At 42.3% G+C, this 121,896-nt stretch overlaps 5 protein-coding genes across 6 annotated transcripts in view; 2 read left to right on the top strand and 3 right to left on the bottom strand.

Annotated features, from left to right (window-relative positions):
* The first annotated feature begins 6,052 nt into the window (after nucleotides 1–6,052).
* On the top strand, nucleotides 6,053–9,697 carry LOC118700445 (dynein axonemal intermediate chain 7-like). The gene is made up of 6 exons (XM_036404913.1): nucleotides 6,053–6,346; nucleotides 7,038–7,182; nucleotides 7,429–7,643; nucleotides 8,220–8,387; nucleotides 8,565–8,678; nucleotides 9,250–9,697. Exons 1-6 carry the CDS (start codon nucleotides 6,053–6,055, stop codon nucleotides 9,535–9,537), a joined length of 1,224 nt encoding a protein of 407 aa, XP_036260806.1. The 3' UTR covers nucleotides 9,538–9,697.
* On the bottom strand, nucleotides 9,549–44,484 carry IRAG2 (inositol 1,4,5-triphosphate receptor associated 2). Its single transcript, XM_036404912.1, has 39 exons — nucleotides 43,899–44,484; nucleotides 43,012–43,122; nucleotides 42,233–42,413; nucleotides 41,960–42,036; nucleotides 41,802–41,880; nucleotides 40,611–40,769; nucleotides 39,359–39,476; nucleotides 39,012–39,062; nucleotides 37,802–37,879; nucleotides 37,167–37,223; nucleotides 35,306–35,365; nucleotides 35,161–35,225; nucleotides 34,975–35,074; nucleotides 32,917–33,051; nucleotides 32,547–32,648; nucleotides 29,750–29,913; nucleotides 28,197–28,317; nucleotides 27,605–27,767; nucleotides 25,738–25,799; nucleotides 24,753–24,818; nucleotides 23,862–23,970; nucleotides 22,626–22,773; nucleotides 21,733–21,814; nucleotides 18,220–18,266; nucleotides 18,071–18,135; nucleotides 17,856–17,972; nucleotides 16,328–16,410; nucleotides 16,131–16,203; nucleotides 15,363–15,417; nucleotides 15,250–15,277; nucleotides 14,578–14,718; nucleotides 14,047–14,181; nucleotides 13,171–13,318; nucleotides 12,248–12,291; nucleotides 11,569–11,646; nucleotides 11,397–11,461; nucleotides 10,853–10,954; nucleotides 10,610–10,714; nucleotides 9,549–10,221 (listed from the first exon to the last, which is right to left on the bottom strand). The coding sequence occupies exons 1-39, from the start codon at nucleotides 44,482–44,484 to the stop codon at nucleotides 9,978–9,980; spliced, it is 4,404 nt and encodes a 1,467-aa protein (XP_036260805.1). The 3' UTR covers nucleotides 9,549–9,977.
* Nucleotides 44,485–51,432: 6,948 nt separating this feature from the next.
* Nucleotides 51,433–55,804, top strand: SPX (spexin hormone). Its single transcript, XM_036404911.1, has 6 exons — nucleotides 51,433–51,438; nucleotides 52,333–52,413; nucleotides 52,548–52,605; nucleotides 53,511–53,573; nucleotides 54,215–54,298; nucleotides 55,746–55,804. The coding sequence occupies exons 1-6, from the start codon at nucleotides 51,433–51,435 to the stop codon at nucleotides 55,802–55,804; spliced, it is 351 nt and encodes a 116-aa protein (XP_036260804.1).
* Nucleotides 55,805–58,909: 3,105 nt separating this feature from the next.
* On the bottom strand, nucleotides 58,910–101,189 carry GYS2 (glycogen synthase 2). The gene is made up of 16 exons (XM_036404995.1): nucleotides 99,894–101,189; nucleotides 91,328–91,509; nucleotides 88,609–88,800; nucleotides 87,965–88,150; nucleotides 79,334–79,478; nucleotides 75,156–75,273; nucleotides 74,630–74,750; nucleotides 71,892–71,998; nucleotides 69,810–69,869; nucleotides 69,076–69,154; nucleotides 68,437–68,550; nucleotides 65,947–66,073; nucleotides 64,577–64,672; nucleotides 62,634–62,797; nucleotides 61,404–61,484; nucleotides 58,910–59,810 (listed from the first exon to the last, which is right to left on the bottom strand). The coding sequence occupies exons 1-16, from the start codon at nucleotides 100,012–100,014 to the stop codon at nucleotides 59,589–59,591; spliced, it is 2,115 nt and encodes a 704-aa protein (XP_036260888.1). The 5' UTR covers nucleotides 100,015–101,189; the 3' UTR covers nucleotides 58,910–59,588.
* Nucleotides 101,190–113,677: 12,488 nt separating this feature from the next.
* LDHB (lactate dehydrogenase B) overlaps nucleotides 113,678–121,896 on the bottom strand; it is a 10,532-nt gene continuing 2,313 nt past the window's right edge. For both annotated transcript variants that reach the window (XM_036404926.2, XM_036404925.2), the window contains exons 3-8: nucleotides 119,660–119,777; nucleotides 119,007–119,180; nucleotides 117,047–117,220; nucleotides 115,679–115,796; nucleotides 114,720–114,843; nucleotides 113,678–114,031 (exon numbers count right to left, since the gene is read on the bottom strand). In XM_036404926.2, the coding sequence (XP_036260819.1) occupies nucleotides 113,864–114,031; nucleotides 114,720–114,843; nucleotides 115,679–115,796; nucleotides 117,047–117,220; nucleotides 119,007–119,180; nucleotides 119,660–119,777 (876 nt within the window). In that variant the 3' untranslated portion in view covers nucleotides 113,678–113,863. The remainder of the gene's footprint in view (nucleotides 114,032–114,719; nucleotides 114,844–115,678; nucleotides 115,797–117,046; nucleotides 117,221–119,006; nucleotides 119,181–119,659; nucleotides 119,778–121,896) is intronic.

Raw genomic sequence — 121,896 nt, 5'->3', positions numbered from 1 at the left:
AGGATTAGGGATTAATCCCACTGCCGTGACCAGGAAGTGCAGACAGTGAAGACAGGCACTTCGTTTTCCCGGCTGAAGAGCCTGGAGCAGGTGCAGCCTTCGGGCTGGTCAGGAGACTCCCTGCTGAGGGGACCGTGGCTGTGCCCTGCCGTGTGACACTGCAGTGACTGTGTTTTCCCTGAAGCTGCTCAGGGCTCGCCCACTGCCGGCTGGTCCTCCGAGAGCTGCGGCAGTCGGGAGCCTCCATCAGCTGCACAGTTTTGCTTTCCCTGGCTCCAGAGAGAAAATAACAGCCAATCTGGAGTAGGTGAACCAAAATAAAATGAAGCTAAAATTAAGTGAAGCAGAGGTGTGCACAGTGGTAGTGGTGTTTTGGGGGTGGTCAGTGGGACAGGCCACTCTCGTGAATGTCGTGTGCAGGTGAAGTCCAGAGGATCTTCCCCAAGCTGTGGTTTCCATTTCCAAGGGAAGCACAGAAACTCACACCCTCCCCAGGTTTCCATCAAATGACTCTAAGGTGGCAAATGCCAGGATGAGCAGGGGCCACAGCTCCAATTTTGTCTCTGATGCAGCACCTGGCCCTGGGAGCAGCGACAGTGGGGACTTCCCTGCAGTGCATCAGCACTGATAGCCCAGATCTCCTGCCTGGAGCCATCCCTTGCTTAAGGCAGAGCCCCTGAGCCAGCCTCCTTCCAGCCCTTGTACTCTGTGAGTAAAGGCACCTACCAAAGGAGCTCCAGCTCCTTCCAAGAGTGGCTGAGCTGGGAATACTCCTGGTGTGGATAGCAGGCAGCTGCAGCATGGCCAGGCTGGTCTCTCTCAGTGCATCTTCCCCCTGTCCTCCCTGCTCCCTAAACACTTCCAGGGCAGCTCTTCTCCAACCACAAACACCGCTGGCAGGGGCAAAGCCTCCCCTGTGTTTTACAGCCCTTCTTCTCTGTTCAGCTCCAGGGCCAGTGCGGTGGCAAGGCACTGCTTGTTGCCCAGGCCTGGTGCTCCTGCCCAGGGCACAGCCACCCCACTGCTCCCACAGCTGGAAATGGCCCTGCCAGCACCCCTGGGGAGGGAGAACCATCCAAAAACCACGGTGCTGCTGCTACACAGGTAACCACAGGAGCACTGGGATAAAAAATGGCACAGAGACCTGCAGGGGAGCGAGGCTTTGCTGAGGGGAGGGCACAGGGTCCAGGAGCTGCCCCCAGCAGCTGCCCTCACACACAGCTTACCTGCTGCCAGCCTCTTCTCTTTGCCCTGCAGGGAGCTGCAGACCCCTGGGAAGCAGCTCCCAAAAGAGCAGGGAGTTAAAGCAAACAGGAGCTGACTTGGGGCAGCCTCTCAACATGCCAGGCTGTGAACCATGACAGCTCCAAAGGGGCTTCCCAGTGCTCTCCCTGGAGTGGCTGCCAGCATGTCAGGAGCAGGAGCCAGTGCTCTCAGCTGTCACAGTCACTGAGGCCAGAGGTGCCCTTATGTGCTCCACTAATCTGTAGAACTAACAGTGGAGACCCCTCCTGCCCTCCTGGGGCCCTGAGGACACCTAAGACATTTCAGGCACAGGGGCATCTTCAGTTCCCAGCTGTTAGCTTCCAAATTTTGGACATTAAGGATTTCTCTCAGGCACCGATGGCTCAGTACTGGATGCAGGTTTGTGTCCCAGCTGGAGGTCTAGAGGTGTGATCTGAGCCACCCAGAGGCATTTATTTTTTTCCCCTCTATTGGCTCACCTTCTGTTTTTCCTCCAAATGAATGAATCAATCAATAGGATTATTACAGTACAAAAGAATATATGTTTGGATTTGCACAACATATTTGGATAATCTGGCCAGGGTTTGGCCTGTGTACTCTGAGTTCCTGTGGTTAGCACAAAGCTACTGCACACCTGCACAGTGCACCTGGCTAATTCTGCTTGTTCTTTTCCACTCCAGAACCCAGCTGTCCTCCCTGCTCCAACAGGATTCTGTGGGGTAACATCACCCACAGGAGTCTGCCTAGGGAGTTGATCTGGTTGCTCTGTACCTGCTGACCCCTGCAAGAGCACCTCCTCAGCATCCCTGCGTGTCCAGAGGGTATCCCAGGTGCAGGGACAGGACATCTCATTGCACTCATCTTGGTCCTGCACGGGACACTGCCCCTCAGCCCTTCCTAGAGCTCCCAGCTCTGCAGCTCCAGCCGTCCCCTCTGTCCCACCCTGCAGGAATGTCACGGGGCTCCTGGGGAACGCAGCCAAGGAGTTCCATGGAACTCCAGGGTGATCCTGCCTGTCCTGCCACAGCAGGCAGATCACTTCACCTGCACAATTTAATGGCAGCTAATCATGGCATGGTCCACTGGCTGCCTGGTCAGGCTGCCCCTTCCAAAGGCCTTGAAAAAACACCAGGTGTTTGGGACAGCAGTGGTGACTTCAAATGCCTGCCTTGCACAGCTCTTCATGGTGAAACAAGTGTGAGAAATTACAAACAAAAACCAAAAAGAACCCTAACATCATAAGGAACAGCAGCGAAGTTTTCATTTTCTTAATCCTCAAATCCCTCCCCCACTTAGAAGAAAAAACATTTTTTGTGAAGAAAAATCAAGGAAAGGCTGAGAGGCAAAAAAGCAGAAAAGAAAAGCCACTGATACCTGTGTGCCTGAGAGTTTTTTTGCAGGATGTGGATTTTGAGGGGTGCTGTGTCTGAACCTGAGAATCACAATGCATGAGATGCATGGAATGGACTCTTCCTGCTTTGTCCTGAGAGCAGGGAGAGACATAGAATTATTTTAAGGTCACTTGCACAATGATGTGTGGGCCTGCAGATCCCATTTTCTTCCCTCTCCAAATGATGCCAGGGGATCACCTCATCCAGGACTATTAGACCATCTGGAAAATATCATCCAGTGCAGTATTTATTCCCTGTGCCAGAGGGATATTTATAGATAAAATAAATCATGTTGTCACAATCCAAACAAATAAGGGAGGCTGCAAGGCAGTGGAGTGTCTCCTCCCCCATCTCTGTACTTGGCTTTGCCCAAGGAGGGCCCAACTGGGATCTTTTAAGTCTCTTCCAACCCAAATCATTCTATGATTCCATGATCCTTCCAAATTCAGCCAGTTTTGGAGAGCAGGTGGGAGCAGTTGAACCAGTCCCACACAGGACCAGCTCCCTCTAAGTCCCTTGCCCAAATCTGCTCCATAAAACCATGTAATGCTCAAAAGGCTGTATATTTTTGACACAAAATAGGGTAATTTCAAAGGAGTTTCTCACAAGAAGTGAAACTGAGCAGTTCAGGTTATTATTCACTGTTTGAATCCAACCCACTGAACAAAATACTGCCTTTGCCTTTAGAAAGGAAAATCCATTGAGCAAGTTCAGGCCAGCTCTCATTACAGGTTTCCTAAATTTATTCATGGAAAATTAAACATTTTCTTTAGATGGGAAGTTAGGTACATATCTGTGTCTCCAAAGTGGTTTCAGGCTCTCAGTTTGTAAACCAATGGATAAAATTCCCTTTGCAGCACCACCTAGCGTGGCTCCATGTTATTATGGTCATGGAAACAAAATGAAGAGCATGTGGCTGACCTTTCCCAGCTCAGGTCTGTCTTCCCAAAGGAAGTGTGTAGGATACCAACCATCTGGTTTATCCTGTATTTCCTTCCCATTGGAGGTTTATCTCATCATTCCCAGAAGTGAAGGAAATCCTGTTTCAACACAGCCTCTTCTTGTCCACTGGACCTGTGCTGGAATCACAGAACAGAATATTCCTAGCTGGAAGGGACCCATATGGATCATCAAGTCCAGTTGAGGGAGGGAGGTATTGGGTTTGGGGCCCTTGGGATGTGGCCCTTTGCAAATGACAGAAACAGTGATCAACCCCATGCTGGGGAACATAAAACAGGTAGCAGACAGGAGAGGTGGGAGAAATGTTCCCTGACAGTTTTTAAGTTTAAGCAAGCATCAGAGTTCTGTAATATGGATGACCTCATGTTTGTGTTTTGGTTTGGGTTTTTTTATGCCCTGTATTTTGTACTGCTCTTCCAGAGTAGGGCTGTGGCATTCACATTCCCTGAACATGATTCCTTAGCCCAGGATTTTCTCCTGGCAAGCTGAAAGGCAGTGAGAAGCCCCAGAAAAAAAGAAAAACAATTCTTATCTCATTTGCTTTTCCTGTGTTGTCCTCATGTGAAATGTGTTTAGAGATTGTTTACCCAAAAGTGATTGCCTGATTAGACTCTGGTGTGAGTTGTTTTGACTCATTGGCCAATTGGGGCCAAGCTGTGTCAGAACTCTGGAAAGAGTGATGAGTTTTCATTATCTTTTTAGCATTTAGTGAGTATCTTTTCTGTATTCTTTAGTGTAGTATAGTATGGTATTCTTTAATATAATATAGTATTATAAAGTAATAAATTAGCCTTCTGATAAGATAGAGTCAAATGCATCATTCTCTCCCCTCATCGGGGTTGCCTGCATTTACAATACAGGGCAGTACCTTCAACTGGAGAATAACAAAATAGCTGTTCTTACCTCCTCTTCTAAAACCAGGCCTGCATCTTTCATGTGCTTTGGGCTGACTGTTCAGATGCAGCAGGGGGCCTGCAGCGGCAGGGACGGGAGGAGGCAGCTCCAGCCACTGCCGAGTGCGGGAAGGGAGCGGGAGCCGCGGCCCCAGCCCGGGCACGCTGCCCCCGGGCCGGCCACCAGCCTGGCGCAGTGACACTGCGCTCCAAGGTCCCTTCCAACCAGGCCATTCCATGATCCATGGAAACACTGCAGTATCTCCATGTGTATGGAGCAAAGCTTATAAATACAGGGATGTTTTGATATCACTTGGGTTTTGTTGACATTTCTATTAATGATTGTTAAATTATGAAGGGAGATAACAGGACAGATAGGAAAATGAAGTTTGTCCCTATACTTATTTTTATTTATTTAAACATTATTTTAACATTTAACATAATTTAACATTTACATTTATTTAACATTAACTTTTAACATTATTTAAATATTTATTTAAACATTTTTTTTATTTAAACATGTACATGCTTATGTACATGTTTATCATGTTTCTATAGATATGTATGTTATTATACATACATTTATGGGTGAGACACACAATCTTTCTGAATCTGCCAGGCTCTGGGGAGATTTACTTCTTCAGAAAATGATGATTCCAATGCGTATCATGGTAGGCATTGGTGCAGTATGGGGTGGTACTGAGTATTACTAAATGGGTGCTGTAAGTGAGATACCTGCTCCTGCACCTTGTTAAAAGAGGGCCTAATTCTAGGAAATAAAACTGTTTGTCTGTCCCACATGAATTGCAAATTTCTCCAGTGTTGTGGTGTTGTTCTTTGGTTTAACAGAGTGAGTTTTCTTGTAGTACTGACTTAAATAAAACAACTGCAAAATACTGATATAATTTAGCTCCACTTCACAGCATTTTAGAGTTGCCATTTTTTGATTTGGTCTCATTCTCTCAGAGCAAATTTCATAACAATTGCAGTAGGTGTTTTTACAGTATTGAACGTTGTTTTCTTGATTCCTGTCAACAGCAACTTTTCCTGTACCATCCCTTGTGATGGTTTATGGGTTGTTTGGCTTTTCTAAAGAAAATATTTACAGCCATTTTTGCCCACAGTGTTTCTGCCTTTCAGTAACATTTTCCAATTAATGAAACCTTAAATTTATTATTTTATATTATATATATGTATTTTTTTCCTATGCACAATTATCTTTGTTATCTGAAAATTGTATTTCATGTTAAATCTCTCTTGCTCCTCGTAATTATCATACGTTTTTCACCTTCAGCCCATGACCTTTTGGTGCCTTATTTTTATTTATTTTGACATATTATGTCATTTGCTTAATTTCTTTTCATATCAATAGAATCTTACTAAACCTGTCCAGAATCTATGGTATTATTGTGCTTGTGAAATTCTTCTGTGGGTAACGATGGACTCATTCTGTCAGTAAAACCTTATTCCCACGGAAAGCATTTGGAACTCCAAATCCAAAAGCTCAGCCCCAGTCCCGAGCGCTTTTCATTGCCCAGCTCGCTGCTGTCCCCGGTTCCAGTGATGCCGAGGAGCGCCAGCAGATGGGGCAGGAACGCTGCAGAGGGAGGCACTCCCAGCGCTGGGAGAGCCTCGGCGCAGGGCGATGTCGGTGAGGTTGAGCGCCCGCTGAACTCCTGCTGTCCGCTGCACTTTCCAGAGGAGGAGGCCCCGCTGCAGGAGGAGCCGGGAGGCAGAGAAGAGGCGCCTCAGGTTGTGGATTTGGAGCAGCTGGTGCCCGTGGGGGGCGTGTTCCACATCTCTGCCCTGCAGCTGCCACCCCAGGCCCAGGACGTCGGGGACTGGACCATGGTGGAGGTGAGGGAGGACAGGGAGCAGCCCTGGTGGCCCTGAGGAGCTGCTCCTGAGGTTTGTCACTGCTGTCACATGCACTGCACGCGAGTTCCTGACAGCAAACTGACCAGGCAAGGTTTACAAATCATCAGTTTTTCACGTGTGAAAGGTGGAAGCACAGTGGTACCAAAAACCACTGCTGGTTCAGCTCCAGGCTCTGCAGGCTGGTTGAGGACTGTGGGCACTGGGTTCTGGTTTCCTCTAGCACTGCCCTACCCCACAGAGGGCACTGCAGCTGGAAACCTTTAATAAGCAAAATTCCCAAAAAGCCAAACCCAGAGAGCAGGACTGTGGGCAGGGGAAGAGGCCCAGGATGTTGATTCCCAGCCCCTGTGACCTCCCCTTCCCTCTGGCACTGTGGGGACAGTGGGATTACAGCTGCCTTTGCCTCCCCTGGTGTCTGAGGCTGGGCTCTGTGAGGAATGGCTGTGCCCCCTGGGCCCTGCCCTGAGGGTGCCTGCAGCAGCACAGGAAGGGCCCAAGGCCTCCTGGTAGCTGCTCTTCTCCTGCCTCCAAAGCTGAGCTTGGAAAGGTGCAGTATTAGCAAACCATTTTCAATGGGTGTTAAAAAGCTTTGCAGTGTTAGATGAACTCAAAGAAAAAACCTGCATTTTCTGATAAACCCCTCATCTGTCCTTTTCCTCTCTTGCCAAAGCTGCTGGATGTTGGATTGGAGGTGTATCCATATTCCCCAGGAAAGGCTGAAGATGGCACCCAGGAAGCAGTACAGATAACCCTGAGGCTCCCTGATAATGTGATTTATTTTAAAGTGCCTGTGGTAGCCCGATGGGATCCTGCAGGTCTGAACTTAAGACAAAAATTTGTTTCAAATTTGAATAGTGGAATTTATACCTGAGTTGGATTCTTGTTACAATCCAGCTGTAAAGATAAGGGCCAGTTTGGAGCCCAGAAATAGTTTGGGGATTTGAATGTTAATTGATTTGGGGATTTTACATTTTCTTTTTATTTCTACTTCTTTGGTTTGTTTTACTTCAGCATTACTGCCAGAAGCCTTCCATGTACATCTTTCCATCCTCTTTGTCCAGGCCAATGGTGGAGAACTGATGGCATCAGCAAGATAACCTATGAAGCAGAAGAAAAGAGCATCACCTTTAGCATGGGTGACTTTTATACAGTAGCCCTTCTCCAGGATGCTCACCTGAACCTGCCCTATCAGGCCTGGGAATTGCACCCTACTGGTGTGGATGAAGGACTCTTCACAGTTACTGCAGTCTTTGCAACCATTCAGATACAAATTAAGGTACTGTCAGTAATTTTTTAATCAAACATTTGCAGATAAAAAGCCCCATAATTATTGTCCCTGATTAAGAATGTGGGATGCTTCTACAAGAGTAATTTGAATCTCTCTTCCTTTCCAAGCACTGCACTGGTTAATTTCAGTTATTTACTATGAGAAATAGTACAATTTCACATAGCAGAAATGTGCATTTGCTCTGGAAAGTTTCAGTCAGTGCTTTGCTGCTGGTTTTGCCTTGCTGCATTCAAGCCTGTTCCACCTGTTAGAGAGCTGAAAAGTGTTCCCCTCTCCTCCCAGCTCTACCAAGAGAAATACAGGGCATTCTAGCAGCCTACTACTCATGCTCCTTGTTTCTTCCCAAGTTCAAGCTACTCATGATTACCCATCTGTTCATAGGTGTATAAATCAGTACACCAGTGTAATTTCTGATTCCTACACAAGGCTGGCTGAAAGGGCACAGCCCAGAGTAGCAGATGATGCAGGTAATAAGACCCAGCATAGCAAAATATCAATATTTGAAGTCTAAACCAGAAAGGAGCTTCCACGACCATAAGTTGCTTTCACTGGTTTGTACAACAGGATAATCAGTGTATGTTGTCTTCAGTAGTGGTGGAAGAGGAGGAGGTGCTTTCCCACATCACAGGGAAATGGATGAGTCCTCTTGCCCTCAGAGCAGCTTTGAAAAGAGCTGGAGTGAACATTTTCCCAGCAGAGTACTCTCCCAAGTATGTCCCTGTGCCCAGGAAGGTGAGTGACAGAGGAGTTCCTGGTGGCTTTTCCCTGTTTTTCCTCAGGTCACCCTTTGCTGCCCTGGGAGCTGCTGTGCTGCCAGCTGAGGCAGGGCTGAGTAAAGCAGGCTCTGGCACTGCTGCAGCACAGGGAGATGGAGAGATGTGTTTGTCTGATTTGTATCGTGCCCTGCAGGCTGCCCTGGCAGAAGTAAAGGCCTATGGACAGATGGCTCTGCTCACAGCTGCTTTTGCTTTTGCTCACAGCAAGTGGAATGGAGAAGCAGGGCCAGAGCAAGTTGTGTTCAAGGTTTGTGGAGTCCCAGACTTCCAGGGCAGGCTGGCACTGACCCCATCCCCAGTTAGAAACAATTAACTCACCGTGGTGGCTTCAGACCCTGCCTCAGTTCAGTGTCACAGGCTGCACCTGAGAGCTCTCAGGGGACACAAGGCTCAGCAACAAAGACACTTGCTAAGGAAAATGAAAAGTCACCAAGGGAGGCTTTAGCCAGAGCTGGGGTGACAGAGCTTCATGCTCTCCAGAGGCCCCTTGAAAATCAGCTATCTGCTCTGCCAGCTTTTTAAAGAACAGCTGGGACTTTCTTCCTGCCTGGAGGGTTTCTCTTGCTCCCTGCTGCAAAACAGGCAATGAGCAACCTCTCTGTTGGTTTGTCTCCACCTGTGAACTAAAACACATGGTTAAAACGTCTCCCAGCCAGACAAACACTCCCACGCGTGGCTGGACAAAGGCAGCACAGCCCACTGTGAGAGCTGCAGTGGCTGTCTCACTCTCAGGTTAAATGCATAGGACACACAAATATTGGAATTTGTGCTCTGACAATGGCCCAGGCTTCACCTCAGTGCATTTCTTCCTGCAATAGGTGAGCGAACATCTCACGGCAGGTTCTGCCAAAGGCAACCACTGGTCTCTTCTGATGTTCAATGGTGAGAAAGTGCAACACCTCAAGCTCACTGAAACCAGTGAGGCTTTTTCAGAAGAGCTGGAAGAAGAGCTGGAAGAAGAGTCTGAATTTCACTCCACACTCTACAATATGGTCAAGGATTCTGCCAGCAATGAAGCCATGGATAAAGTGGAAAGAGCTGGCTGCCTGTTCATTGATTCTGTGTACCAGCTGCTCCTCGCTACCAGAGTCTTAGCATACTCTTAGATACTACTGCATGCTTTCCTTCAAAACTTTATTGAAAGCTTTTGATAATAAAGTTACATTTCAAGTCTTAAATCCTTTTCTATTCAAAACACTGAAACGGGTTCTGAAATGCAAACATTTTATCTTTGTTCAAGCAAAATAAATTCTTTATTCAATTGTGGCCAGACCACCTAGACATGTTTATTGTTAGTTACGTTCAAAATTGCTGTTCTTTTGTAAACCTCAGTAGAGCTGAGATCCTTTTAGCTACTTTTAAAGATGACTTTTGTCAGAATAGGAAATTTTTTTTTTCATTTCAAGTCATGCTTTAAAGAAAAAAACTTCATCTGTCCCCCCAAAAATACCCACAACCCAACAAAACAAACCCAGACAAGTAACCTTAAATAAGGCCAGCTTCAGCTCCTGTCCTGCAGAGCACAGCCCCGGCAGCAGAGCCAGGGTTACATCGGGGGAGGGCCGAAGTGCCGCAGTCTTATGTAGGGCCACAGCAGCTGCTGCAGCGTCCTCCAGGCATTCCCACTGCACACAGGGGCTGCATCTGCTGGCCTCTGCAGGGACAGCCCCACCAGGAAGCTGGTGAGAGCAGCCAGCAGGACCAGGATGGACATGGATGCCCAGAGGGTTTTGTTGGCGTTGCAGAAGGAAGCCTTGAGGTGGGACGCCCGCGCTGACATCGAATTGTACCTGGGCAAGGCAGGAAAGCACAGAGCCCTTCAGGATTTCCCCAAAACGTGCAACTCTTCCCACCCCACCCAGCCTTGGAGTAAACTAGATCTCACAAACATCAAGAGTGACAGGTTGTTACTGTTTTGGGAGCTGTGCAGGGGGAGCTAAACTGTTCTGAGTTTAAAATACAGTCAAGGAAGCAAATTCTTGATAAGCTGGCCCAGCTCAGCCATCCACCCATGCTCCCTGTTCCTCACATGGTTCTGAAGAGGATTCACAAAAGCTGCCTTGCAAGAGCATCAAGAAATCTTGCTCCTAGAAAGCACTGAAAGTCCTGGCCTTTTGTTTGAACCCTCTTCTCAAGTGCATCTCCCAAACATGCCTTTAACTTGTGAAAGAAACTTACATTGACTCCAGGGTCCATTTGGGTGGGTGTTTTCCTTTTTCAGAGACACTTTCCTTCCTAGTTGGTTGTTCCTGTACTTCAGCAGGTGATTCCAACTGCTCATTCCTGTAAACAAGAATCAACAGCTCCAAAGATTTGCCAAATTCACAACAGCTTGGCTTTATAGCCCTGACCAGGTGGTGAATTAAAAGCTCATTAAAAACTAAACCAGCACACCTGGGAGGAGGCTACTGCTGAACTTACTTGGTTTCAAAAGTCTCCTCTTCATACTCTGCCCAGGAATAGGTGCTGAGGAACCTCTGCAGCGAAGGGCGCTTCTCATTCTGCTTCACTCCTAGCCTGCCCCTGCCAGGTGTTAAACACATTTGTCTGATTTTCCCCAGCAGATAGAGAGCAGAAAATCAGAAATTTAGCAGCAGCCTACTTATTTGGTTAACCACAGACAAATAACTTACAAATTGAATTCCTCAAAATTAAGTCCATTTAAAAAAAACCCCAAATGAAATCAAACAAAAGTACAGATCCATCTGCTGTAGATATTCAGATTTCACATTTTAGTTCTAAAGTAAGAAAGTTGTGGGATTTTTTTTTTAAAGCTCTCAATGCTCAATAAATAAAAAAGGTGAGCTCACAAGGCTCATTTACCTATTATAGCACATAAAAATAATGTGAAAAGGTGTAGCCTAAACATTATTGTACCCAAGATGCTCCACAAACTGCTTACTACAGGCACAGCTAGAGTTGAAAAATATTTGCTCCATTCAAAGACAAGCCCAGGTGACTTTACCAACTGCTTGATCGCCTGCTGAATCTGTCACTCCGTTCATCCCCATCAGGTTCATGGAACTGTGCCTGAAGGAGAAATTTGCCACATTTACTGCACTGGCATTCTGATGCTTCATCCCAGCCAGTTTTGGGGAGGTGAAGCACCTCAACATCCCTCCAGCAGCCCTACTTACCAGTGGCACCCCCATCCCTGCATTCCCAGCGCTCCTGGGCACTGTTGCAATGCTAACTCTCCGCAGGGCTGACGAGGGCTACACAAATAAGAGGCATTACTGGCTCTTAGCAAGGCACAACTGGGTTACCCACTGAGCACACAAAATACCATCTGGTTTGTACAGGCTATATTGAAAGGATGCTGACACCTAGCGTGAAGTGACACAAAGAATCCAATCTCAAGTGCAGATCAAATCAGCTCTTTCAAGCAGCATCTTCCCACAGTAAGTGCTTTCTGCCCATCTGAGTGAGGCTGGCTACACAGCTTCTAGCAAAATACCAACACTGAAGGTAACTAAATTCCCCTAACCTGGCTGACAGGAATTCCTACACTCAGCAGTTTGAACTGCTCCCATATTTTTGTGCTAAACCTTCCTTTAATTCCAAGAGAACCACACATGAACAATATTTCTTAACCAGTGAGTGAGAGCCCAACCACTTCTCCATCTTCTAAGGGGGACCACTTAGAAGGTTGGTGGGGTGCCTGAAAGTAGATCCTCATGTTTGATGACACCAGCCTATATTTGTGACAGAAAAGCACTAAGTCAAGCATGCAGCAGAGCACCAGCACATAAAACAAAAAAACCCCCACACATACACTTAAAAAAAAAAATAGAAATTTCATGTTGGAACCATTACCTTAAAGTTAAAAGGACCTGGTAGCTTCTTATTCATAGATTCATCTGTGAAGAGATCAGACATCAGAGCTTTACAGGAGGATTTTGCTGCTAACAGGAGTGCAGTGAGTTTAATTGGCAGCCTAAGGTCTGACTTTCTGCAGTGTTTGTTTAGCAAAGCACTCTCAGAAAGAAGAAATGAGGTCTCAGGAAAAAGCTTCCTATTTCATTAAATAAGTTCATAACATTTACACATTACCCATCCTCCGCAAGCATCAACTTCTGTCACTATCATCAAATATATTCCATTATTGAGGTAGTTTCCTGTTACAGGACTGTCTTTCGCAGTCAGGACTGCAATCCAAAAGGCTCCTGCAAGAATTTTATGGTGTGGAAGACTTCCCTTTTGGCACTTAAAAAACACACCCTATTTTTCAGAAGAGTTTAATACATCCCTGGCAAAGCTACAAGTGCACGACACTGGCTGCAAATCTGGCTGCTTACAAATAGAGGCCTCCTGCACCTAAGGGGTTTGTAATTTCCCATGTAGAAAGGGTGCAGGCTGTAGAGAGCAGCCAAAGCTCAACTACCTAGAAATAGCTACTGTGAACATGCACCTAAACTTACTGCTCACAAGGAATAAGATTATCACCCGCACATGCCATGCACTTTACTGAAAGCCAGGACATTCCTGTGTGCTTGCAGTGGTGTCCCACACACACCCTGAGACCCATGACAGTTTAGGTACAAGTTTAATTTCAGAGAGCTACTTTTAATAGTGTTAATAGATGGCTGTCCCCCCCCCATTTTTAGAAGAGGTGACAAAACCACTGTATAATTCTGTCACCAAAGATACGGAGGGATTTTAGATTATACGACTTTTCTGCAGCTATAAGGGCCTATCTGGCAGGTGCTAGAGAGGGGAAAGAAGCTTTTCCTGGCTACCTCTGTCTCCAAGGGAGCTGAACGACCTCTCGTTCTGGAGCAGGACCTGCTTGAGCTCCTCGAGCTCGGCGTGCTCTTTGGCGTACATGCGCTTCAGGTTCTCCACGTGCTGGATCATCACCTCCACAGCCTTGCTCACCCGGCTCTCCTGAGGGAGCAGGCAAAGCAGCAGCTCTCAGGAACTGCCTCATGTTTGGAGATTTCCCCCTCAAGCATCTGCTCTCCTCTGCTATCTCACTTTTATCCTCCTTTTCAAAGCTTCACTACAACCCCTGTCCTGGCACATGGTACACAGGTTTCTTTACTCTGGGGATCACTCTTGTTGTAAAATCAATCAATCTTCAGTTTGCCAAGCTCTTACAACTCATCATCATCACTTCCTCTGATCTGCAGTCTCAGCTGTCACCATGCATTTGCTGGTATTGCCAAGTCATTTTTATGCTGCTCTGGGGTATTATACACAACTACACCTCACGTTTGAGCAGGACTTGGTCATTTTGCTGATTAGCCGCCCTTTCCATAAGGCGCAGAACCACCTTTGCAGCATCAAGGCCATTGTTACCACACTGCTTGGTATTCTGTACATCTCACTGCTGCAAAGTCTTTTTTGTTTGTTTTTTTTCAACCAGAACCTTATTTCTGCTGTGGGTTTTTGCACAATTCTAGTGCAGCATAGCTGCTCTCAGTGCCTGGGATTCCTTATAAGGACACAGAGAGAGGAGAAGGCCAGGACTAAGCTGTTCTGACCAGTCTACACTACACACATCAGATTCCCAAATGCAATCCTGGAACCATAAGCCCAGCAAGATGTGGCTATCCCTTTACAGCTAGAAGCTTTTAGCTTTGTACAAAGTATTTTTAGATGGAAAGTGTTACCTGATTAATAGCTCCCAACATCTCTGCTCTGCTGGCAACTCGAGCTGCGTATTGGTTAAGGAACTGCAGGCTTTTCTGCAGCTTCTTAATGATCTCCTGTGCCTGGTTATCTTCTTCACACAAAGGAACTAAAGCCTAAGAGCACACATTGGTAAGAAAACTGGTGTGAATTATTAACAGAGAATGAAGGTTGACCTGATGACACTGAGAAGCTGCATTCAGGCCCACATCAACATCCTTAATCGGTGTAACTTGGATAGAGAGCTCCAGTGGGCAGAGACTGGGGCATAAAAGCAGCTAAAGCAGGGGTCAGATGTTTGTGCAATAGAAAAATTCCCTGCTGCCTGAGCATGCAATACACTTGGATCAGGGTTGCCCTTCATAATCTCTCATAATTCAACTGCATTGCCCCAGACCTTCATTCATATTTGCTCATCATGCATCCCCCATGCACACACCCCCACTTTAAAGAGCTGTTTTAAGAGACACTCACATCTACTTATCCCATCCACCTGCTAGCCCTGGCCATACCTCTAACATATTCACAGCATTTGTGATCTCCTTTTTCAAGTTTTCTTCAGCCAGGTCTCGGGACCTCTCTTCAAGCTTCACTCTTTTGTCCAAGGTAAACAAGTCACACTTAAAACCTAAAGACAGCCTCAGAAATTCAGCCTGTTATGGGAGAAAAGATTTCAGAGGAATCCAAGTGATGCAGAAGTTTAAGTAGATTTGGTCACTGATATGACATTTGGGGTTATACCCTGTGACCAAAGTTTAGGAGAGATACAGAAGAATAAGGGAACATGACCCACTTCCTTAAAGCAGGTCTTCCCATCTGTAGTGATGGTGGGAATGTTCTGCAGCCAGGAGAGGTGACATCCTAGCAGCACAATGTGCCATCTGTGCCTTTTGACAAAACTGTCTTAAATCAGCACATTCTGCCTGGGAGGAGGTCACGGCTATGCTCCTTCAAGCTTGCAAACAAATGTCACAGTAGTGACAAGTCTTTGTTCAATTTTACAGATTTTCACCTTTCTCCATCCCATCTCCTGCAAAAATTTCCATTAGGCTTGGAAAGAGATTTCAGAAGTTAGCCTACAGAAATACATCCAGTTTAAGCTGGATCATTCTTTTACATAGGAAGAGTTTATCTACAAGATCTGATGTCTGAAATACTTCAGGATACAAGCAGTTGAGACTTACCTCCACTTCCTTCTCATTTGGGGAGTCACTGCAGGGGAAGAAAAAGAGCCATGGAACAGACTGTGGCTTTAAATTCACACCTGCAGGTGATCACTGAAAGTCTAAACACTTACGGATCATTTTGCTTGGTTTTATCTCCTTTAATGCCACCTGCAGTGGGTGAACTCCCTGAGAAGAGACCAAAAAAAACCCATTTTCAGACCAAAGTGAAAAGATAGCCTCCCCAAACCAACCTGTGAGAGACTTTTAAGCTTCCACAGAACCCCCTGTTCAGTGTTAAGCTCTCACCATTGAAAAGAACTCATGTGCCTCAGGTTCTGTTTGTTGCGAGGCACCACAGCACTGCCACCTGTACAAAGCCCCGAAAATCAGTTGTTCAGGCACTTCAGCTGGCATCTTATTAGCACAGAAATGGTTAATTGAAGGTTTTTGCTTCAGGATGTTATGCAATTTACTACCTCACCAGCTTTTAATGATCTCCAAAGGCAAAAGAGGAGTTGATTTGAAAAGTAGATATGTCTAAGGAGAAACAACATCCTGCACCTCTATATCATGGATAGCACAGAAATGCTTCTTTTACAAATCTTTGGGGAGAACAGGAGTGTCAAAACTGTTTCAAATATCCCAACTCCTTTGCAGCTAAGAATTTTCCTCCTGTCTAGAGGAATGTGAAGCTGGTTAGATCAGTATCTGCAGAAATCAGAGCAGCAGATTTTGCATGACACCACTGTTCTTCTAGTCATTGTGATCTCCAACTGCAAGTACCAAGCCCTAAAACATCACACCTGGTGTGGGACAGGCAACTCCCTGCACCTCTCTACACAGTTCTGGACTCAGCTTGTGCTCCAGTAACACGAAGGTGTGCAGCAAAACCCCCTCACCTTTCCTGCTGGGAACCACAGCTAGTGCTTCCACACTCCGCTCTTTGTTATTTTTCTTTTCCTGGTCCGCTTCCTAAGGGCACATCAGAGCAGTTAGAGCAAGGGAGCAGCCACACCACCCCTGGAGGGGCCTCTCCCCTCCTTTGTCACTGCTCAGCCAACCCAGCTGGGCTTTTCACTGTCACCAGCACTCTTACCAGGTCTTGCTTCAAAACATTTTGAAACACAGGCTTGTGTTCTTCCGTGGCCAGGGAGGATTCCCTTGTGATATGACTTGGTCCTGTGAAAAACATTCCCAAATCCAAATGTAACAATTAATAAAGCACACCCAGCTTCCAACACCCACCATTTAAGCCATGGGACAACCAAGCTAAAAAACTGCACCAAATGCCATGAAAGACCACTGAGAAAGAGAGGAGGCAGCAAAGAACACTATAAAGATGCATAGGAAGAAGTATGATAACTAAGATTGGAAAAAATCCCCATAAGAAGTGTTATATGTCTACAGCTGAGAATATAATGTACTTCCTGTAGTTTAAGATGCAGGAGTTACAGTAATATTCCCTTGGATAAATAAATTTTATTATTTTGCTACCAGCATAGAGATTTTTTTTTGCTGTTAGTATGTTTGCTGTTTAAAGAGGCAGCTTTTAATTAGTATTTATACCTTTAAAAACATCTAGAATATTTTGTTTTCTTCTCTGTTTATGCAGTCACATAGCTGTGAGCCAAAGAAATGGCACAGAGAAAAACAAAAAAAGAAAAAAACCCCAAAAACCAGAAAAACTCCAGCTTCAAGTTGGAAGCCTGCAAGGGGAGATTTATCAGTTCTAGTTTTAGGAACACTTTCTTTTCAAAGATGTGCAACAGATAGCTGGACTCTCAGACTTTAAAGCTATTGAGACTTCTTTAAATTTGTTCTGCATATCTGCTTCCTCTTAGCTAAAGGCACCTGGATCGCATATGAAAATTAACAGTAGAGGGAAATTAGTAGAAAGAAAATGCTTTTAAATGATGGGACAGAATTAGATTTCAGGAAGATAGTACCAAGGAAAGCAACAAAACCAAACAAGCAACTGTAGTCTTATATTGAGGTAAAGATTAAAAAGATATTATAAACAAACACACAGGTATTCTGCACTGCTTATTCAGATCAACTTCACAAAATCAGCTTATATACAGTGTGCACAGATGCTCCAGTTTTGGTTTGATTTTATAGTTTTTCAGTGGAAGAAAATCATGAGAGCTGGTAAGAATCTGGTGGGTGTTTATGGCTCTAGCAAAGACAGGACAATATTCAAATGCCTCTACCCTCATCTCACCTCTTGACCCATCCCAGCTTCTGGTGCAACAGCCTTGAATGAGAGGAAAGTGCTTAGTGGCACTGCTGAACTAAATAACTGTTTAAACCCACAAAAACGTGTTTTCTCTTGTCAAAATGGTCTGGAATTTTCTACCCACTCACTGTTTTACCAGCTGAGCAAGGCCCAAGGTCTCACAAAGTTGTTTCATGCTCCCTTGCCTGCAGTGCTGTGGTAAGAGGGGTAAAAAACTTTATTCCTACTCAGCTTCACAGAGGCTTGAGAGCACTGGCAGGTGAAAACACTTGCAAAAATAGAAATTCTCATGTTGTTGCTCTTACTCAGCTTCCTCACTTCAAAGATGTGCTGGAAGCAAGCCATTTCCTCCGAGGGTGAGCAACAGGCAGTGCAGCAGCCACCGTACCTGCCACGGGAGCAGCTGGCTCCTTACTGCTGCTTGTCTCCACTGCCACAGAAGTTGGCACATCTTCCCCTCTCTCATGTAAGCCCTTGGAGGAGCTTTCCTCCATAGCAAGGCAGCCTGCAACACCAGACAGCAGAAACACAGCTTTCTTTGTTCAGTAAACACACAGACTTGGGCACATCCAAGACTCCCAGTGCCCCAGGTTAAGGACTCACCTGGTACCAGTGCTGTGCTTTCCACTGAGGATGCAAGAGCTTCTTGGGCTGATGGTAAGTGATCACTGCCAAAACAAAACCCTTTCAAGATACTCATCCACAGGATACAGATCTTAATGAAGTCTTTTAAATCTTGCACAAGACCTGACCTGGATGCAATTAGCATGGCTGGTGGTGTTGACTCCTCATGGTCAATCTTCAGAGAGAGAGAGAAAAGAGTGAGTATCAGAAGATCAATGTCAGTATAAAACTTGTATGCCAAAACTTTAACTTTCCCAGCTGTGCCTAAACTACTCCAGCAGTGAAGAACTAGCTGGTAAGTTCACAGATTCGCCCACTAGTCTAAAGCCATCTCAGGAATGTTGTACTCAGAGGTGTTTTTGTTCTCCACTCTGTGGTTGGCACCTAACTCACATCTACAATGACCAACAAACATGTTACTGCACCACCATTGCTCCATCTTAACTCTGCATTGGGAGAGATCCATTTTCAGGGTCTGGAGCCCAAAACCTACAAATGAGGTGCACAGAGCTTCACTTGGCTGTAGAGATCAGACTCATTAGGTAAATATAAAAGTGCCGATAGTCACAGCACGAGCAAGCAGATGGTTCAGAACACTTGTGTGCTGTGTTGTACATCAATGTTATATCTGACAATTACCCAGCCCCTTCAGAGGCCTCAAGCCTCCCTGGTGTGCAAGCAGCAGAGGAACAAAGCAATTAAAAGCTGGCAGTTTTGCTCATGTTCCTCTAGTTGCCACAGCGCGGTTTTGGACCTGAGCCTTATCATATCACAGACAAAACCAATATCCTCTTGAGGCTTTGAATTTCGAGGGAGGTGCTATTTGTGCAATATCCCTCTTCTGCATTTCACCCTGGAAAGCTCCAGCTTGCTTATTCAGTTGTTGGATTGGTCTCTCTTTATGGCTGAAGATACAGGGGGGAACTGATGAGGTTTAAAGGGTTAAGTTGGTAATGACTTGTGCTGAATTACACCCACTGTTGAAGAAAAGCACCGAACAGAAAACAAAACCAGCCCAAACCTCCTGCTCTCTCCAAGAAAAGAAGAAAGGAGGGCAAACAACATCTCCCTACACAGCAAGCACCCAAGAGCACTACTGAAGTGTGTGTGGAGAAACAACAGAAAAACCACATCAGCAAGTGATTGCCTGTGTTCTGGTATCTTTCCTACCCCCTTCAAATGCCCTCAGAGGACACAGGAAACCCAGCAAATGAGAACAGGAGGTATCCAAGGGCCCTGGTCATTCCTAAGAGTAACCAACTGCTCCCAGCATTAGGAAGTGCCTTTTCCCTCCTCCCTGCCCTGTCAGAGCTGGGCTGCTCTTGCACAGCCCTAGCCCAGCCAGGTGGATGCTTCCCCTAATGCAAATTTAGGCTATTTTTATTATTGTTATTTGAATTCTCTCATAAGTTGAGGAAGTGCAGCAATACATTTGCCTTGTTCTGGCCATTCAGTCTGCAGAAGTATTGGGGAGGGAGAATACCATCATGTTAGAAAGAAAAGAAATCTAAAGGGCTTTTAAAACTAATACACAGCACCCAAGCAAATAGAAAAGCCCTTGCATCACCTAGAACTGAAATGACACATTATGCTACATTACCTATACCTGCCCAGATGGGCACGTGGTCAGTGATTTCTCTTTGCAATGAAGGAAAACGCTCAATTCAGTTTTTTAAAACCCTAAGCTGGCTGCCAGGATTGTACTCTCCCATGGATTCCACATAACAGGGAAAAAAAATCCCAATTAAAGAGAAACACCACATTCTAGATTTTTTAGAATAAAATAGAATCACACAATGGTTTGGGTTGGAGGGGACTTTAAAGATCAAAGTTCCAACATTGATGTCCAAGGGACATCTTCCACTATCCCAGCTTGCTCAGACCAACATCCAACCTGGCCTTAGACACTTCCAGGGATGGGACAGCCACAGCTTCTCAGGGCAGCCTGTGCCAGGGCCTCCCCACCCTCACAGTAAAATCTGTTGGCACACAGTGTTGGAGAATGGCAGTCCTTTAATGAGGAAGAACAGCCAAAGAAGATCCTGAAGCCCATCCCTAATCACTTTCCCCACATCCATCCCTCTAGCATAATAATCCAAGTGTTCTCTATCTCAGCCATGAATTCTGGCCACAGTCGTGTACAACTCCCCCCAAACAATCATTAACATTTGGAAGACCTGTTTGGTTTTCAGGCTGTGGTACAACTTCCACATTTATAAAGCCAAACAAGAACAAAAAGCCCAAGTTTCACTTGGCTCTCAAGTGCTCCTTTATTAAGTAGCCCCTGAACTTCTATGGTGACAATGATTTGACACAAATAGAGTTACTTACGAGCTGATCTGCTCAAATACATCTGCAACTGCAGAGTAGTAAGACTCCAACGAAAACTAGGGAGACTTTTTGTACTGAATAAGGATATGCAACTTTTCCTACATACCAGTGTTTAGAACAGATACTGGGCACAGCCCATTTGCCTTTTCTCTGGGCTAAGCTTAAACATTTTCATTTCCCCCCTTCAGAACATTCATGTGCAAAGCTTATACTAAAAAGTGATAACAAGGATGGAAAGAGACATTTTTGAGCCCAGCTGGAATTACAGGAAGCCCCAGAGCAACAAAGCACAGATGTTTCACACACCTTTGCACAGCTGTGACTTTCCAGAAGGACTGGATAAAGTAGGAACCTTTGAGAGGATCCTCTTTAAGGGCACTTAATAGCAGCACAAGCTGGGAGTTCTTCACCTGCTCTACCCCAGTGTGCTGAAACCACAGAGTCCCCAGCACTCTTACTTTCTACCCACACTGCACTTTCTGCTTTGATTTACCACTACAACCAGACCATCCTGTACTCACAGGTGCCACACACCAGGTAGGTTCACCCTGAGGCTGGCTACTCTGTGGTCCCAAAAGCTTATTTCCAGGTTCACAGAAACCACTGATCAATATTCTTCCACCATCCCCACCAATACAGGAGTTTGTAAGCTCATTAGGAGCCCTGTGTGATGGAGCTGAGGTCTAGACTTCAATAGTGAGGACTGAAGCACAGCTTAGGTGTGCTGAGCTGCAGCTTCTCTTGCTGCTGCCACAGGGGAACTGCAGCTCGAGCTCTAGATGCAGGATTCAGGGCAGCAGTGAAGGCATAGCTGAGTACACCAGCTGAAGGAAAGCTCCTCTACAGCAAAGATGGCATTTTTAAGCTGTTATATGGTGCCTGTGGGAGGAAGTGCAAAGAAAGGCAGTACTCCCAACTGAAGCATCCTGTGGCTCCTTGCAGGTGGAGAAAAGGAGTGAAAACACTCAGTTCTTCCCTGGCAGAATCAATTGTTACTGCAGAACCAGCACTATCTCCAGCCTTGAAACCACATTTAAAACACTCCATAGCTAAAAGCATGACCCAATTTTTGGGTCTTGATGTTCAAGACACAAAACATCAAGTCATTTCATTTTATAACCAAGGTATTGCAGAAACATGCCCAAACAGAAGGGAACACCCCCCACAGCACCCTGCTGACTGGTGCCAGCTCCATCCACTGTGGAGCAGTGCTGATTTATAGCTGAGCCATCTGCACCTGGGTCTGAGCAAGGCATGAAATGCTCGAGCCTGTTCAAAACCACATCTCGGGCATCAGAGCCAGCACTCACCTCAGCAAGTGAAGAGTCCATCATTGTAATGGAAACAGGAAGGTCTGCATCAGTGTAGTCATCAGCAGAGCATATTTTCCACCTGGCAACACAGGCTTTATTTGCATATTGCCCAAACAACAGAGAGATAGAGTGCCCATTTTCCTTAAGCACATAACAACTGAAGTCACCACTCTCTGTGCAGTCAGTCAGCTGGTCTCTTAGGGAAGGAAAAATTCATCACCAACATCAATCTCTCCTCCCCCAAACAGCAAGAACCACCACCAGCCCTTTTCCCAACCTCCTCCACACTGCACTATTCTACAGAAAACCAGTGGCAAAAGCTTTGAGAGCTGCTGAGTCTCTTGCTGCAGACTGCCTGCTTCTGCACCTTCAGGAACATCCTCATCTTTTAAAATATTCACTGCAATTCACTTCAGCTTTCATAATCTCAAGCAGTTCAATCTCTATTTTAAAGATCTAAGGAGGCAACTTGATAGGCAAGGACCTCAGAATTCCTGCTCTAAGCTCTGCAAAAGAAAAAAAAAGTGACTCCTCAAAGCCAATAGGATTTTGGCACCTAATGGGAACACCAACTGTTAAATTGGTGTTAATTGTTAAATTAGAGTTAAACATGGAAGATAGACAAGAACACCTAAATCATGTCTCAGTTCTCCAGCGTGAAATAGAAACTCCATCAGGGTATTTGGCTGGTTACCAGCAGTTCCAGTAAAGAATTCAGCTAGCTGTGAATAGAAGCAAAGTGCTGCCCTGGATCCCCATGGGCTGATCACCAGGTGTCCAGTATTCCCTCTAAGGGATGGCCCTGCAGTTGAATCCAGCGCATAGAATCTGCTAGACCCTGTTGACTCTTCCCCCCCTTTCACCCCAAAAAGGTTATTATATCATCTTACCTGCATCCTCCTGAGGTCACATCTGAGCTGGACACATGTCCAACATCATGCCTCTCCAAGGTGCAGCTGCCAGAGCTCTGCCTGCAAGGGTGGTCCCAGCTGTGCCCAGGAGGGTTATTTGGGCAGGAGGTCTCCAAGGTCAGAGCATCTGGTAAGAAGGACAAGCATGAAGAGAGATGGTCCTTGGCAAAGTTGGATTTAGTTACAAGTTGTTGGGTAACTCTAAAATAACCAAGAAGCAGACCAATCAAGAGAGATTTATAATGAGGCAACTTCTATCTTGGTAAGAAAGGCTTTGATTGTGTGGCCTCAACTTGTTCTGTAGATGGAGAGTTTGGCAACATGTAGCAAAGGAAGATTTGCTTCCATTCCCATCAATAATGCCTGGAATTAAACTTGAACATGTATATTCTGTGTGAGAAGAGCCTCTGTGTGGTACCAGCTCACTTCTGGGAGAAACACTTGTGTGTGAAATACCAAATGCAGCACCCTGCAGCTCTGAAGCCCTGCAATGCATGGCTGTCAGTGGCTGCTTTTAATCCTCACAAGGCTCGAGAGTTGCAGGGAAATTCAAATAACTCAGGAGTGCAGAAAAAAGCAACAAGTACAATCTGCTGGGAAAGGTGGGGTAGTCAGCCTGGAGAAGAGAAGGCTGAGTGGACAGTGGCACAGGCTGCCCCAAGCAACTGTGGCTGCCCCTGGATCCCTGGAAGTGTCCAAGGCCAGGCTGGATGGGGCTCTGAGCAACCTGGGATAGTGGAAGACATCCCTGTCCATGGCAGGGGGATGGAATTAGCTGATCTTTAAAGTCCCTTCCCAAACCATTCTCTCACTCTATGATTTTATTCTCAGTAGCTCTGTTACTGCTCAGGTTTCTAAACCAGGACTCAGTTCAGCAGACAAGGAGCAGGGAATGGGAAGAACAGAACTCACACCCTCTGGGCCCAGACTGACAAGCATCCTGTCAGGAATATACTTGGATGTATAATTTATACCAATAGTTCCTGAAGATTTTGGGAACAGTCTGCCAGGTTGACAGACAGCCACCTCTTCAGGCCTTTCACTGCAAGCACTGTAATCATGGTTCAGATTCCTGGATTACATGCAGAAATAGGTTAAAGCCCACAACAGATTCTCCACATTCCAGCAGCACACTCAGCACTACTGAGACTGTTCTGTCAACTCTTTCTCTATTTCAGGTGAAAGACAGAAATGTCCAACACTACCAGGTCTTACCTAGCAGAGGGGAGTTGTGCCAGTGTGAAGCACCCGAGGGCAGTGCCCAGGGAAAGTCAGAGTACGAGGTGGGTCCTTCATTCCATGGTCTTTTGGAGCAGTGGAGCTGCTAATTGAAACAATAAGAAGTGCTTCTGTTCCACTGCACTGAATACATTAATGCCACCAACTCCCCCCACACACAGGCATCTGCATAATGTAACACCAACAGTTACACAAATACATCTTCTGTGGCTTTTTTGTCTAGAAAAGCAGAAGAGCTCATATCTTTAATGGGCAGAACAGTTACAGGAAGAGGCAGGATAATGAAACTTTGCACTTGCAACAAAACGTGTTGGCTCAAGCTAGGTCTGGAAATAAACCCTACAAAACCAGGCAAGACGAGTCTGAGAGGAGAACAAAAGTAGCCACTCAGTTCTGTGAAGGAGGTAAAAAGAAAAAAAAAGGCAAATAATCCAAAACACACTATTTCAGCCAAGCCAAGAGGTGTCATCTGAAGAAGATGGCATCTGAGAAGACTCCTGAAAAAACACGTGCAGAGCTGGTTTTGACCTAAGGTTGCTTCAACAATGAAAAATGGAAAAGAAACTGGAAGTGCCATCTTCAGACTCTGATCCTTCTCAAGAAGCAATTTATCACATGTGTGTGTTATGCTTCAGAGGAACCCAGCTTCGCAATAAAGTTTGGAATATGCTTTTGTATGCATGTAAACACCTGCATGCACATACACACATACTGATCTCAAATTATTTTTAAAGAATGCTTAACTCAAAGTTTCTCATGAGGAATGTTATTTATTTCCCTGAGGTAATGAAGGGAAAAACCCCCACCCAAATAAACCCAGCATCCCATTTTAACAGGCTCAGCACTGATCACAGCAAGCACACTTACCTTCCCTTTTACGTGTGCAGCTACCGTGGGCAGCAGAGCGCAGTCAGACTCTGACTCTGCACAGCACTGTTGTAATAGAGAGAGTTTAAGGCAGGCAGGTAAGGAAAAAAAAAAAACCAAAAAAAGGGAGAAGGAGCACTACGCCACTGATTCTGAGCAAAATGCAACTTTATCTTTCCAACTGAACTACTTGCCGCTATCAGGTGCAAAACTGCAACTACAAAATGCTGCAGCTGTTTGCCCTTGCTACCTTCAGCCTTTAATTCTGCAGACCCTTATGTACAAATATAAGTTTTATTCATGTGCAGATGGCCCAGCTTTGACTCTGCTCCTCTGATGCTCCTGTCGCAGCCTAGGGGACATTTCAGGACCTTCTGTTTGCTGTTAAATACCTTGTTGGTCTGTGCTGAATCCAGAGTGCTCAGATCCTGAACTATAGTGTTTCTTACCAGAACCAGTTGGGAAAAAAGTCTCTCCACAATGTTTCCCCCTCCACCCCCTCCCAAAGTTGAAGCAAGTAATTTTATTCAAAGCAAAGCACTCCAGAGTTATGTAATTTCCAATGTATTTCTCCACAGAGGGCCACAAAGTTAATAACCGTTTCACTGCCTATTCCAGTGTCTGTGTACTGAAAAAACCTTACGTTATGAAATTTTAAACATTTGTTTTAAAGCCTGTCTGCAGAGTGGGACAAAAATCACACCAGTGCATCAGGGAATGTTTCCCTCAGCCCCTTTTGATACAATCACAACAATTGCTCACAGTGAAGACCAACACCACACCTGTAAGTCCTGACACATTTTTCCCAGAAGGCTGAATAAGGAAAATAACGTGCAGATTCATACATACAGCTTATGTACATGTTAGGAAAGAAGATACCAGGTGCTGCCAAACTGTTTGCAGCTGGTCTCAGCTGTGTTGTCCTTCCACCAGAGCCCTTCCTGTGCAAGCCCACCTTTCCCGGTCCCAGCAAAGGGCACCATACCTGGCACAGCAATTCACAGAGACGCTTCTGCAGCAGTTCCCATCTCAGGGCATTAGCAGTTGCTATGAAGAGACATTTACAAGTCTAACAGGGCTCCTAACAACTTGATAACAAGCAATCCAATGTTACAGAACCTCTAACTACACTTTATCAGAATTTACTGGAGTTTACATTAGTCTGGTTAAGCCTGCAACAGCTTTTTCACGGGAAGGAGAAAACACTGGACATCTTCACCTGCAAATCAAGGGCAATGCTTCCCCACGGGACGCCACAGTTCCCTGTGGAAACAGATCCTTCACTTACAGCTTGGGGGAAGAGAAATATTTGTCCTTTCCACCTGACATCCTGTACAGAAGTTTTAAAGTCCACAGGCTTTGTATTTAGAAGCATTTTCCCCCTCTTACTGTGCAGGTGGGAGGAAGTAGGGGGTTGGAATGGGTAGGTGGGGAGGAGACCACAGCCCAGCCCTTCAGTCAAAAGAGGCACCAGACCTGTCTGCCTTTCTAAAGGAACCAATATAAAGCATTTTTATTATTTTCTTCAGTGCCAGCCTTGTTTGTCAGCCCTGTTCTTTGTAATGCTTTGCTAATTATCCACACATCTGCCAGTTTATTTATCTACAGAAAGATTTCTGTCAAGTAACTGGAGTAATTTAAAGCCAAGGTCCTAGCTAGTCATTTTCAGGGTGGTGGTGGTTCTTTGGGGGTTGACTTTTTTTTGGGGTGGTGGTGGGGTGGTTGGTTTAGTCACAGTGGCACCAGTCTCACATATCTGGGGTTCTCTCTTGATCTACTCAAGCTCACTTTGCAGGAGTGCTTCATCTATTCAGAGATGGAAAATGACAAACTATTTCCACTGTCATGCCTCTTGCTAAGGGCAAAATAAAGCAGCTGCATGGTTTGTGGGAAGCATGAAAGCAGCATGAGCACACACACATGAACACCAAAACACTGGTCAGAGTGGAGCAAGCACAGTTTGAGGCTGTTTCTGCCGTATCGGTGCAAAGTTGTGCCTTAGAGCTAAAGCAAAGGGTCCCAAGGGAGTTCTTCTGGTGAGACAAACTGTGGCTTCACATAGAGTTTTTTGCAGTGCACACATATTAGTTGAGCATATATGGTAACTGTGTGCCTGAGGGCAAAACATTCAGAGGGCTTAAATCAGTCAAATCCCTTTTCTCCAAGAAAGTTATCAGACTCCAGGGTTAGGAAAGAAAAAGGCCATGTGTTCTGGATTCAGACCTCTGCATTATTTAAATGCCCAGGTTATTGAGGTGCTGATGTCAGGAAGTGAGTCAGAAAGAGGCAATATGAAATTTCCATGGCTCTGTGGCAGAAGTTGCACGTGTACAAGGCAGTGACAGGATTGCTTTCCACTGAAGAGAGCAGCCTAACACCACACAGCTAGTCAAAAACACAGAGCGAACACAACCAGCAACCAGAGCACAGAACATACAAAAATCAAGTCTGTTTGGTTCAGGAAGCTTAAGAAAGAGGGATGGCTTTGTTAGGTATAAGGTGGGGAACAGCACTTTTGGTAAAGGAATACCTGTGCCATATGTGGAATTACTAATCCCCCTTCCTAGGACTGGGGATTTTGTTGGGAGCTTCTGAAGCTTTGGTGGATCCCAACGCCCACTCCCTTAGGATCCCCACCTGCTTCTCAGCTCAGATGGTGGCAGATCTCTTCAAGGAGAAGGAAAAGTAGAAAAAAAAGGGGGGGGAAAGATCCCAAAAGAACAAGCAAGACTCCACAGAGCATTTTACTGGATGACCTGCAGATCAGTCCTATTTTCCCTTGATGTAACTAAACCCTGAAGTACTTGCCCATGCAAAAAGTGAATGCTGGCACATTTCCAGAAGTTACTCACTTTTGTGGTCTTCCACCTTCTCCTGAAGCAATTGGCAAGTGCTTTCTAAAGCAGCATTCACATCCCTGAGCTTCTGCTGCTCAGAAATGGCTTCCTCCAACTTGATCTTCAAGGATGCTGCTTCTTCACGAGCAGAGTGAAATGCTTCAGCTTGATCCTCCGCCTAAGCACAAAACAATATTTAGGGGAAAAAAAGGAATAAAAAAAATAAAATAAAGCAGCCTGGCTAGCACAAGAAGGCTCTACAGTTCATGTAAATGAAACCAAACTGCATCTGTTCTTTCTCAGGAAGTGATAAAGCTCCCTCTGAACTTCTGCATTTTTACGTTGGGGTGGACTGTGTATGGAAGCTATTTTTGGGTGCTTTTTTTTTCCCCTCTTTTTTCTTTTTTTTTAAGCCACCACAAATATGCAATGCTGCCTCTTTCATCAGCAAACTGTTGTCACCACCCCCTCAAATTTTACTTCCTCTGCTGGTTCCACTCTTGCAGGGAGGCACACCATTCGGAACGCGCGATTCCCTTCCCCAGGGCAGCCGCGGCCCTTGGCATCTCCTGCTGCCCCACACAGAGGGAACTGGGCTGCCCCTTACGTGCTTGCTGATATCCTCCAGCTGCTTGCTGGCTTTTTGCAGCTCTAAACACAGGTCTTCTGCCTGGCCACCTGCCAAAGTTTCTTCTAGTAGCTGTTTGGCAGTTTCTACCTTGCGCTGGCTGCAGAGCGAGAGAGAGCACAAACCACAACCCATTAATGACATTTCAGAGCAGGCTGGCCTGGGAGGTGACACACTCTGGCTGCTGGGACACGCACCAAAAGTCAGCTGTCACCCACTGCAGCTCCCCAGGATCCAGCACCAAGGAATCAGACATTAATTTTTTTTTTTTTACAGCAGGAAGGGGATGAAGGCTTTCTGTAACATTGCTGGGTACCACAGGGGAATCACCAGAGAACTGGCAAGAAGCAAGAGCTCAGTGGGGCAAGCTTTTGCACTTTGGACAACAGAATGGGTTTTTGAGAAATAGCGGTTGGATATAGAGTCAACCATTCTAGAAAAAGATACCCAGGAGCTATTACTCCTTCAATGGATTGATTTCTTCACATTTGAGAGGGAATTTCATTTGACAGCAAGCAGATGCCATCAGAACTGGTGCTAAGGAGGATGGCTTTCAATAAAACCCCTTTTTTTCCACTGCAAAAACCCTTGCCCATTTCCTCTCTAAATCACCTCAGGTTTACTTTTGGGGGCGGGGGGGGGGGGGGGGGGGTATTGTTATTGCTTTCATCACAATTTTGATACAGAGACAGCTTTAAGAAACCAAGCCATCAGTGTTTTTATCAGCTCTTTTCCAGGTGGAGGGAGAACATGTAATAGGCGGTTCAGTGGAAGATAAGTCAGGCAAAAGTATGGTACAACTGCTCTGCATCAGCTCTCAGGGCTGCCAAGCCCTAGGAACATCCCAAACCCAGGGATGGGGCTTGGAGCAACTTGGGATAGTGGAAGGTGTCCCTGCCCATGGCAGGGCCTTGGAAATGGATGATCTTTAAGTATTTTTCAACCTAGGCCATTTTATGATCCTATTTCTAAGACCACAACTCACAGAAGGAACCATATGCCAAAAAAGTCACATTTCATATTCAATGACAACTCTTTGAAGCTACACCCTTGGGGAATTGAGATAATGTCTTCCCTGAGCCTAGCAACTGTATCCCAAAGCAAAAATACCTGCAGACAGATATTTAGCAGCTCTCCTGCTTCACACAAACCCAGCAGGTTTTTTTAAGAGCTATACCTGCTCAATAGTCAGTGCCCTCTTGCTTTAACTGTTCAGTCTGTGGTCTCCCTGGTGTTTTCAAAGACACCTTCAAGGCAGTACATCAGTTCACTCACAAACCTTAACTCCCACACAGTGCAGACCTTGTGCTAAAACCAGATCTACTCTCCAAAACAGAAGACCATTTCCTCTGTGAAAAAAAATCTTGAGAATTCAGTAGACTTTGTTCTACTAAAGAACCCACCCCAAAATAAGATACTAAACAGCTAAGCAACCAGAAAAAAAACCCAAAACCAAATAAAACCGAAAGAACCACCAAACCAAAACCCAACCTCTCCTGCCCAAAAAAGACACAGATTCTTTGAAGGGGTACCTAGCAGAGAGCTTTTTCCTTAGGTGAAGTTCTTCTGTCTTGGTTCTCCTTAGGTTGTCTGCCACTCGAATATAATCCTCTTCTAAGGACTCATTGCATTTTTCCAAAAGCTGGAGTTTCTGGGTCCAAAGGTGTCTTTTTTCCCCTAGTTCTTGCTTGAGGACCTGTGGAATTTTGAAGTTGCCATGTGGTTAGAGGAGGAACAGAGCCAGAGAATGAGCCAGAGCCTTAATTTACATGGTGAGAATTGAGTTCCCTGCTCCACCAATTAATATCATCACCTACATCCCACACTATCAGAGTAAAGATAAAACTCCACCAGCAAGGTGCCCAGATACAGCAACAAAACCCATAGCTCTTAAGAGGAAGTTGTAATAAAGATCATCTTGCAGGAAGCTCTAAAATTGATAATTTAGGCTTCTGCAGCCCTTTCCTCAATGTACAACTGAGTCCACTGAGTCCAAATTGAGTTTGTATTACAGCAAAATTAACGAAATAACCAAGAACCAATAAAACCTGTTTGCCATACATGCTTAGCAGATGATCTGTGCCAGAGATGACCCCCACCATGAAGGCTTTTAGATTTACCTCTGGTTTGTTGGAGGGAAAAGGGTAAAAATTAAGTGTTAGGTAAGACTGAACTCTATTTCTCTGAACAGTGACTTGCAGTAAAAAGTCCTGAGAAGAAGAATCCAGTGCTCTCTCTCTGACCTTTCTCAGCTGAACATATGAAAGAGCGTCCTCAGCTTTTAAAGAATGCTTAATGAGAGTCAAACAGAGGTCAGGAAAGAATGAAGTTTATATTCCTGGGATTCTACAGCAATTCCAAGGGGAAGACATCAATCTTACAAATACAGACCACATTATCTGCTTGCAAGTTGGAGTTTGATGCCCATGAGCTTCAAATAAAAAAAAAAAAAATAGCACATCAAGTATCATGCTTAAAAAAAGGCAAAAAAAAAAGAGCAGTTTTTGCTGATAGGGCTCCTAGGATGACATGGGATGCGACCATGTGCAACTGCCCACATCCTGAGGGTCTGTTCCTCAGCCAAGGCAGGCAGCACACACTTGTAGAGATACCATAATTTGACACTTAAGTGATATAGGCTTTTCAGGGCACATGTACCAGTCTTATCTTGCAGTAGAAGAGTGAAAAAGATTTTGATGTCACTATATATACTTAGATATATGTATATATGCACACTTCAGGTTGGGTTTATATCTAATATCCTTTAAAATGTCTTTGAAAACACTAAACCCCAGCAGAACATGTCCATAATAAATTTCACAGGAAATGGTGGGCAAGGCTTCTGGTGAAAACTTTTGTTAACCAGCTAATTAAATCTTGGATCATGCACTTTCTCTGAGGCTGGAAGAAGCTACTTTGAATCTCCCTCCCTTTTTTTTTTGATCTATTGCTGTTCAGCTGCATGCACAAAATTTCACACATTGGCTTGTTCTGTCTAGGTGGAGAGAATTTTTGACATGAAGTCACGTCTCATCCCCCATGGGACCTTTTATTTTTAAAGGATTTTTTTTTCTTTCTTGATCCTCTGTTAACTCAATTTCCAAATACATCACTCTTTAGGAGCCAGAGTAGGATTCATTTGCCACAATCAACTCCAACTCCTATACCAAAAGATTTTAGCTTCACATGTTTAACAGGAATATGATCCCAATTTGAATGTAACTTCACAAGCTGTTTTCAGCTCTGACATCTTTGCAGGAGGAGGTTTCCAGTCAAGATCAAAAAGCTGTAGCAATTCACAAGCCAGCAGTTTGCTAGAGTCTACCCAAAGTCACATCTGGGTGAAGAAAGTGAGAGGATTGCACCTTCGCTAAGGAGAATGCTTCAGGATTTAGCTGAAATTATAAAAAAACCTGGCTCCAGGACTGGATGGCTCCCAGTGATTGCTCCAGCCCTGCCCAGGAAGGCAGAAGAGGCCCAGCTACACCATTCTGTAGCACTAGAGGAAAAAAGAAGGGCAGCTCTCTCCCCAAAGAAGCAACAACCTCATGCAGCACATCCCCTGGTGGCACCTGCTGTCACCCAAGGGAGAGGAATTGTGGGGTTTGACATCCATTAGGGAGCTGGGAAACAGCATTAATGTACAGCTTGGGCTTGTTGGAGCATTCCTAACAACTGATCAGCAGAAAGGAGCAGGTCAGAGAAAAAGTCACATCCAATAAGATGCGTGGAAATGTCAGAAATTGTGCTGTTACAAGGAGAGCAGGAGGGAATAAAAGCATTTAGTTGTGTTCAAAAGCACTTGCCACTACATAGGGAAGATATTTTTACCAGTACCTTGAGCAAAAGTCTGTTCTTGCAAGCCTCACCAGAGGTATGAGGAGTAGGAGAAATACATTATGCAAGATTAAGTTGTAAAACAAGGTTTTGTTGAAATTTTTCCTGTGGAATATACCCAGTAAAAGCCCAACTCTTCACCTTTTACAACAAATAAACCCTATGGAGGATTTGATTTGGAAATTTGGTTATAAAGCCTCCTTTGCTTTTTGACCTGGTTTGTCTTCCCTTTCCTTCAAGCAGTTTTAACTAAAGGAGTTCTTGCACAAGACAAGCCAGCAAGAGCACAGCATGTAAGTGAACAGCAATCATCCTTTTCCTCCTCAAAAAACCCCAGTAAAGAAGATATTGCTCTCCATGCAGCCATCTTTGGCCCACAGATGGACTATCTCCAGTAATAAGCACACACAGCATGCAGCAGCACGATATCCACCTGAAGTTTTTGCACAGCCCCACTGTTTCACTAAATGCTTCAGAGAAACAGTTACTCACCACAAGTTTTCTTTCCCAGGCCTGTTGCACGTCCTCATCAGGATCTTCTACCCATTCTAATGAAGCCATGACAAGCTCCTCTGCTTCAGAGATTTCCTCTTGCTGAAAAAGAAAATAAAACCCAAAACAACCTCCCCAAACTCCATGATTTTTAGTGCACATCTACAACTCTGCCCAGAATTACCCAGGATATAAATTAGTGTTAGAGTAGGTGCCAAGTGATCTTGTTAAACTATGACCCCCTCCAATCTCAAACTATTCTTAGTTTTCCAAAAGGAGCAAACAATCAGATTATCAATGCCTGGAGAATTCCTAATTAAATTGCTGATCGAAGACAGCACCCTTATCCACAGCATCTATCCATCCTTACCCAGTAAGCTTTGCTACTGACCAGGTTTTTCATGATGGTCTTGAATTTTTCTCCTGCATATTCAGACCCCTGAAGCAAAAGCTGCACTTCACGATCCAGTGTTTCATCCAGGGATGCCTGTTCAGTCCTGATAATCTTTGAAGAGATGGAAGAGCCAGCTAGTTTGTTTTGACATCCCCTTATTAAACCAGCAGCAGTGACATTTAGACTTTCCTGACGTACCCCTGCTCTGTATTTACCAGAAGGTCAGAGCTACCAAAACCTGAGGCTTGGAAAAACTTTTCAAAACTATCACATCAACAAGGATTTAAAAAAATGAAAAGAAAGCAAACCAGCTAAGCTGCTGAGTGATCCAGTGTAAATATCCCTGCCAGGGTAGGCAAGAAGAAATCAGTAATTCGTTATCTTTATCCAGAGGAGTTGTTACCAAGTGATGAGTAAGCAGAGCCCTTCCTTACAGGTGACTTGGTGGAATCGTGTCTCTCTGCAGCTTTGAAGGGCAACACAATGACTCACTGGGCTCTGGGGAGCTGCAATATAGGATGATACCTAACTCCTCAAAGCTGCCTAGCCAAGCCTACCTCTCCTTTCTGGGCCTGAAGTTTTTATCTATTTGTACATTGTTGTTGTTGTTGCTATATGTGCTAACTCTTCGCAAATGCACCTTGCACAAAAGTAAGCAGAAATCACTCAGCAGCATCTCTCTGCTGTCAGCTGTGCTGCACAGCTTGTATCTGAAAGGAAAGCAGCACAAGGGGAAGGATGGGACTCCATGGATTGTCTAAGGAAATGGGAACAGAATAGCTCATCTTAAAATCAGAACCAAAACCATAATTGTAGCTGGATGCTCTGCCTGAGGTGGTGTAAAACAGCTTCAGCAATACCCTCCTTGCAAAAATCATCAGTGGTGGATTTATAAGGGGGGGGGGGGGGGGGGGTATCATGCTGCTGTTGGTGTTGGAGAATGCAAAGACCAGCCTTATTCTTGATCCCAAAATTAAAAATTCTGAGGATGTGAAGAACAACATTTCCTGACAAAAACTGGCACCAGTGAGGAAGTGGCAGGAGAAGCTCCCTGACAAGGGACCCAACTGAGCTGGCACAGCTGGCCTGGAAAGATCTGACAGTCAATCACTTTATACCATAAACACCCAGCCCCACTTTTTAAAGTCAGGGCTTCTGACACACCCCTTCTAGCAGGGTGTGTGTGGAGGTCCCTCCCTCAAGTGGGGGCACACCCTCAAAGTTAAACAATAGATTTGTCCATGATCATCAACATGGGTAAGTAATAACAAACTCTATTTAACAATTATTAGCTTGGAAATTATTGGCTTAATAGCTAGTGCACTGTACAAGTAGTCATAATAATTCTGATTAAGGTATTTTAGTCTAATAATGATCTTCTATTTACATAAATAACTTATTTTATTAATTTAAATATATTTGGTTTGCCATCAGAGATGCTTATCAGAGTTCCTTAACCATACATTAGATTAGGACCCAACAACTTTATCAAGATGCTCACTCTAATGCTGAATTTCCTTTCTCACTACAGTCAACTTCAAAGAAAAAGAAGTGTCCTCTTTCACAAGTGAAAAAGAATCATTGTTCATGTCTGGTGTAGGCAGCACAAGAAGCAGACTGTCATTTACTTTCTGCAGCATAAAAGCCTTTATATATTGGAAAACTGACATCTTCTCCCATCTATCTGTTCTTCTGCCAGCTAAATACATGACCCAATACATGACCCCCTCCAGATTTACTGGTAGAGCAGAGGGGGGGTTGGAACTGGATGATCTTTAAGGTTCCTTCCAACCCAGGCCATTCTAGGATACTGTGAGCAAATATTTTATATCTACAAGCGTTTTGTTTGCTATTCTTTGGACTTTCTCCAAGGTGCTTGGAACAATATTGCAACCTTCTCATTCTGTGTTTACATGCTAGGATTAATGGCTTCAAATTCCAGAGTTATCTAATCATATACAGGCAATGAGCTTTGTTCTGCCTCTGCTGATACAAGACAACTAGGAAGAGATTAAATTAAGGTTTAATCCATACCTCAGAAGACTCTGCAAGCTCCAGTTCACAGTGCAGTGTGCTTGTCCCTTCAGGAATATTGCTGTTAAATTTATACAACAATGGTAAACTCAACCCATGCCTAAAAGAAGCAGGAAAAAAATACATATCAGTCTATTTTGGATTTCTGATGAACTGCCTTTTCTGGGATTTGGCCACAGTACTCACGAGATCAGCTCTTGCTGCATGTGTTGGACGTTCTCCAGCAGTTTATTTTTTTCAGCTCTCAGTGTCTGAAACATCCATTGGGTTTGGTGAGAGGCTGACTTTGCCTTGCAGAATCAGCACAGGCCAAACCCAACCCAGCCCGTACCTCTATGATTGAGGAATACTCCACAATGGTTAACTCGAGTTCCTTGATGTCCTGCTCCTTCTGCAGAGATTGTTGAGAAAAGAACAACAAAAAAATTATATTCCATCCTACACCATAGCAGTAAAATGTATGGTTTAGCTTGAGCAGCAACCTGATCATGACATAAAAATAGTTGTGAATTTAAAAGAATACAACAAATTACCTTGAATTTTAACTAATAGAAAACACCCAGATGACCTTTCCTACCTAAACTCTGAAATTCAGGAGACAAACCCTCTTTTCCAAGTGTTGTACTTTCACATATTACTCACCTGGTTTCAGGTCCATTAAACTAGACAGAAATACTCTAGTTTTAACTTAAAATATGACCTATATTATATGCCAGTATGAATTTTAATCCCAACTGACCCTTCAAGCAAGTTGCAATGTTTCAAGTTTACTTGTTTTTCATTATTGGAGTGTAGCACCCTGTAGATTAAACCCAGCCTAACAGGCTGAAAAAGAGTCAGCCCTCATGGTAGGACTGAAGAATTAGTAGAAGCATCACCTTTCTTAGCAACTAGCAATTAGCTCCAGTCAGGTTATGCCATTCGAATAAAAGACACTGCACAGACAGCACAGAATTTATAAGAGAAAATAGGAAATTAGAGTAGGAGCTCTTGTCCTCTCACACTTTTATGAGTTCTTCCTACTCTCTCTTTAAAAATCATTGAGGTTTTTGAAAGAGATGAAGTGCACAGAAAGCTAGGCAGAAAAAGTGAGGTTATAGAACCAGATTATCCTAATGACAACAAGTTTCCATGCCAGTTTCTTCAAAATTATTCCAATCACTCACATTTATCCATATGTAATCTAGCAGTCTACTTGCAAAATTCCCATTTAGTCAGTAGACTAAGAATCTTGTTGAAATAAAATGATACTACAGAGCTTACAAAAAGCTTCGAATCATTCAAGTAGGAGAAAGTAAAAGCTACTTAAAAAAAAAAAAGATTTTAATAAATTTGTGTCCTTAAGCTGTGTCTGGAAAAACAACCAACCAAACCAAAACTATTAAAGCACTCAGTACAAAGTTATCAGCTCCATCACACTCAAGTTCAGTTCTCTTTATTATTTGAATTCACCTGCAGTCACTTTGCAGGGAGCCCAATAGTCAAATATTTTATCAGGAGATGTTCTGCTAAGTAGAAACTCCACTGACATAGAAAGCTCTTTGCATAATTCATGAATCCAGAAAATGCCAGCACATTTGTATGGCCTTCTAGCTTTGTTTTCGAGTATAAAAGGCATGTTTAAAAACATCTGAAATATTCACTCCTCAGTAAAGCCTAGATAATTGCACCTCAGCAATAAAATGACAAACTTCCTTTTCCATTGGGCTCCAAGTCACAATTTCTAATTTGACACAAAAAATTTCAATAAAAGACATGAAGGGAAAGGCCTTCTGTAGCTCCCTGCTGAACAAAGTAGCCTTTAGAAGTTTCTGGACATATTGTCTGAAGTTTGCAAGTTTGTTTTAATAGGTTGTGACTAAAAAAAAAAAAAAAGGGCAAGCAAAATCCTGAAACCTTTAATTATGCTGACTCATAGGCAAGTCCTAAAGTAGAGCTCGCCTACTTTGAAGCCATTTATAGGATCAGGTTCTGCAGTGGGAGAAGAGTAGAAATCAAAGAGCCATAGTGAATACTACTGCCTTGCCTTTTTACAAATCATCCCATCAGTACAGACCAGAAACCTGGGCCAGGGGAAGCTGTCCCTGCCCATGGCAGGGGATTGGAACAAGGTATCATTAAGGTCTGTTGCAACCCAAATTATTCTATGATTGTGTGGTTTTCAGTCAGTAATGAAGTAAAAAAAAACTAACCTGGATTATGCTTGCCTCTTTATTCGCCACAGTGCTCTCATAGATACGAGCTTGGATCTGAAGAATGACAAGATCAAAAGTAAACCCAGCCATCATTACAGACCATAATAAAAGTTTGTTCCTATTTCCTACTAGGAAAGGAAAAAGAATATCAATGTTCCTTACTTAGAAAAAACAAATTCTTCTTTGAAGACCTTTTGTGGTGTTTGTTTCAAAGTACAGATCTTATACCCAGCAAAGAGTGAAAGCATTCTTAACTTTCAGTCACTTTTGTTTCCTCTCATCTGTCCAGGCCAATATTTTCAGCAACATGTCTCAAAGCATGACCTTAATGTATTTTCTTGAATAGTGAGGGGAAGGTATCCAAAATAAAAAAAAAAATCTAACTTTGAGGAAATAATGAAACTGTGGATTGTTTCCATCAGCCTAGTTTTTAGCCTCCAGACAGGAACTTCCTTGGTGAAAGCTGTCACACTCTCCAAGCTACTACTTCACTGCAGTCCATCAACACAGAGGTTCAGGACTGTTCACCTTCAGCAGCAGAAATTCCCCCTTCTCTAGACCCAAGTAAAATCCAGGTTGACTTTTTATTCCTCTTGTTTTGAAATGCTTACTTGAAGCTTTGAAATGCTTACTTGAAGCTCTGCTGCATTTTTAGACAGCTCCAAAATCTTCTTTTGCAGCCCATTGGTGTCCATGCTATTCCTAATAATCTGAACAAGACACAGTGTTTAGGCACAGCTGAATGGATTGACAGCTTCTCCTTGAAGAAATCAGGCAAAAATGACATCTCCACCCCTAAGCTGCTGCCTACTCTCAAGCAGTACCAGCATTTGTGCACATACATTCCATGTGTTTGCCCCACCAAAACTGCTTCTGCTCCTTTTCCCACCCAGAGAACCAGTAAAAGAGAAAACCCCTCAAAATGTGATTTATAACCACTGCCAGACCTGGAGAGCTAAAGAAAAGTCAGCCCTGCAGCATGAGAATTGTTTTCAGAAAATTGTGGTTTAATAGATATTTGGACTAAGGACCTTTGCAGAAAGACTGATCTGAAGGTGCTGATTTTCTTTACTAACTTTAATTTAACCTGTTTCTCCATTTCCCCCTGAAAAGTCTGAAATGAAGTTTTTTAATGCTTGCTTACAGACTGTATCACCTGACAAAAACTGGTTTATAAAATAGTTGCTCTGATGCAGTAAAAAAACCCCAACAAAACAATAGAGAGAAAGAATGAACAGTTCTTCTCTGAATAAAAAACAAGCTTAGGGATTCTCTGCGTATGGAGCTGCATTCCCTAAAAACCTCCTGTAGGTCCTTGGCCAGTGTCAATGGATCCATCTGTGATGGGAGATCCCACCCACTGCATTTTTTTTAATTATTTTTGTTACTTATTTTTGGTGTTACAGCTCTATGCAAGATTACTTCTTTGGATTTAAGGGAGGAAAACAGAAGGGAATATGAAATGATAAAGTGTTGGAGGGAGATTGTTTCAATATAGAGTTTGTCTGTTTATAGCTGTGGGAACCAGAAATACATGGTTTTTGCCTATAAATCTTGGAAAAGAGGTGGTGGTAGGGTTGAAGTAGTTTGTCTGTCCCTATGCTTCCCTAACCCCATATCCTTACTCACCCAGCAAGTGGAAAATAAAAATCACAGTGCAACCTCAAGATATAAAGTTTTATGACAAATCAGCCTTTTAAAGTGTTAGATATTTTGATAACCTAATTAGCATGCAAGGCTTCAAAGCCTGACAAACATTTTATTTCTTAATGGCAAATTTTAGCTAGGCAAGAACAATTAATTTTATTTATTTTTTATTTATTTTCAAATTATTTATTTTACCTCTTCCTGGAGAGAAGTAACTTTGCTATTGAGAGACCGATTTTCTTTTTCCTGGTCAAGTTTATGGGGAAAAACAAATAAACAAACACAGAAAAAGAGAAAAACAGAAGAGTTGGTTTTAGCATGTAAGCAACAGATCACAAACACATCCACAGCTGTGGTGTTGAATCCCTTTGTTTCAGAGAACACACAAAAAGGGGAGAGCTGAGGCTGGTGCAGCTCATGAACCTTCACTAAGGCACAGAGAAGGTCCCACTTCTGATTTTTAAACAGCCTGAGCAGCCACACCACTGTTACAGCAAGGTGTGAGGTGCTGTCCAAGGGAAACAAGAAGGAAGAGCACCTACTAGCTGTCTGTTGCGGCAAAGAATCTGCTTTCTTTCCTCTTCTGACACATTCAGGTTGTTTCTTGCTTCCTCTAGCTCTTCTTCCAGGGATTTCATTTTCAACACAGAGTGCTGGAGGCTGCACAGGGAGAAGCAAATCCAGAGAAACTTCAGCCAGGTAATGTTGGTTGTTTAGATAGGCTTGAAACAGTATTTTTAGAAGCCACCAGGGACTTATTTTTTGGCACGACACTTAACAGAAGAGCAACAATCAAGCTTAAGACCATAATTTCTGTCCAGGAAGCAAATCTCATGGTTTTACTTCCTTTTTATCACTCTTCCAGTCTTACAGTGAGGGATGAAACCCCATCCAAGACAGGTGCATGCAAAAAAAAACATGTTAAATATGTTAAAAATTTAGCTCATTACAGTTAAATATAGCAGGTTACCCGAGCACAAATTCATCTTTACAACACTTCATGGCTTATAGTTGGAGAAACCATTTCAATTCAGTATCCAAGGATGAGTTCTGCACCTATTCCTTACCCTAATCTGATAAGCCCCAAACCATGTATTAAAGCAACAGGCAAGGCCCTTTTCCAAGCTAACTTGATCCTGCAGAGCATCCCAGAGCAGGTGGTCCCACATAAGGGCACACATCCCTTGCCAGTTACCCTGCAGAACTCTTGCCTTAATCTTCCCTGAAAACCCTGGGAGCAGCTTGGCAGCTGACCAAACCATATCTCAGTGTAATTAATTAGGCCAGATGAACACAATTCAAAATGGGCTTGTACTCATGGCACTGATATGTCCTCAGGCTACAGAAAGGCTGAACAAGTGACACAACTCACCCCAGTCCACCAAATGTGTAACAAAATAGCTTTTAGACACTCATTTCCCCTCTGCTTGGCAACAAGAATGTGGCCTAGGATTGGAAGCCTTCCAGTGCTTGGCTCTTATCTTGGTAATATGATGCCTTTTTTTAATATATATATTGTTGTTGTTAAATTGTTTGTTTGCTTTAGCCTGAGGTTCTCCCTGTGTGCCCCCACACCACCAAGTGCTGCGGGAACCTGGATCTGAGAGGAATAATTTTTTAAGAACCAGGAGGGACAGAGCAGAACAACCAGGCAAGGAGGCTAAACCTCACAGATGTTGCATAAAGGCAAGAAAACCTCTGTGATGAAGCAACAGTGAAGAGAAAAGCATGAAAGCAAGGCTGGAAGATCACAGCTCTGCCCATGGCAGGCCTGGGGCCATCAGAGTCCCCTACCTTTTTAATTGTTGACATAGATGCTCATTATCTGCCAGGAGCTTGCCGTTGGTCTCATCCAAAGCTTCCAGGGTGAGCTTCAGCTTGTTGCTCTCTTCCTGAAGCTTCTGGTTGTTGTACTGCAGATCCGCAAGGCAGGTTATCAAGTCAGAGGTCTCCCTGTCCCAGTGAAAAAGCCAGGCAAGAGTGAGAAAGGTGATTTCATCTACTTCAGACTTTTAAAGCATCCTAGTGCACTGATTAGAGGTGAGATGATCCCACAGAGGACTTGTGATGCTGCAGTGTCCAGTTATTTGCTCTGCACAGAGATAACAGAGCAGCTCCAAGTCTGTTCTGCAGTTTTATGGGTATCAAGAACTTTTGGTTTTAAGCATTTTTCTGCTCCCTACAACTGGAGTTTGCTGTCAAAAAGTGCCACAGTTGGATGTCTGCATGAGAGTGCTTTAAGATTTTGCTAATCACCTCATCACTGGCGATCCTTCTGTATTCACTCTGCAATTTCTGGGTCCTTTCTTTTACCCCAAGCCATCTCCCACCTCATGCTTTCAACCAAAGCTTAAATGAGGATCATTCTTTTGAGATCCTAAAAAATTATAGGGAAGCTTTAGAGAGCAGATGTTGGATTTCTGCCTAGGCATAAACTACGAATGAAACTTCTGAAACTTCTGCTCTTTGTTAAGTGCTTTGCCATTAACAGTCCAAATCACAGACTTCATTGCTACTACTACAAAAAAAAAAAAAAACAAAACCAAAAACCAAACAAAACCCAAACAAAAACCCCACCCCAACAACAAAAAAAAATCCCACCTCAACAGACTCCCTGTCACAAGAAAAACAACCCCAAACAGGATGCAAGATCAGACTTTCAGGTCAATGTCTTCTTATCATCAGACAACTAAGAATTTGGTGGAGGGAAGGAACCTGTTTAAATAGGGAAGGACATGACAAACATCTGATCACAGATTAAAAAGGCAAATGGACACAGAAGCACCAAGATATACGTAGGATAAAATACTGGTTGGCCTTCAAGTCTGAGCAGAAGAAGGTAACCGCATCAAGAGCTCCTGCAGACTGAGGTGAGCAATAATCTCCAAGGACAGTGTTTCAAAATAAGGGCTCTTGAAATTCCTGTCAAATGGTTCAAAGCCAGGAGTACTATATTCTGAGAAAGAATTGCTTAAATGGACTCACATGTCTCCTTTAGACACATCACCCCCAAAGGCCTCCAGGCTTCCTGAGGTAACATTCATCTGGACATGTGACTTGTCAGCTGAAAGAGGTGAGGGCTTTGGTTATAGAGCAAGAAAGTGGAACTTTCCTGAACAGGAACAGAGTAAAACATTCTGCACCTTTAGAGATGTTTTTAGGTACTCGAGATTCCAAGTCTTCCGTGCTTGATGATGATTTCTCAGTAGCACCTTCTTCCCTGAAAGAAGGGAGCATCAAGGGTCACAAAATCAGCAGGACACCAGGCTGCTTACTAGCTTTGTAACACTTACAAAACTTTAGCCAAACCCAACGTTGTAGACATGGTGTCCAAATACCACTTTCTTTCCAGAGCCACAGGGGAAGCTTATAACATCTTCTTTCCACAGAAAACTTATTTATCAAAATGCTGTTACCATTTTCTGTTACGGTCTTCAATCCACTCTCCCATGATGGCGTGGTAGGTTTCCAGGTCCATGGAGATATCTTTGTGCTCTGGGTCAAGCTTGTTGCAGAGCTCCTCAAGACCACTGTCCTCTGAGTCTCGACTGGTTGTATGTCTCAAATAATTGATTATCTCAGACACTGCCACTTTCCCTAAAGCAGAAACAGAGGTCAAATGCCAAAGCCTGGCAAGGCACCATAAAAAACTGTGAAAGGCCATGCTACTGAACTGCATTGGATCCAACTGCCCTCAAGAGCTGCAGACAAGCAACTGATTCCTGAACTGAGTTAGAGCAGGATCTGGAAAAAAAAAGTAGTTTAGAAATCTTTTGTTGATTGAGATTTTTTTTGTAGTGGTGGGTTTTTGGTTTTTTCTGTGTAAAAATCCAGTTCACTAGTTTTGTGGAATTCAGTTTAAGAGGAACAAAAGTTGATGCATGATACTAATCCTTGCTCTCAGGGCCAGGCTGGATGGGGCTCTGAGCAGCCTGGGATAAGGGAAGGTGTCCCTGCCCATGGCAGGGGGATGGAATTAGATGATCTTTAAGGTCCCTTCCAAACCATTCCACAATTCCATGATCAGGCACCATGCTAAAGAGGCACAGACATTTACACATTTATTCTACACCTGCCACAACACAGGCACCTACACACCTCAGAGCCTGGCATCTCTCAGGGACCAAAACAAGGTCTGACCCTTGGAAATTCATTGAGAGGAGAACAAAAGAGCAATGAAAAAACCCTGGCAAACCTGTGTGGTGGCTGTCACATGCCCAGAAGATGGTGGTCAGCAGGTTCTCGTTACAGATCAAGCTCATGTCGCACATATTGTCACCTTTGTACCACACAGGCTGCCTCTTTCCTGTGAGGAATAAATCTCTTATTGTCCATCTTTATTTGCTCATAGTAACTTTCATTCCAGATGACTGAAACAACAAAACCAGCTAACCAGCTTCCCTGCCAATAAAAGCAGAGCTTTTAGCACTAAACAGCAGGAACTGGTCATAGCTGGGGCCTCTGAGCTGGGAAGTATTCCATGCATCTACTTTTATACATGTATTTTTGGAAAAACTTGGTTATTCTTTCTACGGCATAAACATATGAAACAGGACATTTTAAGAAACCAGGTATTTCTTCCCTCCCCCTCCAGATACATTGTTGAGAAATCATTAAGTTATTAAGAAAACAATCCCTAAAACAAACAAAAAACCCCTCAAAACCACCCCAAACTAAGAGCAAAACCCAAACTCCTGTATCTTCAAAAATCAGTCTGATAGACAAATCATAGGCTAAAATTAAAAGCCAAATAAAATTTGGCTATCAAAAAAAATGTTATAATACTAGCCAAATAGTAGTCTCAATCTCTTAAACTGTTAAAAATATCTTTATCTCTTAAATCAAAAAGGAATTAGCAAATTTGAAAAAGTTTTTGCCTTATTAATTATTCACTTTTTACACTCACAATTTTTTAGAGAAAATTTAAGATTTGCCACAGCTCTTTTTGCAGTCTTACAAGATTTGAGTGCTACTAAAATGCATTTTACCAATTTAAGTGGTAAATAAATGTCATCTACATAGACTGAATGTTCAGATGTCTAGAATTCCAAATTAGGCAGTGTTTTTCTTCAGTATTTTTACCTCTTTCACTTGAAGGAAATGCCCTTGGCACAGGAAACTGGACCACAGCACTTCCTGGCTTTTTTTCCGATGTGAAGAAACATAAATTGGGACTTGATGTCAGATACTTCTGCTTGGGCCGCACATCTTGGGGTTCAGTATTTGCTGAAGCACACAGCTTGCCCTGGGCATTGGCCTCCCTGGCTCCAAAGTGGAATGGAGAAGAGCTCCCCACGGGAGAGGAAGGCACCCAGGAGCTGCTGGATCTCTCACTGCCCTCCAGCATGGAATAGGTTCTGTTTGCAGTCTGGTGCTTGGAGCTGGCCCCGAGACCCAGCGAGGGCGCAGAGAAAATGCTGCCACTGCCAGGGCAGACCAAGGGCGAGCAAGTGCTCCCACCACTACTGCAGCTTCTCCCTTTCAGTATTTCTTCCACATTTTTTTTCATATTGCTCTGTGGGCTGTCAAAGTTCTGGGACTGAAATTTTGGTATCTGCAAGGCCGGGTTGGAGACTTGGTCCATCATTTGGATGGATTTGATCTTCCTGCAGATGCTGTCCACTGGGTTGTGGCGCTGTTTCTTAGCTCCATGTTTAGAAGACTTCATCACTTCCCTTCTCTTGACAAATATCTGGAAAGAATAGGCACAAGATACACAAATCAGGGTGATCAACACACACATATTTATGCCAACTTGGAGCTTTGGCATCCAGGGGTTTGAAAACCCTCATTCCACTTATCAGCTGTGCCAGAAACCTTCAGCTAGGACATTTTGCTGTCCAGGGAACTAGAAGTTGATGTGGAAATGTTGGGGAAGAAAGACAGAAATACTTCCTGAAATCTCACTGCTTATTCTTAAATACCATAACTGTGGCAGGGAGGTAAGGGGGGATGAAAATAAAAACTGAAGACCCTGCAAATTAGCAGAGGACTTTTTAAATTAAAGGAAGCACATTAATTGTACTGGGGGTAGCAGGGGTGAGGCAGAAGCCATGAAACCAACAAGACTGTCAGCATTTCTGTGAGCCTACAAGACCAAAAAACCTCCAAAATCCAGTGTTCCTTGTACTGAGCAGCCACAGCTGTCATCGTGCCACACTGGGAATTACACAAGAAATATGCCCTATAGAGGCACCTCATCCTGTGTGTATTTTTGTTATCTAGTCTCCCAGGCAACATTTAAAAGGTATTTCCTACAAGATAAGCATGTTTGCATGTGACTAAGGCAGGGGAGATTCATTTTGCAGGGATAAATCCTCATTCCCAGTGAGTTTCCCATGTCTACCCTGCACATTGCAACCACCTGAACTGATCAGCTGGGAGCTTCATTATTAAATAATAATAACATACCAAATGAAGCTAGGTGAAGCTCCCAAGAATCAGATTTTAAGTCATCTTTTAATGTAGAAAAATTAATTCCTTTCCCCCAAAACAGCAGTAGGTTTCACTAGCACTTAACACTTATATGATCTTTAGAAGAAAGGAATAAAATTATATATAATTATTTATTAATACAGATTGAAATAAACATAAATACTAAGTGCTTAATTTAAACTAGTTTATTACAGGCTGCCTGCATGGCAGCAGCTTAGTTTATATAAGCAGAGGCAAGATCTCTAAGTTTATTTTTCTAGTATTTCTACAAGTAGTAGCATTTACTCTAATGAACATGTCCTTAGCCACATGAATACTTCAAAAAAATAAGAATAAAAAGAAGCTCAGAGCAATTGTAGAGAAGAATCTACTTTTTAACTATGTCCTCCTTAAAAGATTTACTCCTCAAATAAATGCCAGGAAGTGGAAGCAGTCTTTTATAGTGCATTATTACAGATGTATTGTCTCTAAAGAGATAGATGAATTACCTTTAAATTAAAATTTAAATACCCTGCAATTAGTTCAGGACTTTTTTAAAGCATACAAGAGCCCTCAAGCAGATACAAGTAACACTCTATTAAAGGATAGTCGATTTTTTTTCTGTAATATACCAGTAAAAAAAAAATGACCAAAACAAACAACAAAAAACACAGCCCAAGACCTTATACTTTACACTAGCACGTGGAAAAAGAGCTTCTCTTCCTTCTCTGAAGGAGACAGCACAGCTACTTCAGCTTTTCCTCTGAGGAGTAGGAGGTGCCTGAACTTCAGCGTTTAAATAAGCAGAGGGCTCTTCTGCTGGAAAATCAGCTTTACAAGGTACAGGTGCTGCCACTCAGCCCTCAGCTGAGAGGGACCACCAGCTGCAACCAGGTTCTAATCAAGCTTTAGGCTCCTGCTTCCTGGCCTTTTAACTTTTTTTCCCCTCACATCTCTCCTGCTGCTGTTAAATTAATTGCCTGTAATTTCAGTGCAACTTGAAGTCTCACTGCTCTTCTAATTATTGTTTAAAACAGCAAGGAATGTTGTGATATAGGTTATTCAAAACTCTGGTTCCTGGGGTGTTTCTCACTTCTATTAGCAGTTCTTTCCTGCTTTTCCCACCTACAGCAAAATTTCAAGCAGGAGCAGATCTCTCCTAATTTCTGAGAGTTAGAACAGGGAATTTGGGAGCTCTATAAATTTCATCACTCTCGCCACTTTTGAAAAGAAGAAAGTGTTGAAGTCTCTTGAGCTGATAGTGTATTAAATAGTCTCTCTGTTAACTGTCATCTCTGCCCTTAGTTCTGTGAAAAAAAAATCATTAGGACCCTTAACTAATTCCTTTTTTTGTATTGAATTATCAAGACATGCAGTAGATCCTGCCTGTCTGAAGAGCTCTATTGCTCCTGCTAAATTACCCTGTAAATGCCCGTTCTTTGATGGCCATGTCTCCTTTCCAGCCTGCAGACTGGAGAAAACTGTTTTTCAGCTGGTCTTTTCACCTGGTGTTTGCCTCAGACTTGTCCACTGCTGGGAAAAAAACTGTTGTGCCATCCCATCAGTGGTTCACTGAACTTCAGAAGTAACACCTCTTTCTGAGATGCTTACACCTTTCAAAAATTTGTGGATTTCTACTCTTTCCTGATGCTTTCAAACACCCCTCACGCCACGTAAAATATTTAAATTCTACTTATAATTATCCCTTGAAGCTGCTTCTCTTTCACAAACAGTGAGAACAGTGAGAACAGTAGAACCTGGACCTGGCTGCAGCATTGCTCACACATTAGTCCTCAGCAAAGTCCCTGTTACGTCTCTTATGTGAGACATTTACATCCTCTCTGACCGACTGGATTTTCTACACCTTGTTCTCTACTTCAAGAGTTTTTAGCACAGTTCTTCTCATACAGTCTAGAGAAAAGACAAAAAGCTTCTCCAGCAAATCTGCAGTGCTTGAAATGCACTCACAGACATTGTGGTGTAGAATGTGCAACAGAATAGTTAAATAAATTTGGGCCAGCAACTGATGGCCTCTAATCACGCACCTGGCTTACACCAGAGAGCATCTCTTCCCTTCAGAGCTGCACCATGAAAATTCACCTACCCAGAGAAGTTGAAGACATCCCTACTTATTGTAGGGGGGTGGACTAGATGACTTTTAAAGGTGTCTTCCAACACAAACTATTTCATGGTTCTGTAAATTAAGGTCTGTTATGAAAATAAATAGCACTGAAAAACATGTTTGTGCGGCATAAAATGTATTGATGGATTGCAAGTTGGATTGTTTGGGTCAACAGGTTTTACAGGGCAAATATGGAGCTTGTACACAAATTTCCCTTTAGTCTGAGTGGGATATATGAGGTTAAAGTCCAGAATCAGCTTTGAAAGATTACAGAAATAGAAAAAACCAGCCCAAAAAGAAGAGGTCATATGGTTCATAACCATGTGTCTGGGCAGGATCAGTTGGGCAATGACTCCTAAAAAAAGATTGTCTGTCTATTCTCTGAGTTTCTCAGTGATAACAAATCAACATCCTTCAAGGGCAATCTATATTTGACTTTGCCACTGGTAGAAGGCTTGCCTTACTATGCAGTTTACTGCAAATGAAATGCAACATGCTTTATAATTTCCTACTTTGCAGGCTCTGCCATGACATTTCACAGCCTTTTATGATGCTGCAGTAGCATTTAGGAGCCAGAAGTACACTGTGCTAGGTGCTGCTCAGCTGCCAGACACAAGTGGGATGGATTTCCCAGGGAGTTACCAAACTAACAGGAAAAAAAAATCCCAAAGGAAATGAGAATAAGCACAAAGCAAAGGTCATAATTTCTGGGAGATTTATACCTTGACAGCACTAGTCAGGACGGACCATCTATACCCCAACTGCTCCTTTTCCTCAGGAGCAAGCCATGGGGCACTGCTGCCCTTACCAGGATACAACACTGTATCCTATATTTCCAGGGAAATATTTGGGAAGGTGCATGGCTGTGATGCAAGTCAGTGAGGTGAGTTTGACCCCATTGGTTAAAACTCCAGCACATGAGAACATTTTCCCCTCACCTCAGCACTGAACTTCAATGCCAGAAACCAGCTTTGTATCACTTACAGCATCAGGATATGCAGCCTGTGCCCTTTAGATCATCTCAAAAAATAAGAATAGGTTATGTTCTTTCTAATAAGGGGTCCTGCTGCTATAGAAAACTTCCCTCTACTTTTCTCTCTCAGGGTATTGATTACATGCCAGAGCCACTTCCTCCTCCAGGTGAATCAGCTGAGAAATGGCAGCGCTGACAATGAGTGCTTGGTGCACAGCTCATCATCCCAAAGTGCCACAGCTTTTTGGTGTGTTATGATCCATAACCCAATTATAGGCTGCTTTGTTTTTCAAGAGTATGAGCTCACATGTGCCCACACAGAGCCAGAGCTCTTTTGTGAATGCAAACACTCTCAGTACCTGCACTGCCTTCCCAAAACACTGCCTCCTGTCCCTGTTTACAAATAAACTGTGTCCCATCACCATCCTAGAAGTGCTTGGATTTCTGGGAAGGGTGAGGTGGCCACATTTTCATAGAATCATGGTAAGAAAAAGCTTTGAAGGGAGAAGCCAATTTTCTTAAATTTTGATCCCTGAAGTAGAATTGACAAACCTGGAGTTCTTTGTTCTGCAAGCAGACTCCTTACAGATTTCCAAGGAGAAGGTTCTGAAATACACTTTGTTTGAAAACCAAAGCAACTTGGAGTCACTGGTCATAGTAAAAATAAATGGATTTAGAACTCTAAGTCATAAAGGCACAAACAATTTAAGGGAAAAATAAAAACCATTGGAAAATAAAAAAAAATCCCAAAGCCCCAAACCATTATGGAAATGCAATTTCAGGTTGGGTTCATTTCACCTGATGTGAAAGGTCAAGGTCAATTGTCTCTTGCTACAGGTTGTGACTAAACTCCTGACTTTTAGACATCATGGTGGCACTGAGGCATCAGATGGTACAGCAATAAGACCATTTAATTTAAGATGATCCTGTCAAGATCCTGCTTTTGTTCTTGAGCTGGTGGTTACCTGTCCCCATAACAAGGCAGTTCAGATTTTGATCTGCTCAGTTCAGCTCCCTGCTGCCCTCCAGGCAGCTCCAAACAAGCCCAAATCTCTACAAGGATTCCCATGGGACTCAGAATCCAGGTTTGGAAGAGAGACTGAGACTCCAGCAACACCAAGTCAGAGTCACTCAGATTTTGCCAAATGGTCACAAGAAAAACTGAAGGTGTTTTCCTCCAGTGTGGTAACATCTTTCTCCATGCCTTCCGTTCTCCTCATCTTCTCCCCAGTTGCAACGGGAGGGGCTGAGCTGGTTTACCCCCCTGTTTCTTTTGTGTTGTCTCATTCCAGTGGCAGGAAAAGCAGGGTTTCTTTTCAGTGCCAGACATGTTTCCTACCATGAGGAGAACCATCCTGAAGAGATCATACTACACACTGCCAAACCCAGTGGCAGGGGGTTGATTTTCACAGGCTCAGCTGAATGTTTTGATTCCAGCCCCGTGGTCTGTGCATAACAGGAAGATCTGAAGTCACTCCAGAAAGCAATAGGGGAGTAGCTTTATCTTTTCCAAGCCTCTGCATGCTAAATGACTCCTGGATGAAATGCACAGTCCCCTTCTAAGGCTAGGGGTTAAGCATCATCAAGAAATGTCTCTGATCTGTCAGAGCCCAGGGAAAAGAGCAGGGAAAAGAAACTTCACAAGTGAAGTAGATGCAAGTAAAATCCCTTCTGCTAGGATGCATCAGGGCATGGCCTTTTAAAAAGGGTAACAGCAGCTCCCAGCCACCACAGGAGCTGCTCGAGACCAAAACCTGAACTTCCCCCTGGTTTCTTGCCTCTACACCAGCACAAGCTGCAGCTGATGGCAGTTCTGTATATTCAGTGTGCAATTCTGTGTGACATGAGCTGGGAACAGAGTGATACCCCACAAAAGCTGGACAGCAATTGTGCCTTCACTTAATAATGTACTTTGGAGTAGTGTCCACAGACACACAGTGGCAGGGAGGAGTTCACAGTGAGCAGCAGCAGGACCTGTCTGCACACTCCTCCTTGAACTCCACATCCATGAGCCAGTGTTTGTCACATGCATGGCCTAACCTGGATTTTTGTCACACCATGGGCTGGCCCTGTTCGTGAGGCTGCTGCAGTAAACTTTCTATTGGCCAATATTCCAATCAGCAAATTTCTACCTCCCTGTTTGCTTTGCTTCTCCTTCTGCTACCATCAAGTTTACAAAGGAAAAAGTACAGGAGTAGAGATGAAAACCCTGGCTACAGAGCAAGCAAGGCCAGGCATCCAGTGTGATTAACTCTTTGCCTGAGGACCAAAGCAACTCTCCATGACTGCAATGAGCCCAAAAATCACTCAGAAGTAGCTCATGGAAATTACTTCCCTGATCCCTGCCATTTTTCTGTTCACTGCTCCACTGTTTAACCTATTCAAGCCCATGAGGTAGACTTTTACTCCAGCCAATCCATGGGACAGAAAAGTGTTTTTGACTATTAGGACTTCAGGATTTATTGGGTATTTTGGGTCTTTTTTGTTGTTGCTGTTGTTGAGCTTTATACTTTCACTTGTGTGCAAGAAAACTAGATGCAAAAGATCATCAAAGAATCAAACCACAGACTACATCCTCTGAATGTATGCAAGGAATAACTTCCGATGAGTGACACTGGGTAAGTCACTTCTTTCTTGATGCTGGTGAGTAATTTACCAGCTTTTCCAGCTCCCACCATGGATGCTAATCTGATCTATTGTAGATTATCCTGGGTAAACTCTCACCATCCATATTAATACCCACTCTGGCTGTGATTATTGATCATCCAGCAGGAAGGTGAGCGTTGCAAACGCACAGGGCTGATGCTGATGTATTCAGAAGGTGTTCACCTGTTTAATGGGGTGCATCTCCAAGTGCATCCATCTTTCAATCATTTCAATCAGGACTTCCTGCAAGGCTGCAGGTTTCCCTCAGGAGTCATCAGACCTTCTGCTTCTCCATCTACAGGGCTGACAAGAGATCCCTTCAGACTCCTCCGCCCCGCCACGGAAGGGGAGGGCATCTCCACTCTGAAGATTTAAAAAGGGACCCCTGGCCATGAAGGAAGGAGATCTTGTGACACATCATCCCAAGGGAAGAAGACTGAAGGTTTGTCACCGAGATAAGTATGAAGGTAAGTGAGAATTTTTTGGTCTGTAGCAAACATTTAGTTTGCAATTAATGCTTTCTTTTTCATGTGAGTGCAATATTTAGGAACTGCGGGGGGGCTTAAGAAATTTTCCTTAAAAATAACCCAAAAGAAATACACACATAGATATATGTATTTTAAACAACTGTATTAAAAATACACCAATAGTATAACCTCTCAAACCCAGGATGAAATGAACCACTGTGAAACATACAGTTAGATTCCCTGGTGCCTATCACTGTTACCACTACATGAATAACAACATGGTCTGTGTGAACAAGTAGAGGTGCAACTTGTGCACAGAGGATTCATGCTCAATGCTTCCATTTGCATGTGCTGCATCAGTGAACAAACTCCAATAATCAAAAAAAACCCCTGTCTTGTGACTTGTTTTAATCATGGTTGATATTGATAGGATGCTAAATTTAAAACATTTTTTCCTTTTTTTTTTAATCTGAGGAAGTAGAGATTTTGTTTCTTGGTTTGTTTGTTTGTTTGGAACGACAAGCCCCCTACATTTGCTTGTTGTCTATGGTTTGGTAAAATCAAGGTAGATTCTATACCATCTTTACCCATTAGTTTGTACATTATCCTCATTTCTGGAGGATCTGATGTCCTTGTAAATAGGACCACAAAAGGTGCTTGCCTTGATGGCAGCTCTCACCAGGATGGAATAGATTTGAGTAAAAAGAATAAAGTTCAATTTAAGATTAATCCTCTGATCAGATCAGCGTGCACTGAAACCCCCCCTGAGCAAGAGGAGGTTGGCAGCAAGACAGGGACAAGGCAGCAGCTGGGAACACATTTAGATGTGAAGTTGGGAGGATGTGCAGATGTGAAAGACTCCTCCTGCACCTTGTGGTTCTCTGTTGTGCACAGGGGCTGCAGAAACCCTCAGCATCTGCCCTGGCACTGCTCCTGACAGCGTCCTTCATCACCTTCTCCTGGAGTGCCCCTCAGGTGAGCCCAGGCTGGAGCTCATGAAGCTCACAGCTTGGTGCCATTAAGTATTTGCATTAATTAGCAATGGCATGGAATGTTTACATGTCTATTTTCCCTCTTTTGATTTTAATTTTTTTTTATTTGGCATAAAGGCTCATTTTCAAAGGAGAAACTGGACTCCTCAGGCCATGCTGTATTTGAAGGGTGCACGTAAGTCTCGAGCTCTTTCCATTTGAGGAGATCATTTTCCCCACCCTGGATTATTCCTTGGTTCCATACAAGCAGAAGATCCTGAGGATGCTTGGGGGTAGAAGTTTTGAGGCTTGCAGGGAGGATGTGCTAATTGCATGGTACTAATTATGTCATGGTCACACCTTTGGTCCCTGTACAGGCCATTCACTTCCCAGATGGACTCAGTGGTCCTTGTGGGTCCTTCCCACTCAGAATATCCTCAGATTCTGTACTTAGTTAGAGATGTTGTCCTTTGATCCAAATCATCAAATATAACAGAAATATTAATATGAAAAATTGTATTCTGAATTGTTGATTTAAAATTAAAAGATATCAGGGAGAGCAGGTATAAAGAGAGAAAGAAAAAAAGCTCCCTGTAAATTAGAGAAAAGAAAAAGAAGGTCATAATCCTGAGAGAAATGCAAAAGGGAGACAATATAAATAACTGCAAAATAAAATAAATATAAGCTCCAAACAGCTGTAAAGATAACTGAAAGTTTTAGTGACATTAATACAATTATTTCTATTAATAAAAGTGAAGATTTTGGCCCTTTTTGTTCTTTTTTAAAAATTCTTCCAACTGAATAATGCATCGTGTTACTTCCCTAGTGAGGTTTTTATCATTCTTATTGATGCACAGGAAACAGTGTGATTTTATTTTGTTAGTTTGGGATTTGGGATGGGTTTTTTCCTTTTTTTTTCTTTTTTCCTTTTTTTTTTTTTAATAAAAATACAATTTAAAAGCCAATACTTCATAGTCCAGCAAAGAGATTGAAGGCTCTTGACCATATACAAAATTGAAAAGAGTACTTTAGGGACTCTATGAAGTAGGAATTACAACAAGTTTGGGGGCTGTTTTCACCCTTGTCTCACTGCTTTTGTAGAGGGACGTCGCTTCATCGCAGATGAGAGCCAGAGGAAGGACCTGTATGACAGAGTGCAGCTGGGTGAGTCCATCAGCACAGGGCTGTGAAGCCCATCCACCTCCCCAGCTTATGGCAGAAATCCCTGGAAATAGAAGGGGATTTCTTTTCCTGGAATCACAGCCAAGGAAACAACTAAACCCCCTTTTTTTAGTCCCTTCATTCCAACCAGTACATGACAAAGGCTGACTTTCCTCTCTGGTGCACCTGTGTGATTTCATTTACATAATTTCCAGACTGACCTGGCCACTAAGTAGGACTTTCATCAGTGCTTTTGACTTTCTTTTTGCACTGGAAAAAAGAATTAAATCAAGCTATTAATTGTGCTGAAGCAACAAATGACAGAAGCAGATGTCATCAATCCACACTAGGCAAGGTTTGTGGAAGGAACAGGATGTTGTAAAAAAGTTAGGAACCTACAAAAAAGGAAAATGTTCTTTTTACCTTCTAAGGGGTTTTGAAATAACCTCCCTTTTAAAACGATTTCTAATCTCTTGTGTTAATTATCAGGCTGGTTTTGAGCAGACAATGCTATAGAATGAAGGAGACAATATCTTCTTGTCTTTGACTCTCTAGTTATAGAAATAATAAAAAAAGCAAAGAACAAAGTAAAGAAATGCCATAAGACACTGACAAACCATGCATCTCTGATTTTTTCATTCTAGAAACACGCAGCCATAACACAAATCCTTTATCCCTTTCTGAAGCTGCTGTGCTGTTCCTTAATTCCTTACAGAAAGCACAGGAAGGTAAATGCATGTTTTGTCTTACTCTGTTTTTTAAGTGGTTTTCAGTATTTCAGTTACTAGCAAATTAATCTAGAAGGTCTGTTTTGAACTGAGATATTGTTCAACAGAGAACCCTGTATAGGAGTGCACATTTACACAGATTACAACATGAGCCACATAATGACAGCAGGTATATTCTGCTTTTAATTTTCTCTTCAGATGTTTTACTGGTTTGGATTCAAGGGAATGGCTATTTTTCAATTGAATTTTTCACCCCAAATCTTTTCTGGGGTAACTTTTTCTATAGCATATTGTTTGCTTGTGAAGATTTTATTCCTCCACTGGATTTGGTGCAAAGGTCTAAAAGAATCCATAAGAACCCCAGGAGAGGAGCTGTTGGTTTCACATCACCAGGCTGAGACCCTAAACCTTTGCTCTCCATGTCCTCTGCCCTTAAATCTCTCACCTCTTCAGCTACCACAGACTTTTTTTTTTTTTTTTTGGGAAATGGAGCTGTGTCTCTGTGCTCAGCCCTCTCTTCCCTGTCCTGGCAGAACTCTGAACAAAAACCAAAAAACAAAAAAACCAACCAACCAAAAAACAAACAAACAAAACCACCACACAAACAAACAAAACAAAAATCCAAACCAAACCAAACCAAACAAAACAAAAAACAACAAAACCCAAAACAAAAAACCAAACAAACCAACAAAACCACCACAAAAAAAAAACCCCAAAAAAACCCCAAAACCCAACAAACAACAACAACAACAACAACAACAAAACCAACAAAAAAAAAAAATCAGTGGCATTTTGGAGAGAGAAAAAGGCAGAATAAAAAAATGAGCATAGTGTTTTGGACAAAATATGTGAGCACTTCTAAAGTTAAACCAGTGAAAGTGTCATTTGCATGCCCACAAAAGCCTCTGCTGAAGGTGGATTTTTCCAATTTTAGTGGTATTTTCCTGCCTGTTGTTGCTGTAGCAGGGGAGATGGACAGCAACAGAGAAAAAAGGGTGAAATATCTGAGAGAGATAAGCAGAACAGGCAGCTTGTTTGAAAAACAACTAGGTGGAGTAACATTTCCACCTCTGTGGTAGGAAATAACCAGTCAAACCTGGGTAAGCCATGCACTTTCAGATCAGCTGATTTTAGACCTGACTGAGGGAATGCACAAATGAAGAACAAATCTATTATTTTCTTCAGCGTGATTTTTTTTTTGCCATGTGCTAACTTACCCCTCTGGACACGGTTTGTAATTTTCTTCTTCAGCAAACAGAAAAATTCCTACATTTAAAAATGAGAGAAGACATGATTGTTTTTAGAGATGCTGCCTGTGTCTCTCTTAGCTGAGCAGTCACACTGCACTGAATCTGTGCCTAAGGCACATCTGAAAGCTGAAAACTTTGGCTGGCTGAACTTTCCTTCATCTACAACTTATTTCTCCCCATTGTGTCTTGTCTTACAGTGGAAGAAGAAAACAGTGAACATCCTGGCTACTTGACAGACAGTCTAATAAAGTGGTGAAATTATTTTAAATGTCTTTAACATTTGTACAGCTTTGAACCTGAAAGCATAATTTGTGTAAGTGTTTCATCCATTCTCACTGAAGTTCCCAAAGGGTGAGGTATTTTCACATTGCAAAATTTTGAATGCAAAGGGATTAAAAGGTACTAGTTCAGATAAGGAAAGCATCTGTAAAGTTCCTGCTTTCTTTACAGCACTTTGTATGTCTCATCTGAAATTTAAAATACATGGCATCAGCTCACCTGAAAAGATAATTAAAACTGTCTTTTTAGACAATTTCATTTAAAAGTTTTTCAATTGTCATTGGGAAACCTTTTACCACCCTCCACTCAGCTGAATAGTGAAGCTTTTTGAACCCTGATAAAGACAGATTCCATTACTACTTCACTGGTGGCCCTGTAGGCTGCTGATGATCAATAAATTCAGTGAGATATAAAAACATTCCAGCTGTCTGTGACTGCAAAACTGGTGATTTTTTTTTCTTTTAAATTTTTATTTGGCAGGTATCAGTCAGCACAGAGAATAGGCAGCAGCACTTATTGCCCCAGTCCACTCCTGCAGAAATACTCTGAAAAATCCTACTGAGCAAGTCCCAGCACATAAAGACAGTTTGGGGACAGGTCTTGCATTATCAAGGCCTCATTAAAGACTGCTTTGTGATTGTATTTTTTGTTCTTTCTTTCTGAGTTGCAGAACTGGAATTATGCATAAATCTGTTAATTATCATTCTGTGCTGATAAGGATGTATTATTTATGTAGTTCTGTGGTCTCACTGGAAAGCCCTCTGTAGTTCTGATGTAATTAAAGAGTAGCCACATGATTTCTGTGTCCAAGCAACTGTTTTATTTTTTTAACCTTCTAGTTATGCTCTTCATCTTTTAATGTTAAATTCCCCTGATCTTTCTCATAATACTGCTGATTAACTCTCACACTAACTATGATGATGCTTTACCTCAACACAAAGAAACACAGCTGAAGGAATAGAGGAATTTATTTGTTTCATGGGGTTAGAGGCACTTTCAGTCATTGTTTATAATCTGTATCACTCTACTGAGGAACTGGTGAAAGCAAATTGTCCTGTTTTGTTCATTTTTAAGCACTGATACATCTTCCAATGGCAGTGTTTGTTGTATGACAGAACATTCATGATGAACTTCACCTCAAGACCAGTGGTATCCACCTGAATTCTTTCATTGTTTTAGATGCCCTTTGTTTCCAGCATATTTGGAATATCTCAGGTGCATCTAAGTGATTTTCCAGCATGTTTTACAGGATCATCAGTCTGTGCTCAGACAAAAAGTAGCATGGAGTCAGAGAACATAATCCTAGAATGGCCTAGTTTGGAAGGGACCTAAAAGATCATCCAGTTCCAAATGCTGGGACACCTTCCACTAGAAAAGTGAAAAGTAGGGGAGTTATACATCCTTTGGTTTATCAGTGTCCTGAAATTTATATGCCTCTGCCTGTCCCAGTGATACAGAAACTGCACCCACCCTATTCCCAGCTGACTGATTTTTGTGTGTGCTCCTGATTTAAGGTCTCAAGCTTAAACAATTCTTCACAAATATCATGAAACAGAATAGACATTCTGCCTTGCTGGTGAGCTGTTTGTGAAACCCCAGTGATTTCCATCTGGAAGACAATCCCTTATGTAACAGATAGCTGCTACCAAGTTTGTCAGGTGTTGGGAATGTGTGGCACTTAATTTAGGCAATCTGTTGCTGTGGCTGAATGAGAAGCTGTTCCTCCAATGCTACAAATTCAACATACAGAAGTGTTTTGCTGTAGATAAATTGCCTTGTTACTAATGGTTGATCCTGGAATCAAGGCAGAGCTAACACGAGTCCAAGGCGTGGGGCAGAGGTCGCTTCAGCCACTGCAGGACCTGAATCTGAGAATTCAGATTGGTCCTACCTCAAATCTGAGCACTTTCTAACACCAGGAGGGTGCTCAAAGCATGTGAGTGTGCTGAAACACACACAGCCTTCCTGCTCTACAGCAGAGCTTAGAAATACAAGCAATAAGTACAGATTTCTCAATTTATTTATGAAAACATCAACTTTCAATCAATATGCCCTTTATATGTTCTTTCTTTGGGACTCTCAGCCATTACATTTTTTGACTCTCTAAGGGAACTCTGATGAGGAGCACTTTGTGGAAGAAACACAAAATGCAGTTCTCCATATAGTAAACTGTGTGAAGGAAAAGATTTGCAGTATCTTTGCTTTCACCACTTTTATATAAAAAGTGACTTAGTGTTGAATTACTTTTTAAATGGCTAAAGAAATAGTGACTCCTTTAAATTACAAATAAGTTTTTACCATAAAAACTGGAACCTGACTTCTGAGAATATTCTTTCAAGTATCCGAGTCAGCTCAAGATTAAAAGTCCAGATTTAAAACTGATTTTAGGTGGTCAAAAATACAAATAGGCACATTGTCACTTTTATTCTAAGTGGCCTATAGTCAGAACCATGTCATCAAGCATTGGTTAAGTGGAAAAGTAGGAGCCTAACCAAAGCTGGGCATCTAGGCTCTCCCTGGGACTGACAGGAAAGGTAAAAACCTCCAAAGCTTACATTGTCCCACCTCCTGAAGGACAGGCTGAATAAAGTTCTGGAAATGTCTTTTATGAGCACGATGAGAAATTTTTGATGCACAAACTTGAAAAACAAGAGATTGATCTCTAACCTCTTCTAACCTCTGAAGAGCCTTTTCAGGTATCCTCTGCATCTCTAGGAGCTGAAATACTTCTAAAAGTTTTCTGCAAGGCAAATGAAATGTTTAGCTCTTGTTGTGAGGAACAGTTATCTCCCAAGAACTTTGAAGTCTCAAGTGCTTTTCAAAACTGTATCTAAAGTTTTTTAGCAATATTTGTTAGGATTAGGTCTCTTCTGGAAGAAGTGAAATAGAGCATGGACTAATGGAAATTACTGAGCCTTGAATGTTGTCACATTGTGTGGCTTCTTGTCTTCAGGGGAAGGTGCCACTCAAGGAAATGCTGTCATTCCCTTTAGCCAAGTTACATTAATTTCCTCCCAAACCAGTTTGTTAACAAAATTAGAATCTACAACAAGATGAAAATAAAAGAGACATACCAGAGGAATCAGAAAATAAATGGTCTGCTGTTTATTGTGGGTCTAAATGACGTCACAAAGATGACTTCATTTGTCTCTAAAATTCAAATGCCCACTGCATAAGACTTTATATTGTTCCACAGGAAGTATGTTTTACCACTGGATTAGGACACTTCTGTTTGCTGTAAAAAAATGTTATGTAAGCTTACAATAAACAGCATCAGGAAAAAGAAAGACCATTTTCTTTTCAGGGTATCTTTTTAAACTCTTCCAATATTTCTCCAGTGTAACAGTTTTTTTTCCTCTATTTTTTTGAGCTCTGGTTTAAAGTTTATGTTAGTTTAGGAGGGGAAAAGGGGAAACATGAATGAAGCAGAAATTCCTTTGGGATACCCAAAATGTAGCTATTTGCCTAGACTGATTAATACAGTTGATTCCACAGACAAAGGTATGATCTGCAGTTTGTATAAGCTCCTGAGGGGATTGTCTCATCCTCTAGTTTTATTAAGCCTGAAAAATCTCTTCTACCTCAAAAGGGCACAGAAAAATTGTAATTTAAACTACTTTCAAGGTGAAATAATATTATGCTTTCCAAAAGGGTAGCTCAAGTAACATTTAAGGTTCCCCTAATTACATCACACTGTCCTTAACACAAAGCTTGCCAAGCCTACAGGAGAAACGCTTGAGTGGATGGGGAGAGCAACCAGTTCAGTTCCTGTATTCTCCATGCTGCTTCTTCTTTCCTTGTGGCAAGGCTCCAAGGGAAAAGGGGGACTTGATGTTCTGCCTATCCCTTTCAGCTTCCTCATCCTCATCGTATCTCTCATCCTCATCTTCATCCTCAGCTTCACTGTGGTGCGGGCTGGAATGCTGAGAGACAGAGGGCGATGGCGGCACTGATGAAGGCCTGGGGAACCTGAAACCTTCCGTCTGGTGGGGACAGAAGCAAGGTGAATGTGTCAGCTGAGCTCCTCAATGGGTTTTATACAGCAATTTAAGGCTATCATCACTTCAGAGGAAGCCAGTGGAAGTCATATGTAAGCTAGACCTGCCCTGCAATCTAAAATTAAGCTTCTCTCAACCCAGATCCTCCTCAGTCCTCCTCTGCCAGTAAATACACACTTGTATGACAGAGAGTTTACCCTGTGCCATAAACAACATCCTGCCCTTCCAGCATTACTTTTGCAAAACATGGCTACCTTTACTGAGCCTTAAAACAATCAGCACAGGACAAAATCCTTCTGTACTCTGTAGTCAGAATATGCTTACTGAAATCCAGGTTTCAATCTGAACATTCAAAACAGTCTTCTAGTTATAATGTCAGCATCTGCAAAAGGGTTTTGGTCTGAACCTCCTCTCTCCTTACTAAAAAAAAATAAAAAGAGCTGCTCTTTGAGGTTTGGTTCCAAGTAACATTGTTCTGAGCAGCTTCTCTTCTCAAATTGGTGCTAATCTGGACCAGGCAAGAACTTTTTTGAAGGTGTGCCTTTAAAGTGACCCCTTGCAGCTCCAGCCAACATACCATGTTCAGAAGAAGGCAATACCTTGCCTTGCTTTCCCTAGAACATCCTTTCCCAACTCCCCTCTATTTGGTTGGTGCAGAACATCTCCATGGCATTTAGCAGAAGCAAAAAGGAGAAGCAGCCACTCTTCCAAGAGAAATTTCAATGGCCAGTTCCTCAGCTGGTGCAAAGTGTCATGGCCCTATCCAGCTCAGTCTAAATCATCTGAAGACCTGTTCCTGTGTCCCACCTGGTAACCCCTGTGTTTGGCTCTGATACCAGTAGGCTGTGGTTTAACCCCAGTCAGCTACTCAGCCCCACACGGCCTCAGCTCACTCCCTCCTGGAGAGGCCAAGGAGGGAATCAAAAGGGGGAAAGTGGGAAAGCTCATGGGTTCCATTAAGACAGTTTAGTAGGGAAAGCAAAAGCTGTGCGCACAAGCAAAGCAAATCCAGGAATTCATTCCCCGCCTCCCATGGGCAAAGAGGTGTTCAGCCATCCCCAGAAGAGCAGGGCCCCATCACAGGTAGCAGTGATATGAAAAGACAAATGGCAGCACTCTGAACATCCCCCTTTCCTCCTTCTTCCCCCAGCTTTATATACTGAGCATGATGCCATAAGGTCTGGAGTGTCCCTTTGGTCAGTTGGGGTCAGCTGTCCTGGCTGTGTCCCCTCCCAACTCCCTGTGCACCCCCAGCCCCTCACTGACAGGGTGGGTGAGGAGCAGAAATGTTCTTGGCTCTGTTCAAACCCAAGAACTAAACCATCCCTGTGCTATCAGCACCGCTTTCAGCACAAATCCAAAACACAGCCCAGCTACTGGGAGAAAAATTGACTCTGTCCCAGCCCAAAACAGCATACTCCTGACTGGAGACTGGGTCTATAACTTGTTAAGCTTTTAACTAGGAGTTCCTAATTCTCTTTATTTAAACCCAAACTTGTTAACTCTCTTCTCCCTCACACTCTTCCTGTCTCTTTGTAAAGCAGACAAAATGAACTTATTTCCAAAAGCAGACTTTACCTTTGGTGGAGCACTTGGTTCCATCTCAAATTTATCTGGGAATGTTCTGCTGAGGGCCAAGTGTCTGGCATGCATGTAGTACTGCAATAAAACAGAGAAGCCATTACAAGTCATAGAAATCCTGGGTAGATTTAAGCAAGGAGGGAAAGGAACATAAAATGAGTTATCTTCTAAAAGATGGTGCTGAACAAAGGCTAAATGTGTTTTCAGATAAGCAGAATCCAGCTGATATCACTGCTTGTACTGTGAAGTGATGAGCCATTCATGATAGATTCACACCAAAGAAGTCTGGAGCAGAAGCTGAATAAGGTCAGTAAGATGTATTAAAATGGAAACTAGGACTTGTCTTGGTCAGTGTAGTTCCTATTGAGTGACAGGTATCCTTCATCCCTCAGGAAAGAATTGTTTTTTTTTTTTAACAAGGAAAATTTACATTTTTTAAGTGTGCATATGTATTACACATAAGTTTTAGGCTCATTCAAAGTCACTTTGGACTGCACTGAAGCATGTGTAACAGTGACAGAGAAGTAACATTTATGAGTTCACTGATGCCTGGTATTTAAGAATTTGACAAAAATATTTTTAGATCCACTGTATTCCTGAGTTTGCAGCACATGCACAGAAAAAATAGCTCGTTATATCTTATGCAGTGTTAGGAACCATATAAATACTAAGGTTCACACACAGGTATCAGAGTAGGAAAAGGTCCAAAATAGTTACAAAACTCATATATGTGCATCCACTTCTTTAGTCCTGCAAAATTGAGAACAATACTTCACTACTGTCTTCTGAATCAGGTGGTACTGTAGTGCCCTGTGTCAAATTAAGAACACTACTTTGCATTTAAAGTACAGAGGTAGTTATGGAGTGTTGAGGAGCCACAGAGCCCAGCAACATTTCATGGAGGATGGGAAGGATTTTTGAAAATGTCCAGATGACTTAGGAACACAAATCCTCCTTAGTGTAGGTGTTGCCAACACCACCAGATTTTTACATTGTGTTTAGCACCAGCAAGAGCTTGGTGGTTGTGACTGGATTCTGCTCTAACCCGTTCAGTCTCTCCTTGCCACTGGAGCATGGAAGGATTACACTGAAATGTGCAGGCTCTGCCTTTATCCCCCTGGAGAAGGGAATTTCAGCATGGGGCTGTGTCCTCACACAGCAGCACCGTGCTGAAGGCTCTGGCCAGGCCTATGACCCTGGAATTTTTAATGACTCTTTCTCACACACCCTGCCCAGGTACTTCCAGTCCAGGAGGTCGGAGAGGCGCTCGGTACGGTTCCTCTGGATGATCCTCTGGCGCCGGTTCTGCTGGCAGAACCCGTACAGGAACTGGGTCAGCTGGTTGCACGACTCGTCCGGCGAGCGGAACCTCCTGTCCACAATGTAGATCCCTGAGGGACACGAGGGAGGCCGAAGTGAGTGGGACTGAAGATAGGATCTGACCTCCTATACCTCCAATCTACCTTCTGTCAGGTGACAAATGTTACATGCAGTATATTCTTTTTAATGTTAAAGACAGCTACAACTGGAACATTAGTTACCATTCTGATGAAATGGAGAGATGCAGAGAAATATGTTATTTTTTTTAAACTTTACTTTTTTCTACTTTTCAGGCTGAAATTCAGCAAATTCTTCAAAACTCAGAGGCTTTGTTGATGATGTGTAAGTATGTCCAAAAAGGTTCGAGTTTCTGGATAAAGATATATAATTTTTATTTCCCATAATTTAAAAAATACTGACTTCTTAAAGAAAACATAATCAATCTAGTGCTTTCCTAGCTTGCTGTAGAATTCACAAGTGTGGATGGCCAGAATCAGGCTGTAGGAGAGAGGCTGTGCTTTCTGTAGAAATACAAGTGTTTCCATAGAGACAGCTAACTCACATACATCATTCAACAGACAATTCTGGCAGAGAGAGGGCAGAGGTAAACTTTGCCTCTACATTGTTGAGATTAATACTTTATTTTTGCCACCCTCCTTAAACCAGAATGTTGGGAAGAAGAGGGTGCCAGACCTTGCAGCTCTCTTAATGGACATGAGAGATGCAAAACTACCTTAATGAAGTGCTTGGGACCAGCACAGTAATTTATACAACTCACACCTATGTTTTGGCAGAGAAGAGCAAGTGACCTGGGTTCTGTGGTCTCTCTGGAGGGTCTCAAAGACATGTTCACCCAGGCAGGTGTATCTAGATTTTGTACCTAGCTCTAACCCTTCCCTCTAGGTCAGGCAAAGGTAGCAGCAGTGTGAGGCTGTCACTGCCTGATTGTGGAAAGAAGCCCAGGTACTTGGAAAGAGGCCCTAGTTTGGGAATATACTCCATATTCACAGAACCACAGAATTATAGAATGGTTCAGGCTGGAACGGACCTTAAAGATCATCAAGTTCCAATCCCTGCCGTGGCAGGGACACCTGCCACTATCCCAGGTTGCTCAGAGCTATATCCAGCCTGACCTTGGACACTTCCAGATATGGGGCATCCAGTCAGCCCTGGCTAAGCAAGGAGGAAAGGACAGGGAGGGCTGTGCCTTGCTCTGTACCTCGGGGAGGCCACAGCTTTAGTGACAACTGCACCAGTTGGAAAACAGGGACAATCAACCCTAAAAGGAGGAGCTATTGAGGCAGAGGATGACTCAAGAGGCAGAATCATCCTGACATACCAGGCATTGGCACTCCAGTAATGAAACTGAGCAGATCAGTATTTGAAGTAGATTCCTTGTATTTCCAAGGATTTTTTTTTTTTTTTTGAAGTGTACATGGTAATTTAATGTTTGTTTGGGGAGGGTCATGTCACTGGTCTCAAATCCCATACTATTAAGAGGAGCAGACTTTCCCAGCTTCTTTGGAAGGCTTAGAGCATTATAACCAGAGGCACTAAAGGGAAATGCTGGGAGACTCCAGACTGATATGAGCTGTGATGAATTTGGAAGAATATGGAAAACAAAAGGTTAAAGGGAGACCAAAAAAAAAATAACCCGTAAAGCGTTTGGATAAATATGAAAGCTGAAATCACTTGTTCAACTTAACAAGATATTCAGAGCTCTGAATATATTCCCCTAATGCATTTCCTTGTCCTAGAGAAACACAAATTTGAGGGTAACAGCATGGTTGCTGTGCTTTTTGCTTTCCTAACTCAGAGGTGATATTTTGATATACTGTTAAAGCTCTTACCATAAGCTTCTGGGTCAGCAACATGTTCCTGCATGAAACAGCCAAATCCAGAGAGGTTTGTGGTTACACTGGGAATGCCCATCACAGTACACTCAGCTGCAGAAAGAAACAGGCAAAGAGGGTTTCAGGACAATACACCTGCAATGGTTTCACCTTTATGAGGGGAAAAAAAAAACAGAACAGGCAGACAGAAAGTCCCATAACAATAAAGCTGCTCTGAAAATGTCAAGTGAAAACTATAATAATGTTTTGTTGTGGATTATTGGAAAAAATATAAAAAGAAATTTTAAAACAAAATTCACCCTGTGTTTGCAAACATATGTTTGTGTTTCAGAGCAGCTAAACTGAAAACTTTCTGGGAGTGCAGTTTCAAAACAGAGAACTCCAATACACGGTCAGGACTATGTGGATTTTAAACTGGAGCCTAATGTACACCTATGTTCATTAGTTGTTCACAACTCTTTACGAAACTGAATCTCTTCGGGGCAGGAGCATATCAAACTTTGGATTTCGATAGTTTGCCAACAGGTCTCTATAGCAGGGAATAAAACCCTCCAAAATAAAAATCCCACCCCAAAACACCAAACCCCATGATTAACTCAGGACTTCATTCACAGTAGATGTGGAGCTAGTTTTATAAAATCAGAAAATGTATGGATGTTTTGTAGTTTTTTCTGTCGCATCCATGAGTAAGGATAATTGCTTACCCTCCTTAAAACGTTTTTGCCAAGGAGCCTAAGCCTAACCTACACCAGCATGCAGACTCTAGTCTTAAAAAAGCACAGAGACTTCTACATGGCCTTCACTCATATGACAATAAAACTCGTGTCTATAAAATAGTTATACCTTTAAAAAGTAGTCTTTGTTTCTGGGAGACACAAATTAGTATTGACAAAGAGCATATTTTAAGTCAGAATCTATATGCTCTCTGCATTTTTAGAAATTTCCAGTTAATTCAATGAGATTCACTATCACTGCATGTATTTCTGTTAAATAATAGCTATGGTATTACATAATTCTCTCAAACTTGTTATCTTGAATTAAATCCACTGAACTATGTCAGCTGGCAGCATCAGATTTCTTGCCCTGCTTTTTTTAATATTCACATTCCTGCACATCTTTTTTAAAAATCCTTCAACCAAGAATTAAGTTTTTAAAATTATTTCTTGTTCTAAAGCCATCAAAAATCAAAAGATTACATATTAGTATGGGAAAGAGAAACTGCAGGGACAGTTTTGCCAGCAGTAAGACCTTTGCATGGCAGAGGAAACAGAGTTTAAAGAGTTTTTGCAGCACTTCGGAAGGAACTGGCTGCATCAACAGAATGGGTGTTCATCTTTCTGTGCTAGTTAAGGATACAAAATTCCTACCTGGAGTGTAGCCCCAGGGTTCATAGTATGATGGGAATACACCAAGGTGGCAGCCTCTAACAAACTCCTCATAGTCCAAGGGCAGCAAGGGGCTTGTTGAAGAAAGAAACTCTGGATGTAGGATCACCTGGATATTCAAAACTTATGTTAGAGGTAAAAGAAAACCATCATTGATATATTTCAATTATCAATAAGCTTAGGCACCTTTATTCACCCTGGTCTTTTTCTAAGTATCTGGACAACACCTCCTTTGGCCATCCATCTGTTATCTACCCCACTGCCCATACTACAACACATCCTGCCTATGTGCACTCTTGTCCTGGAAATGGGACTGACGATGAACCCCCTTTTCACTGGACAGGTATTTGGCTTTATCTTTCTTCACCAAGGAGGCCCACATGCATTGAGAATTAGGCCTAAGGCTGTGGCATTTAGCAAGATTTGGTCTCTTGTACATAGGTATGGAAGATTTACAAAGGCCTGGACAGTGACAGGACAAGGGGGAATGGCTTCACACTCTCAGAGAGCAGGTTAAGATTGGATATCAGGAAGAAATTCTCCCCTGTGAGGGTGCTGAGGCCCTGGCACAGGTTGCCCAGAGAAGCTGTGGCTGCCCCTGGATCCCTGGAAGTGTTCCAGGCCAGGCTGGATGGGGCTGTGAGCAACTTGGGCTAGTGGAAGGTGTCCCTGCCCATGACAGGGGGATGGAATGAAATTATCTCTAAGGCCCTTCCAACACAAATCATTCTATAATTTTATTGGGATGTCTCTTTAGGAGGAGGCCTCAGACAGACACAGCACTTCTGAACTTCACAGCACTCCCTGAGATAAAGGAATGTTCACTGTACTCAACAGATCTCCCACGAATGGATGGAATTTTGAAAGCAGACACATTATAGCCCTGTCACCACAAACCTGTGCCTAATTAATCTTGCTGAAAGACACCTCTAAGGACCAAAGTTAATTTATCTGCATGACTCTGCAGGGCTTGGGGTTACTGCCCCAAATCTGCTGCTTAGAAGCAGCAGAGAAGTTGAGAAGTGCCTTGTATGTGGTGCCCAGTCAGCTTCGGGAGGTTGAAACATGAGGGAATGGTTTAAACTGCTCTGGGTTTATCTCCCTGCATGAACATACCACAGCCATTATTCCATGCTCAGGATGTGCTTTTATCCCTTCTTAATAAAATTGTCATGCTACTCACTTGAGTAAACAAATGAATGTACTCAACCAGTAAATGGGCTGTAAGCTCATTTTGCAAGCTTAGTTGATCCCAGTGATTTCACTGGAATTGCTGAGGGTATCTTTCACATGCCAGCTGTATCTGCCTGAATATGTTGCACCTCTCTCAAAATTACTTTCAATTTGAAGTTTACAGAAGTTTTTTTAAATGGTTTTCAGCTTATTAAGTATTAAGCCTGTTCATGCAGGAGGTAATTTTACAGTGGTAATGACAGATTTCTACAAACTTGACACCTGCTGAGAAGCAGATCATCATGTCTGCTATGTTATATCCTAGGTGCTAAAAGCCTTCAAGCAGTTGATTCTGAGGCATTTTTTACTACATCTATACACAGTGCATCCTTCCCCCTACTTTTGTTACATCTTGTGTATTATTACCATATGATGATCCCAGAATTTATTGGAGTTAATGCTCATATGTTAAGCCAGGAAGAAGCAACTAGGAAGTATAAGAAAATATTTACTTAGGTATAGCCATGGGTTTAAAAAGAAACTGAGAATAACTGATATGTCATTGTTAGAGGTACTTTGGATCTGGCTTTAAAGAAAAGGTTTGGAAGAGGGAGAATTTGCAATTTTAGGTTCAACTTTGACTAGATAGATGTTGAGATAGTCATAGTTTGAATATCAGAGACTGCCAGGAAAAAAACAACTTTGGCAGACCTGTGAAAGCAGAAGCTGATAACTTCTGTGGTTTGACAAAGTAAACATGGAAATAAGGAAAAGATTTATTTGCACTAATTTAGTTTCAACAGGTGATGTAAACATGAGCATGGCATGAACAGGAATTCTTTCTGCTCAAAGCCCTGGTTAATCTTTTACAGAAAATGCTACTATCAGGGTGTTGCTCTTAAGAGATGAATCAATACTCCAGGAATGTCTGTGCTCAAACTTTGGACCTCCAGTTTTAAGCAAGTGACTCCATGTCAGAGTTTTCTATCTGGGTGCAAATGATTCATGGCACTTTCTTGATTTCAGCAGTTAGCAGCTACTCATTCAGTGCAGGAGGCAGCAACGGAAACAGCTCTCTAACCTCAGATTTCTAACTGGAAATCAGCTTGGCTAAACAGCACCTGAGGATCTCTGTGCAGTGACAACTTGTTATTCCTGGAAAGGGAGGAGGAGAGAAGTACTCTAGCAGTATAATACCGCCTATCAAGAATTTAACTGCACTCCCCATGCTAGTGATGCAGACTGAGAATGTTCAGAGAAATCCCATTTTGGGTCTCAAATGAGGCAGCCAGAACGCACCTTCACGCGGTCTGTGCGGTTGTTGAACAGCCCAATGCGCCGGATGGTGTTGAGGATTGGGTCATTGCTGTCATCAATCATGTTGTGGGTGGTCACTGGAGGCAGAGAGTGTCTCTGAGCACAGAAAAGGCAATCCATAAATCAGAAAAACTCTTGGCTAACAGTCCTGTTGCCATTTCCTAAGGCTACTGGAAGACAGTGACAGATTTTGTCATTGATGTAAATAAGCTTAATTTACCTCAAAATAAATTAATTTGTACTAACTTTAAGAAGGGCCCACCATTTAATTTTGAAGATTGTTAGTCAATGCTGTATCTCCTTAGCATTTGATTTCACATATTTAATAAAAGTGGAAAAATCCAGGCTCAGGAACAACTCAAAGTTCACACTCGGCTCAAAATAAAAGAATTAGGAATGCACGTGACTGAAGCAATATCCACGGACTCCCCTAAAGGTCCATTTGGGTCATACTCTCATTGAAAACAATCAGAGCTGATTTTAGATGTTACTGATGAGAAGTGTATTTGCTGAAAACTTCTTCTCAATGCACACATATTGCTATATGCCATACTCAATCCTTTTACATCATCACATTCATTATTTTGATTAGATGTTTACACAAATAACATATTTTCTGACCTGAGTTGAAAAGATGGCTCTTTTCATAATGCTTATGTCATCTCGGTCAAGAATCTTGTTCAGGTCTGGGATTTCTCCTCTGCAAAGGAAACATGCAACCAATTTTACCAAATGATTCCTTTACCAAATGATTCCTTTTTGTAAAGAAAATGAAGAAATGGCCAACAAGGTCTGATCTGAAGTTTGCTGATATCAAGATGAACCTTTCCTTTGTTTTCATGGCCCTTCTATATTCCCTATATTGTGTTCTCCCACATACTTGCTGATCTCCTAATTAGCTTTTGAAAAAAAAGCTAAAGAATTGCTTTCTTCTGTTTTTTGGACATAGCTTGTTTTTACTGAAGTTACAGTCATCTCACCTGTGCTTTGGGTCATTCACTTCCAACTGTCTTCTGAAACTATATGACTGAATCACTAACACATTATACTTTGTCTCTGGTGATTTTTTTAAGCTGAAGTAGCCAGTTTTTGACAGTGAATAAGCCTTTGTGTTACTTAGACAACCCCGTGTCTCTTAAGAGTCTTTCCACTACAAGCTGTTGGAACCTTTATTTTTTTTCTCTGTGATTTGCCTGTTAAACAAGTATCCTGTTTATGGTCCCATATCTTCCTACCATGCCCTCCTATGGATGTCAAAATCCCTTACATGAAGAGCAAAAGCACAGAAACAGCACAAGTAAAGCCACCTGAACATGAGGCTCTGCAAGGCAGAGCAAAGCAACTTATTCACTCACTTCAGCAAGGCATTGTAGAGTTTCCTTCCAAACTTTTCTTTCACAGACTGTGCAGTGTCCCTAGGAAGATAAATAAATATACATATAAAACAGGAGAATCCAGGACAAAGACAGTATAGAAGAGATTCCTGCTACTGGAAATTGAACTGATAGACTGATGGAACCCGGGATGCAGAAGCAGACAGAGGTCTGGTTCTCTAAGCTCTTTCATCCAGCCAGCAGTTGTGCTGAAGGATTCCAGCAGAGCTGAGGATTTAACCTACACCTACAGATGAGTGCACTGGGAAAGCCAGGGGCAGGCTTTACTAGGGATTCCTTCTAGCTCTCTTCTCTGATCAGTAGACCACATGCCAGCTGTGAAAAAAAAGAGCATATATATGACCCTAAGTACTGCAACATGATCATTAATAAAGGACAGAGAGAGCTCCAGCTTCTCTTGACCTGGAAGAGAGATGCAAGATATAAGAATTAAACAAATAGCAGTTTTCAAAGCAAGCTTCCCCCTTCACTTTCTGCCCTATTTCCCAACTCACAGACTTTTGGAAACAAGTGATAGACTTAAAGGTAGTTGTCTTAGTTTGCAAAACAAAAAAAACTTCCTGAAAAGCTCAGGCCAAGTTTTAAGCCAATAATGAGGCCTATGTCAGACAGATGTTATATTTTAGCTAAGGAAGAACTCCAGTGAACCCCTGTTCTGCATGCAAAGAGTAATTTTTATCATTCTGCCCGTGGCAAAAAGTTCTGTTGTCAAAACAGCAAGTGCACTCTAAGTTTGAGTGAATCTACTGAGAGTGAAGTTTCCACTTCACAGAACCTTTTCTGCCTTTCTGATTTCTAGTTATACTTTAGGCAAAAACGAAACTTGTTAAGTGAAATCTTAAACTTTACCAAGCTGGGAATCCACATACCTGTTTTTAGGTGCTCTTTCCCAGCTCACATAGACACAAGAGTGGATAAGTCAATTTTGGGTGAGTTGTGAAGCAGCCAAATGTTAAGCCACACTGATCCAAACCCCAGCAGGATCATTCCCACATAACTATACTTTTATAGATTGCCATGCAAAATATCTAAAATTTAACCCAGATGGGATAGACTGCTTTTCCAGAAGCAAGCAGAGGAAAAGAAGGATTTTATACCCCAAGTCAGCCTTCACATATTAATTTCTAAATGCTGTATTCCTGTATAAGTGCCAACCTCTTCTTGTCTTTAATTTCTGTGGCATCCTGAGAATCATTTGATACTATTATGAAATACTGCTAGCAGGTGGGTTTATCCTGATTATGATTATGACCATGATAATGCTGCATACAGTGATGCAGAGGGTCTTCTGCTTTTCTCAGAGAAGAACAGCTGAAAGCAGTTTTTTCTGATACAGAATCACACAGCAGTTAAAGTGAGGTGAAGGTTAATCCTGCTCCTGCTTTGCTTTTTTTTTTTTTTGAAAAGTTGCAAAATAAGTAGGACTGTGACAATTTTCCTTTTATAGCTGTAAGTTTCACTACTTGGTTATGGCCACTGCTTGTTGTAGTCCATATAGAAAATTATAGACAATTATCAACTGCTAATCTGCTGGATCACACAGTGCAATTTCCATATTTTTAAATAAAAGAAGATGTGTAATTAATTTCTTTTTCCCACAGAGAAGCTTACTGTTAAAAAGGAGCAGGCAGTCTTTAATTATTCACTCCTCACAGTGAGAGAAGCTCACTGTGAAAAATGAGCAGGCAGTCTTTATTTTGTGGGAGCTCTGTGGCACATCCAAAGGGAGTACCAGAAACATCCAGAAAACATTCAGAACACTGGATTTTCTAGAGCATTTGTCTTTGTTGCTACAAGTACTACTTGCTAATAGAATGACAACACAAGTTAACTAAAAATAACTGTTGACAAAAAAAAAAAAAAAAAACAACAGACCTAAAAGAAGAAATATTTGACCTTATTTATCTTTCCTATCTCTTTCACGTCTGAAACACATTCTAATTACCCACAACCCTCAGCTGTAGCAAAAAGAAGGAGCATTCCCCAGCTGAGACTTTTGCATGAGTCCCCACCAGACTGTACCAGAGTGGGAATGGCAATTACCAGAGCTGCTTCCGGACTGCTTGTCCTTTCAAGGTTTCCACATTGAAATTGTTGGTTTTTGCTGGCATGATGAAGAACACGATAACTGTAACATCAGCCTTGTGAACCTACATGACAAGAAATGAAGAGCAATTTAAAATAAAAAAATCTGATACAGGGTATCACAGCCAACTTTAAGAATTAGTCACAGGAAACGCCAAATGCACTTTGGTTTTCCAGGAAGGCTCAGATCTTGTAGCTTTTGCTACAAACAAAGTTTTGTCAAATCAGAGATCAAGACAGAGATGTCACCCAGTTTCAATTTGGGCAATCAAATCTTCCTGAGCTCTCATGGTTTAGAGAACTTCACTTTGGCTGAGCACATAAACTGCAGAAAAATAAAAGTCCTACACACTTTCTCACCTGACACAAACTGTGCTGGCTCAAAGGAGTGAGTGTTTGGTTTACTATCTGAGGTATGCCTAGGCATGATATGAGGGAATTCCTACAGCAGAAAGAACAATTTTCTACCTGAAACTCTGGCAAAGAAGCTGCCAGACATGTAAAAAGCCACAAGTAACTTCTTGCCCATCTCTCCCATCCAGCTATTTCAAAGGCAGAAAGCACTTGCTGTGAATTCTGACCCTTTATTTCTAGGTGGTTTCACTTGCTAGTTTCTCCTGTGCATGGAAAAGGTTCAAAATACCAGGTCCATTCATTGCTGCATGAATGAGGTTTTACTCCTCTCAGCAACTGTTTAATGAAAAGCTAAGGGTGAACTCTGTACAGAGCTGTAAAAATTAAATTACTTTGAATTGCCTCCATTTCAAATTTTAGATACAAAACCATTCAATAGTGTGCCTTCTCTCAGACTGACACAGAGGGAAATGTATAGTATAATAAAACCTATGGAAGTCATCTATCATGTTTATGTTAATTAATGTTCTTCCCTTCCCTCTCTTCAAAGTGGGTTCCAAGTCCATCATACTACAATCCTAGTGTGCATTAACAATCTCTCCCAACATCCATATTTTATTTGCAAAATTTTAGTAAGGTTTTCAAGCAGCAGAGGAAGATGTCTTTGTAAAATAAAACAATATCATGCAATGGTATGTACTTTTAAGGTTCAGGCACAATACTGAGACATGTTTAGGAAGTACCACCATTTCCAGACTTGTAATTAGTACTGGTAGTCTACTATTCCCAATGGAATTACCTCTTGAATTAATTACAGAGCAAGTGTTGTTAGAACAGCCAATCAGATGTCGGCATCCACACTGGAAGAATAATGGAATAAATCCAGGCTCAGTTTCTGGGAGAAGAAACAGTACACTGCTCTGTAGAGCCTGGGAAAACTAGCCTGTTTCCTTTAATTTCTATCAGCCTTGTTTACCATGGATGTCATCAGGAAGAACTTCACAGAAAGGGTGATCAGGCAGTGGAAGGGGCTGCCCAGCGAGGTGGTGGAATTCACCCTCCATGGGAAGTGCTCAGTAAACAACTGGACATGGCTCTTAGTGCCATGGTCTAATTGACAAATGGGTGATTGGCCAAAGGTTGGACTCAATGATCTTGGAAGTCTTTTGAAGCCCTAAAGATTTTATGATTCTATGATATAAATCATTAGCTGCAGTAAGAGATTGCTGCAATAACTGCTCAGGCAATTCTTTCCCTCTTATCGCACAAGACCTTCCACGTTACCAGCATTCACAGGTGACAGCCATGAAAATGCCATTAACAGGTGGCTGATGTTGCACAGCACAGCCAAACAGCTGATTTCTGTTGTGGAAGAAATACTTAGTTCTGTGAGGTGATCTGTGTGAATGAAGGGATTAAGAATTTCTAGGAAATCCAGAGGCACTAAATGCCATAATAATAGAAGGTGGTGGTAGAACAATTGTACTTAGGGCTTTGAACATTAGTGATTCTTTCATCCCTGCTGACAGAGCAGTACCATAACTTTTATCCAGATTTTCCATACTATTCAACTGTTAAGAGTACAAAGGACAGAGTCTAGGACAACAGCTAAATGCCAAATGACTGAAACCAATTAGCATTATTAGCATTTTTTCTGGGTTTTCTTTTCAATTATTAGTCTTTGGGACACAATGGAGACATTTTCAATTGTAGGTAGTAAGTGCTCTGCTGTGTGATTTTTAACAAGGCCTTGCTCTTATCTTCATTGAAGTACTCCATAAAGACATTTAGAAACACTGCATCAATTTTGTAGCTAAGGAAACAGAACCATAGAGACCTGAACGGCTTCCCATTGCTTTGCACCACACCACTGTCACTCTGTGAATTTTAATGCAACAATTCCCATCCAGTGGGGTAGCAGAGATTTAAAAGATCATAAACAGGTTCTAACAAATTAAGGAATTTGCTTAAAAGGATGTTTTTAAAATGCAGCTTTAAAGGCTTACTTTTATTTCCATTATAATATGTAAGCCATCAGGGTAAACCCTAGAATACTATTTTCATTACTTCTCTCTAAAAACCAGGGAGGCAACCATGGATTAATTTCTTGAACTATGTAATCAATTATTTTCAATTATACAACCAATCTATCAATTAAAACTGTGTGAAATCACCATATATTCTGATAGTTCAGGAGGAGAGCCCTATGAAAACTATGAATATCCCATAATTACTTCCCTATAAACCTGAGTATTGAAAGGGAATTCTTATAGGTGACTTCCACAGGATGGTGAGTTTGAGCATAAGCTCTATGCTTTCAACAGCTGTGTAAGCTTTCTTACCCTCAGCAAAAAGTTTAATCTTGATAAGGCTTCTAGAAACATATCAGCTCCTTTGTTGGAAAACTCATATCTCCCAGCAATGAAGAAAAACAAGGTTTTGTCAAGATCGAAGTCAAGGTGGCTGAAAGCAAGAAAACAGACAAGAACAAAGTATTTCTCGAGATACAATCAAATAAAACACATGACAGCTTTCTATTCTGGAGGAACTTATTATCCCCAGAGAAAAATGGAACTGAGGCTTTTCTGCTGTGCTTTAAATTGACTATCTTAATCTGACTAACTGCATCTTGGGTAAATAACAAACAGATCAAGATCTGCTGTCTGAAATCACAATCTGTTAAGTAGAGTCAGATCTGGTGTCTAAAATTCCCTTAGCTTCTGACTGAGAAATCCCAGACAGCCATTTGAATAAGATGGTTTCAACATTTACACTCCTCTATGAAGTACTTGTTAGTCCTCCTGCTTTGGTTCTTGCTTTAAATAGTGTTGGACAAGCGTTGCTAATGTTTGAAAAGTAAAAGCATACCCATAGAAATGACCTCGAATGAACTCTTGGATCCTAGCCTTGTACATGGAATGCAAATTCTGAAACTCATGCATTGCTGAAAATTTCTTAATGTTCAAGCCATTTGGGGTGACAACATCTGGAAAAGCAGAGAAAAGGCAGAGGTAGACATCTTCAGAGTCAGAGAAATCTTTAAGGAAAGAACCAATGTGTCTCTCAGATTTATGTGAACAGGTTATGTATTTATGTTATTCAAGGTGGGGGGAACAGCACTGCCTCCACAAAGCTCTTGCACGCGGCTCTGCACTGTCTGCAGCATCAAAGCAGCTTTCACCTGTCCTCAGCACTGGGTAGACCCTGTCCTTTTGTCATGTCAAGACCCCAGTAATGTCTCCATTGAGCCATACATTTGTTGTGCAACTTGCCCTTTACCTCTTTATCCTTGATATCACTGTTCCCTGCTCGATCACTACAGATTGAGAGCCCTTGGAAGAAGAAATTGTGCTATGCCCTTGTTTACTGCATGGCACAAAAGATGTCCATTCTATCAAAACTTCCGATGATTTATCAAAAAAGAGAGCATATAAGAAACCTTTATAAAACAGCCCCTTTACAGTAATCAGTTGCATTCCCCTAAAAACATCCAAGGAATAGTACTCTTTACATTTTTACTGCTGCTCTCCTCTAAGATTCTAAAGGATCTTACCATTAAAATTTGTTAATTTCCAGCATTTTAAAGGTAGAGTTTTGGGATATACACAGAGGACAGGCACTGAAATTCAGTCACTCTTAGCCTTCCTGGTAGATCTCAGCAGCTATTCAAAGGCTTGCTCTAAATCCAGTCCAAGTAAATGGAAAGAATGCCATTTTCTGTCCTTTGAACTGGGTTATGAATGAAAATGAAAGGGAAGGCCAGTTCCTCAGCAGATGTATTTCATGGCAACATAACTGACTGAAACAGACTTATACTACTTTATGATAATTGCCTGACATTATGCAAATGGCACAGCCATTTTTGATTATTTCCTTGAGAATTACAGTCTGCTTCAGCAATATATATGTTTCCCTGCCATGTAAGTGATCTGTGGTTAAACTTTCACTTGAAAACGTCCTGAAACACTCTAGGTTAAACTATAACAGATGAAAATATAACCTTTAGTAGTAACCATGAAATAGCAAAAGTCTTGATAGATCTGTTTCTAGAATATCAATTCTGAAACCAAAGACCAGGAAATCTTTACTTGTTAGGTACTTAAGATTTGGTTTTCAATGACCAGTCTTGGTAAACATGAGGAGAAAACTTGTGCTTTTACCTTCTTCTGCCCAGCAGTTAAGAATTCTCTGAACAAAGACCTCAGGGGGGAGGTAACAGAGCAGAACCAACCATCCTCCACTGTCTTTACCAATAACACACCTTCTCCTTTCTCTGACCTGTTCCTTGCTCTGTGTGAGAGAACTGGCTCATGCAGGACAGAGCTTTGAGACTCCAGCCATCTCCAAGACTTCCCAATACAGGAAGAATCTCTTCCCCAGCTATTTCTGGCTGGCTTCTTTCCACACTCGCATTCATTTATCAGGGAGTTTTGGAGAGTCTCACCCACCAGCAGCAGCCTGTGCATAACCTACTCCCATGTCCTTTGGTTTAACTGCAGCTTCATTTAGCCTTTCATGAGGACTGGGGCTCCATCCATCTCTTGTTTAAGGCTTTGAGATGCATGACAAATGTGGTGGCCCAAAGAATCTAGTTCACTATTTCTGCTCAACACACAGAAATATTTTGAACATGTGTGAGGGACGAAGTGATGGAAGAGAGTTTGGACCCTATGCTGTTTTTTTTGTTTGGTTGGTTGTTTTGTTTTGTTTTTTTGCTTTTGTTGCTGTTCTTGTTGTTTAATGAAATCATATTTTTGCGTGAAAAATTGTCCCAAGTAGGTCAAACCAGAATGTTTTAACTTCTGTATTTATAGGAAAGAAACTGGCATGATTTAAGTAATGTTAGCACAGAATTAAGTTTTCTCTTGATAGATCACTAACAGTTAGAATTGACTTGTACTTTTTTCAGAGTTTCCATCTATGATTTTGATCAAATACATACAGATAGGAAGCCTAGATCTTGAACTCAACTGATACCTGAATCTCTTGGAATTTTGATTCAAAGTTGCTAATGAGAATATGCTAATGAGAAATATGTTCCATATCTAAGTGAAAACATTAGAAATCCCATAACACCATTTTTCAAATCACAAAAATATAACATGATCACTGACAAAATCCTGCTCGATAAGTCAAATATACTCAAGCTTTTGACAAATATGGTTTGATAAATTGTTGATCACATAACAACTGCAGCAAGTGGGATCAGCACAATGCAAGCAGTCATTCTGCCAGGTTTAGACTGGTAAATTGGCCTTTGTCTCACTGCAAAAGTTCTCTATGCAATTAGGTTTATTAAATTTTAAAGGGACTTCTCCAAGTGATGAGATTTATAATTTAAATTATAATCCAAGTTTGATGTTAAAGTGGAGTAGCAGAGACAGCTCAATTTAGCACATTTCTGAGTTATTTTTAACTAACAATTTATTTGAAAAGTTTTTGTCTCAATAAATGCAAATAAAATGTAATTGTGCTAATTCAGCATCCTCCTTTTAAAGGTTTATTTTTAAAGTCGATAGAGAAATGCACACATGCTTTCAGTATTCTTGTTCCTTAGCAAGCTTAATGACCTACTGAAGGACTGATGGGCGTTTCAAGAAATCAATGTCTATGCAGATTTCACAACTTCAGAGAGACTAAATAGTGTGAGAATAGGTTCCTGCACAGTTTATTTGTGGTCTTGGATTCAGGGAAACTATTAAAGTACTTATTCCCATCAGAACATACTTTCCACTTAGAGTCATCTCTTAGGATTTGGGGTGACAATTTCTACTGAATTTCTTTCTAGCTGTATCAACATGAAGCATGACATCTGTCAGTAGTTTTTTTAACCCAAACATTAAGTATATTTACTTGGTTTCTTCAAAGTTGCAAGAATAATCACAAAAAGCTCAGGCCTGTGAATCTCTGTGCATGGAATTCTCTTCAGCTTCAACTGATGTTTTATCTGTGAGCAGTCTGGAGATTTTCTTCCCCAAATTAAACTGGATTCAGACTCATTTCAGTCTCCTAAAATCCCAAAACACAGACTATGATTTTCAATGGTAGCTGTGGTGGGGAGAAGTGTCATGCCTATATAAAAAAAGCTTTAAAAGTCTGATTTTCAGAGTGTCTGCACTTTGTAAAAATCAAGGCCTTTCAGAGATATTCCAGTTTAAATGACTGAACTTCAGTGACTTTTAAGACATGGTTTTGTGCTTAAAATAAAATGAAAACGATAATCTAGATCCACCATCCTATTGACAGCTAGTCAGGAATGAGGCAAAGGTTCATTTTTTTTGGGTTCAGGAACCACCGTGTGGCTTGAATCATTGAAGTTAACCAGGATAACAATCCCAAACTATAATCAGCACTGCAAATCAACCAACAACTCTACAAAGAGTAAGCAAAAAATCCCCCAAATAAACAACTAAACCCCCAAAATAAAACAAAAAAACAAGCTTAAACAAAAACAATAATTTGAGCACTGTTTAATTTAAAATAACCAAGATACCAACACACCTGCTAAACAGTCTCCAAAACTGTTGTGCAGTTTTCCCTCATGCTGCTTACCTGCAGATGGAGTATTGGGATCTATCCCTATAAAGCACTGAGATGATTTAAAGAGAAATTTGATAACACATCAAACTGGGATCACGAGCTTACTCAAAATCTATGCATGGAACAAGACAAGGTTTCTAAGCTTCGTATTTTATGAGACTAATATCAAGAGGAAAACCAGACAAATTATTGAGCACAGAACTATTTTTCAAGCTCTACTTGTTGGCCTAATAGAAGATATTTTATCTATATGAAGCTTATCATGGTTCAGTTCTAAAATCAGGAAAACCCTGCCACAGACCAAATTCCTGAAGTTGAGGAGTCCTGGCAAAAAAAAGCCTAACATCCATGGAAAATTGGTTAATCCCTGTAGCATAGCCAGACACACCTGTGCATGTGTTCTTTCTCTTCATGTTTGCATACTGCCTCTATTATGCTCATTCAATCTAAGGATATGTGGGCATTCTGAGGAAATAACAGTAAAAAAAAAATAATTCAGGTCTTACCAGGGCTTTTTTTAAGCATATGTTCTGCTTCTGTAGCTGTGATCTGGGAGACTGTGGTGAACACATGGGCACAATGCACAGATGCCCGTTCCATACAGTACCGATGGTAAATCTGCCTCTCTCCAGCCTCCTTGTCAATGTCAAACTGTTAAATAACAAAACCAACAAAAAAGACACCTGTGTGACATGACCATCAAACTGTCTCCCTCATGGAAGGTTTCTCCTGCTAGGCTCCTTTTCCCCAGGGAATGAGAACCACGTGATTATGCTGCTGTTCTGTCATTCTGGTGTTTGAACTATTTTATCAACTTCAAGGAATTTGAAAGAGCAGGAGAGCTCTTAGATCCTGCTTGTTCCTCAAAGAATGGCAGCTCTGCCATGGAAGGAAATCTAGATTAATGATTCCATGAAAGGTAAGGATCTGTGGAATTTGGCCTGCTGGCTGTCAATGTATCATGTTGCAGCTTCCACGGGCTTGTGGGAAAACTTGGGAGAGCAGAGAGATTGCTGGTAGCTGAAGGGAAGAGAAGAAAACAGGAATGGGGATGAGGACAGAACCTGGGGATTTGGCAGAATGGTGGGAATCACAGGTAGGTGAGAGAGAAATGGAGAGGCAGGATATAAAGACTCAGTGACAATTCCCAAGGGAAAAAAGAAAACAGAACATGAGATATTTTCTGAAACTCAGAGATATTCTTCCTCCAGCTCTGCCACTGTGACTTGCTGCTTCTTATATTTCAGTTTGAACTCCCTTAATTTTTAGAGGCAGATGCAAGTTAAACTGCTAGATAAGACATTCCAAACACCCAAGTATTTCTAAATCACCTTTAAATCTTGCAGCTACCCTTTTTTTAACTTATGGTATCCTGATGCAAAGAAAATGCACAATTCCCTTGAGTCCACGCTTAAAGGTTCAAATGTTCCACTGCAAAATCACTACAACATAGTCTAAAAAAGGTGTCAATGCTTTCAATTAAATCACAATCCTCTTAGTCTTCCATGATGTTTCACTTCTGCAAACAGAAGTCTTGAGCCCCTAAGGTCAACAGCATGGGCACCCAATGGCCTGTGAGTTTCATGGAGGGTGACAATGACTCTGGGTGAGCTCTGTCGTGATCGCTGCCTAATGCAGGCTGTACAGCCTGATTTTGATTGCATTTGACTGTGTAACTTTGACCATAATAGATTTAACCCCTATCACAGGCAGGGCAGACAGCACTTTCTATAGTTAGGACTGAGTGACCCCTGCCATGGCAGCTGCTTTTAGCACTTCAGAACTTGGACAGAAGTAAAGCTATTTAGACTGTGACCTGTCCTGCAAAGCTTAATGCTGGTACAGAACATATTGCAAGAAAGTTGATGCAATGTGAACCATTTCAGGGATCTACAGTGAAGTAAAAAACTTATTTTCACTTAGATAGGTGTAGACACAGATGTAGATATAGATATCTTATAACTGCTTTGCTGAGAAAATTACTTGCTTTTATCTGCTTTAATTCTGCATCAGTGCTACAATACTAGTGGGACAGGGGCTTCCACTGTGTTAGTTGAAAGTGCCAATCTAACCACCCTAGTGTGACCAAAAAAAAAAAAAAAAAAGGACTCTTGAAAAGTCTCAGCTGAAAACTTCCAAAGAAACTAGATGCTTTATTCTGGTCTTGGTGATCCTCTATATCAAGAACTTTTCTACATTTGCCAAATACAATTTACCACATAATGTGCTAAATACTATGATACCATCTCGCAGTTGTATCCTCACATATCATCTTTTCTGCATTCCCCACAAGAATTTTAGAGCATGAAATACTAAGGATATTTTCTCCAGGACGTTCATTTCATTTGCTACAGAAATCAAGTGGTAGAAAGAACACAAAGAGAAAAATAAAGGGGAATTCTTTGGCTCCCTAAAGTGCCACAGGTCTCAGCATCATCCTTGGCTTACACTAAACTGATTCACAAGCAGCTCTTAACTGCATATTTGATTGTCTAAACATTCTGTGCAAAAAAGATACAAAATGGGACAGTTCTTTAGCATGCTAGACAAACACATGAATGGGATGGGTACAACTACACAGTCATAATTATGAAAGTATTTTCGAACACATCTGGCTTTCTATTAAAAATACTTTTGAAATTGCTAGCAAACAAATAGCTGGTCAAACTTCAAAGGCCTTTTGTTCTCTTTTTCCTTGCTCAGCAAGAATGGGTTTTAATTACAAAACGTGATTAAAAATTAAATCTGGGACATGCTCACCAACTGTTGATAAAGAATACTGTTGATATTATAAAGACAACTGTTGATAACTGTTGTCCCTGTAACACTGCTGGGGAAAGGTTTATAAAAAGATTTTTAAGCACTATGACTTATTTCTAGTTAACTTTTATTTCTTTGGTTTCATGAACAGGCTTTGCATATTTAACATATATCAGTGCTTATTTCTTCATTGCTATTCATTTTCCCATCTTTTATAAACAAGAAGTATTTTATTTTGTGTATGATTGTGGGGCTTTTGGCATGTTTTTGCAAAGGTACACAATTCCACATCTATTAGGAAGTACAAACAGAGGTCATGGGGTTCTCACATTTCATTTGCTCTCACTCTCCAGCAGCTTCAAGCACCAATCAGTAAAGCAAGACCTTGACTTTTGACCTCAGGGTGGAGTAAGAACTGTGCACTTCTGAGCAGGCTAGACAAGCGACTTCACAAAAGAGCCTTAGCCAAGTTGAAGGGCAGGGTAAATGAAAATTAATTGATGAGACAGTGCAGGTGACTAATTTAACCCACCTAGTCCTGTGCAAAGCTGAGCCTACTTTGACAATCTCCAGAGTTAGAGGCACAGTGGGGCATGGGACAATATGCTGAAACCAGCAGGACACCTGGGCAGCTCCTCACCCCCAACCCAAAGCTCCTGCTCAACCCTGAGCCCTGCCCTCTGTCCAGCCCAGCTCAGGCACCTGTGAACTCTGCTCCAAACCCCTCGTGTTCAGCCAGAGCAAAGCGAGATTCCCATCAAGTATGTCACGCCTGCTTTTGTTTGTTTGCTGTTATCAGCAAATGGGAACACTAGCCAAGCCACAGATCACAGCTGCATCAAGAGAAAAAAAAAACCTAAGTCAGATGACCTGTTTACAGAACCCTTTAGGGTAGAAGAAGCTCTTAAGGTCCTTTAGTCCAACCATTTCAGTGATATTTAAAGGCCAACAGCTTCAATATCCACTTCCCTGTAAATTTATTAGAGGATCCTCTCCTTCCCTGACTGGTAGAAAGCAAGTAGATTATTAGAATTTACAAGCGGGCAAGGATTAGAAGGAGAAATTACTCCTTTAGAAGGCCACTCTAATTTTAAAGCAAAAGAAGATGTTCCACAGGTGCAATGCTTTGGAGTAAAATTTGCATTTGCTGCTGTGCAATTCTGAGGGAAAATTTTGGTTCATTTCTGTGGATTCTTTGGTTCATTTTCTATGGATTCATGTAATGAGCATAACATCCCACTGATCTCTTAAAATTCAACATGTTAGGGGGCACAGCAGGTAATCACTGAGCCCCCCAGCATGACATTCTGAACTTTGAGTGAAAAAGAAGAGAATATTAAGCAGTTATGTTTCTTCTGGAAACAGTCACTGAAGTAGCAAATCGAAATCAGCCATTTCTACTTCAATACTTTAAAGATGAATTGCAAAGTATTTCCAAAACACAAGAATCATTTGAGAGTGGAAAAAGAGGAAGAATTATATTAGCCATTTAAATTTTTGTCTGAAAGAAAGACAGATTATTTGTCACAGTCTACAAAGAATCTCTAGATACTGATATTAGGCTATGCTCTCCTAATGAAAAAAAAAAGGATGGTGAAAACCAACAGAAGTTAAACCAATACAAATTCAAACTGGAATTAATATATGTAATTTTCCTAAATAAAACATGACAACATCTTTGCAGAAAAAATACAGACTCACCATTTAATACCCTCACCATTTAAACCTTACCTCAAGAGTGGATAATTTCGCTGTAAATATTTTGTTATTCAAATAAAAGGTACAGGTTTCATGCTTGAGGATTTTAGACAGAGAACGAAATAATCTTTCTTGGTCTTTTAAAAGAGTGGTACGCTCAAGTTCAAAGTGATTCTGCAGGACCAAGGAACAGTCAGAGACTGGTTTGAAGTTCAAATTCCTAAGGGACTAACAGGTAGAATGGAAACATTTTTGCTTCCACCATTATCTCACTGGCTGCTGCTGTCTAAATTAGGTAAGAACCGCTCCCTTAAAATCCAGCTAACATCAAATTTACCTCCAATTGACTGTTGCCTTATGTAAAGAGAGCTTTCATTCTGGTATAGCTCTGCCAAGCCAAAAGAGAATGAAATTTACACTTCCTGGCTTAAATCAGATTTCCATCAGCTGTTCTGTTGACAAAGTGGATTAGCTTTGTGTAACAGTGAGCTCGGTGACAAACTGAACAGTACAGCACTAAGTGGAGTGAGACATTGTCAGCAAAAAAGCTCCTGACTATTCATTTTCATTGGGATTTTTAGTACTTTTCCTTTTAGACTTCTTGGGACAGGATTTTCCACCACTTTGCAAACAGGATTCAGCTGCACCTGCATGAGCTGAATGAAAATGTTCCAAGTTCTAAACAGAAGTGTTACACATCAGCAGGGCAACCTAAGGAAAAAGGCAATGAAGACTATGACTGACCTTTTTTTCTTTCTCCTTTTCCCATTAAACTCAAAGTGGTTTTTTAGTAAGAAGCACCAGAGGCTGAACCACACAAACTTCTCCATGACACCAGGCCAGTGGTCCCAAAAATAATTTCAGATGATGACCTCTCCAAAATAAAAAATTTAAATATTAAATAATTAAATAATTTTAAATAATTTTCCAAAATGAGCTGTCTATTCACCTAGGAACTTGTTTGGATCATTGGTGTCTCAGTCAATTTATGAAAGGTGCTGGTTTATTTAAAACTCTAGAGGCATGAAAGGATAGAAAAAAATCCCCATGCAAAACAAGCAAATAACCAAATCAGTCCCCTCAAACAATGGGGAAAACAATGATTGAGAATGTTAATCTTCAGCTGAGAAGCCAATTCCTCCTGAAGAGAGAAAGGCTCCACAGACCCAGAGATTTTTTTCACAGAAATTCCTAACTTGTAGCAATTTTGGTTTAGGTATCTTGGCAACAAACATAATCTCACACACCAATGTAAAAGCTGCACTGGACATGGAGACAATGGGAAAATGCCCTATTGGCTGGACTATTTAGATATACAAAAGTTCTTAAACTTCTATTGGGAATTAAAACTCATAAAAAACCGTGCTTGATATTGAAATTAGGCAGTGTTGAGTTTGGAAGAGTTCAAGACAATAACCCATAGGTTTAGTGAGCAGTCCCTGACCCCAGTCATGTACCCAGGGTTCTTCAAATAATTAAAAGTAAATAAAAATAAAGACACTGTCAGTTACTGTACATGTCACCCCATTTTGTTCTTTTGGTTTTCCCTCCCTTCCTTTCTCCAGGATGAGAGTGAATTAAATGTGAATCTAGGTACTAAAATATGCACTAAATAGTAACACAACAGCGTTACTTCTGGTGGCCACCGCGCTCCTGAGCACCTGCTAGGAGTTTAACACCCAGGTTCTCACTGGAGCAGAGGCAGGTTAATTCCAGCCAGCCCAGATGAACTGAGTTAAAACTGTAAGAATATAAGAATTGTATAAGCTCAAACCTTAACCACAGAATCATTAAGGTTGGAAAAGACCTCTAAGATCACTGAGTCCAACCTTTGACCAATCACCACCTTGCCAATTAAAGCACAGCCCTGAGTGCCATGTCCAGTTGCTAAGCTGTAATACTGCCTAAGAACCAGGATCCCACCTCTGACTGAGGCAAAGAGCAGATGGCTCAGGAAGAGGTCAGGACTCACAAAACATTACAGTTTTACATCCATATAGCACCCTCCCATCTTCCAGCCATCCACAGCTTTCCTCTACTAAGCTGACTGGGTTTGCAGCCCCCCAGAAAATGTCCTCTTAAAGATTACAGGCTGACATGTGCCCTCAGCTCATGGAACAGGGAGTTTTGGTAGCCCACAGCTCAGGACTCTACTGATCTTGCATCTTCTAGCCCTGCTTATCTATGGGGATGGTTTGACAGTGCAGTGGGAGAGTCCTGCACTGTGTGAGCAGTGCAGAACTGCCTACCAGGCATCCTAACTCAGCATTTTGTGGACTGTGTTGAAACAAAGACATGAGGTTTCCTCTTTTCCCTGTATGAGCTGTACATGCCTGATTGCGTCAGGCACAATAAGGCCACACACTTTCATTCTGTGCTGCAGCCATTTTTCTGTGACGTCTGGCACAACACATCCTGGCAGCTGCTGCCTGGTGGAAACTGTGTTCTAGCTGTGAAACACTGGTCAAACATGAGAACTTAATCGTACTTCAAGGGAAAACATTTATGCAATAGCACTGAATCAGGAAACCCAGCTATTTTTGAGGTGGGAGGGGGTGAAATGCTCTAAAAAAATATTGTTTCCTCCAAAGATTAAACATTAGGAAGCCCTAAAGAATCTTCTTGACTAAGAAAATTGCTTGCTTGACCTAAATAGTTTGCTGCTAGAAGGCAACAACAAGAATATGTCTGAAGATCTAGCTGTTCTTTAATTATGGTATTTGAGATCAAGCTCTTGTGTCTCAACTGACTTTTGGGCCAAGGTGACCTTTTCACAGCCAAAGAAGCCCTCACTAAGATAGTTAACTTTTCCAGGAAGAGTTTTAGCATCCTATAGAAATATTAAACAATGGTGTAACAGCTTGACATAATTTCCTCTATTAGTACCTTTAATTGTCAACCCACAGAGGGTATAAAGCATTACAGCCTAGAAATCCACAATTTCCTTCCCTTAAATATTATTTACAGCCCTTTAGAATGATATTTGAAATTGATACTTATGTTTCATTCCACATATTCTTAGAATAAAATCTGAATAGACAATTCTGTATTTGTGACATATATAGCTGATGGTCACCAATGGGATTTGTTAGGCTTTGAAGGATAGACAGTGCTTTCACAGATAAAGATGTTCATGTTATGTGTGGACAGAAAAAAAATTATATTAATACTGTGACTAGTTTATAAATATATTAAAGTCTGCAGGTTTAGTCAGATGTAAGATCATTTGAGTACCTTTTGAGTATACAGACAAGGGTGAGGCCCCCAAAAGTATTTATGAAGACAAAAAAACCCAGCTGCTTTGAGAAAAAAAAGACTACTTTCCAGACTGCTTGCAGCTCCCTCAATTAACCAGAATCAAAACAAACCATTCTATATTATACACACAGAGAGACTATGAGTGAGCAGGAGTGTCTGGACTCCTACACAGCAGGACTGTGATGTTCATGCTGCCTTATTAATGCACCTAACACCATAACTAACTTAGGAGTCTAGGAGAGATGATTTACAAGGGCTTGGAGTGACATGACAAGGGGGAACGGCTTCAGAATGACAGAGAGCAGATTTAGATCAGATATAAGGAAGAAATTGTTCCCTGTGAGGGTGGTGAGGCCCTGGCACAGGTTGCCCAGAGAAGCTGTGACTGTCCCATCTCTGGAAGTGTCCAAGGCCAGGTTGGATGGGGCTCTGAGCAAGCTGGGCTAGTGGAAGGTGTCCCTGCCCATGGCAGGGGTCAGAATGAGATAATGTTTACCAAAAAAAAACCCCAAACCATTCCATGATTCCCTGTTTCTGAGTCAGGCCAGCAACATACAACTGCTTAGGCCTTGTCTTTGGAAGACACAGCTCCCCAACATGTCAAGCTTCAAACATCCAACTGAAAATTACCATCTGTGTAATTTTCTTCACTAATTTTAGCCAAGGAAGTGCATGAACAATGTGGTTCTTTTATGTACCTCTCCCTTCACTAAGTGCTGGAATGCAAAAACCTCTTGAATTCAGGTTTGTCTGTGACCATAATAGAAATCCCAGATCAGGCAAAGTACCCTGATGAGAGCAGTGCTAAAAACATTTGGGTCCTTGAAACATTGTTTTGTGTTATGCTTTGAGTGAAAAGAGAACAGTGAAAATCAAAATCAACAGACAGTTTACACACATTCCAAGAAACACATGTGAGTCTTTTGAACTCAGAAAGTACTTCCTACATTTGCCAGTTACAAATTAGGCCTAACCTGAAATGCTTGAAATTAGGACTCACTATGGTTTGTAAAAATTAAGAAGTAGGCTGGGGGAAAAAAAACTCAAAGCAACCATGATCCACTGCAATTCTGGGGTATTTTTCTCAAGAGGAGGGCTATTGGTTATTTTTTCTTACATTAAGAAAGACTTTTGAGTGAGACTACACCTGAAGGGTCAGATGTTGGCTAGAGCTGAATAGGTTTTACTAGTTTCCACTGAACTTTCAGACCTGTCAGATGAGACAAAGGCACTCATGCCTAGACACTTCATGATTTTACAAAATGTTGATTCTCATGCTCTGGAATCAAAAACCAGCTATGGGTCATAAGCAAGCACACAAGACAGAAAATACAATAAATGGTGTAACACCATTAACAGAAAGGGAGCCAGTACATGATTAGCTAAAAAAAACAGAGAAGAATGAGAAAAATGTCTCTTACCTGGTCCAGATTGTTGTAAAAGTCAATACTGGCTGCACACAAGTATCTCCCAAGCAGAGTTGCATGGGTAGTAAAAATTGTGGCAACGGGAAGTTTCTGTGATCGAGACAGGATTAAACCCACTCCTGCCTGCCACTCGTGGAAGTGGGCAATTATATTGGGCTTGTCATCAAACTGAGAGGAAAGCTGAAAAGAAAAAGAAATACATGAAACATACATTATCATGTCCATCATCCCAGCTCCAGAGAACTTTTCTTTTTCTTTTTTTGGTGAAGCCTTTTGTACTCTTGCTTTCCTTCTTGTGACAAAACAGTACAATTTTAAGAGGACATGTGCCTTGACTTCCATCAGCTCTAATCCTTAACCCAAGAAAAATGTGTGCTCTCTCGCTCCTCAGAACAGACCGCTTTCTAGAGTGTCAGGGGGCTCTGGCAAGCACGGTCACTCAGACTCCACACTGGGCAGCCCCACTATCCTTCTTCTGGAAAAATATAGTTGAATGACCAGTCAAAATTTAAGTTTTTAATACAAATTTGATTTATGTTGAGATCAACTTCCTAAAAATCTTGGTTTTCAAACTGGAGAATAGGAACCACATCCCAAGGTAGTTTTGGTCTGCAAATCTCTAGGTTTAAAAACTGTACCTCTTTCAAAAACCAGGCTGTTAATGATCCAAAAATCACAGCATCGTTGGCTTCTCGGTCATGAAAAGGGATCCCTATGTTGCTGACTTCCCAAAATTCACCTTTCCACTTGTCCAGGTTCCAAGCTGCTGATCCTATATCAAACAGTAAGACATAAGGGCTGCCCTCTATCAGCCATCTTCCAAAAAAGACCTATGGAAAAGAGGCAAGGATAAGAAGGATAGAAAGAAAAGGTTAAAGTGAGTGTAAAGGCCAGTTAGCACAACAATCTTCATCCATCACATCTGAAGTACACCACACAAACAATGTGTATTCACAGTCCTACAACTCAGGACTTGCAGTTTTCTTTGCAAAATACATAGAGTAATACTGAAGCAAAGGAAACTCTAACCTTTAGGAACATTTTATTTTTAAGTCTTTCTTTTTAGATTTTCATTGCAATAGCAACTTCTTTTCTATGAAAGAAAAAAAAAAACTTAGGAAGACCGCACTTGCTTGAATAATGAGGTCTTCTTATTGAAGTATCTATGCCAGTTCTGTTCTTATTTTAAAATTATCAGTTTATTTCACTCATATTTGTCTCCAGTCTTTTGCTATCTTTGCTAGATTACTGGGGAGAGGTTTTGTAGGACTGATGCTTGGTGCCTGTCTCTACCATGACATTTCTTCCTTCATCCCAAGCAGAGGGGAATCATTCCAATTCCATTTGGAAGAGTGGAAGGATCAATCAGAAGTGGAAGATCAATAAATCTCAATACCTAAAATCGCATCAGGCTAAAAATGCAGCTTTCCTGCTTTGTCTCCATTGGTATATATAACCATTTCTAAGAGTATTCACAACTTCACTGCCTGCACTGGCTTGCCCAACCCAGCTGGGCCCACACTACAGTCTGCAAAGTGAAATAATTTCACATTAAATCTGCATCAAAACAGCTGGGACCTCAGGGGTTGAACCCAGCCCTGACGCTGCAATGAGCTGAAGAGAGGTCAGGTCTTGAAAACAAATAAGATAAAAGCTTTTGGCCTGTTTTCACAAAAAGTAGAAGGCATAACAAAGGCAGGTTTGCTCCTTTTAGCTCCTCATGTATTTATTTCAGACTGTCCAGATTTGCTATTCAGGAAAATGAGGTTAAAAAGCAGAGAACCCAGACTTCATCTAAATACATGGTCAGGTTGTGGCAAGGAACACACCTGACCTGAGAAGTCTGGAAGCATTCCTAGGTCCCCTGGTTTAAAACCATCCATTGTGATGCATAAGCAAAACCCAGACATAAATGTTAATAGGATAAGTGCAGCTCCTGGAAACGAGAGCGTCATTATTGGAGATCAAAGCTATATTTGACATCCCTGGGACAGATTTGCTGCTGTATATGAATACTTATGCAGCACCATGCACGTGTTGGGCTGGCAGAGGTGGCTGATTAAATTGGATGCATTGCTGGAACAACATAAAGCATTGCAATCAATTTGCCCCAGAAGTCTTTAGCTGTTTTCCAGACACAGGAGTGTTACAGAGGCAACATGGAAAACCTGATCAGTGACCTACAAAAATCTGATAAAGATAAGAAATGGCAGATTGGACCTTTCAGTTTGGGCCCATACAATTCAAGCATCATGTCAGTGTCCCCAACACTCCCAAGCTGTGGCACATACTCATCCAATAAAAGACATCTGCATAACAAGGCATTAGATCCTAAGAACAGCACAACTGCTCTTACAAAGGCAGACAACACATTTCCAGTGCCACAGCTGGTGACAACCCAAGAACTTCAGGAATTTCCATACTGAAGTGTGTCAATGCCCTCAGCAACAGTAAGAATCCTTCCCTGCTGCTGCCTCTGATGCTCTCCACATCAGTTCAGCACACAGTAGGAGCAGACAATTTTTCCTCCTGCAAACTGGCATCTCTGAGGGACTCAACACTGAGCCAGAGCACAGGCAAGTTCTACATCTCTGATAAGGACTTCAAGAAAGGAGGTTAAATTTAGCATGAGTTACCTTCCACCCATTTTCAGGTAACCAAAGCTGCTTGCAGCTTAATAACTGCCCATCAACACAGCAGATAATCTATTTCTTTTAGCAGATAACCTTTATAGGAAGAAGTTTATTCCCACTTCATTGTTGGAGAAACCGAGCCTCAGAAAGGCTATGAGATCACACAGAAAACACTGGTTAAAAATCATGTTGGAAAGAGAGAAAATCCACTTCTTGTGTTGTGGTTTAGCCTCTCTTCTCAGGGAACTGACAGCTGGTTGCACTGAACTGAGGAAGTGGATCCTTTGTCACCACAGTGCTTTTCTCAAGTCTTTTCTGGTTTTCATCTCAATATTTTTATGCTACATTAGAAAATCTGAGAGCTAATGGACCACTCTTCTCATTCCCATGCAAGAATGTGAAATAAGGGCACAAGGTAAGGTCATGTTATATGTACTAAAATCTCACCGTACTTTAGAGACCAGATAAATAAATCATTAATCCAGTTAAGCAGCCTTGCAGATAAATGACTGTTAAAACCCATAATTGGATGAACTGGTTCCTCCTCAAAAATAACCTTTAATGAATTGACTCTGCTGTTCTAACAGTGGATTCCGAGCCTTTCCCATTGTGACATTGACCAGGACTGCTGTGTCAAGTGGAACGACAAGAGCATTAACCCAAACTTTAATCTCCTCAGAGTCAGATTTGTTGCCGTGGGGAAGCAGCAACACATCTGATTTACCTGACACCCTTGGCTTTTCATGGTGTCCATTGCCTTCTTAACTGCAGGGTTTGGAGGTTCAGAGAATTCCACCTGAGTCTTCACATTGTGCTCAAAATAGGGGCCAATCAGGAAATAGTTTTCACCCCATTCATCTGCTGTAGTTTTGGCTTTTGTCTGGATCACAGTGTAAATGCCTCCCACTGCAAAAGAAGATCACAAAAAACAAAAATTAGAAAGGGGCACAGGCTACAGATCTCTGTACTAAGCTCCAATCCATCTGTGGATCAGATACACTGCTAGTTAAATCCCTTCACATATGTAGGCTTTAAGTGAAATCCAGCCTCAATCAAATAAATAGAAGTTCAGTCTCTTAAATGGTATCAGAGCTTCCCTGTTCAGTTGGGGGATTAAAATCCTGGGCCTCATACTTCCACTCTCTCATGTCTGATCTTGATTCTGCTGCATCCCAAGCACAGCCTTCTGCTTTTGTTTTATTGCCTCAGTTATAATTTTCAAACCTATTTTTCATCACATGGTAAGAACTGAGCTTGTTTGACACACAAACTGAGCTTGTTTGACTGGTGCCTATAAAAATGGACTTAACCCAATATCCTCAAAGCATAAGGAGTTTTGTTCCATTATGAGTCTTGAAGAGTTGTTAAAGTTGAAGGGAATGTAGCCTACACTGACTACATAAATGTCTGTAGCATCTTTCACCAAAATAATGTCTGCTTTAAAGGCAAATGCACCATTCAAATGTGTAAGAGAATCCAGCAGCATCCCTTGCCAAGTCAATACACATCTATCCATTCTTGCACATGGTGTGCAAGAGTCCCTTAGCTGCTCTTGCTCAGAGTTGGCCATAGCCAGCCCTGGAATTCACACACTGGCAGGGCAAACCTCTCTTTGCTACAGTGCCCAGGGTGCCAGGAAGTGGAATTGCACCACCACCAAGTCAGAAGAGCCATAGGGCATGCTTGAGTCCAGCAAGGGGGCAGGATGGTGAGGGAAAAGAAAACCTGAAGCCAAGCAGCTGCTGCACACCAGAGACAATGAGCGTAGCTCCAGCAAGGTGGGAGAGAGGGAGCACAACAGGTACAAAGAGCAAAAGGAACACTACAGAAGGGATTGCTACTACATAAATTTTTTTCCCTCCACTGAATGTTGAAGCTCTGGAAATATTGGCAGCACTCTGGGGATGGAGATGGTGCTACACCTTCCAGCAGTGATATCAAAATTACCTATGGAGCCAGCACTGAAAACTGCCAGAGATTGAGAGCTGGCATGCTAGGCTCACCCTTTTAAAGCTATTGGGATATCCAGAGGTGCCAGTGCACCATATTCAATATAATTAAAAACCTTGAGAAGTTACCTAATTCTCCTTAAAAATCTGCCACTGCTATGTACAATACGGCAGCTGAAGTTGCTCAGCACTTTGGGAGATTAGTTCCAGATTAATTAAACTGCATCCCCTGACAAACACAGAAAGCCTTCTGCAAAGCCTGCTGTCTTGCAGCCCTGGAGAGCCAAATGACAGAGCTACAGTTTTAATTAAGCTCCTAGAAAATAAATTGTTCACTTAAATGCCTTTTCTCCACAAATATCCCATTTGTTTTGAATGCTGAAAGGACCCCTGGTCTCAATATTTTCATGTCTCAGAATTCTAGGTATTTACAAAGAGGAAAAAAAAATGCAGTTTCAATCTACCAGCTTGCTATGTAGAATTAGTACAAATAAATTATTACCCTTAATAATTCAAGACTTAAGAAGACAAGAACCTTACAGATGTCTGCTCCTAAATCAAGCTGTCAGTTCAAGAGTTTCATATCATGTAGCCATGGAATTGCAGAAGGAAACCTATGCATAACACCATTATTCTCCCCTTCTGCAGGACCAGAAAGCTTAAGAAACTAATTTATAGTCATCATATTCTTCCATGGCTGCTTTGGACAGGGATTTAGAGCAATCTTAGATAAATAACACCGTATTTTCCCTCCAAGTTCCTCTGCTCAAGCTGAAAGAGTCTATTTGAATAGCTTGGATTCAGATAAACATAAAATTTTAATTATATGAGACAAATCAACCTAAAAAGCAATAGTTACGATGATACCTCTGTTTTTATGGGGTGGTAATTTCATCATAGGAGCATAAGAGGCCTCAATCCAAAATAAGATAAATATGAGGCTTGGTAGAAATCTTAGTCATGAAACTGGCTGGTTTGAATTGGCAGGGATACAGAGCTTAGAATGAGGAAAGATTTTAGTGCAGGGCAGCCTGGTGATCCAGGAAAAAGAGAAAACATGACTTGCAAGATGAAAGACACTAAATACCACAATAAAGCTGTATATGCCTAGAGTGAAGCAAAGCTCCTTCCCCCATCCTAGGAGTGTGGATCAGCCTCTTCCACACTGCAAAGGGCTCAACACTGGGATTGGTAACGTAGCTGAGTTTCCACAGCCACAGATTTCAAGAGAAATGGGGAATCTGCAGCTCAAGGGCAGCGCAGAGCCTGGATCTTTGTTTCACACAGCCAGCATCTGAGTGTTTCTTTTCACAAGGTTATCCTTAGGATCCCTGTGTGCCCTAAAGGGCCAAAGATGTATCGAAGGCTTCTTATGGGGGGAAGAATGGAGAGTGTGCCGTGCTCTGCTGTCATAATCTGTTGCACAGCAAGGTAAAAAACATTTCAGGGCACTGATTTGCCTGAAATGCACTAAAAAGTACTTATTATAAAATCCAAGGAGTACATTTTACAGGCTGTTAAAACTCCTCCGAAGTTAACTGTGATAAAAGCAGTGCTACCTGGCCCCCAGACCTGCTTTTGTCTTCCCTGTTACTGTGGAAATATGACTCACAAAGCATGTCTGTGCATAAGGTTTAACTGACAGCGGAGGGAAACTGCAAGTGAAACTATGTATGTAGGAAGTGTTGGGTATAACTTAAAAAAGACATCTTGAGAAGAACAGAGCAATGTCTAGAATAATGTATTGATTTTTGAAATTACACTTCTCCATAGCAAACTCCAGGAACAGATTATATCTCTTTTAAGAGCTAGTTTCTATATGCTCAGTTGCTCTGAATTCCTTGGAAATATCTGTGCCAGTAAGCAAAACATTAATATCCTACTGAGTAGCAGAGTAAGGGTTTACATGTTCAGCTCACAGAATTCTCAAATTGCTTCAACAATTTGGTAAGCCTTCTTTTTCTTGTCTAATACAATGTTTTAGGTCATACTATAAACAGAAAACCTTGCCAAACAACAGGGATGTACCAAAATGTTGCAAGTTTCTCTATGCTGCCTCTGAAATTTTGTACTTTGAAACAGGGTTAAAACAAACAAGAAATGACAAAATGAGAAGCCGATAGAGAATCAGCAGAGATCAGAACAAGAGAACTGGTTTGGAATATCACAGACAAGGGGAATTAGCCGTAAAATGTTGATACAGGAATAGTTTAGTTTTCTGATGCTCAACAAAATGCTTTATTCAAATATATTAATTTTTAGTCATTTAAAAACATCATTGAAATAAAAATATTTTTATTATTTCTTTTTAAAACATGCTTTTAAACTTTCCACCAATAAATGAAATCAACTTTCAAAGGAAATCAACAAAAATTCTTTCCCCCACCTATCTCCTTTCCATTCTTCCTCCTGGTTTGTTTTGTTTTGTTTTTTTCTTTAAGGAAAAAATAACTGGCACAGAAAGGAGAGCTCAGATATTTGGGAAAGAAGGATTTTGTTAATTTAAGGGAAGTTTGATGTCTTTTTACTGACCTCTTTAAAAAATAGAAGATAAAACCAAAATACTATCTCAAAAAATTCCACAGAATTATTTTTAAAGTCTAAACCTTTTTAACTATGTTAACACTACTAGAATTTGTCTAAAGGAGTTCTCTGCATCACTCCAGCATTTTCTCTTTTCCTTGTTTCAAGTCCTGCTGCATTATTTCTTTTGTATATTTAAAATCCAAGCAGCAGTTAGAGCTTGTCCTCCTACCCACCCCACACTGCAGAAGGACAGAATGAAGGAGCAGCAGAAACCAAAAATGAGGGAGAGAAATAGGAAGTGAACTATGGAAGCGAGACAGAGGTAAGTGGAGATTGTCACTGATCCTTTCTCACACACCTTTGCTACACAGAGAGAGCATCAGGATGATTCCAGGGCTCTGCAGCTTCTTTGCTATGTCCTCACCAGGCCACTCTGGAGGCATTAAAGCTTCCCTGAGAACCATGAGAGCCACAGGATCCTTGGGAGCAGCATGAGCCCAGGCTCGGGACTCAAACTGCCACAATCACTCTCACATCAATTGTTTCACTGTTCTCCTCAGAATGTGTCTTTGATCTGCACAGGTCTGATAAAAATTTGGATTGAACTTGTTTCTAATATTTCATTGGAATCTGATTGATTGATTTACTGATTGATTGATTGTCTGTTGAATAAAAATAGGCTGAAAAATGTGTCAGGTGAAAAACAACCAGCATCTTCAGCCAACAGATATTTTTCCTGTGGTTTTTGGGCTATGTTTGTGGCCAGGACTCCTCAGAAGACAGATTTCCACATTCTCTGAAATTCTGACATTCCAAACATATTCTGAAATAATACTGAACCATTGAAACTTATGACAGATGTCCACAATTGAGAAGCTATTTCTGTGTGCATCATCCCCAGTGCACAGGATTTCATTTGGAATTGATTTGACATTGATATTCCAGCCCACTCTATAAATGCACAGAGCTCTGAGGCTGTGCTTATGCCAAGTTTATGCCAGCACATCCCCACTCCCCAAAGGGTGTTACTTCAGCTGTGTCACAAATTACAGTAATCACCTTCTCCCAAGGAAGTTTCATCATGGGAAGACACAGAGGAGGGAAAATGCTGGTCCTACTTCAGTGGATTCAGGATTTAATTTCCAAAAATCCAGTTTTTCACCAGAGAGGCTGAACTGAGATCTTTGCTCCAAGGAGAGCTGAAACAAGTTTTGTTTTTAGCACAGTCTCCATTCCAATGGGGATGGAATAAAAATATTTGAGATTCATCTACCAGTGACTCTTGAGCTAAGCTGTTCACAGCTGAATGATGACACAAGCTGGCTGTTTGCCCAGCATTTTTAAGCATTCTTCTACTTTCTATCTAAAAACTGTGAGTGGTACAGCAAGGGATACTAATCTAAATATCACTGGAATTATTTTCAAGACATCTTTCTAGAGAAAAAGGCGGATCTTGAACATTCTCAGCCCTTCTAACCAATGTGTCAGAAATCCTACCACAGACAAACTCAACGCAGGCCCAAAATCTTCATAGCTTGGTAGCCACTTCTTTTGTGCTCCTGTACTTAAAGCTTTTAATAGTCTTCATGCTATGGAGGAAAGAAACCACTCATTTTTTCCACAGTTGTATGACCAGACCTCGTTTTACTAGAGCATGATGGCCCGGAGAGAAAGAAACAGTTAAAAATGCTGATCTCCCCCATGATTACCACCAGATTTTTTGCACTGCAATGGACTAGGACCCTTCACTGCCTGCATTTTTCCCCTTCTGCCACACAAACACTGTAGATCCACTTCACATAAGGTTTTGCCTATCAGTGAAAAGCCAACTACAGTGAGGGAAATCCCACAAAAAAACCTACTAATTTCTTATTTCTTTGGCAGAGGACTTTCAATGTGAGAGGATTTCAATATTGTTTTTGGTTTAAGTGGCAAGTTCCCTCTCATGACTTGGAGGAAAGGTGAAGGAGAGTGACACTGGCAGATGAGCCTTTTTAATTTCCCATTTTCTCCTTCAGCTACCCTACCTTTGCTTGCTCAGACAGAGTAGAGTGAGAGGTGTAACTGAGAGGCCAATGTTATGTGTCAGAGGATGTAACTTAGCACAGGCTGCAGCCAGGACAAAAAATACAAAAAGGAAACATGGAGAAGTAGAAACTCTTCCTTGTTAGAGCACTTTTTAAATTATCCCTTCTTAAAACAAAAGGAGAGAAAACTCCCCTGTTCCAGCTGCTGACAAAGAAGAGATGAGACTCTGGAAATAATGGATACTTGTAGATCTTTGAGCCCTGAGTTCATACAACCATCTTCTTCCCTACAGCTGCACCTCATGCCTCAGTAACAACCAGCACCATCAGGGAAATGCCATGGAATGCTTGTTCCCTCTCTACAGAATCAGATATTCTCTGATTTGCAGGACTCCCTTGCCATCCCTGGCTCTGAAGAGGTTCAGCTCTGCTCCTGTAAAAGTCATTGGTTACAGTGTGTGGGGATGGATATTCACCTGTGAGCTCTGCCATCACCTTCCTCACAGGAGAGAGGACAATGCACCTGATTGTCAGTGCCACAAGAGAAATGAAGGGATTATTAAGAAGCAGCACTTGCCCAGGAGGAAATGTACCCAAGCACCTGGTATTGCACCAAAATTAACATAAAGACTGGGACTCGCTCCTGTGGGCAGCAGCAGCTTTATGCCACCTCAGAAATGCAAACCAGCTTCAGGCTGAGCTCCTCTGACATACCTTTGCATTGCCAGAAAGGAAGACAGAAACCTTCACGTTAAATGTTCAAAATAAGCTTGTCAGGCAATAAATCCAGATAATGTTTATCTTGCCCTCTATGTTAGGAACATGTGCAGCAGCACAAACACTAAAACATGCAGTAGAACTAAATCTCTGTGTGGTCAGTTTATTTCATCAAATAAACAATTCCTCCTGCTAAAGGAGCTAGGAATATACATTACAATCTATTATTTCCTAAGCTTATATATCTTCTGTGATGACTCTCCCTGTATTTTGCTGTCTATTCTCTCTCACAGTGCTGCATCATTTTCCCAGAACTGTTTATAAAAGTTAGGTCACCAGGGAACAGTTCTCACCACATGACTTAGACATTCAATTGCCTGGAAGATATAGAAAAAAAAAACCACCAAACCCTCAGTATCAAGAATTTACCAGAAAAATAGGCTGAAAAAGGATTATCAAATTTAATAAATTATAATATATTATATTTTGCACAGATGTTTCTAGTTGACCTTGGTTAATGGAAGCTTTGCAGAAGGTCAGATTCTAATGAAGAAATTGCTTTCCATTCCATGTTCCTTCAGCCCTGTCTGAATATATGGGCTTGGAAAGTGGTATAAGCAAAGGCACCTTATTTTTAAACACACTGAATAAAATTGACTTTATTAATATTAATTCTCTCATAAAATGTGTGAATAGTAAATTTTAGCTGCGTCAGTTGATTTTGCTCCAGTGAAGTCAGCCAGAGCTCTATGGACGATTAAATGATTCACTACATTTTGTACATGCTCTGGGAAAATCTAACTGGGTTATCTTCTCTTAAAAATCTTGTGTGATATCTACAACCACTGGGTCCAGATGACTCAGAAAATATGTATGCTGTGGAGTTCAGAGAAGTCAGTGAGAACTCCTGAATTTCCTAGATTTCTGCTGCCATCTGCTTGCCAGAGCCTTACTTATTTCTTACTTATTATGCACACTGCAAAAGTGAATGCTGCATGCTCCAAGTTGTGGCCTTAGTAATTTAACTTTAAAAGCTTGGCTGAAGCTACTGAAAAACAAGCCCACAGGGATTCAAATGGCCAAATCTACTCTGTCTCACTTCTAGGTATTGATAAGGCTCTCCACCCTAAAAAAGCAATGTAAACCAGCAGAAATTATCACAGAACAGTAATTCCAGCATCCCCATGGGGATAACCCCCAGTACTGCCTGTTCCTCTCACACACATTTCCTCTTTAAAGTTAAATTCTTAACAGTTTACAGATCCCCTCTCCTGATTAAACTCTATTTATCTGCCAGGAAAATAACACACAGGAGGTCAATCATTTACTCATTCTAACTCACTTTTGCAGTGAAAATGGAAGCTTGCAGAACTACACCTACTTGAAAGGGGATGATTTGATGAATGGATTAGAAATGGAGGCAGGAGGATTTTTGCCTAATAAGCAGTGTGCCCTCTGCCTGACCAGCAGCAACCAATGAACAAATGAAGCCCCTGTCTGGCACCACCTGTGTTTGCAAAGAGCAGTCCAGAAGAGTTTTAGCTGGCACACAAAGGCCGCTGGTCATTGACTCCTGGGTTTTGTTCAGTGGCTGTACACAGCTCTATTTATTTATTCCCCTTCCAGGCCTGGCCTCTTCTCCACAGTGCTCTAGAAGGCTGAGGGGGGGCTGCTAAACTGCTGTGCATCTGATCTCTGTTGTACAGCTCATTTCCATGCACGACATTCCTAACTGAATTTGCATGGAAAGCAAAACCTAAGTATGTACAAAGCATTTTAGATAGCTGCACACTCAGACTTATCACTTAGATGTTCAACCCCCCTCCCCTTCCCTCCCTGGTGGTGGAACACAAAAAGACAGAGAGACATCCTGGCTCTGCCCATCCAACACAAGCCCAGGCAGATGCAGCCCACGCTCAGCATGCACAACTACACACCTGCACTTCTCTCAGTCCAGCAGCTCTGCAGCCCTCTCCAGTCTCCCTGTGAATATCTTTCTTCTCCATCCTCTCCCTCCCTCCCTCCACTCCTGAGAAAACAGCAATACTAACCCCCCAAGTGCGGTACAAACCTTTGTTGGTAACCTCCCAAGAAATTTCAAAGAGCAACAAATCCTCCACAGGCAGGTCTTCATCCTCACACTGAAGAAGCCCATTCAGAGATGTCATGGACAGGGATCTTGCCAGTGGCATTTTCTTCAGCCCCTGAGTGCTCACCACGCAGGCCACAGCAGTCAGCAAAGTCCAGGTCCCGTGGCAGTGCTCTGCAGTTCTGGTTAGAGCAGTCTGCCTGTGTGCTGGGATCCCAGGAGAAAATTATTCAGATAGCTGGGAGCTAATGGGTTTAAACTGTCTGACCACCAGCATTAAATTGGCTCAGTGAAATCCTCAGGGCTTGAGAAGCAGCTGTGGGGAGAGGTAAGAATTTAACACTGACCTGAGAAAGGTCTCAATTGTTTTGGGGCCACAGCTCTTTCTTTGTCTTCTCTCAGAAGGAGGTAAAAAAGGATTTTTAGCTCCAGAACCACAGCATTCAGTCTCCACCAGCACCTCAGGAACAGTTGACATTGGAGGGTTGTAAAGTCAGCACCGCCCTGAGCCAGCTCCAACAGGGAGGACACTTTGAGTTCACCACCTGATTTGAGTCCAGCCCCTGAGTCCTCCCCTCCAGACACACCCTCCCCTTACACCCGTGGAGTTTTCCTACCTGCTGGCCGTCTGCAGGAGTTAGAGTACACTCATTTTACATGATGTCTCTCAGGTTCCTTGCCAGGTTAAATGCTGTTAACTCTTCTTTTTCAGTTCAGCCATCTGTAAGCCTAAGTTTACTACATCTCCTATCTCCACAATTATCTCCAGCTCTGCTCCCAGGACTCTGCATCAGCTGTTGGCTGCTTTAGCAGCTCTGCAGCCCTGCCAGCTTTTACAGAGCCACAAAGGCTCTACCCCCGTTTTGGCATGCACTCTGCCCCTCCTTGCAGTCCTGTCCCTGATTTTCCACCTGTTTGGTTTTTTTCTATACCACAGGTCTTTCCTGGCCTCTGGGCCCATGTCCTCCACCCAGGGAGCTTAGTGAGTACCAAGTCAGGGCACAGCATGCCCCCGTCTTCTCCAGCACAGAGCTGGGATGCTGCAAGCACTGAACACGCATTGACAGAGATTGTTGGTCCCTAACTCACAGCCTGAGATCCTCACAGCTCCCCAGAGCAGCTGTCTGCTTGTTAGATGCTTATATTACATATCTGGTTGAGAAGCCAGTGCTTCTGGGACAGCTGGGCCAGCTGGCTCTGTTTCTGAGCTTAGAGCACAACCTGCCCAAAACCCACAGTTCAGCAGGGAGCAAATCTCCAGGTGAGTTCCAGGACATCTCTAGCACTGTGGAGAACACCACTGCAGCAGCAGGCATAGGAGGAAAGGCTCTGAGCTCACCTAAGGCAAAACAAGTCTGACAATTAGTTTAGGAGACAGGCAGCCCATCAGCATAGAAGTCTCTCAGACATAATACATAATGCATGGCACAGCTGAGCCTGCCTTAAAGAGTACCTACTCCCCACAAGACTTGCTCTTCCACTTCCACAATCTGTGCCCTCTCTGCATTCACGGCAGTCAGACCCACCCCTGAGCTGGTGGATACAGCTCAATGAAAAAAACCTAAGGGTGCAGGAAACGTTTTTTGCAGAGTTAAGAACTGGAGCTGTCTCAGAAAAGAGCCTGATAAGAGGCCAGGGATATTCAGGGGTTTGTTGGCTGAGTGTCATTTTGTCTCAATGGCTTGAGTTGCCCTATTCACCAGTTTCTAAAAAAAAGGCCTGGCCCAGAACCATTATTTTTGGAGCAGCTGTGGCTTTTACTACCTGCAGTAGGTAGGAAACCAGACCATCCACTACCTAAAAAACCATGCTATTTTCTTGGGTCGGCTGTCTGTCTCTGCCCCGAGACACATGGGATGGTTCTGAGGCAGCCTGCGCTCCAAAGAATGAGTCTGGACTCTTCACTTTTCGGTTTTCAGGTTATTTCTTATTTCTTATCTACAAAATTTTCTTTCTGTCCAGCCGAGGTCTGCACAGCAAGGCAGCCACAAGCACTCTGACTGCCCCCGAGGCAGTGTCGTCTTTATATACTACAAACTACGTATATCATATTTACTTTTAATTCCCAATACCTATCGCCTGTGTTAGACAGTGCACTTCTACTCTAAACCAATCCCCAAGTGCCAACATCACAGCAGAAAATGGAGAACAAGAAGAAGAAAGAAGGACGAGACACGCCCTGATTCCTCCATCTTGTCTCCATAACCCCTATACCAAAAAACCCCAAAATCTATATTTCCACCCTGTAAATACATCATTCTTGCACCATTCAAACCCGTGTGGCTCTCATGTCCTCATACATAGGTGGCAATTCGCTGGAAGGATCAAAGTCAAGCCACCAGGTGTTCCGGGCAACATGCCAGGGTCTCCGAGCCCCCCGAGAGGGTTTTCGGCAACTCTGGACATCCAGAGGGATGTGCTGAGTTCCCACATTTCCCCCTTCTGTTTGCACCAAAAACACCTCTTTTGCAACTCAACTCATGAGTTGCTGCACACACAAAAAGATGCATGGCATGATGAGCATGAGGACTAAGAGCACTATTAAAACATAAAACCCTATTCTTAGAAGTTCCTTCCACAAAGGAGAAAGATCAAAACATTCAACCAAACCATCGATCCAAGACCCAGTGATTTCACCAAGTTTCTTTACACTGTCTTTTATCTTTTGAATATTTTTGTGAATTGACCTCGAGTGATCTGAGAGATCAGATCAGGGTATGATGTGTTCTTTCAATGATTGCTTGACCTGTGGGAGAGTATGGAATACCAAATGTGTGTCTGACACCCCACTTTTTCAGAAATTTGTCAAGCACCCTGCCTGTATATGTTGGGCCATTGTCTGTTTTTATTTCTTGAGGTACACCTAATGATGCAAATGCTCGCAGAAAATGTCGACAAGCGTGTTCTGCTGTTTCCCCTGTATGTGCTGAAGCAAAGACTGCTCCCAAAAATGTGTCAACTGAAACATGAACATTTTTGAGCTTCCCAAATGATGGATATTTTGTGACATCAGCTTGCCACAGTTGAAGACTTTGCAGTCCTCACGGATTGACTGCTCCTGTGGAAGCAAGTGGCTGCACAAGCTGACAGTCTGGACAAGCACTAATGATTTCCCTCACCTGACTCTTTGTGAGACAAAAGGATTCCATCAGCACCTGTGCATCCTGATGAAAAAATGCTTGGCTTAATCTTGCCTGCTCAAAAATGTCCGGAAGCGTTTGTGAAATGGGCATTGTCATCCTGTCTGCCTGAGCATTCCCTTCTGCTAGAATCCTGGAAGTGATGTGTGTGCTCTGATGTGAGTGATAAAATATTCGTGTTCCCTGCTTTCTAGCAATGTTTTCATGCTTGCCAGGTATGAGTATAAAACTTCATTGCTGGCCTCTTTCAAAAGAGAACCTTCCAATCATTTGCTGAGGGCGTCTGCTTGACGTTCTCCGATGACTGTCCTGTCTGCTCTTGTGTCATCGCCATCACTTGTGTCAACGCACGCTGACGATTCTGCGCGCTCTTTTTGCATTTCCCAGACACAGCAAGGGATTTCCTTCCACATCCATCTGAGAATAACATTCTTTCACAGAATTTCTTCCTCTCCTGCATTGTGGACAGAGTGGCCTTTCCATCTTTGGTGCATGCACTTGTGCATTCGCTTGTGCACATGCTTGTGGGCAGTTCTTCTTCACGTGTCCAAACGCCCCACACTTGTAGCATTGTCCTCCCGATGAGCTGTTCTTCTTCTGAATGGTTGTGAGAACTTTGTCCATCTTTTCATTCTGCTGTTGAAGCATTTTCTCCAGCGCTTTGTCTTCAAAGTTTTTCCGAGTGTCCTCTCATCTGTTCTTCCCATTCTCCTCGCAGCTCCTCCCTCACGATCGATGCAACGATGCTGAGGTGTTCCCACTTTGCTGCATGCCTCCATTAACTCTGCCAAGGACGGCCAACCAGGGATTGCACTGATGACCCGCTGACAATCCGGGTTGGCATTGCCGAAGGCTAGACTTTCCATGAGAGGTCTCTTCACCACCTCATCAGTCACTTGTTGATCCACAGCTTGTGTGAGTCGATCTATGAATGATGAATATGGTTCTGTGGGACCTTGTCTGATGCTTGAGAATGGAACGTCTGGAACTCCTGCTGCAGCAATCTGTAGAATTGCTCTTCGCACTGCTTCCTTGATGTCATTCAACACTCGTTTGGGGAGTCGCACTGCTTGCTCTGCTGGATTGTCATCTGGAGGATCCCTTGCTAACTGTGCCACTGTGAGATTCACATTTGGCCCACCTTGGTAACCATTCCTCAAATCTGTGAGATACCTTCTCCATCTTCTGTCCCAGATGAGATTTTGCATGTCAGTGAGAATCATTGACACAAGGCATCGGATGTCATATGGTGTAAAATCATACATATTGAAAGTCCCCTTCAAGAGCTGCTAAAAATATGGTGAATTCAGCCCATTGTCTTTGATGGCCTTTGCTAAATCTTTGATCACATTATGACCCATCCTGTCCCACCTTGGATTCTGACCCTGTGCATCATATGTCACTGGTATTATGAGATCTCCCGAACCTTGCAATAAATCCTTTTCTTTTAACAACGCTTTTTTGATGTTTTTCCAATCCATTATTTTCACTGGCTCTTCTTCTTCCTCCTCCGGAAACTGGAAACATGCAAATTGGTATTTGCATGCACAATGGAGTTGTGGAGGTCATTGGTGTCTCCGAGGTCCACATTCTTTGCCTTGAGGTCTTTGGCCTCGCTCCTAAATCAGAAAAAGGAACTTGAAATTCTCGTGGTTGTGCCCTCTTGGCTCAAAAGAATGTATCAAAAGAATGCAGAAAACTCTTTGCTGCTTCCACTGCCGAAAACATCCATGCTGGAATTCCCTCCGATGCAATGATTCGTTTCATGTCTTCTTGTGGTTGTGCTTCATCTGAAGCGTCTTGAGCTTCACGAAATTCCGAAGTTGAAGGATAATCCATTTGTTGTGGTGTTGTTGTTCTTCTCGATGTGGCTTTCTTCTTATATGTTGTTGGAAAAAATCGCTGCATTGTTGCAGTCCTGCCACCAGATGGCGTTGTGGCTTGGCCTAACAGGTCTAGCATGTCCTGCACTGTGGTCATCCCACCATAAGGTGGCGCTGTCATTTGCTTGGGCGACCGTGATGGTGTCACAAACTCGATCGGCTCCTGCTCGGCTGACTGCAGCACTCCCGATTTTGAGTGAGACTGAGACTGTGCGATTTTTGACTGAGCTAGCAATGGAGATTGGATACGTGAACGTCTCCCCGGGATAGGAGAGTTTTGGATCATAGGGACTGGGATTGAAGGGACCAGAATCGGAGAGGGGGTGGAGCCCCGGGATGTCGAACCCCGAGCACGCCCCTTCCTCGCCCTAGTCGTCACAGGGGATCGGACCCGCCTCCGACCACGCTCCGCCCGCACCTTCCGCGCACGCGCGCCCTCGGGAACGCCTCCTGTCTCCGCTAGACTGACGTCAACTGTCTCCGTTCCGTTCCACCTCTGATGTCTCCTCCCTAGTTTGATCCGTCTCTGATTCCCTTTCCTCCTCCTCCGACGCTGTATCCACATCCTCCACTGACGCGTGCAATTTCTTCCCGGCTTGTACCTGTGCCCATGCCGCAATTCGAGCAGACATTCGCGTCCCGACTTCCGGGTACGGCGTCATCACCGCGCGCCTCCTGCGTCTCCCTTCGGGTGCTGGCTGGGGCTCTGCAGCTGCCCCGCCAGGCTTATCCCCCGCGTCTGACGCTGTGGCCTCGGTCTGAAAGCCCTCCCTGGATGTCTCGCGAGTCTTGCCCCCCGCACGCATTTCTGGCATCGTGCCGCTCGAAATCGTCGCTGCCACCGGTGCCGCGTCCGCAGAAACCGCGCCAGATCCCATGTCTCCCACCGCCTCCGTCGTGCCCCCCCCGCTAGCTAGCACTGCCGCCGCGTGACCGCGCCTACCGCGAGAGAGCGCCTCCCCCTCCCCCTCTGGTCCCGCTTCGACCCCGCTTCCCGACTCTGCCGTTTCCCCTCTCCCACATCCCTTTGGCTCCTGCAAATCGGGAGGACGCGCGACAGTGGCGCGGTCCGACCCCTCGATCTCGCTCAGGGAAGTCTCGACCCTGAGCTCTTCCGGGATTGAGATTGTGTCTGAGTCGGAGCCCGAAGCCCCTGCATTCTCTGCGGTTTCTGGGCGTTTTAGGGGTCCCTTGGACTTTCGGAGTGGTGGAATTGGAGGTGATGAAATTTCCTCCTGCTCCCCTTCCTCGGGAGCTGTCTCCCCCGGGACAACCGGGACTAGAGCCAACCTCTGTTTCGGCCTTTGCTCCCCTCCCTCCACCCCTGTGGGATTTCTAACAAGCTGTTGTCTGGCAAGCCTCCTAGATTTCGCTGAGGTTGCCTCCAACATCACCCGTGCAGGTGATAAGAGTTTCAGGCCGTTTCATCCTTTCTAGTAGTTAGGAGATAAAGATGCCTATTAATTTCCTGCCAAAAACCCACCTCAAACAGAGATCTCTCAAAACAGACGCGTCTCTGAGTATGGATAATTACAGCGTACCCATAACAAGAGATCTTTAAGCTCTTTCTTTGAAATTGCCATGGGATGTGCCTCTGCCACGCCCTGTAAGGCGGACAAAATCCCTAACTGTTCTTGGGAATATGTGCCACCCATGTGGGGAGATTGAAACATACCAGAAAGACTAGTTTTTGAAATACAACATTGATTAAAATATTTCCCAGAAATCTGGAAACCAGTGTGGCTGGTTTTGAGTCCAGCCTAGCTTCTCATATTGTTCTTATCACAAACTGTACAAATGCCCTTTGGTAATACATTATTCACTGTGTTGCAATTCTGCCAGATACCAGTTGTTACCCCACCAAATTCTTTTTCAGCCCACAGAAGCGAAATAATTTTGTTTGCAAGAATACTGGACAATAAGAAGGCTGAGTTTGCCAGGTCTTTGAAGAGAATTATACAGAGTGTGTGTATTGTTTTTCCCAAATTTCCTAGAGTTCCAGGAGAGAGCAATGGGGGATGATGGTGTGCATTCTGCTCTACCTATATCTCATTTTGAAAGTGTTACCTCTAGGCTGTTGTCTAGTCTGCACGCTTTGATCCAGCTCCTATTTGGGTAGAGCAAAGTTTTCTGCAGAAACTAACTCAGTATATCACCCCAAGAAGTAAGTTGTGGATGTTGTCTTCATACCACAGTCTTTCCACCAGAACCACTCCAGACAACCTTATTTTCTTGGAATATCAACCTCAATCTCCCTGGCTGCAAGTGAGAAGGTGCCTGTAGGGGAAGAGACACTTTCCATGTGTGGAAGTTTAAGAGGAGATAATTGTCTAGGACTGGCTTGCTCTGAACAGAACTGTGGTTTTCAGGTTTGCCTAAATTAACTGTGGGGGAAAAAATCAGACATGAATGTTAAAAATGCGTAGACATTGAGTCAAATTAGAGAGGAGGGAAGGACAGGGTTTGTAGCAGTCACTGCTGCACACACGCTGTACTTGTGACACAGAGCAGTAGGTGGCACTGATGGCATTCACATGAGTTCTCCAGTGTCCCTGTCGTTTTGTCATTGCAGAGTCCAGGGGAGATCAGGGAGGGGCCCAGAAGTGCTCTAGGACAGCCCTCATTGCCTGCCTGGCAGCAACTTCATCTCATTCCAGCTGAGAAGTGATGGCCTTCACTCCTGCCCTGGCTGTGCAAGGCCAAAAAATGATCCAAATCTCCCACAAGTGGACAATTTTTCTTCCAGTTAGAGGACAGGCATGTAGAATAATCCTGTGAAATAGCCAGGAGGCAGAAAGGGCTACAAAACATTTGATGGGAATGGGTTTTTCTCAGTGACACTTGGTATGTGTTGTCCTAAATTAGGAATTTGGGAGTGCATGGACTTCAGGACACACCAAACCAAAGACATTCCTATCAGCTGGTCTGAGAGGCTGACATTCCCAGCCCTGCAGAATATTTTGGTCTCTACTGTTTCATCCAGAAGTGACAATGAGAGCCATCCTGCAAATATCAGCATGTCACGGGCAAGTTTAAGGTTAATATTTTTGGAACTGGCTTTGGAAAATTATGCCAGAGTAGCTTGGCCACTAAGCTGGATCCTGCAACTTGGATATAGAGGAGAATACCACCATCCTATTTAAAGTTTAAAATAAATGCAGTGATGAGCAGATATCCCTCTGAGGGACAGCACTGCTCAATGAATAATCTATGCTACAATTCATGTGTGCCATTTTCCCACGTGAGCAGAGATTTGGGAATGTTCCCTTTTGAAGTCACCTCACCCCAGGTACCTGAAGTGATCTCCTGACAAAGGAAGGACGTACAGCTCACATTCTTGGAGAGGGAACAGTGTCCCTGTCTGTATCTCCAGGTGGGCACTAGGCATTAGAGACTAAAAACATCCTGCTAATTCTACTGGGAAATAAATGCACAGGCACATGCAAACAATTTCTGAGAGACACCAAGATTTTCTGCGTGATGTCTGACATGGCTGTAACTTGAAAAATAAAATGTAAGACTAATACACTGTTTTGCCTCTTTTCTACTGTTTGGTGCCAAGCCCCCACCTATAATTCACACTCATGTACAAAGACACAAACACTTTCAAAGATATACACACATGTATTTGCTTTGATAATTATTCATTTCCTGAGGTCAACACAGTGTTTCTATCATATTTAGCATAGGAATTTGTCAGTATGTTGGTGTAACTTGTGGTATCTTCTCCTTGACTAAAAGTTGATCACAGAGAGACAGAAGCCTGACTTACTAAATATATCATAAAATCACAGAATGGTTTGGGTTGGAAGGGACCTTAACAATCACCCAGTTCCAACCCCAATGCCATGGGTAGGAGCACCTTCCACTATCCCAGGGTGCTCCAAGTCCCATCCAGCCTGGCCTTGGACACTTCCAGCAATCCAGGGGCAGCCACAGCTTCTCTGGGCAACCTGTGCCAGGGCCTAAGCAGCCTCACAGGAAACAACTTCTTCCCAATATCCAATCTAAATCTCCCCTCTGTCAGTGTGAAGCCATTGCCCCTTGTCCTGTCGCTATTTGCTCTTGTAAACATATGCTCTGGAAGTTTCTGTTTTTGTCCTGACTCCTTTGCTTCCAATAGTTCTTTTTCCTTTCTGTTACATCAAAGTCAACTCTTCCCAGGTTTGTTTCTTGTTGTGATTTTTGGGGTTATTATTTTTGTTGGGTTGGCATTTTTTCTTATGTTAAAATGCTCAGACTAGGTATGAATTCTTATTACATCTATTATCTTGAGTGACCTTGGAGGAATTGTTGTCAGGGCTGGCAGCAAATGACCACTGCATCATTTTACCTCTCTGGCTGCAAACCAAGGTTCCTATGCTGTGAAAGACTGCTGCAAACAGAGGTGCAGTGCTGAAAGAGGCATTTCCATTCATTCAGCCATGGAAGTATAGTCAGGACTTTATAAAAAACAGGTTATGCCATGATAACCCTTAAAATTTAAATTTAACCTACTGAAATTTAACCCCTTCAACAAAACACTTAAGCATAAATCCTACTCTGTGCAATAGAGGCTTTTGAGCTAAGGTCAGTGTGGTCTTAACATCTTTTCTGCCTCCTTGAGAGCCACTCTACTGACTTGAATGCACTTGAAATATATAAAAATAAGATATTTCTCCTTATTCTTCTGTCTTTTATCTTTAAAAAACCCAACCAAACAAACAAAACCCTGCAACACACAGAATCAAACTAGTACAGAAGTAACATTAAAGTTATTTCCTTCTGCATAGCAATTTGCTGTGGGAAAAACAAGCTCAGAAAAATGAACAGAAGTTCAACAAATACTCTTCTAGACTGATCTTCAGTCAGAGTATCAGGGACTCCACTGCTGTGGGTAGGAAAATCAAGTTTGATGTGGTTCTTAGACTGATTCCCAGTGATACTGGGAGAGTATTCCAGTATCTGGTACTGGTGGAGGCTGCTGAGTGAACAGACGCTTTGGAAATCATTGCATTTCTGTCTTATTGCCTAAGATACAGAATTAGCATCACAGAGAAAGCTGTATCTCAAGCAAAACTGGTTGGTCTTTTTTTTTTTGCTTCCCTTTGTATATTCATTTAATGTATCTCACAGAACAAGAATTATCAATATTTCCTTCCAAAAATCAGTGTTGGTAGGAATCCACCTTCATGCTATTTTGACAGATTTTCTGGATTTTTTACCTCAGGTATTGAATGTGTAAATATACCTAACAATGGTGAAGAGTTATTAAAGAGAAGACCATAAAGAAGAACGTATTTACTCAGAAATCTTACTTTGCATAGCCACTGCCTGGTCCTTGTTGCTTATGTTTGCAGGTACATTATTCATTTCAGATATTGAGCAAATCCAGCCCCCCTGAGCGTGACCTCTCCAACAGACCATTCTAAGTTAATGATTGGCACAGCTCCCTTGCTGGCACAGAATAACAGCTCACACAGCAATGGTATGTCAGGAGCAGTTTATAAAAATGTAGTACACCACAGGGACCACAGGTGTGGATTTTAGGAAGGCCCTGGCTACTGTAGTCTGAAAGGCTTTGGAAGTTTTGCCTTGCATAAGGCTGGATTCACACACATGCATTAGGGGAGAATTGTTTATAGAGGAAATGCCCAAAATTAGACATTGCCCTGGGAGGTCACAGGAGCAGGATCTGACTCCTAATGTTTCTGGGCTACTTGTCACACGGACAGCAAGGAGTTCAGCATCCACAATCCACTGAGAGTTTGTGGCTTAATTGGTCTGACTTATACCTGTAAATCAGGGGAAAGACCATTTCTTTGCTGCACAAGGCTAACATGAAGTTTGTAAACACAAGGTAAGAGGAACTCAGTGAGCAACTGAAGTCACCTAATTACCATAAACCACAGTCCTAAGTTAGCTGGTATAAAAGTCACGTCAGCACTACAAGTCTTAAAAATACATTTATGAAACATTTTCATCCCTCTGCAGCTATGTGTTAATTTTAACACTCACTGTTTAAATATGCCTTCAAGTTCCTGTCCCAATTTTATCATTTGACTAATAAAAAAATACATGATTTAACACTAAAAGTCAGTAAAGTCCCTTGTTGTCTGTCAATATGCACATTTGCGGTGTAATCAGACTGACTTTCTGCTCTCCAGTATTTGTGCACCTGCAAATGCAAGGGGGTCCAGAGCCTTATGGCAATTAAAATAACATTACTGATCTTACCCTGTGTGAGTGAACAGAGGAGGCTGTCCTCACTTTTCTGAAGTGTTTTGAAGCATTTCTTCTTGCTAGCTGCACTGCTCTGCCCAACAGCACCACAATGGTCTCTGCTGGGCCAAGGAATGACCAAGGTACCTCTTGAGACACAGGAATGTGGCTGAAAACCACATAAAATAAGCAACATTTGTGTATCAATGGCCTGAACAAACAAAGCATACAGAAGAAAACATAAACCTATTATATTTGGATCAAAACCCACAGATATCCTATAGCAATATTGTTATTTAGGAACTTATATGGTTGATATAATACTAAATTGTGGATAGACTCCAAGTAACAGGAGGTGATAGGCTGGTATTGTATAAACACACACAGGGAAGCTATTCTACAGCCACGCAGCTGCAATGAAAATAAAAGATTGTGTGTGCTAAGATTCCTAAGAGAAAATGATCACAATATCATTGTGGCACTTGCATAGGTCTTACAAGCATCAGTGGATGCAAGTAACAGCTGAAGAGCCTATTTGTAAAAGCTTAAAATGCACTAACCCAGGATACTCATTCCTATTTAACAATTTGGAACTAATCCTGCATAACACCTGGGATGGCTATTCACTGCTGCCTAAATTTTTTAGAATGTTTCTTCATGATGTCATATCCCCAAAAGCAGTTGAAAAAAAGGAAAGTAGAAAGAAAAAAGGGTAGTACAGTGAAATTGCTGATGTGCAAGAAAACTTCTCACCACACAAACCAATTTTTTCTTCATTCCTTCAGTTTCCTCCTTCACCTGTATCCACTTTGTCTTTAAACAGAACAGATTTTTTCATGAGTTCTCTGTTTGCTTAATGTCTAGGCACTAAAGATCTTGTTAAGTCTGTGATCACTAACAAAAAAAGCCTCCCCGGTGCACCTGGAGGGGATTGAAGCAGCTGACAGCAGGTGACAGAATCCCTCAGCTCAAGCACCAGGACCATGGATGCTGAAAATGTCCCTTTGGATCTGTTTGCCAACCACAGAACAAGGTCTGACCCTACATTGTAATGTGTGAGGATGCAGTCAGTGAAAAATCCTGTTTACTGTAGCCAGGTGACCATCAAAAATCAATATGTAACACCAGCAGAAGGGCAAAGGGAGCACTCCCTGTTCCCTGAGACAGCTGATGCCTCTTCATGCACATCACTCAAGAATCCTGCAAGGTCCCACAACACAACTTTGAATTACTTAATTGCTGAGAAGACTGTAAGAACAAAGCCAGGAAGGAACTGTGCAAGGTTCCTGTACTAAAAGTGCTCAGGTGAATTTTCCTAATGGGTGTGTCCTGAAAAGAGTAGCATCTTGTGCCATTTACCTCCTAAATCCAGCTGATCATGAACAGTTCTTAGCAGGAACTTTAATCCATCCAGGTGTGGAAAGCTTTCCAGTAAGATCGCCACACCAAGCTAGGAAAGCAGAGAATATAATTTCCTCCCCCCTCTTGGCAAAGGAGGCTGGAATTCAGCCTGTAACAAGAATAAAACATCTCCCGAGGTCTCTGGGATACTCTTTGTAAATAATGCTGCCAGCAGCATGCCATGCATATTTCAGTAACTACACGATCCTTACTGAATCACACAAAGTTAACCTGCAATTTAACAACACTTGCATGATCTTCCCTTTTAAAAGGAACTACAAAAATTAAGCTACCTGCTTGTGAAAGTGTTTTAGTCCAATATCCAAAGCATTTTAATGCAGATAGAAAAGAGCTTTAAATTGCTCCAGCATAGTCTCAGACCATTTGTAATGAAACAAAACTAACAGGCCCCACAAGACACATGGATTTGATGCTGTCTGTCCCCTGGACATTTAGATTCTGCAGTTCTATTTTATGGTTAATATTTACTCCATAACAGTAAGTGATTAAGAAATAAACTACGATTTTTTTTTTAATCTGCTCCCCCTCCAAGTATATAAAGCCTTTAACAATCATGCTGAAATTTAGAGATTTAAGACCCAACTTGGTTTGTCTAATAAACAAGACCAAAATCACAACATTCCAGTCTAGGTCCAGAAAAAAACCTTGAATTTTGGATAATCAAATAGAAAATAATATTGTTTTTTGAATTATAAGAACTAGGCACCACTAACAAGCAAAGAATTTAGTCCAGAAGAGGGAAGGATCTATGGGACTCTTTCTATGCCAGTGGCATACAGAACCTTATTGCTGGCATATTTTTGGCTGGTGGCACAGAGCCAAATGCTCATTCCATTTCCTCTACTCATCAGTAAAACTATGAAGTTCTCTATCAGAAACAGGTCTGGGAATGAACTCCACTTACTCAGCACCTGGACTGAGAAAAGCCAGTGGTGGTAGCTTGCTCACAGCAAGGTGGTGCTAGCGAAATCCCACCAATTCACTCTTACTACTTTGTTTCCAACCTTTTAGAAGGACACATCAAGTCTACACTTCCATGTAGTCCGTAGCAAACACTACAGGAAAATGCCAGAGTAAGGCAGATAATTTACATACTGAAAGAGTCACTAAGACAACCAAAGACGCCTGAAAATCGCTTTATTTGTTTGCAAGGTTGTGCGTTACAGCAAGCATAAGCTTAGCTACCATGGACAAAAGTCTGGAAGAACATTTCATGTTGACCATTGAGATACACAGTGAGTAGAACCCCCATCTGCAAACAACACGCTGTTTTTCTACAACATTGCTGAAACCTAGCATTCAGGAGTTACAGATCCTTGATATCCTTCTGGACGTCCCACAGTGTGTCCGCGCTCTTCCTCAGCTGGCTCACCTCATCGTCCTTCAGCTTTTGGTTGATGACACTCGTCAGGCCAGAGGAACTTAGGACAGAAGGAAGGCTCAAGAAGACCTCATTCTGAATGCCATACATGCCCTGTCACAAACAGAAGAGATCAGACACAGGCCTGTCATCACAGATCTGTGGTTGGTTTATGTTGCAGAGCTCAAAAACCATCGTTTTACAACCTGCAGAAAAAATTTCAGCCACAATGAATTCAAGAAAATAAATAGTATAGAGCTGTTTCAGACCAAATGCCTGGCAATACCAAACAGCTGATGGCAGAAACCCCACTTTCAAACCTCTCTCTCACTTAGTTCTATACAGCAAGGAGCTGAAAAGATTCAGACACAGGATTAGGATTAGGATTAGGACAGGCCAACAGAGGGAGCTCAGAGCCCTTGCTGCAGCAGAGGTTGGGGAGCTGGTACAGACCACATACAGCAGTTTACACCAGCTATAAAAGGACAATGGCTCTTGGAATCACAGCTGGGCCTCCAAGAACTCTTCCACTTTTACACTGATAACTTCCTTTCAAGGAATCTGCATATGCTACACATAGCAAAGCTTCACACAAAGGTAGTTCTGCACAGAGAACTTCCTTTTCAGCTCCATACTTGTGAAAAGAGGTCAGCCTAGAAGAAAGGGCAATAGTAAGCTGCCATTTGAAATTCAAAGTAGTATTTTACAAAGCTTCCTTCATTCAGCACCTTGCTAATAGAGGCTATTTAGCCTGTCCAGAACAAAAAAGAGCCAGAGTGTCCAATCAGCCCCCAATTCTTACCTTCACCAGAGTAGCAACTGAATGAACCCGGTATAGGTTCTTCAGGATGGTCTCACAGAGGTCAGCCACACTAAAGCCAATAGCCCAGTTTGTGTATCCCTTTAGTTTGATCACCTCGTAGGCACTAGGAAACATTGAAATACAACTTCATTAAGATGTCTTCAAGCAAGCCACTGCACATTACAAGTCTTAAAACCAGTCAATGTAAGCCATTTAAAAATTTTCAAACTCCTGAAACACACTGTACGTTTTGGAATTAAAATGTCCAAGTTATGTGTTTCAACATTAGAGGATAAAGCATAAAATCTGTATTATCCCCTATGCATAATAAAGAATCCTGTCGTTCTCATAGGATTAGCTGCAAACAAAATTAGCTCCCACCTAGGAAGAGATCCTAGCGTTAAGTAGAAAATGGCACCTATACCTGACAAGCTCTGTTTCAGTCAGAGGCACAATGGAATAGGCAAACATTTAGAGTCAAAGCACCACTACATCCTGAGGTTTTTAGCCAGCATCTGCACACACTTTATCCTAGTGAGTGTATACTCATTTCACAAGAGACTTAGCAACATGTAGTCAGCTGTACGCAAACTCTCCTGCATCCATGAACAGCATTTTCCCCAATTCCAACACTCTGCTCACAGAAACATGCTACTTTTTCTTGGGCTTGTGCCCTTTGAACAAAGTTACCTGTTGAAGAAGCTCCACGTGGGAAAACAAGCACTCACAGCTCAAGTGCTCCAGCACTTAAGTGGGTTTTTTATGCAATAACCTGTCTCCTTGGAGGGTAACAAATCTTACCAGCTGAAATCCTGCATTTCTGTGTTTAAAAAAGCAGCCCCACTCACTCAAGCAACACTCTACCTAAGAGGGCATGAAAGCTGCACCAGAAGAGACAGAGTGTACACAAACTGTTGTCAGCATGGCATCCATCCACATTATCCCTCAGATCATCATACCTTGCAACCACTTGCTTGTGGATCTCCTTCCAGTTCTCAGGATCTTTGTCAGTTCCCATGGCGGGGTTCAGCTCCTGGAGGGAAACCCCTGCCACGTTCACTCCACTCCAAACAGCCACTGCAAAAGAGGCAGGACATCAGTGCCAACAGCACCTGGCAACTCCCCCTCCACCTTTCCTAGCCAAAATAATTGGAAACAAAGGAGGAGCAGCCAGAACTACAGCAATGGCTGAGGCAGGTTTTACATTTTTATTTAGCTACAGTTAAATCTCAGAACTCTGGGAGTCAAACGTGAGACTGTTTTAGTACTGGCACTTAAACAAGTCACTTGTAACATGTGACAAGTCAGAGCCTGGAAGTTTCTGAAGTCAGAAACATCAAATTCTAGTAAAAAGGCATATTTTAGCTACCTGGCCTTTTAGAACTGATTTTACTCAAAATGGCAGCATTTGCAGTTTCACTAATCAGTAGTAGGATCAGCCTTCAAGAAGTCTGTTCTTATTTACACAAATAAGAGGGCAGCAATATGCAAACTTAGACTATCAAGACAGGAACATGCACCTCTCCCTGCATCCTGGAAGCTCAGAGGCAGGCTGAGTCTCTGTTTTTGGGAAGTAAGCAGGAATGTGGAGTTACTTCAAAGCAAAAGCAGCTGTGACAATGACACAGGATAAGCTCTGCATGTGCTCAGCCAAACTCTGCTTTCATTGGTATAGAGCTGGCTACAATAATTGCTGCTGTTGATCAGACACTGTACTTAGATCAAATGCAATGGGACAATGAAGAGGTGGCTCCCTTAGAAATACACAGCATGAAAATATAAAGTAGTAACAATGTACATAGATGTTCTGCTGCAGCATTTCAGATTTGGAATACATGAACTGAATTAGGACAGATAAATTTCTTTGATTTCTCATTTTAAAACTATCTTTGCTTTAAACAGCAAGGAGGAAAGTCACAAAATAAGGTAAGGGATAATTTTGTTAGCCTGGATATGGACTGCTAGAATAACAAGCTCAGCTAATGACCTAGCAAGTGCTGATACTGCTTTCAGAGAACTGTGCCAAAGGCTATGGAATTGTACTCCAAAAACTGAGGATAAAGAGAAGCAAGCTGCAGCCTTCATAACACAGCCTCACAAAACTGGCCTTTTCAGCTCAGGCTTCAATCGTACAGCCACAATCATATTTATTAAATGTAGGTGGATTTCCTGTACTTCTCTCAACTCTAATCTTCATAAAAATACAGCAAAGTACCAGTTACTTGAGCTCAGCTGCAGCCGTTCCTTTAGAATCCTGTAAGAAACCTCAGGCCTCAACCTCTGCTATGGTTTGGCTCATTCCCAGGGAGATCAGAACTGCTCCTTACCACTGGAATCACCGTGCTCTCCCAAGATCCAGCCATGGCAGCTGCTTGGATGGATCCCAAGTCTCTCGGACATCAGATAACGGAATCTGGCCGTGTCCAGATTGCAGCCACTTCCAATCACACGGTTTTTTGGCAGCCCACTCAGCTTCCATGTGATATAGGTTAATATATCCACTGAAAGGAAAAGCATGCAAGGCAAATGAAACTCCACTCACACCAAAAATGCTCCAAAAATTTCCTTACTGAGCGTAGTAGGGCAATCAGGAGGACTCAAAACACAGTCATGCTCACTGATCAAGGAAGTTTGGATCTGGCTATTTGGGGGATTAAAATGGATGCAGTGCTTGAAATTTTAAACAGTAGCTTGATGGGTCCTAAGAAAATTTGAGGAAGGTCTTTAGAGATTAGATTCCTACCAGCTAAAGTTGGACACACTTTTTTTTGATCACAGTTAAAGCCCTAGGGCATTCAGAACTGGGACTGATCTCATATGGCTAAAACATTCCAGCAATTTCCTGAATAATGCTCCCTTCCAGTTCACCATCACAACAACAGGTTAAACAATTTACAACCAAAAGTCTGAGATTTACATACTCTTTGTAGCTGGTAATTCCTTCAGTTTAATTTCTTAATTTGTGCACTAAGCACTTTCTACATCTACCACCTCTGCAGCATGAAAAGCCAGATGAGCAATGTGCTTTAGCTGCATTTGTTTCTAAAAATACAGTTTTAGGAAAAAACCCAGAGCTAGGTAGGGCAGACAGAAGGATGTGAGCAGAGAGCTCTAATTCACAGCTCAAAGCAACAGCAATAAGCAGGCTGCAGGAATTGACTCCAACTCTGAGGAGCCAGGCAGTTCTCAGGAGGGAACACATTTGTGTGCCCAGATCTGAAATGCATCATTTGCTCTGCTCAGGCACCAAGCACAGCTCACACCTCACCAGTGGCATGTTCCCTACAGCCTCAGCTGGGGCAGGGAAGGGCATCAAGGTTACACACCCAAAGCTCCTTCTCATGGGCTCACAACAACCTTCACTATGTAAGACTAGTGGACAAAACTCCACACACTGAGAAAACAAAGGATTATAAAAATAATTCTGAAAAAGCAACATGCAATTCTCCTCCTGCAGCTGCTCTGCTGGAGAGAAGTCAACAGGCTGAATTCAGCTTTGCTAGAACAAGAACAGCCTGATCTTTGTCTCAGTTTGGTTTTCAGGTAAGTGCTTAGAACTGCTGCAAGTCACTCTATTTGCTCAGAATACTGGCTGACTGTACGCCAGATCATCACTCATCCCCCAACAGAGCATGCAATGGTTCCACTCTGCTAGGTTTTCTTTAAAAGCAGTGTCACTTCATCACCACAGTTCTTCAATAGAGGTTTCAGATGTTGAATTAAGCAAAGACAACCCTACAGGGACACCCAACAAAGCACACCAGAATATTTACAGTTACCTTTAGACATCCAAATATCCAAGCTGTCTCAGTGCAATGAGATACTTGCAAGTGAACAGACAAATATGCATAATTAACTCTTTTTCCTGTTTTAATTGAACTGTGGAGTACAGACGGCCCTTGTTTCACCATAGGCTTCAGCATGCAAATGCTTTTTTCTGAAAATATAGCCACAACTACAGGGCAAGTTCTTCATGCTGAAAAACAGCCCTATCCTATCCAGACACAAAAGCTTCCATTAGAGAGAAAAAATTTAAATTTCCTACTGCTTAAGCCAAAGTATGCAAAGAACTTAACTATTTATCACGAAGCACTCTTCTAAAATGGACACGACAAGTTCTGAATAAAAAGATCATCAGAAAGTACAGACTATTTGTCTGTACTGTCAGATGTCCACAAAAAGCTATTAAGTTCCAACAATTTGTATTTGAAGAGATTTTCTGAGAACTAACTAATGTTTTATCTTGTCAAACCAAATCTGTAAGTAATTAGGAGAGGAGTGCATTACCTGGGTTGGAAACCACCAGGATGATGCAGTTGGGGCTGTACTTGACAACCTGAGGAACGATGTTTTTGAAGACATTCACATTCCTCTGCACCAGGTTGAGGCGACTCTCTCCCTCCTGCTGACGGACTCCTGCAGTCAGCACCACGATCTTGGAGTTGGCAGTGACAGCATAGTCTAACCAGAGCACAGGGGAGAAGATACAGAGTGTGTTTAAAATAACTCCACTAATTCCAGTAGCATTGTGTTAATACAGGAGTTAGAGGGAGCTTCTGCATTCAAACCCAAAACCCAAAGCATCAGTTTGAAAGCCAGCAACATCTCCTAACATTGACCTGATATATCAATACCTGGGTGTTGAGAGTCCATTTAGCCATTCTTTCTCTCATTTCCACTATGAAAAAAATACTATTTCTTCTACATAGAGTTTCACTAAAATCAATTTTACTAAACAAGCCCCAAATTGTTAAGAGATGTAAGAGAGCCCAGCTTAAGAGCCACTGCCATTATGGTATTCATCTGAACTCACCCCAACTCACACACTTCACCTTATTCAATGCCAAATTCTAAGAATTCTTTAGGACTGCACAACTAATTCTCCACTATTAAGCAAAGTCACAAAATATCAGTATTAAACCAAAGAAACTGAAGTGCACCTTTGTCTGCCACGATCTTGTGAGTGTGAAGGAACACGCTCCCATGCTGCAGGTCCATCATTTCTCCTTTTAGTCTGTCTTCCATAACATCAACCAGAGCAAGCTCATCACAAAGACCCTAAAAACAACAAAATGTGAAGTCAATGAAGCAGTTCACATGCATTTTAAAGTTAACCCAGAGCAGAGCTAAACTACATTTTAAAGTAACATGTTTCCCCCATCTGAAAGCATCTTTCTCCAAATAAACCAGCACTATCTTGGTGTTCTGATGCATCTCATGAAGTCAGAGGCTACTATAGCACAGATTCACAAAACCCACTCAGACTTTCCAAAAAAGGTATAATTTGTGGAGACTTTGAGTGCACAGCCAACCCTTTGCTAGAAAAGCACTTCTTAATTTAGTTATTATCTTTGGAAAAAAGTTGCATCTTTCAGAGTTGTGGCAAACCCTCTAAATCTATCCAGCTAACGGGCCTGTTTTAAATATTTAAATATCTGAAAGAACATACCATCTAAAATAAGAATTCTCTTTCAACATACCATCAGTCAATTCATTTCACAAAAATATACAATGAGAACAGATCTCCTCAACGCTGAAATTGTGAGAAAAAGGATTCTTTAGCTATTTTTCTCTACAGGAGCTACTGTGTGATCAGATCTGTGAGAACAGATTTAGCTCCCATTTCTAAATCAGTATGGTAACACCAATGTCTCTAACTGAGCAGGAACTAAATAACTAACGTGGAAGTTTTAGAGTCATGCAAATTTGTACAGTTAATACCACACCAACAAACTGAAATCAGTATTAGAGCCAAGCATTTTGCACAAGTGAAACCCACATCATACTGGTTGGCAGTGGCTGAACATGAGCCAGCCCAGCTGGCCAAAAAGGCCAAAGGCATTCTGGCTGTATCAGAAACAGAGTGGCCAGCAGGACCAGGGCAGTGACTGTCCCCCTGGGCTTGGCACTGAGGCTACACCTCAAATCCTGTATTCCCTCACTACAAACATATTGAGGGGCTGGAGCGTGTCCAGAGAAGGGAACGGAGCTGGAGAATGGAGCTGGAGCATCAGGAGAGGCTAAAGGAGCTGGGGGGCTCAGCCTGGAGAAAAGGAGGCTCAGGGGAGCCCTACTGCTCTCCACAACCCCCTGACAGGAGGGGGCAGCCAGGTGGGGTTGGGCTCTGCTCCCAAGGAACAAGGGACAGGATACACCCTGTGCCAGGAGAGGTTTATATTGGATAGAAGGAAAAAATTCATCACCAGAAGGGTGGTAAGGCTGCCCAGAGAAGCTGTTGGGTCACAATCCTTTGATGTGTTTATAAAACTTTTAGATGTGGCACTTGGAGACACGCTCTGGGTTAACAGTTGGTCTCAATGATCATAAGAGATCTTTTCCAGCCCAAATGATTCTATTACATTATTATAATTCAGTTACAAGAACCAGATGGTTTTATTATGAAAACATTTTATACTGCAGCTTATAGTTGTGAAAGAGTAAAAGCAGAAACCTGACAGAAATAAACTCCATGTCATCATCCATGCTTGAAGAATTTAAAGCCAGTTCTTATTCTGAGTTTGGTGCATACTGTTCATTAACAGTAAAACTTTGTGCCTAGCTATCTGACAAGGCAGTTTGACCCTGCTTAGAGAAGTGCATTAAATGAATGCTGAATTGTGGTTCAATTTGTGGTAACATCACCTGGCTCCCCCACAGGTAACATCAAAAACAACTGATTTCAGACCATGACAGGCAACCATGTGCTTAAAAATCGTTATATATAAAAACCCACATGGAGCTATCACTGTTTTTCCATTAAATTTCTTCTTTACTTATTTGTTTTAAAAACTATTTGCCGCTTTCACATCAGTTTCGCACTTAGTTTCATTGTGGCCTGTTCCTTCTGTCAGTTTTTCTTTGCTCACAGGGTTCATGAATATCAGCAAGTGAAAGGCCTTATTTTTTTTTTTTTTAATATAATTAAACATGCATTAAAACATGCATCCTCAGGGTAATTCACTGGAGGGTCATCTACAAACAAATTACAGTTGGTTTATTCATACAAGCAAGATTTTTCATCTGACTGTGAACTATCTGATTTAAGATCTGCCCCTGCAAGGGTGCAGGGCATATCTGTTGGTGCCTTCTTTTTAAAACAAAAAAAGTCTGCAGTTTCTACCTGTCTTTTCAAATTTAATGAATTCACAATATTCTCTAAAAACAAAGTGCAAAGTAC

This window comes from Molothrus ater, chromosome 5, assembly GCF_012460135.2.
Source record: "Molothrus ater isolate BHLD 08-10-18 breed brown headed cowbird chromosome 5, BPBGC_Mater_1.1, whole genome shotgun sequence".
Lineage (NCBI taxonomy): Eukaryota > Metazoa > Chordata > Aves > Passeriformes > Icteridae > Molothrus > Molothrus ater.
Note: the sequence above shows the minus strand (reverse complement) of the source record. Positions and strands in the feature narration are given on the sequence as shown.

Bases quoted from the DNA above. Each gene is read 5' to 3' on its own strand.
- LOC118700445 (XM_036404913.1), top strand. From the start codon at position 6,053: ATGCCGAGGAGCGCCAGCAGATGGGGCAGGAACGCTGCAGAGGGAGGC. The intron at 7,183-7,428 runs GTCTGAACTTAA...CTCTTTGTCCAG, and splicing joins AGCCCGATGGGATCCTGCAG to GCCAATGGTGGAGAACTGAT. The intron at 8,679-9,249 runs GTTTGTGGAGTC...TTCCTGCAATAG, and splicing joins CAGAGCAAGTTGTGTTCAAG to GTGAGCGAACATCTCACGGC.
- IRAG2 (XM_036404912.1), bottom strand. From the start codon at position 44,484: ATGAAGTCTTCTAAACATGGAGCTAAGAAACAGCGCCACAACCCAGTG. The intron at 18,136-18,219 runs GTCAGGTCTTGT...TTGTTTTGGCAG, and splicing joins GCCATGCTAATTGCATCCAG to TGATCACTTACCATCAGCCC. The intron at 12,292-13,170 runs GTAGCCAGGAAA...ATCTCTTCACAG, and splicing joins CAGCTCCCTTGGAGACAGAG to ATGAATCTATGAATAAGAAG.
- SPX (XM_036404911.1), top strand. The intron at 52,414-52,547 runs GTGAGCCCAGGC...TTTGGCATAAAG, and splicing joins TCTCCTGGAGTGCCCCTCAG to GCTCATTTTCAAAGGAGAAA. The intron at 53,574-54,214 runs GTGAGTCCATCA...TTTTCATTCTAG, and splicing joins GTATGACAGAGTGCAGCTGG to AAACACGCAGCCATAACACA.
- GYS2 (XM_036404995.1), bottom strand. From the start codon at position 100,014: ATGCCACTGGCAAGATCCCTGTCCATGACATCTCTGAATGGGCTTCTT. The intron at 91,510-99,893 runs GTTTGTACCGCA...CTTCTTTTGCAG, and splicing joins TTGGGAGGTTACCAACAAAG to TGGGAGGCATTTACACTGTG. The intron at 69,155-69,809 runs GTGAGTGAATAA...TTTCCTTTGCAG, and splicing joins CTCTACAATGCCTTGCTGAA to AGGAGAAATCCCAGACCTGA.